Source organism: Macrotis lagotis, chromosome X (genome assembly GCF_037893015.1).
Source record: "Macrotis lagotis isolate mMagLag1 chromosome X, bilby.v1.9.chrom.fasta, whole genome shotgun sequence".
NCBI classification, from domain to species: Eukaryota; Metazoa; Chordata; class Mammalia; order Peramelemorphia; family Peramelidae; genus Macrotis; species Macrotis lagotis.
This window is the reverse complement of record NC_133666.1, coordinates 142,838,740-142,982,918: the sequence shown is the minus strand read 5'-3', so window position 1 is coordinate 142,982,918 and position 144,179 is coordinate 142,838,740. Positions and strand designations below refer to the sequence as shown.

The 144,179-nt window shown below is 39.5% G+C and overlaps 5 protein-coding genes across 10 annotated transcripts; 3 read left to right on the top strand and 2 right to left on the bottom strand.

Annotated features, from left to right (window-relative positions):
* Positions 1-84,035: 84,035 nt before the first annotated feature.
* On the top strand, positions 84,036-92,664 carry ATP5MF (ATP synthase membrane subunit f). The gene is made up of 4 exons (XM_074205711.1): positions 84,036-84,134; positions 91,200-91,319; positions 92,050-92,166; positions 92,496-92,664. The coding sequence occupies exons 1-4, from the start codon at positions 84,122-84,124 to the stop codon at positions 92,522-92,524; spliced, it is 279 nt and encodes a 92-aa protein (XP_074061812.1). The 5' UTR covers positions 84,036-84,121; the 3' UTR covers positions 92,525-92,664.
* On the bottom strand, positions 90,094-108,487 carry CPSF4 (cleavage and polyadenylation specific factor 4). Of its 3 annotated transcripts, none has more exons than XM_074205707.1 (8): positions 108,261-108,487; positions 103,990-104,040; positions 103,065-103,217; positions 101,509-101,604; positions 99,801-99,894; positions 98,137-98,209; positions 96,352-96,444; positions 90,094-95,040 (listed from the first exon to the last, which is right to left on the bottom strand). In XM_074205707.1, exons 1-8 carry the CDS (start codon positions 108,361-108,363, stop codon positions 94,972-94,974), a joined length of 732 nt encoding a protein of 243 aa, XP_074061808.1. In that variant the 5' UTR covers positions 108,364-108,487; the 3' UTR covers positions 90,094-94,971. The 3 variants fall into 3 exon arrangements, with proteins under 3 accessions (XP_074061808.1, XP_074061807.1, XP_074061806.1); XM_074205706.1 differs by having other exon boundaries at positions 90,095-95,040; positions 96,352-96,447; XM_074205705.1 differs by having other exon boundaries at positions 91,598-95,040; positions 96,352-96,522; positions 108,261-108,485.
* A 223-nt stretch (positions 108,488-108,710) lies between these two features.
* PTCD1 (pentatricopeptide repeat domain 1) lies at positions 108,711-128,728 on the top strand. 3 transcript variants are annotated; one of them, XM_074205702.1, is made up of 9 exons: positions 108,711-108,794; positions 110,115-110,634; positions 112,495-112,635; positions 114,267-114,485; positions 118,010-118,111; positions 118,763-119,515; positions 120,089-120,205; positions 121,783-121,965; positions 123,162-128,728. In XM_074205702.1, exons 2-9 carry the CDS (start codon positions 110,170-110,172, stop codon positions 123,357-123,359), a joined length of 2,178 nt encoding a protein of 725 aa, XP_074061803.1. In that variant the 5' UTR covers positions 108,711-108,794; positions 110,115-110,169; the 3' UTR covers positions 123,360-128,728. The 3 variants fall into 3 exon arrangements, with proteins under 3 accessions (XP_074061803.1, XP_074061805.1, XP_074061804.1); XM_074205704.1 differs by lacking the exon at positions 108,711-108,794 and adding an exon at positions 108,952-108,976; XM_074205703.1 differs by lacking the exon at positions 108,711-108,794 and adding an exon at positions 108,977-109,063.
* On the bottom strand, positions 124,516-131,866 carry BUD31 (BUD31 homolog). 2 transcript variants are annotated; one of them, XM_074205709.1, is made up of 5 exons: positions 131,160-131,866; positions 130,026-130,122; positions 126,254-126,376; positions 125,819-125,985; positions 124,516-124,774 (listed from the first exon to the last, which is right to left on the bottom strand). In XM_074205709.1, the coding sequence occupies exons 2-5, from the start codon at positions 130,117-130,119 to the stop codon at positions 124,724-124,726; spliced, it is 435 nt and encodes a 144-aa protein (XP_074061810.1). In that variant the 5' UTR covers positions 130,120-130,122; positions 131,160-131,866; the 3' UTR covers positions 124,516-124,723. The 2 variants fall into 2 exon arrangements, with proteins under 2 accessions (XP_074061810.1, XP_074061811.1); XM_074205710.1 differs by lacking the exon at positions 131,160-131,866 and adding an exon at positions 130,691-130,918.
* Positions 131,327-141,468, top strand: PDAP1 (PDGFA associated protein 1). The gene is made up of 6 exons (XM_074205708.1): positions 131,327-131,772; positions 135,774-135,865; positions 137,436-137,546; positions 138,746-138,867; positions 139,814-139,965; positions 140,684-141,468. Exons 1-6 carry the CDS (start codon positions 131,760-131,762, stop codon positions 140,740-140,742), a joined length of 549 nt encoding a protein of 182 aa, XP_074061809.1. The 5' UTR covers positions 131,327-131,759; the 3' UTR covers positions 140,743-141,468.
* Positions 141,469-144,179: the final 2,711 nt, after the last annotated feature.

The window sequence follows — 144,179 nt, the reverse complement described above, 5'->3', positions numbered from 1 at the left end:
ATAAAGGTTGACCAAGTTCCATTGGGGACAATTAGGTGGCATAATGAATAGACCTCCAGTTAAGTTAAGAAGACCTGAGTTCATAATTGGCCTCAGTTACTTAAAAGCTGTGTGACCCTGGGAAAGTCACTTAACCCTGTTTGCTTCATCTGTAAAAATGAGCTAGAGAAGGAAATGACAAACCACTCTAGTATCTGTGCCAAGAAAACCCCAAAAGGAGTCACAAAATGTCAGACATGACTGAAAATTAGATGTGCAATCCTGGGTAAGTCATTTTGCCCTGCTCCTCATCTGAAAAAATGAGCTTAAGAAGGAAATGGCAAACCACTCCAGTATTTTTTGCCAAGAAAACCCCAAATGGGGTCTTAAAAAAATCCAACATGACTGAAAATAATTGAACAACAATAACAAGAAGAAGTTCCCCTAATATCTTGATCTCTTATCTACCTCTTGGATTCATCTTAAAGAGAAGAAGAAAAAACCCAAAGGGCTACCATTCTCACACTGAGATACCTGGAAGGGTATCCATATTAAAAGAAGACAAGAGTTATGACAGAAAGCAGATCCAAGACCAGAAGGGTTACAGGTTGGCATATTTTGCTTTACCATCGGGATGAATTCACTCATGATGATAAAATATGGCATGGGGTGGGGGAGGTGACCAGGACACTGACCTGAGAGGCAGAAGGCATGCATTGCATACCGTCTCTCTCAGAGAAGAAGGAGGAAATAGAAGAATTAGAAGAACAACAACATCAAGAAGAAAAAGGAGAAAGAGAATGAGGAGACTAAGAAAAAAAAGAAAGAAGAAAGAAGAAGGAAAAGGAAGAAAAGGAAAAAGAGAAGAAAGAAAAAGGAGATGAAGAAGAAAAGATGAAGAAAGAAGAAGGAGGAGGAAGATGAAAAAGAGTAGAAGAAGAAAGAAGGAAGAGAAGAAAGGGGGGAAGGAAGAGGAAGAGAAGGGGGAGGAGAAAGAAGAGAAGAATAAATCTTAGTTATGTAGAGAATAGTAGCATTTCATGATGGATAGAAAATGACTCTGGTATTAGGAAGATCTAGGCTCTCATTCTGTTTCTGATATATAACTGACTGTCCAACCTAAATGACCCTTGACTTCAATATTCAAAGTCATTCTCTATGAGTGTAGGTCACAAAGTGAGTTCAGATCCACTATCATTGATGGAGTTTCCTCACTAGGCCTTCCTTATACCAATAAATTCACAATTCTAGGTCAAAAAAATAAATGCATATGTGATATTTGAAAGTCTGTGATATATTTTCCCCACAACAAATCCATAATGTGGTCAGTTCAAGAGTTATTATAAATGAGGAATCTGAGAATTAGAGAGAGTATGTAATTTGTCTGTGGTCACACAGTTTTCATATATTAGAACTGGGACACAAACTGCTTTTATCATTCAAGGTCACTTTGTGACTCAGAACACACCACATAACTCTTCTGATCCTCCCTTTTCTTATTTATAAAATGAAGGAGTCAACTAAAAGATCTCCCAGGTCTCTTCCAATCAAAAATGATGGGATTAAATGATTTTTGTGAACTAAATAAACCTGTCCTACAAAGTGATACAATAGATAGAATACCAAGCCTGGAGTCAGGAAGTTCAAATCCATCCTCAGTCACTTAATAGTTGTGTGACTTTGGAAAATCCACTTCACCATGTTTGCATCAATTTCTCCATCTATAAAGTGAGATGGAGAAGGAAATGGCAAACCGCTCTAGTATCTTTGTCAAGAAAACCCCCAAAAGGAATCATGAAGAGTAAGACATGACTGAATAACATCAAAAAGCTTCATTAAACGAATTCTCTGTCCTGAGGATGTGCAAGGACAAGATGTCTTCCTGTGGAGTAAAGTTTAGGACAGGGACCTAGAGGTAGAACAATTGTGTTGTAATCCCACTGGAAAGGGTCGTTTAGTCTAATTTCCTATTCCAAGCAGGAATCCCCTCTAGATCAGTCATTTAGTCACATCTGATTCTTTGTGACCCTATGGACCACAGCCACCAGGTCCTTCCATCCTCCACTATCTCTTGAAGTCTGTACCAGTCCGTGTTCATTATTTTCAAGGAACTTTTCTACCATCTGATCCATTGCCATCCCCTTTCTCTTTTACCTTCAGTCTTTCTCAACATCAGGATCTTTTCTAATAAGTCCTATCTTCTCATTATATGGTCAAAGTATTTAAGTTTCCACTCTAGTAATTGACCTTCCAGGGAATACCTTGAATTAATTACTTTAAATATTGGCTGATTTGACTTCCTTGCTGTCCAAGGTAATTCTCAAAAGTCTTCAGCATCACAATTCAAAAGTATTGATTCTACAACACTCAGCTTTCCTTATAGTTTAGCTCTTACAGTCATACATTGGAAAAACCATAACTTTGACTATATAGATTTTTGTCAGCAAGATGATGTCTCTACTGTTTAATATGCTGTCTAGATTTGCCATAGTTTTCCTTCCAAGGAGCAGCATCTTTTAATTTCATGGTTACAGTCACAGTCTGCAGTGATCTTTGAGTCTAAGAATATAAAATCTCATACTGCTTCCATTTCTTCTCTCTCTATTTGCCAGAAAGTGATGTGATTAGTTGCCTCAGTCTTAGTTGTTGCTGTTGTTTATGCCAAGCTTCGAGCTACTTTTACTCTCCTCTTTCACCCTCATCAAGAGCCTTCTTAATCTTCTTCTTTTTCTACCATTATAGTGGTATAATCTGCACATCTGAGATTATTGAAATTTCTCCTTATAACCTTAATTCCAGCCTTTGATTCATCTAGACTGGTATTTCACATGTACACTTCACATAGTTAAATTAATAGGGTGACAGTGTGCAGCCTTGTCACATTCCTTTTCCAATCTTAGACCAATCGATTGTTCCATATTCAGTTCTAACTGTTGCTTCTTGGTCCTGCACACAAGTTCTGTAGGAGACAAGTAAGATGATCTGGTATTCCCCATCTCTTTGAGAATTTGTCATGTGTTGGTGTGGTCCTCACAGTCAAAGGCTTTAGAGTAGACTGCTATGGCAGTTGAACAACCACAGTTATTCTTTTATTTGTGATCAGATCTGTGATATCATTGATAAAAGAAAACCTTTCCAATTGCAACCTGTTCTGCCATTTATAATCTTAGAATTGTCTGGGGCATGGAAAAAATTTGTTCACTGGTCAGTCACATAGCTGGTAGGTGTGAGAGGCAGCACTCGACTCAAGTCTTCTCAACCTTGATCTTGTCATCTACAAAACAGGAATAATTATAGCACTAACTTCATAGAATGAAGATCAAATAAGCCAATAATGGTAAAAATGTGCAAGCCTTAAATCATTAAATTATTATTATTATTATTATTATTTCTCACACTACCAGAATAGCTCCCAAATACTATTCCTATAAGTCTTGCCCTTAAATGCATTAATCTGTCACTCTGTCTCTGTCTTTCTCTCTCTCTGCCTCTGTCTGTCTGTCTGTCTGTCTTTCTCTCATATGCTAGGTTGACTAAAGAGAAGACACTTTTGTTGGAATGCTGATCTATTAGCTACCTCCTGTAATCATCTTTAAAAAAAAAGGAAAAGTCCCAGAGGATATGATTCTCAAATCCTCAAGTAAAAGAGGCAGAAGAATTATTACCTGAGGAAAAACTCCAAGAATAACTGAGTTCAAATCCTATTGGATACCTACTGCCTGTGTGTCCAAAGACGAGTCAGCTTTCTGATTCTTTCAACTATTAAATGAAATTAACCATACTCATAGGATTCTTCTCCCATTTGGATTATTGGGCTTAAATAGGATGAGATCGTGAACACAAAACATTTTGCAAATGATAGGGCCTGGATAATTTAAGAAGAACCCTTTGACCACCTTTAAGCAAGATGCCATCACACTTACCCTTAGATGGATCATTCTAAGAGAAGGCAAGTGCCCAGCTATCACTGCCGCCTCCAGCTGAGACTTTCAACGCTTTTTTCCATTCCTCTAATAGCAGTGTAGTAATGGGAAAAAAAACAAAACAAGAAATGGAATCAGAAGAGTTGGGTTCAAATTTGTGTTGTCATTTACTGTCATCATTAGCTTAAATTCCCTGGGCTTCAGTTTCCCCCTCTGAAATGATGAAGGTATAGCACTACAGATCTAGCAATGGACCTAGAGTCAGAGGACTCAGATTCAAATTTAACTTTTGCCACTCACTAGCTGTGTGACCATGGGTAAATCATTAAACCACCCCAGGACTCAGTTTCTTCATCTGTAAAATAAGGGAGTTGGACCAGTTGGCCTCTTAACTCCCTTCCAGCTCCAGAGAATGAATACTTTCTAAAGGCTAACTTTTAATATTGTGTTTGATCCTTTTTGCCTATGATGAAAGATGGAATTTGTCCCACTTGTGTTTGGAGTCTCCCTCTGAGCAGCGCCCGGCCAACCTGCCCCAAATAGCACTGGATCTGATGAATGATGCTCAGTAAATGGTGAGTGAATGAATGAATCCCTGGTTCTATTTCCAAGATGCAGCTTTTAATAGCCTAATAAACGAAAGCTATTTCTATGGCAATTCAGAGTGACGACTTTTCCAGGGAAAGAGGAAGAGGAAGAGTAGAAGAGAGAAATTGTCCTTTATCCAGGCTTAGGGTATAAATAGCTTTGATGGAGCCATGAGCATCAGAAAATTTCCTTAATCTGGGCAAAATCCAGTCTAACTCCAGATTCATAGAGCCCAGAACTTAGAATTTTAAAAAATTAAGATTAGAAAATTGGAAAAATCATCTAATCTTTGGAATCAAATATAAAACCTTCTCTTTGATATTCACAAACTGGCCTCCTCTTACCCTAACACCTTACTCCTCCCACTACATACTCTGGGATCCAGAGCCACTGACCTTGCTTTTCCTGGAATAAGGCTTTCCAGCTCTCTGATTTGGGTATTTTCACCGGTTTTCCCTCATATCTGGAAGTTTCTCCCTCTTCCTCTCTTCCTCTCTTCCTCTCTTCCTCATGACTTTCCTGGCTTCTTCAAGTCCCAGATAAAATCCAATATGCCCTCTCTAAACTCCCTCCCCCAATCCCAACCCCACTTAATTCTAGTACCTTCCCTCCTCTGATGATTTCCAATTTCTTCTGTATAGATTTTGTTTACAAATAAGTTGTTTTCATGCTCTCACTTCCATTGGACTGTGAACTCCTTGAAGGCAGGGTATTTAATAAATGCTTAATGGCTGATTGACTAACCATGGTTCAATATAGTAGTTCTATTTAATGAAAAAATAAAACATTAGTCTGACATAGGATCCACAGGATTTATCAGACTGTCACAGTCTATCTCACAAAAAATGTTCAGAATTCCTGGTCTAGTCCAACCTCCCAACCAGGAGAGAAATCCATTGAATCACTCCTGATAGAAGTTAGGATACTTTCAGATTAAGAGCCCCATTAACTTTCCTCTAATCCTCTGTTAAGCAAGATAAAGGCCACTTAAACCAAGAGTGATCAAAAGACGATGATAGAATTCCAGAACATCAATCTTGGAAAGAACCTTGGTATTCACCTATCCAATGATTTTCAACCTTTTGGAATATGAGGATCCTTTTTTTAACATCAAGAAATTTCACAAGCCCTCATATGAAATATGAGTTGCATTCACACTATATATTTTGCAGCAGCTAAATAAAGATCAAAATGAAGCTTGGTGTACATATGGTTTTGAAGCCTCCAAAGGCCCCCAGGGATTCAGGGCCCACTGTTCTAACCTACCCCTTCATTTTATAGAAGAGGAAACTATGGAGAGTGATTTGGCTCAGGTTCCATACAGAGCTTGGAAGTGGCTGAGCCGGGACTTGAACCCAGATATTCTAAGTACAGAGTTCTTCCTAATACTCTACCCTAGACTCTGCCATTTGTCAAGCAAACACTCACACAGAAATCTTAACAATCTGTTCTCAAGAACACATATGAATTAATTCCAGCACACCCAGCTAATCTTAGAGAGAGACACTGGATGGGGAAAGGTGGTAGAAAGACCCAAGAAAGGATTCCTGTAGCAAGTGGGATTTGAGTAAAATCTTTTTTTTTTTAGTGTCAGTTCCTAAATTTATTTTTAAATTTGTTTTAAATTTTTGTTTTATTTACACATTACTAAAATAGTCTTGTTGTAAGAGTGAACATCATACCCCCTTTCCCACCCCCCCAAAATAAAAAACTTCACAAGAAATAAAGTGAAAGAAAGAAGAAAAAAAATGTGCTTCAGTCTGTGTTCTGATACTATCAGCTCTGTCTCTGGGGTGGATCACATTCTTTATCATAAGTCCAACAGAGAATTTACTTCCATATTTTTCCACAATTGCAGTTGCTGCTTGTAATTCTCTCCATCTATTTCTCCCTACTACCATTTATTATATTTTTCTTGCTCCTTTCACTTTGTTCCTCTTCAAAAGTGTGCTGTGGGACAGCCGAATGGCACAGTGGACAGAGTACCAGTCCTAGGGCCAAAAGGCCCCAAGCCTACATCTCACCCCAGAAACTCAGCAACCATCCAGCCCTGTGGTCCTGGACAGGCCACCCAATCCCACCACCTTGCAAAAATTAAAAAAGAAAATGTGTTATATCTGACTATCCTCTCCCATGATCTACCCTCTCCTCTATCCCCTACATTCCCCCCTTCCTTCTCCCATTCCCTTTCTCTCCTTTTTCTTCTAGATTTCTATGCTCTATTAAGTGTATATATATATATATATATATATATATATATATATATATATATATGTTGTTTTTTTCTTTCTGAGCCATTTCCAATGAGAATGAAGGCTTTCCCACTTTCCCACTTCCATACTATTGCAAAAACTATTTCTTGACTCTTTTTCATGAAATAGTTTAAATTATTCTACCTCTCCTTTCCTTTCTCCCAGTACATTTCCTTTTCCTACAAGCTCTTAAAGTGGATACTGCTAAGTCCTGGGTGATCCTGACTGCAGCTCCACAATATTCAAATTGTTTTGTTCTGGATGCTTGAAGTATTTTGTCTTTGAATTGAGAGTTCTGGAACTTGGCTGTAATATTCCTGGGGGTTATATTTTTGGGCTCTCTTTCCAGAGGAGATTGGCAAATTCTCTCAATTTCTGTTTTGCCCTCTGCTTCTAGGATATCAGGGAAATTTTCCTGTAGAAATTCTTTAAAAATGATGTCAAAGTTCTTTTCCCGATCATGACTTTCAGGTAGCCCAATAATTTTTAAACTGTCTCTCTTGGATCTGTTTTCTATATCCATGTTTTTTTCAATAAGATATTTCATATTTTCTTCTATTTTTTCATTCTTTTGATATTTGTGTGTGTGTGTCTTGATTCCTTGCAAAATCATCAGCTTCCTTTAGCTCCATTCTACATTTGAAGGAGTTGTTTTCTTCAGAGAGCTTTCTTATCTCCTTTTCCATCTGGCCAATTCTGCTTTTTAAGGTATTTTTCTCATTCACTTTTTGAATTGTTTTTTCATTTGACCTATACTAGTTTTTTAGTATGTTATTTTCTTCAGCATTTTTTGGATCTCCTTGACTAAGCTATAGACTTAATTTTCATGTTTTTCCTGTATCACTCTCATTTCTCTTCCCAATTTTTCTTCTACCTCCCTTACTTGATTTTCAAAATCTTTTTTTGAGCTCTGATATAGCCTGAGCCCAACTTTTATATTTTTGGAGGATTTAGATGCAGAAGCTGGAACTTTCTCATCTTCTGATTGTGTGTTTTGGTCCTCCATGGAACCAAAGTAATTGTCTGTGATCAGGTTCCTTCTCTTCTGTTTACCCATTTCCCCAGCCTGTGCCTGGTTTTGGGGTGCTTCTTGAGCTTTTAAATATTATTGGGACACCCCACAAGGATCTCAGTTCCTTCAAGATCTTATGAGAGTCTCTGACTACTCTCTTGGCTGGTGCTTTGGTCTGTGGATGACCACAAGGGATCTGTGAGGAAGGTCCCTGCTCTTTTGAAAGGGGGGGGGTCTCTGACTGAGACCATGGTCTGCCCCAGGACCAGAGGAGAGACCTTAATAGTCTCCTCCCACCTCCTTACTTTCAGTGGGCTGAGCGCTCTGGAAGTAGTTGCAGGCCTGCTTCTGTTTCCTGGGATCTGGGCTGTGCTGAGGGTTGTAGCTATGCTGATAGCCGTGGCTGTACTGAGGGTCACGCTAGCTCCCACTCACTTTGGCAAATGGTTTCACCACTGATCTTTCAAGTTGTGCTTGGTGTTTCCTGGGTTGGCAGGTAGGGAAACTGCTTCTGCTGCCAGTAACCAGTGCTCCCCAGGACCCAGGCATCCAGGCATCCAACAGGTGTTCCTGGAAGATTGGAGCTCCTTCGCTCCAGCACAATATTCCTGGCTATGCTGTTGCCCCCTCCACTCCCATAGGACAGAGCTTTCCCACTATCTCCCAGGTTACCTGGGTTCTGTCTCTCAAAAATTTAGTTAGAGCCATAATTTTAAGGTTTTTGGAATATTTTGGAGAGAGCTTCTAGGAAAGGCTGTTCTCATGCCACCATCTTGACTCTACCCCTCAGGTCCTCTTGAGTAAAGTCTTGAGGGAAGCCAGGAGGTAGAGATGAGGAGGATTTGGGGGACAGTCAGAAAAGGTATTATTGGAATATGGAGTATAATAACTAAGGAAAAAACAAGGAAACTAGTGTTGCTAGATTAGAGGACAGTGAACTATAAGAAGACTTAGAAAGGCAGGAAGGAGTCAGGTTATAAAGGGCTTTAAAAGTTCAAAATTTTATATTTGATCCTGGAGGTATTAAGAGTCACTGGAGTTTATTGAGTAAGGGTTAGACCTATACTTTAGGAAAAATACTTTAGCAATTGAGTAGAATATCAATGAGTGAGGAACTCCATAGAATTGTATTTTGCTTTATTTAACTATTTGAACAGAAAGGGAACAAGCATACATGAGAAAAATATAAGTAGGATGTAAGCTGCTTAAGAACCAGAAGTTTCTTTTTTATTATTATTAAAATGGTGGGTGTTTTTTTAAATGAAGAACCACCTTCTCTCCCTCCTACTGAAAAAAAAAGCAAAAAAACCCCAAAATCTCATGCTACATGTATAGACAAACAAAAATAAATCCCCACATTGGCCATATCCAAAGAAAATATGTCTCAGTCTTCGCCCTGAGGCTATTAAGAAGTAGGAGTCTGATTTATTTTGATTCTTCTAGAGACATGGTCAACACTGTATCGATCAGAGCTCTTAAGATATTCAAAGTTTATTGTCCTTACAATATTGTTGTAATTATATAAAATATACTCCTGGTTCTGCTCACTTCATATTGCAACAATTCATGTAAATCTTTCCAGATTTCTCTGAAAAAGTCCCCTTTGCCAGTTTTTTGTATTTTAGTATTTTTTTTATTTTTAAAACATGTATTTATTTTTGAATTTTATAATTTTTCCCCTAATCTCATTTCCTTTCCCCCTCCTCCACCCCCACAGAAGGCAGTCTGTTAGTCTTTACATTGTTTCCACACTATATATTGATCTAAATTGAATGTGTTGAGAGAGAAATCATATCCTTAAGGAAAAAAATATGAGATAGCAAAATTATATAATAAGATAATGTGTTTTTTTTTAATTAAAGGTAGGGGCAACTAGGTGGTGCAGTGGATAGAGCACTGGCCCTGGAGTCAGGAGTACCTGAATTCAAATCTGGTCTCAGACACTTAATAATTACCTAGCTGCGTGGCCTTGGGCAAGCCACTTAATCCCATTGCCTTGCAAAAACTAAAAAAAAAAAATCAATCAATTAATTAATTAAAGGTAATAGTCTTTGGTCTTTGTTCAAACCTCACAATTCTTTCTCTAGATACAGACAATATTCTCTATCCAGATCCCTAAAATTGCCCCTGAGTGTGGCACTGATGGAATGAGCAAGTCCATTAAAATTGATTATCAACCCCAAGTTGTTGTTCTTCTGGTTCTTCTCATCTTGCTCAGCATCAGTTCATGCAGATCCTCCAGGCTTCTCTGAATTCCCATCCCTCCTGCTTTCTAATAGAACAATAGTGTCCCATCACATACATATATCACAATTTGTTCAGCCATTCCCCAATTGATGGACATTCACTCAATTCCCAATTCTTTGCCACCATAAACAGAGCTGCTATGAATATTTTTGTACAAGTGATGATTTTCATGATCTCTTCAGGGTATAGACCCAGTAGTAGTATTGCTGGATCAAAGGGTATATACATTTTTATTGCTCTTTGGGCATAATTCCAAATAGCTCTCCAGAAAGGTTGGGTGAGTTCACAGCTCCACCAACAATGCATTAGTGTCCCAGATTTCCCACAACCCTTCCAATACTGATCATTGTCCTTTCTGGTCGTATTGGCCAATCTGAGAGGTGTGAGGGGGTACCTTAAAGGTGATGGCATTTAATTTGCATTTCTCTAATAAGTAATGATTTAGAGCAATTTTTCATATGACTATGGATTGCTTTGATTTCCTCATCTATAAATCATCTCCGTATGTCCTTTGACCATTTGTCAATTGGGGAATGGCTTGCTTTTTTTTTTATAAACTTAACTCAGTTCTCTATATATTTTAAAAATGAATCCTTTATCAGAAATACTAGTTGTAAAAATTGTTTCACAATTTACTATATTTCTTTTGATCTTGGTTACAGTGGTTTTGTTTGTGCAGCAGCTTTTTAATTTAATGTAATAAAAATTATCTAGTTCCTTGGCCATAAACTGCTTCCCTTTCCATAGATCTGACATGGACACTATTCCTTGATGTCCTAGTTTGCTTTTAATATTGCCTTTTATGTCTAAATCCTGTATGAATTTTGATCTTATCTTGGTAATAGGGTGTGAGATGTTGGTCTAATCCAAGTTTCTGCCATACTAACTTCCAATTTTCCCAACAGTTTTTATCAAAGAGAAAGTTTTTATCCCAGAAGCTGGACTCTTTGGTTTATCAAACAACAGATTACTATAATCATTTCCTGCTATCTCTTTTGCACCTAGTCTATTCCACTGATCCACCACTGTATTTCTTAGCCAGTACCAGACAGTTTTGATGACTGAAGCTTTATAATATAATTTTAGATCTGATAGGGCTTCTTTTGCACTTTTTTTCATTAAATCCCTAGAAATTCTTGACTTTTTATTTCTCCATATGAATTTACTTACAATTTTTCCTATCTTATTAAAGTAATTTTGGGAGGATTTTGATTGGTAGGGTACTAAATAAGTAGTTTAATTTAGGTAGAATTGTCATTTTTATTAAATTAGCTTGGCCTATCCATGAGCAGTTGATATTTGCCCAGTTATTTAAATCTGATTTTATTTGTTTGAGAGGTGTTTTGTAGTTGTTTTCATAGTTTCTGAGTCTGCCTTGGCAGGTAGACTCCCAAGTATTTTATATTGTCTGAAGTTCCTTTGGGATTTCTCTTTCCAGCTCTTGCTGCTGTATCTTGCTAGTAATATACAGAAATGCTGAGAATTTATGAGCAACTTTGCTAAAGTTGCTAATTGTTTCTAGTAGTTTTTCAGTCAATTTTTTAGGATTCTCTAGGTATACCATCATGTTGTCTGCAAAGAGTGAGTTTTGTTTCTTCCTTCACAATGCTAATTCCATCAATATCTTTTTCTTCTCTTTTTGCTGAAGCTAACATTTCTAACACTAAAGCAGGTTCTGGCAGCACCATATTTAAGTACCAAGAGGGAAGCACCAACTTTGTCCCCTTCACAAATATATAAATAGCTTAAAAGTTTAAAGGGCATAATTTAACAATATTAATTCAATTCAGTATGCTACCCTGGGATTTTAGATCTAGAAGGAACTGTAGAAATAATTTAGCACAATCCACCCCTTTTTATAGAGCAGGAAACCAAGGTCCAATATCATCCAACTAGGAAACTGCAAATATAAAGGATTCTTTATATCATGCCAAGGTGAACATTGTAGAATTTTGTCTTTGGCAGCCAGGTGACACAGTAAATAGAGTGTTGTACTTGGAATCAGGAAGACCTTAGTTCAAATCCAGCCTCAGACTCTGCGCAAATCACTTAAACTTTGTCTCAGTTTCCTCATTTGTAAGATGAAGATAATAATAGCACCTCCCTCTTAAGGTTGTTGTGAAAATTGAATGAGAATATAATTTTAAAATGTTTAGCAAGTACAGGCACATAATAAGCACTATATAAATATTAGCTATCATTATTGTTATATTTATTTTAAAGAGAGATATCTTAGTTATCTGTAAGTGAATGTAAATAGATGATAAGCTCCATGCAGACCAGGGTGAATATTCAAGTGAAAGAATAAAAAGACATTCCATAAAAGTGTTAAATACATGGATATATTTGTATTTAGTTTATATTTGATTTGATTTTATAGTTTATATTTGATTGATTTCTGTCGGGGGAGGAGGGAATGAAGGAGGGAGGGAGGGAGGGAAATATGAAACCAAAAACCTTGCAAAAAAAAAGATTGTTGAAAAAGATGTTGTCCCATGTAGTTGGAAATATAAATGAATAAAATATTTAATTAAAAAAGTGCTAAATAAACAGATGTGCTAAATGCTAGAGATGCAAGTACAAGCAAGTAAGCCAGACTGGGCTGTCAGGTCAGCTATCAGGGAACTTATATTCTAATGGGGGAGGGAGGGAGGGGAGGTAACACATAGAATAGCTCTAGATTTGGAAAAGGGGAATGGGAAGGAGGAAGAAAAGAATGCCTAAGAAGCAGCAGAGAGGCCTGATGCTTGAAAGTTCATCTGTCAGAGTCTAGAGTCTGGCTAAGGCAGAGATCAAGTGTTTTGGGAGGAGGAATGTGACTAGAGGGACTGGAGGCAGTCTGGTTTGGAAATGTGGGAGAAGAAACCTGGTGGTCTCTGCCTCTGCACCGAGTGCTTCCAATCATTGCCTCTCTGGCATCTTCCATGGGCTAGATTTGAACAACTGGTGAATAGAAGGCTAAAAGAAAAGGCCTGAATCAACAGTTAATGAATATGATTCAGACAAAGCAGAGCAGATGGAGGGAAGCCAAGTATAGCTGTAGAACATCATAGAACTGAGAATATCATAACTAAAAGAGACCTCTGAGATTATCTAATATAATCCCAGTCTGAATAGGGAATTTTCCTGAAGAGTAATCTTCAAAAAGTAGTCACTCAACTTCAACTTGAATACCTTCAGTGATGTGGATTTCACTAATGAAAAAGCTACTGTGATAGGATCAGAGATTCTCCTTCCTCTAGGATGCAAAAAGATATTATTGTCCAGTTATGTCTGACTCTTCCTGACCTCATTTAAGTCATTTTAGCAGATACTGGAGTGATTTGCCATTTCTTTCTCATGTTACAGTTGAGGAAACTGAGGTCTAGGATCATACAGCCGATAAGCATCTAAGACCAGACTTGAACTCAGGAAGATGCAGCTTCCTGACTCCAGATCCAGCACTCCATCTACTGGTCCACCACTTAGTTTTCCCTAAAAGGTGATGAAGCTGTCACTCCTATTTCTTTTTGGCAACATTGTGAAGGAAATTTTAAAAATGCTTCCCATTTGAAGTTGGGTGAATATCTGACTTGATGGATATCTGAAAACCATTGGAGTCACCATCCCCTGCTCTCTGACCAGTCTTCCATTTGGAGATGGAAGAATGGAGGGTGGGGGACACAGTTCATCTTTAAAAGCCAGTGCCATTGTTTCATTGTTGCATATCCTTGCTATGTTAAGAGCAAAGTAAATTTGGATCACAAATCAAACCTAAATTAAGAGGATACTGTCATTAGACATACCCCCAACAGTCACCCATTCCACTTTGGATAGGTTTAATTCTTGGAAAATTTTTTTTCCATATAAACAGTAGGAATATACCTCTTTGTAATCTCTGCCCACTATTCTTACTTTCAGGATCTGGAATTACAGGGACCTTCAGAATGGGTTGATTCAATTCAGTTCCACTCAATAAACATTTATTAAGCACCTAGCATATACCAGATGTGGTGCTAGAAACTGGAGCTATAAAACAAAAATGAAATATAGAAGAAGGAGGAGGAGGAGGAGGAGGAGGGAGGGAGGAGGAGAAGAAAGGAAGAAAGAAAAGATGACAGAAAGAGAAAGAAAGAAGCTTACATTCTATCATGGAGGGCGAAACAGGAAAGCAATATTAGAGACAGAAATGAACCCACAGCAATCAACAGTGGCTTGTGAACAGATGTGACCCCATTTGGTCAACAAACCTTAAAAGGTTTATTGTTAGGGGAGGTTAGGGGAGGACCTAAGGTTCTTATGTTTGGGCCTTATGCTTGGATGTCTATTTAGCAACCTAATCAATAGTGAAATCCAATTCTAAATGCTATGAATCACCCTATGCATAAGGATAGGCCCAGTTTCCTCACAGGCCACGTGAGTCTGTGGTAGATAACAAATTTACCTGCAAATGCTTCCTCTCACAACATTTCTCTTTTGGTAACCAGCCCATTTGCCATATTTTGCTGTTTTAAAGAAAGTACTCTCTACAAATAGCCATAAAAACTCCCATATCCTGTCCCAGGGATGTTTCTATCCCTCAGCTTCTTAAGAGAAGTGTCCCATGAAAGACAGGTGCTCTGCTCACTGAAAGATCAAGCTTGTCTGGCTCAGGTTCCCAGTTGCCACCCACTTCCCCAGCATCTCTTTGATGACTAAGCCATTCCCCAGGAAGGAGTAGATCAATTCTCAAAGTCCTTTAATTATATTCTTTCAGTACATGATATCTACACACAGATACTATATAATGTGTAAAACCCTAATAAAAGTTAAAAAAAAGAATGACTCACAATATTTTGTATATCCTATTTTACAGTCAAGGGAAGTATTCTGTGTACAAAATAGGCCACTCTCTTCAGTAGTTTTAACTAAGTGTTTCTTGGAAGAAGAAAGAAGGAGGAGGAGGAGGAGGTGTAGAAGAAGAAGAAGGAGAAAGAAGGAGGAGGAGGAGGAAAAGAAGAAGAAGAAGAAAGAGGAGGAGGAAACAGGAGGAGAGAGGAGGAGGGGAGGAGGAGGAGAAGAAGAAGAGGAGAGGAAGAGAAGAAGAAGAAGAAAGGAGGAGGAGGGGGTAGAGAAAGAGAAGGAGGAAAAAAAAGAGGAAAAAGAGAAGGAAATACAGAAGTTTCTTGCCTGCTTGCTGGAGTTGTCCTAAAGATGCTTTCAGTGAACCTATAGAAGATAAGTTTACATATCAATTCTATTTCTATTTAATTATAAAGCAAAGTTATTTTATACACTTAACAAGAGACTACATAATATTAAACACAAAAGAATAATAAGAATCAGATAGCAACTTACCCCAACACCATTTTTATCTGAACTCTGTTGAAAAAGGTGAAAATGCAACAATTTGAAGCCAAGAAAATAAGATGACAATATATGAAAATTATATGATGTTTTGCCTACATCATCCTATGATATCCTTATAATAATACGATGAAGCAAATAATCATAGGGTGGGTTTTTTTTATCCATTTTCAGATAAAGCTCAAAACGTTGAAGTGGATCTCCACAATCACAGAGTTAACAAATGGTGGAGGCAAAATAACAACAGTACTGGCCAAAATAATTGCTTTTCACCAGTAAGGGTTAAATTCCAAATCAAAAACTGTAGTATCTCAGAGTTGTAAATGACCCCAGATCTGACTTAGCTCCAATACCCATTTAAAACATGAGTCTCTTCTACAACATCCCCATTACAAGCCTAATACTCCATGGATCTTTGATCTCATCAACTTGAGGGAACCTTCCAAAGATACAGACCACACCTATCTCTGCCTGTCCTTCCTATGTTACTCTTTTGGAATTTTTGGAATTCACCACCCAATAAGAAGAAGAGACCTTTCTTGAGTTCCCTTCACATCCCATGGGTACTACTATACACATAGTAGCATAAAGACTATCCCTTGGCTATCCTGCTTTCTCATCATTTTATCAGTCCATCTTTTTTCCTAGCTATATTTCCTTCTGACATGACCCATCCTACCTCTCATTCTGCTTAAGAACTTTACAAATTCAGTCCTTCCAATAAAATATTGTCTTATTGGTAAAGGAACATAGTCACATCTAGTTCACATAGTCACATCTTTCCACAAGATGTGGAAATACTTGATATAATCTGAAATCAAGTTTTGTTTTATTGGAATTTTACAGGTGGACTTAGAGTTGGGGGTGGGTAAGAGAGAAAAACAGAAGCACACTGAATGCCTAAAGAAGAAGGAAAAATGATAAGGGAAAATGGGAACGCCAAAATAAACTCTACAAGAAATTGTCCCTGTTGTTCTTCCTTGGACTTCAACTCCAAGGACCAAACAGAATCCACTATTACATCAAACAAGGGTTGGTTGACCATTAATCTTGAGACAATATCCTTAATATCTCATCATTAACCGTAAGAGTTCCAGAACAATCCAGAACTCTGAAATTGTTCTATCTGACCACAACTTCCTATCTTTCCATCATTCCTAAACCTCAACACTCCTAAATCTCTTTTTAGTCATCTTCATCACCTCCAGTCATTCCATCTCTCCCTGCTTTCCTAGTCTATCATCCCCATTTTGCCTCACTTTCCTGCCTTCAAAAATCTTGATCCTACAATTAACTAATTCAACTTTCTCTAATATGGAATCTTTTGCTGCCTGGCCCCTCCTCACCACCCCTCTTTCTATTCTATTGCCACACATCCCTTTCTCTTTTTTCCTTTTGCAAGTCAATGGGGTTAAGTGATTTGCCCAAGGTCACACAACTAGGTAATTATCATTAAGTGTCTGCAGCCCTATTTGAACTCAGGTCCTCCTGACTCCAGGGCTGGTGCTGTATCCACTGCACCACCTAGCTGCCCTACACATCCCTTTCTAAAAACCAACCTTGGAGGACCACCGCCATCTGCCTGGTGTGCTCCAATTGACCCATTGCACACTAACTCCAGCTTCAAATCTTGACTGTAGGAACTACCTGTAAGACCCTGGCAAGTTTCTGATCTTCCTAGGTCTTAGTTTCTTCATCTGTAAAACAAGGGAGTTAGGTTAGAGGGCATCTCAGGTCTTCAGTTCTGTATCTATGATCCCATGAAACATCACTCCCCTGTTTGTCTTTGGGTTTTTTATTTATGAGGCAAACAGGGTGAAGTGACTTGCCCAGGGTCACATAGCTAATAAGTGTCAAATTTGAATTCAGATTCTCTAGGGCCAGTGCTCTATCCATTTCCCCATCTAGCTGTCCTTCCCCCCAAGTCTTTGATATTCTCTCCTGCCTTTCCTCAGTCTTCTGCAATCCCTGTTTCACAAAAGTTACATTTTTAACAATTAGTTCCTTTCTTGATTCACCACTCACCTACCAAATTTCTTTGTATTTTCTTATAATGCAAATCACTTTGGATTTACTACATATATTTTAATATTTACTCATCTGGGTGTTTGTTGTTTGCCCCAGTAGAAATTAAGCTTCTTAATGGCAGGGATCATTTCAGATTTTTGTTTTTGTATCCCCATGCCTAGCATATTGTCAGTCACATAGTAGTCACTTCATAAATGCTTATTGAATAGTTATTATTAGTAGTAATGATAATAGCTAGCATTTTTGTTTTTGTTTACATCTCTTTGTGATTCTTTTAAGATTTTCTTGGCAAAAATACTAAAATGGTTTGCCATTTCCTTCTCTAGTGGATTAATAAAAACAAAGTGACTTGCCCTGGGTCACACAGCTAATAAATGTCTGAGACTGGATTTGAACTCAGATCCTCCTGACTCCAGGTCCCATCCTTCTATCCATTGCAGAGAGTAGAATCCTTATAAGCCTGAGAGTGTGAAGACTTAAGTTCAGGTTTATGTAAATTGCTTAATAATATGTGTTATATAGCATAATAATAGCTAATTTAGGGCCATAAAAGTTTTCAAAGTGCTCCTTCTAGCTTATTTGATCATTGGACCAACCCTGTGTGATAATATAAACATTATTATCCTTACTTTACAAATGGTGAAAATGAAGTCCAGACAAGAGAAACAATTTACCCAAGGTCATATGGCTAGTCATTAGTGGAGGATCTGAACCTAGGTTTTGTGAGACTACGTCTCTTTTTTTTCTATCCTGCCACTTAAATAGACCTCCAGTTCCCTATTTTGTAAAAAAGGGAAATCAGACTAAATCTCTAATCTCCATTTTGAAGTCCTGGGATTATATGATCCTGTGTCTTCTACGGGACCAGGCAAAGAGAGATAGCACCAAATAGAGTTGGAATCTGGAATTAGTCTGCCAGAGTTGACCTCAGCAGAACTGCTATTCAGAAACCAGATACCAGGCCCTGATAAGACACACTGGCAAAGAAGTGTACCAAAAGACTGGTTCCAAGTTCCTTCAGTCCTTGGGCTTTCTGTAACCTCTTCAGAAGAGCCACAGCAGATCAGCAAAGGCTGGAGGGCAAGATGGTCCTGGCTCAGGCTAGGAGGTCAGGGATGACAAGCTTTGTTCTCATACTTGGTATCAACAGGAAGTAAAGTCAGATATGCTCTGGCTCTGAGAAACCTTGTAAGTAACCAGAAACCTGGACTTCAACATCAGGCTTTAAATCCCATCTTGGGCTGAGTGGTCAAAGTCTTTCTTTTCCTTTCCCAGTTTCCATCTCTTTCATACCAAGGGTCATGGGGCATGTTTGCAAAGCCATCAAAATGCAATTATATAAAAGCATGGTGTTATCATTGGAAATATGGGGTCTAATTCTAGACAAAGGAGTCTCGGCTTTTCCCATCCAGAAGAAACAAAGCCTCAAAGTCTGCGGCACCAGGGATGAGACAGAAAGAAAATACCTCATTTCAGTAATCTAAGTAAATGGTCATGCACTCTGCACTTAAGCTGTGGCAGTGGAAATAGAGAGTGGGGGAAGGGAGTGAGAGACCTTGATAAGACTCAATTGAGGATATGAGGCGAAGAAAAGAGAAGAATAAAAATCAGCACTAAGGTTTCATATGTGAGTAGGTAAGTGCTGGGTGGTACCATGGAGAAAAGGGAATCAGAAGGAAAAAGTGGTTAGGGAAGGGGGAGTGAGGAATAATAAGTTTGGTATGGGACATTATAAAGGTATTAGTGGACCATTCAGGTGGAGGTATTCTGTAGGCAGTTAGAGATGCAAATCTGGATGTCAGAAGAGAAGCCCAGGACTTGGGCTTCACTCTCCTGTGATCAGAGAAGGAATGGTTAGAGAAGTAGGAGGGTAACAAGAATGATATCTCTGAAGCCAAGAGAGGGGAAAGTGAAAGAAAGAAAGAAAGAAAGAAAGAAAGAAAGAAAGAAAGAAAGAAAGAAAGAAAGAAAGAAAGAAAGAAAAGAAAGAAAGAGAAAGAAAAGAAAGAAAGAAAGAGAAAGAAAAGAAAGAAAGAAAGAGAAAGAAAAGAAAGAAAGAAAGAGAAAGAAAGAGCCACTGGGTTTGAAAATTAGATCAGTGGCAACTTTAGAGAGAACAGTTGAAAGGAGTTGGTGGGAAAAGAGAGGTAAAGAAAACTACGTGAGAAATTTGGAACTATCTATTATAGGAAAATAATGAAAAGGGATTGACCTTGGGGTCAAAAAGAATCCTTGAAATCCTGATGACAAGAATCAAATTAATGGACAGTTTCTGGAGAAAACCAAAAACTTTCAATCCATCCAAAGTTGAGCTAAAGTGGCACTTCCTGAACAAGGTCATTCCTGACCCTTTCCCCAGTACTCTTTCACAGATATATACTCAGTGGAATAGAAACACCTTATCAAACCAGGAAAATATTATATACAGTAACAGCAATATTGTAACCTAACTATTCTCAACAATACAATGATCTATTCCAGGACAATTCTGAGGGACTTATAATGAAAGAGACTGTCCATCTCCAGAGAAAGAACTTGTGGAGCCTGAATGCAGTTAGGAGATACTTTTTCTTTACTTTCTTTAATTTTCTTGGGAATTTTTTTGTCTGTGTTTTCTTTTAAAGCATGACTTACATGAAAACGTGTTTTGCATAACTACACATGTAAAACCTATGTCAAATCACTTGCCTTCTCAATAGGTGAGGAAGGGAAGAGAGAGAGGGAAGAATTTGGAACTCAAAATTTGAAAAAAAAAGGTTAAAATTGCTTTTACATGTAATTGGGAGAAATAAAATATTAATTTTTTAAAAAGAATGAAAACTCCTTGAGAGCAGGAACTATTTCATTTTGTCTTTGTATTTCCGGAATCTGGTTCAGTCATTTCACTGATATCTCTTCGGAATAGCTTGCCATTGCCTTCTCCAACTCATTTTTGCAGTTGAGAAACTGAGGCAAACAGGGTTAAGTGACTTGCCCAGGTCACCCAGCTAGCAAGTGTCTGAGACTTGATATGAACTCATAAAGATTAGTCTTGGTGATTCTAAGCCCCAGGCTTTATCTACTATACCAATCAGCTGCCCTTTAGTCAGTAATATTGATAGCATAATACCTATCACTTTATAAATGTTGAATTGAATTGCAATGCTCAAGGAAATCAATTCACAGTACATAACTCTTAACTGGTGTTTCTCAATGGTCTGTGTTGTTATCATATCCTGTGACTGGTCATTGGTCACTTATGGAGCTTTGTGTAACAGACATCCCCAGAATGAGAGAGTATTTGTCTCTTTCCATGTAATCTTTCTTCAGTTGGGTACCAGCGAGGTCTCAGAATAATAAGTTAGACTTCTCTAGAGACAGTTCTCAGCAGCTGACACCACTGTCTCCCATGTCCTAACCACTTCAGACCAGGGCCTATGACTCTCTCTAGCAAGCTTTTTAGCTCAGTGAAGTACTCCTGCTCTGCTATGAGCATTAAAGACCCAGCAAATCTCCTCTGAATTATTGCCTGAAGCAGTGACCAAGAAGGAAACCTGCATTAGTGTGTGTGTGTATATATATATGCATATATATATTATATATATATATATATTTGACTCTCCTTGAGAGTTATACCAAGCACATAGTAGACATTTAATAAATGCTGACTGGCCAATACATAACCAGAGAGACAAATTGCAAGTGAGTATAGATATTCCTGTCAGTGTATCTGCATGTATATGTGTGGTACTGTGGCTAACCAAGAGAAGGCCCTAAGGTGGTTCTTCTTCTCTTTTTCTCCAAATACAATTTCTACCCTGAAATAATTCCAAATCAGACCACAAGCTATTTTATATATCTTTGGACCTCACTACTTCCTGTATGTACAAGCGTGCCCATGTGTATGTATATTTTGCAGTAGAAAGAGCAGTGACGGGGCGGCTAGGTGGCACAGTGGATAGAGCACTGGCCCTGGAGTCAGGAGTACCTGGGTTCAAATCCTGTTTCAGACACTTAATAATTACCTAGCTGTGTGGCCTTGGCCAAGCCACTTAACCCCATTTGCCTTGCAAAAACCTTAAAAAAAAAAAAGAGCAGTGACCTTGGAGTCAGGAGAATGGGAGTTCGAATCCAGCCTCAGACACTTACCGCTTACTAGCTGTGTGACCTTAGGCAAATCACTTAACTCTGCCTCACATTCAGGGCCATCTCCAATCATCCTGATTCATATCTGGCCACTGGACCCAGATGGCTCTGGAGGAGAAAGTGCTGATACCTTATCACAGCACCTCCCCACTCAAAATCCAATTCATGTGCTTGTCATGGCATCACCTCCCTGATGTTGTGATCTTCAAAAATAAAAGACAAACATTATTATTATGAGAGAGAAATAGAGACATAGTGCTGGAGATGAGGGATCTTGATTATACTGGTTTATAGCATATATCTATCATTGGTTTATATGAGTCTTAGGAAACTATCCACTGTAAATGAATCAGTTGCAAAGATCCTGGTCTATTAAAACAGAAGATTTTTGAGAGGTAATATGGGATGACTGCAGTGGAGGAGTGCCAGGCCTAGAGTCAGAAGACTCATCTTTTTGAGTTCAAATCTAACCTCGGATACCAGCTGTCTGACCCTGTTAAGTGGTTAAGTGGGTACCAGCGAGGTCTCAGAATAATAAGTTAAACTTCTCTGGAGACAGTTCTCAGCAGCTGACACCACTGTCTCCCATGTCCTAACCCACCCTGACCACTTAAACCTGTTTGCCTCAGTTTCCTCATCTGTAAAAATGAGCTAGAGAAGGAGATGGCAAACCACCCCATTATCTCTGCCAAGAAAATCCTAAAAGGGTCATGAAGAGTCAGACATAACTGGAACAAATAATCAACAACAACATAATTCCAGAGTCAGAGGATCTGGGTTCCAATTCTACCTTCTCAAAGAAGACAGAATCCATGGTAGCTTCCTTAATTGTATCTTTCCTTTCACCTCTCCTTCATACAAAGTTATTGCCAATTCACTCTCAATACTTCCAAACTCCAGGCCTTGTTCCCTGGGTCTGAGGAAAGGAAAATAAAGAAAGGGGGGGGGGGGAAGCAAGAGAATTTCAGAAGAGGACCAAATGGACTTGGAGGCGCCTGGGGAGCTCAGGAGTTCCTGAGCCAAAGGCATTTGATCTGTGGTGTTGTTCTGAAGACCAGAGGAATCTGGCACCCGAAAAGCTGATCTGGAAGGAACTCTCTCCACTTGGGGAGCGCGGTTTAAGCAGCTGAGCAGATAGATGCCTATGTGGGTGGAGAGAATTCATTCTCCTCTCACCTTTCACCCACTTTTCTCCTCTTCCAAGGGTTTGCAGAGAAGGGGCTGAGCAATAGAGTAAGACAGCGGCCTAGGAGCCCACCAAACTAGCACAGAAAGGGCTAGCCCACCAGTCAACTTTCACGGCTGTGAGCCCCTGTGGGTTCCCACTGCAGGTTAAACCCAAGGTAGGATTACCAAACCAGTTTATTTTCAAAGCCCCCTTTTTGGTCTTCCATTCTCCGCATGTGTCATATGCCGCTTCACTGTAGCATGTAAGGAGCAGGAAGTTGAGGCAGTGTGAATGCTAAACTGGAATCAAGGGTTGGATTAAACGGCCCCTATATCCTCCCAGCCTTAAATCCATGATCTTGTGACCTGGAGAGACAACTCCCCAAGGAGACTTAGAATCAAGGTCAAAAGGCAGAAGCTGAAAAGCTTTAACCTATAGGCTCACAAAAAAGCTAAGTCATTCTGTCATATTGATCTTAATTGAAGAAAACTGAGTCTGACAGCTGATCCTTTGGTGTTTTTAGGAAAATCAACAATAACAGCTGACATTTATATGGGGTTTTAAAGTTTGCAAACCTATTTGCATGTATTATCTCATTTGAGCCTCAGAGCAAACCTGGGAGGTAGGTACTTGGTTGTTATTCGCTCATGTGTGATTTTCTGTGACCTTGTGAACCACAGAATTCCAATACTCTTTGTGGAATTTACTTGGCAAAATACAGGAGTGGCTTGCCTTCTCCAGCTCATTTCACTGATGAGGAAATAGAGGCAAACAAGATTAAGTAAATTGCCCAGGGTTAACACAACTAGTAAGTAAATTTAGGGTCAAATTTGAACTCAGGTCTTCCTGATTTGAGGTCAGTCATTCTATCCACTCAACTACTGCACCAGCTACCTGTTTTGTTTTGTGATTTTTTTGTGTGTGTGTGTTTTTATGGCTTTTCAAGACTGGAGATTTTTCATGATGTGTCTACAAGTGAGTATGCATTGTTGAGTTTGTATCTGCATATGCATCTGTTTCATTAGGTTTGAGAGTCCATATGAGCCTATATACATGTGGTGATCTCTGTGATTGTGTATATATAAATGTATAACCAGATATAAGTGGGTGTATTTCTATGACTGTGTGTAAGTGCCTAGCCCTTTCTCACATAGGCAAAGCTCAAACCTCCCAAGGGAGTTGGGATGTTTTTCTAATTGGCCTAAAGTCATTGCCCAGGATATGCAAAACAGCCACCTGCTGCCTGTCCAGATCCATCATGGAGATGCCTGTGATCTTGCTTGCCTGCTGGGAGGCCCAACAGAGTGAGTACCACTGGCCTTCTGAGCAACAGTGAGATGGCTGTTTTCCCTCTTTGTTTTTTTGTTTACAGCTGTGGAGGCCGAGCCTGAGCAGCAGCTTGGCTGGCAGCCACCCAGAGCCCCAGCTTTCTCCTGGAACCCTTGATGACAAGGGGCAGGACCCCACAGGGGCTCCAACAACCAAATACCCTTCTGCCCTTCCCTGGTTACTGGAGAGCTAAAGCTGGGGAAGGAAGGAGTAAGTGGATGTGAGGAGGAGGAGGCTGAGACCCTAGGGGACCAAGTCTGTACTTGGTTGGGACCCAAGACCACCCTCATGGCTGTACTCCCTGCCAGATGGACAGGAAGCCAGTTCTTTCCCAGGAAGGAGAGAAGGGAGTTTCTGCACCTGCACTCAGGCAAGGGGCTTTATGGGGGCAAGTGGCATTCCCTCCCTAGGCTTCTTGTAGCCCACACAAATGCATGAAGTCTCAAGAGCTCCAGTCTTGATTCCCCTGGCTTGTGCTTTCACTTGCAAGAACTGAAGACAACTCAAAAAATTCCATTATCTCAGTGTACCTGAGACCTTTTGGCACATAACAAGCAATATGCACTGAAACAGGAGACCAATAGCACCCCAATTCATGGTGACATGAAACACATCATTGCATTTCTTTGGACCTCTGTTTTCCCATCCATAAAGTGGGGAGAAAAATGCCTGCCTTTCCTCCTGGGTTACTGTATCAAATAAGATACTAGATATTAAAGCTTTGAAAAATTATGAACATTGCCATACTCACCAAACACTATGAAAAACCTCTCATATGTAAAGCCTTGTGCTGGATATGAGGATATTAAGCAATGAATAATCTCCCTCAGAGAGCCTATAGTCTAGTGGAGGTGATAAGCCCAGTACAGTATCTATGACTTAAGGAATGTAGTAAGTGCCACAAGAGAGGAACAAATGAATTTCACTCAGTAAATTCCATTGGATCTCTTACCTCTAGGATCAAAAGTATATTCCTCTTTTTGATATTAAAGCTCTTCACAACATGACTTCTTCCCTTTACAGGCTTATACCTTCCTCCTCTTCATGCACCCTTCAATCCAATGACACTGACTTTTTTGATTGTTCTTCATACATGATACCGTCTCCCTTTGCACTGGCTGTTCCTCAAGCCTGGGCTGCTTTTCCTCTTCACATCTACCTCTTGGATTCCTTTAACATTCAACTCAACCCCAACCTTCTGCCCAGAAGGCTTTTCCCAGTCTCCCTAGCTGCTAATGCCTTGCCCTCTAACATGACCTAGCATCAATTCTATAGCTATCTATACATCCCTAGAATGAGTTGCTGTTTGTTTGTCCTTCAATCTCAAAAAGGACCATGACATCAGAGAGATGATGCCATGACATGCAAATGACTTGGATTTGAGTGAGAGTGCTGTACAAAGGCACCAACCTAACTTTTTCTTCTTGAGTCATCTGAGACTAGCTGCCAGATATAGATCAGGACAACTGGAGATAACTCTGGATGCAGGACTTTTTAAGTCTCAGTTTGTCTGAGTAACACACATTCAGTGATCTAAGCTGTGCAAGAAATGAGAAAAATAATGGTCTGTTTTACCCAGTCAAAAAAAATCAGTCTGGGAGAGGAAGATTCTCAAGGTTTTGGCCAAAGCAATCCCTTTCCTCTAGGAGCTCTCATTTCTGAATGAATATGCTCTGCCCTACTACTCAAATGGTATTCAGTGATGAGAAAATAGGTTCAGCTAAATGGTGCAGAGGATAGAGTGCCAGACCTGAAATTCAAATTCAGCCTCAGACCCTTATTAGATTATGACCCTGGTGGCAAAGAATTGGAAATCAAGTAAATGTCCTTCAGTTGGGGAATGGCTTAGCAAACTGTGGTATATGTATGTCATGGAACACTATTGTTCTATTAGAAACCAGGAGGGATGGGAATTCAGGGAAACCTGGAGGGATTTGCCTGAACTGATGCTGAGTGAGATGAGCAGAACCAGAAAAACACTGTACACCCTAATAGCAACATGGGGGTGATGTTCAGCCTTGATGGACTTGCTCGTTTCTTCCATCAGTGCAACAACCAGGGACAATTTGGAGCTGTCTGCAATGGAGAATACCATCTGTATCCAGATAAAGAGCCAGGGAGTTTGAACAAAGTTCAAGGACTAGTCTCTTTAATTTAGGGAAAGAAACAGATATCTTATTGTCTGATCTTGTTATCTCTTATACTTTTTTGTTTCTTCCTTAAGGATGTGATTTCTCTCTCATCACACTCAGTTTGGATCAATGTACAACATGGAAACAAAATAAAGACTGACATTGCTTTCCATGGGGTGGGGGGAGAGAAGTAAGATTGGGAGAAAAATTGTAAAACTCAAATAAAATCTTTAATAAAAGGGAAAAAAAAGACTGTGACCCTGGTCAAGTAACTTCATCCTATTGCCTTAGTTTCCTGATCTGTAAAATGAGCTGGAAAAAGAAATGGTAAACCATTCCAGGGTCTATGCCAAGAAAACCCCAAATGGAGTCACAAAAGAGTCAAACAAGACTGAAAAACAACATTCATCTCACAAAATGCAGAGGTCTGAAGAAGATGAAAGTAGTAAAGTTTCCTCTCATGCCATTGCATTAGGTTCTCTTTACATGCACTTTTATGATTTTTACTTTTTTGTTTTGTTTTTAGCAAGGCAAATGGGGTTAAGTGGCTTGCCCAAGGCCACACAGCTAGGTAATTATTAAGTGTCTGAGGCCGCATTTGAACTCAGGTACTCCTGACTCCAGGGCCGGTGGTCTATTCACTGTGCCACCTAGCCACCCCAATTTTTATGATTTTTAGCACTCCTTCCTACTCCTAGTGCATTTCTAATTTCCTAAGAGGAGAAAACAGTGTATTACTCATTTATACTCAAATTAAAAGAGTCTGATGTGGTACCCTTCTCAAAGACTTTGTATTTCTTAAGTGGAATTTGGGAGAAAACAATATTGCACACTGGGTCCACTACAAATTTATGCTAGCTAATCTCAAGGTGGACCTCTCAGAAGCAAGACAATCCTCTTCCCTCTCTCTATCAAAAATATTCCCTTCCTTCTACAAACTTCTCATTCCATTTCTTCCCCCCTCTGAACACCTCAAATCATACTTCACTGAAAATTAAATATATTCCCCAAGAGTTCTCTCTTCTTGATCTTACATGATTTTGGCCTCCTCATTCACTCCAGTCCCTGATGATGATGTGGTCCTTCTAATTTCTAAGGTTAAACTCTCAATTTCCAGTTCCTCCCGTCTTCCCCAATAGACTACATCTTCTATCATTCTTTTTTTCTCCCTCTATTCTTCCATTTCTCCACCTCTATTAGTTTCTTCCCTGCTGCCTACAAATATATCCAAGTTGTCCCCATTCTTTAAAAAAATAAACAATCTCACATGGATATTACCATGTCTACCAACTATATCATCTTAACTTTCTCTAATTGAAAAAAGTCATCTACATTTATTATCTCCACTTTCTCTTTTTTTTCAATTTTCTAAACCTATAATCTGTCTTCTGGCCTTATTAATTAAAACGAAAGATCTCCCTCCCTCTTAATTGACAATTTCTCATCAACTTTTTTTTAACTCATCCTTCTTCATTCTGCAGCATTAGTGACCAATTTTTTTTGGTTACTCTCTCATCTCTAGGCTTTCATGATCCTACTCTATCTTTTCTCTCCTCCTAATTCTCTCTCTCCTTTTTATTCTTTTTTGATAGCTCTTCATTCATATTACACCAACTAACTGTGGATATCCCACCAGCCTCTGTCCCAGGTCCTTTTTTTCTTTCCATTCTCTTTAATTTATACATTTCATCATAGTTTAACTATTGCCTCTATACAAATGATTCCCAGATCCATTTATCCAGTTCAGTAATGCAACATCACAAGTCACTCATAAGATTTTTGGGCTAGATATTCTATAGGCAAATACAGTTTCATTTCATTATATAAATGTCATTTTCCATTAAACTGTGGGTTTCTCCATTAGGTCTAATTCCTTGAAAAAGAACCCATATGTACAAAAATATTTATAGCACCTCTTTTTCTAGTAGCAAAGAAGTGAAAATTGAGGAGATGCACAACAATTAGTGAATAGCTGAAGTCTGGACTACAGTTATGCATAAAAAATGATGAGCAGGATACTTTCAGAAAAATTCAGGAAGACATATGAAATGATATAAATTGAAGTGAGCAAAATCAGGAGAATATTATAACAGTTAACAGCATTGTACAATGATCAACTATGAATTCTTAACTATTCTAAATAATAAAATAATTCAAGACAATTCTGAAGGACTTATGATGAAAAATGCTATTCACCTCCAGAAAAAGAATTGATGGAGTATGAGTGCAGATCAAAACATTACTTCTTTTATTTTTCTTGGGCTTTTTTTGGGGGGAGTCTGTTTTCTTTTGCAACATGGCTAATATGGAATTATGTTTTGAATAATTGGACATATATAATCTATAGCATACTGCCTGCTTTCTTAAGGAGAATGGGGAGGGAGAAAGAATTTGGAATCCAAATTTTTAAAGAAAAAAAGTTAAAAATCATTTTTATATGTAATTGAGAAAAAATAAAATTCAGTTCATTGAGAGCAAAGGCTATTTGTAGAGGAGAATTTAGTGATTTTTTTTAACCTTTCATTGAATCCCCAGCTCTTAGCACAGTCTGGCAAAGTAGGTAATCATTGAATATTAGTTGACTTGTTGATTAATTAATTATATCCAAAAAAATGAGATCTTAATGGTACATTAGTCAGAGAGTATCTTCTGGATGGGGGATCATTCTGAGAGTCTAAGGAATAGGCTAATTTGGATAGAAAGAGAATAATATGTCATAAATCCAGAAAAGTAGCCTGTAGCTAGATCATGAAAGACTTTTTCCATACCAAACAGAGGCATTTGCATTTGATCCTAGAAGCAATCTAGAGCCAGTGGAATTTCTGAAGCCAGAGAGTGACATGATCAGACCTGTACATTAGCAATATCACTTTGGTAGCTATGTGGGAAAAGGATTCCAGTCTGAGAGTAACTAGAAGTCATGGAACCTCTTAGAAGTTTGCTATAATAGTTCAAGGGAAAGGATGTGGGGACCTAAACAAGGATGGTAGTCTTGTGAATAGAGAATAGAAGATAGATGTGGAAGTGAATTTAGAAAGAATCAGCAACTGATGAGATAAGCTGTATGCCTGGGTGACTGGAAGCATGGTGGTATCCTTAATGGAAAAAGGAAATTATAAAGATAAGTGGATTCAGAAAAAGAAATGTGAATTTGAGATGCCTATTGGATATTCGATTGAAATGTCCAACAGGCAGTCAATGATGTAGAAGAGTAGGTCTAGATTTGTTAACATGAAGGTCATCTACATATAAATGATTTCTGAAGTAGGAAGTAAAAATATTAAAGCTAACATTTATTCAACAAACATTTTAAAACAGGGAATAGAGTACTGAGCCTGAAATTAGAAAGATCTTACTTTAAATCTGGCCTTCCTAACTTTGGGACCCTAGGAAAGTTATTTAACCTCTGTCTGACTCAGTTTCCTCAACTGTATAATGGGGATAACAATAATAATAATAATAATAATAATATAATAATTACCTTGCCTCCTAGGGTTGTTTTGAATTTTGTTTGAATGAAGTAATATTTAAAAATCCTTGGCACATAAGAGGTATTTTTAAAATGTCTGTCATTTCCCTACCATTACCACCATTTATCAGATGGCAAAAGCCTTCAGATTAGTATAATGGAAAGGGGGTGGAAGGTGTCAAATCAGGGAATCCCTGAGCAGTTTGATGATCATGGTAGGATTATAGGGCATTGTTCTTTGTTTGGGAATATCTGAGAATGACTCCTCAAAGAGTGTAGGCATGTCCACTGGTAGAACATAGGGAGCTCATCATGATTGATTTGCTAAGATTTAGATGCTAGACTCAAATTGGAATTGCTGCCCTTTCCCAAGGTCTACCAAATTGATCTCTGAGATCATTTAGTGTTTTTTTTCCTCCAAAACTTTGAGAAGATAGATTTAAAAAATATATACAGAAAAACAGACCTGCCTTTCTGGGACAGGAAAAATTTTTAAATATACTCAACTTCCTTCTCCTAAGAGCAGTTGATGGCAAGAAGATGGAAGTATTTGAAAGAAATAGGTATGTGCTTGAGAGTGGACATCCTCAGCTAAACAGATGGTAGCAACCAAGATATGGATAGATCTGTGGAAGCACACAGCAGAGGACATCTTCCTGACCACTATGCCCACATGTGAGTCTGAGGGGATAATCCTTGGACAATATTTGTAAATCCCAAATATATGTCTGGAGGGGAGGATTTTGAATACCTTGGGCAGTGTGAACCAGGATCCAACCTTCTAGTCAAAGAAGAGAGAATTCCCAAATTGCATCAGCTTTGTAAATTGCTAAGTATAGAATCTCAAAGTTAAGAATTGAGGAATAAGCCCTTTTAGAGAGAGAATGGGATTTCCTGATGCAGCAAGCTCCTTGCAGAAGAAAAGAGATCATCTCTTTAGTTCCTAAAATTTCTTTGGAGAACCAAGCCAATGAAGTACAGAGCAAATATGGGGCTTGCTCAGCAGTTTCCAAGGTGTGTTTATATTACAAATGAAGTCTAAGTCAACAAGGTGATACTGTGAGCTAGGTGTTAATGATATTTTTTTACAGATTAGGAAGGCTCAGAGAAGAATGTGAGAGAGATATACACATAAATACATATAGATATATTTGTGTGTCTATATCTATACACAAATATATAACTGTCTACATTTATTTATATATGTGTGTGTGTGTGTGTGTGTGTGTGTGTGTCTATACGTGTCTATACATATATTCTATAATATGTGGGTCCAGCTAGTTCTCAACATTAAGATGACATTGACAAAAGCTATGATTCTAGCAAATAAGCATCAATCATTCAGCACTCTGAGAAAAACAAAAACTGTTAGTCATTAAAATCTTTTGTTCCAGATTGATTTCTGATAATTGGATCTTCAATGTTCAGTTTTCATCAGTTTGGTACTGTGACAATTAAAAAGGTTTGAAAGACATAGTCTCTGGGTAATTTAACCATTTTATTAATAAGGTCGGCATATTATTAATAAAAGAATGGCCATTTAGCCATCTCTTTTAGACCAAAGACTGGTCATGGGTTGGGGTCACCATTTATATGCCCTTTGAAGAGTAGATGTTCCAAGGGGTGGCACTCAACTCTGGTTAATACAAGGGGACTTGGATTATATTAAAATGAAGGTTTAGGGGTATCAGAATTAGGGAACTCAAATCTTGATCAAAGAGACATCAATTTCCATATCACCTGTCTTGACAAATGATAGGGAAAATCAACATTTTCCCAGACCTTTCTGAGCAAACACAATAAGCAAGAATATACCATTAGCTCAAAATTAGAATTTCTTTTACTTTCTTTCTGATTAGATCTTGCCCTGGGTACATCTTTAGGAGAGATTTCCCACACCGTGTTAAGGAAGTAGAAAAGGAAAAAAAACCTTGGTCATAATTCAATAATTAGTTATCAAAATATAAGAGAGAAATATTCATTTCTCACTGTATTCAGTTCTCTACTAAATCTTCTCTCAACTCCTATCTCAACCTAGTCTGCATTTGATGCTCCCGGTTTGACAGCTGATTCTATCTCTGTCTCTAGTTTTAACTCTTATCTTTCTGTTTAATAAAGTTTTGCTTTACTTTCTTAGAATTTTGACATTTAACCCCTCCACAGACCCATGACCCTATCCAACCATTCACCTTGCTGTACACACAGGCTCTCATCATGTTCACTAGGACAATAGCCCACTGCTTGGTTTGCCTACCATAAGTTTTTCTCCAACCCAATCCATTATCCCCACAACCTCAAAAATGATTTTCTTAAAGCATAGCTATGACCGTGATACCTCCCTAGTCAATCTTCAGTAGCTCCCTATTACTTTCAGCATCTAATCTAAAGACTTCTGTTTGGCATTTAAAGCTCTCTACAACATAGTCCTTTCAAACTTTCCTGTCTTATATTTTATTCCTCCTCACACCCTCTATGATCTTATCATATTGATCTGTTTACTGTCTCTCATTCCCAACCTTTGCATTGGTTTTGTCCTCTCCTACCTGGAATGCTTTGTTTCATCCTTATCCCCAACTCTTATAATCCCTGCTGTTATTCCAAAATCCAACTAACAACCCTCTTTCTGCAAAAAACCTTTTCCACTACCCTCAGTATGCTAGCTCTCTACTCTAGTTCAGGTCTACATCACATCTTGCTTAGACTACTGTGATAGCCTCCTAGTTCCAGTAGTCTCAGTACCTCACAGTATTTTTTGCAAGAAGTTTTTCATTGTACCCTCAGTCACTCCCTAAGGTTTCTTTCCATCTATTCTGTTTCTTGTATATATCTAGGTGTTCATACATTATAGAATAATACATAGGCAGCTGGCTGGTACAGTGGATAGGTGCTGGACCTAAAGATAGGAAGACTGGTCTTCCTGGGTTCAAATCTGACCTCAGACACTTCCTAGCTGTGAGACCTTAACTCTGCCTCAGTTTCTTCATTTTTAAAATGAAGTGGAGAAGAAAATAGCAAACAACTCCGTTATCTTTGCCAAGAAAATGCCGAAAGAAATCACAAAGAATTGGACACAACTGAATAACAAAAGATTATTGTATGTGGCCACCAATGAGTGGATTTAAAGGAAGATGGAAGGGGGACCCACACCTAGTTGCTGGATTTAACACCATGCAGCAAACTGAGTACTTTCTATATTAAATGTCTTACCTCCACTTACCTTGATCTGAAAGCCTCATAATCTGAACACAAACCAGGATACTTCTCTCTATCCCTAATATTCCATTCCTTATCTTGGTACTGGTGATATTTCTTTACCAGATATGTCCAGCTCATGCTCAAGCTAGATTCTATTGAGGTGTATGGGGTGTTCAGGGAGGACTAGCACCTCTGGTGCCCCTTTTCAGGGCTGCTCATTCACCTTTGGTGTCCATCTTTACCCAATTCTCACCTGTGACTCCAAGAAGTTGTAGCATGCCCAGCGGCCATACCCCAATAAAAATATCTCACCAGATGGGCTAAACCAGGTTGAGACTTCAAACCTATTGTAAGTTAAGTAATCATCTACCATAGGTATGTGAAGACTTCCCCCAGTGGTATGGGTGGATGAAAACAGTTTGTTGCAACAGACATGAAGGCAGTTGAAGCAGGCTCTGTGGAGTGCTTAGAGCTTGATCAGACATCAAAGATTCCAAGGTCATCTTGGACCTTTGCAAATCATCTTGACTTTTGTCCTGCCACTGGACTTATATGACTCAGGAAAAGAGAGTGAGATTGACAACTTTGTGTAATTCCTGAAATCCAATTCACTCACAAGTCAAGACATCCCCCTGTGATATCATTAGTCTTCTTTGAAAAATGAGGGTTTACAACAAAAACAGCAACAAATGCTGACTTAGTCAATTCTTCAATCTTCTATGAGTCAACAGACAGGGTACAGCCTTTTCTTAGTTTCCCCCTGAAGAAACTTTAAGCCTCTACCACATGACCTGATCAAGCCCTGGATGACTCCCCATGCTAAAGTCTCCTCTCCCTCAGAAGATAAGAACAAAATCTTTCCTAACTTGTATTCCTAAGGACTATAAATCTTTACATTCATTTAACAATTCAAAATTAGTTACAGCAATATTGTACAATGATCAAGTGTGAATGTCTTAGCTCTTCTCAGAAATACAATGATCTAAGACAATTCCAAAGGATTCCTGATGAAAAATGCTATCCACTTTCAGAGAAAGAATTGATAAGAGTTCAAATGCATATCAAAGCATATGCTTTTTACCTTCTTTATTTTTCTTATTTTGGGAAGGGTTCTTTTTGTTTTGCAAACATACTTGATATGGAAATATGTTTTGCATGACTGCACAAGTATAAACTACAGCAAGTTACTTGTTTTTTTAAATACTTCAAAGTTTTCCAGACCTATATTTACACACTAAATCACTAGATTCTAATAAGCATTTATAAAGCACCTAATATTTATTTAAAAAAAAAAGACAACTAAATAGTACAGTAGATAGGATTTGGGGCCTGAAGTCAGAAAGACTCACCTTCTTGAATTCTAATCTGGACTCAGACACTTACTAACTATGAAACTCTGGGTAGATCATTTACTTTTTATGTCTCACTTTCCTCATCTATAAAATGAACTGGAGAAGGAAATGGTCAACCTCTCCAGGATCCTTGCCAAGACATCCACAAATGGGGTCAGGAAGAGTTGGATACAATTAAAAAAAAAATCTGGACAACAAAATAAACAAGAAAAGACCAAAAAATGGAAGAGTACAAACTCTTAGAAAGCTGATATTTGACTGGGGAGAGTATTGAGCTAGATCATTGGTGTCAAACTCAAATAGAAACAGGGCCAGTAGATAAGGATCCTAATGGTCACATATTGACTTAGAAGAACACTTATTAAATTATCTAGGTTCTATTGTATTTTAAAATGTTTTGCTAAATGTTTTCCAATTACATTTTAATCTGGTTCAGGCCTCACTTCAAAGTGTTGTGGATCATGTATAGGTGTATTTGATAACTATGTTCTAGACAAATTTCTAAAAGTATGTTACAGAAAGGTGCTAACCTAAAATTGGTAGGAGAGGTTTCTTTATCTGACAGCTCCCCATATAAATAAAATTATAGGTCCATTTCTGATCTTTATTATATGGTAGTTTTGAGAATGAGAAAGTTCCAATAACTGGAATGATTAGGAAAGTACTCATGGATGGGAAGACACTTGAACTGTGCTTTGAAGGATACAAGAGATTAGGAAACAGGAGATTATAAGAGGTTAAGTGAGGAGATTCCAGACTAAGGGAATAATTTATGGAAAGGCATGAAAGTAGAAGATTTAATGTCACATATGAACAAAAGTTTACAGACCAGTTTGAATGGAACAGAGACTACAAGACAGGAAGTGATATAAAGAAACACTGAAAAGATAAGTGGAAGACAGTGATGCCCAGATTTTTAAGTGACCTGCCGAGGATTTTTGAATCATATCCTAGAGGCAATGGGGAGTGACCAAAGATTCCTTGATAGGGAAAGGACATAGTAAGATCTTTGTTTTAAGAATATCAATTTGGTGGCTATATGGAAGATGGATTAGAGAGGGAAGAGACTTGGAGACACATTGACCAATTAGGAGTCTATTGTAAAACAAGACCTGAAGAAACCCTTAACTTACACAGAGGCATTATAGCTAGCATTAATAAAACTCTTTGCAACATATTTTACTAGTTTTCTTTGATTCGATACTCCCAACAATCTGGGAGAAATGATCCATTATCATCTCCATTTTATAAATGAGGAAATTGAGGAAGACAGAGGTTAAACAACTTGCCCAGGTTCACTTAGATACTAAGTCTCTTTGGTAAGATTTGAACTCAGGTCTTCCTAACTCCAGATTTAATGCTCTACCCACTGCACCACCTAGCTAATTGTATATAAGAGTAGACCAGAAATAGATCTCAGAAATATTGTAGAGCAAAGATTGACAAGATTCTGCAATTCATTGAGCATGGGACTTGAAGGAAAGGGAAGAAGGGTAGTTTACTGATGAGAAAATCAAAAGTAGAAACAGTTAAATAATAACTTGCCCAAGTTCATACAGCCAGTAAGTGACAGAATTGGGATTTCTGACCTCTCATTTACTCATTCATTCACTCAACAAATTTATTAACTAAGTGCCTAATAGGCACCTCACATTTTTTTATTTTGCCTAATTAATCAATCAATATTTATTAAGCACTTGTGCTAAGGGGGGGAGGGGGAGTACAAGGCAAGGCAAAGGAGAGTCTCTACCCTCAAGGAACTTATCTAATGGGGAAGACAGCATGCAAACAAATAAATACAAAATGAAATGTATAGAAAATGTTTAACAGAGGGGAAAGTTCAAGAATTAAGAAGGATTGGGGAAGCTTTGATGTAGAAAATGGGATTTTAATTGGGACTTAAAGGATACCAGAGAAATCAGTAGGCAAAACAGTAGAGATAGAAACTTTCAGAATGGGCAACAGTCACAGAGGATGCCTGGAGCAGAAAGATGGAGTGTCTTGTTCTTGGAAAGTCAAAAAAAGGTATCTATAGGGGAGTAAGATGTAAGAAGACTGAAAAGATAGGAGAGGACTAGATTATAAAGGGCTTTGAATGCTTAACAGAAGCATTTTGTATTTGCTCCTAGAGATAATAGGGAGCCATTGGAGTTTATTGAGGGAGGAAGGGTTGATATGATTGGATTTGTGTTTTAAGAAAATCACTTTAATGGTTGAATAAAGGGTGGATTGGAATGGGGAGAAACTTGAGGTGAATAGACTCACCCAGTTCACATTTTTTAAATTCAAAATCTGCCAGCTCATCATCAAGCAAATTCTATAAGTAATAATTTACATTTCTATGAGGCTTTAAAGTTTAGAAAAACCTTTAATAAAGTTTAGAAAAATTCTTTAATATATTATTGTCTTGTAAAGCTTACAAAATGAGCGCAAAATTTGTGATATGTCGTCCCCATTGGAAGTTTATAAATCACCCTAAGATCTCCAGGACATAATCAATGGCTTTGGGTCCCTCACAGGACTTCTGGACTCACATGCCTAATTACCCCCTATTACATACAATGAAATAATTAGACAAATGATATTCATTGTATGCAGCATGAGGGAAGAGTTTGTACTCTTTCATTTTTTGGTCTTTTCTTGTTTATTTTGTTGTTCAGATTTTTACTTGTACTTACAGGGGTATGCTGGAGCCAGCTCAGGTTTAAAGTAATTGTTCAATTTTCAGTGTGAGCCTTTGAAATTAGCAAATGCTACCAATCTAGACTTGGTTTATTGTTTGATTGATTGTCTAGACTTGAGAAAATGATAAAAAACTATTTAAAATGCAGATTAAGCATATGAATGTTGCTACATACATTCCCCACCCCCCACCCCCACTATAGAACCAGCCACTGCTGAGCAGGTGGCTATTTTCTGGACCAAGCTAGATACCCTATCTTTTTTTAACCAGTCTGAATTGGATGATCTTAAGAGCATTGATTTAGAACTGGATCTTAGAGGTTTGGCGGCCCAACCCTCTTATTTCAGAGATGAGACTTGAAGGAGGAAAAAATTCTCAAGTGATTTCCTGAGAGCAATTTTGATAGGAGGGAGATGGGGGATAGAGTGCCTGAAGAGGAGAGAGGTGATGGCTATTGTGTAAGGAGGGATGAGGACAGAGAGGGACTGAGTAAGAAAGCCTCAGCTGATTCTGTAGTAATGCCTTGGGCCAGTCAGTGTTGCCCCAAACAATTTTATTCAAGTTCAAGGGCAAGTTCAGTTTTCATCTCTAGAAAGAAGAAAACTTCCAGTCCTGGAATCATGACCCAAAGGATCTTCTTACTCGAATCCAAGGCTACCGCCCTGTCACACATCACTTTATCTGAACCTGTTATCGTGCATAATGATCCATTAGATTGTGAGCCTCTCAAGGGCCAGAACTGTCTTTTCTCTTTCTTTATATTCCTAGCACAGAGTAGGCATTTAAGAAATGTTTAATGACTGACAGACTGACTCCTATAACCTATTTTAAACCATCTAAAGAAGCAGCAGCCATCATTCACCCATCCTATTCTCTAGGTCTAAAAAAAATGTCAAATGATTTCAAGTGATCTGTGTCAAAAACAAAACAGCTAGACACCAGATGCCAAATTAATAAGAATAAAAGCATGTAGATGAAAATTAAAAAGGCATCAACATTCAAAGGGGATTGTGTTGATTGAATTAAACTTTGGGGAAATGAGTTCAAATGCAGTGTGGGATGGGCACAGGCAGCCCTCAGGTGGGGATCACAGACATGTAAAATATGCATGCTGAAAATAGCCAAAATGAAGTGTTGTGAATTTTTAGATGGAAGGCAGTTTCTAGCCTCCACCCAATGGATAGCTGAACAGAGGCAGTATTTGGGTTTCGGTTTCTGAGGTGACACAAGTGTCTGGGATAGCATGGAAGACAGGCTGGGTCTTAAATAACAGAATGGCAGAGCTGGAAGGAATCTTAGAGATCAGCCATTTTACTGAGGTGGAAACTGAGGTGTAGAAAAGGGAAGAGATTTACTTCAGATACAGTAACAAGTATTTTTATGGAACCACTATATAGTAGGCACTATGCTAGTGATAAAAAAGCAGAACAATAAACTAGACCAAACTCCCCAAAAGTTCACATTCTAGTAGGGGAGATATGTTCCCATATGAGCATAAAAGGGTACTGATACATAGAGTGAAGCAGAAATTTATATAAATTCCCTTTGGGAAAGGCTCAAGAATTAGTTTCAAAAAGGCATACAACAGAGAGACTTAGACATGCATAGAAATCCTGTAACTGGTTACATTTTGCTTACCACTTGGATAGGTTTATTTATGGCTTAGTCAGAACTAGAGATGTCCTTGAAAAGGCACCAGCAAGGAGAGACTTGGTTGTCTTCTCTTTTGGCTACTATCTTGGTGGATCTGTTCGAATACTGACTACAACTGAGGAGAGGCAAAGCTGTAAGAAAAGTCTTGGACCTTTCTTATCAAGTGAATATTGGCCCCTACTTGCGATTTTTTTTTGCCTGTCTGGGTGCTCAAGTGGAGATTGGAGACTATTATGACCTTACAACTTTTGGGGGGGGGGGTTGGAAGGCAGTGGGGTTAAGTGACTTGCCTTACAGTCATGCAACTAGGTAATTTTTAAGTGTCTGAAGCCGCATTTGAACTCAGGTCCTCCTGACTTCAGGACTGGTGCTCTATTCACTGCACCACCTAGCTACCCCGACCTTACAACTTTTAAAAGATAATAGAGTGATGGAAAATGCTATGAAAGAACTATGATATCTGAATGCAGAGCAAAGCACACTATTTTCATTTTCTTTTATATGTGTGTGTGTATATGTGGTTTTTCCCCTTTTGTTCTGTTTCTTTCATAACATGACTAATATGGAAATATGTTTAACATGATTGCACATGTAATAACCTATATCAAATTGCTTGCCTCTTGGGAGGGGAAAGGAGGGAGGGAGAGAAAAAAGCTTATAAAAATGAATATTGATACTTTTTTACTTCATTTTTTTGAGGTTTCTTTTGGGGGTCTTTTTTCTTTGACATGATTATTTTGGAAATGTTTTATATGACTACAAATTTATAATCTATATCAAATTGCTTGATTTATTAATGAACAGGGTAGGGAGGGAGAAAGGGAGAAAATTTGAAACTCAAAGTTTGAAAAATGAATGTTAGAAATTGTTTTTACATGTTTCTGGGAAAAAAATAAAATACTAAAATAATTTTTAAAAAATGAATCTTTAAAACTATCTTCATATGTAATTGGAAAAAATACTATTAAAAGACACAGATAAGGAGAACATCCAAGTATCTCCACATTCCAAAGTTAAATTATAGTTAATAATAAGTAATAAGATTATATAATATATGTTAATATTATATATAATAATTAATAAGTTTCTAGTTAATTCAGCATTAATTGAAAAACAAGGAGTGACCTTAACCTAACAGAAGTTGAAATAAGGTCTCATCCAAGAGAAATGCTGCCTTTGAACATGAACATTGGGGGAATGATACTATGTAGAACCTGTGCTAAGTCTGATCCCACTCTAGCCAGAGACTAAAGTGAGTAGGGCAGAATGTACCTTTGATAGTGCACTTTAATTATTGCTGTTTCTATAAAGTAAATATCGCTTGGCAAAAACTAATTGATGTTAAACTGCTAAATTAAATTAGATTACTAGTTACTGGTACCTAATAATAAAGGAAACACAGCCAGTAGGAGCTCAAGCCAATGACAATGGAAAAAAGAAGCCCTCCCTCAAAAAAAAGATCTCTCAAATCCCCAGGACCTTAAATGCAGATGTAGTCTGCCCAGCTCTAGGAGAGTGGGCCAGAGTAGACACATTACATCAAGAAATGCCAAAATGTGGGGCGGCTAGGTGACGCAGTGGATAGAGCACTGGTCCTGGAGTCAGGAGGACCTGAGTTCAAATGTGACCTCAAACACTTAAAAATTACCTAGCTGTGTGGCCTTGGGCAAGCCACTTAACTCCATTTGCCTTGCAAAAAGAAAATGCCAAAATGTTAAAAAGTAGTGTTGTTGTTCAGTCATTTTGGATATATTATAACCCCATTTGAGATTTTTCTTGGTAGAGATACAGGAGTGGTTTGCCATTTCTATCTCCGGCTTATTTTACAGACAAGGAAACTAAGACAAACAAGGTAAAGTGATTTGTCCAGAATCCTACAGCTACCAAGTGTTGGAGAAAGTATTATGAACTCAAATCATCCTGACTCCAGGTCCAATACTCTATCCACTGTGTCACCTAGCTACCCATATACAGTAAATATAAGGTAATTTTAGGATGGAGGCACTGGCAGCTGAGAGGTGGGGGATCAAAAAAGGTCTCATTTAGGAGGTAGCTCTAGACCTAAGCTGTGGAACAAACTAAAAATTCTAAGAAGTGAAGGTGAGGAAGGAGAAGAATTTCAGGCTTGAGGTGAAGGCATGGGGGAAAGTCTGCACAGAGATAAGAGATGGAAGTTCATGGATAGGGAACAGTTAAATAGGCTAGTTTGACTGGAGTAGAAAGTGCATGAAGTTGAGTAATGTGTAATAAGCTTGAAAATGTCAGCTGGAGCCAGATTGTGAAGGACTTTAAATGCCAAACAGAGGAGATTGTATTTTATCCTAGAGGCTTAGGAGCTTTTGGAGCAGGGCAGTGACACAGTTGGATCTGTGCTTTAGGGATAGAATTGTGGCAGCCAAATGGAAGATGGATTGGAGAGGGGATAGACTTGAGCCACAAGGATCAATTAGGAAATTGTCTCAATAGTCCAGGCAATAGGTAATGAGAGACTGAAACAGTCATGATTACATGAATGTAGAAACGGGGTCAGATGTAAGAGATGTTGTAGAGGCTGCATTAACAAGACTTAGCAACTCTTTGGATTCAAGAGTTAAAGGAGAATAAATTATTAGGGATGATCCCAAGGTTGCAAAGTTAGATAATTTGAAGGATGCTGGTGCTATCAATATAAATTTGTTGTTCAGTCATTTCAGTCATGTCTGACTTCTCATGATCTCATTTCTTGGCAAAGATACTGGAATGGATTGTCATTTCCTTCTCTAGCTTATTTTACAGATGAGGAAACTGAGGTAAAAAGGGTTAAATGACTTAACTAAGGTCATATAACTGTTAAGTATCTGAGACCAGATTTGAGATGAATCCAGTGAGTCTTCATGACTCCAAGCTCATGCTCTATCTATGAAATCACCTAGCTGATCCTCAATATAGATAAAGAAGTTTATGTTTTAAAATTTTTATTTTGTATTTTTTCCATTAACAAGCATTTATTTTCTCTCCCTTCTACCTCCCCTGTTCCCACTGGAAAAAAAAAGAAAAGCACCCTAGTCAGCCAGTCTCTCACCCATCACCTCATGGATGATGGTAGGAGCTCCCTAGAGAGCAGGTTAGGCCCTCCAGGTCAATAACCTGTGAGTCAGAACCCTCACTCCACCCTTTTCATTTTGAATGAGACTAAATGAAGAGGCATAGATGGGCTGCAATAATCTACATGGCAAATATTATCACATAATCTTTTGCCACAAACCTTCTCTTCTTTAAGTTTCCTGTTTCTATTAAGGACACCAGCATCCTTCCTGTCCCTCACTTTTCCCAACCTTGATGTCACCTTTGACTCTTCCCTCTCTTTCATCCCATATGTCCAAGTAGCTCCTGACTCTTGTCACTTCTGTCTCCACAATATAGCTTACACCAGTGCACTTCTCTCTGTGCCCACAGCCACCATCCTAGAATAGGCCTTTAGTACCTCTGGCCAGATCTTCTGAAACAGCCTCCTAATTGGTCTCTCTCTCATGAGGGAGATAACAACCATGCCAGTTCCCTACTCTATAACTTCTGATGGTTCCCTATTACTTCTAGAATCAAATCTACAGACTCTATTTGACATTCAAAGTTCTTCATATCCTGGCCCCAACCTAAAGTCTCCTACATTACTTTCTTTCCTGCAAACTATAATAAAGCCATACTCTGCTCCTCACACCAATCTTTCTAACACAACTACAATATCCAAACATGAAGTCCAAGGTAGGATATCATCCATTAAACAGAACTATATAAAGGAAAAAAGAAGAGATTTATATTGAAAACTCTGGGGCCTTGAAATGAACAACAATTCATTTTTTGAAGCTTAGCATAATCCTCAACTCTTTTCTTCTTTCTCATCTCATAAATCAGCTGTCAAATCTTGCCATTTTTCTACCTCCACAAAATCTCTTGTGGCTGACTTCTCTACTCACATAGTTACCATCTTAGCTCAGACTCAGTCACCTCTCATTTGAATTATTGCAACAATTTCCTATGTGCTCTGCTTTCCTAAAGTCCCTCTCCACTTCATTTCTGGCAGTGACTTTTCTCTCCTCAGTTAATTTCAGTGATTTCTCTATTTCCTCCTGGATAAAGAATAAAACATTCAAGTTTAGCTTTTAAATCTCTTTACCTGCCTCCAAGCTCACTATTATTCCCATTAGATTATGAGCTTCAGTGCCTTTCTTTGAATGTCTTAGCCATTCATACAGTGAGTGGCACATAGTAGGTACTCAATAAATGCTAGTTAATTGACTGACTGATTTCCTCCTTCCACAATTTAGTGAAACTGGTCTTCTCTTTGTTCTTCACATATGACACTGCCATCTCCTCCTTCCTCATCTTTGCACCTAGAATATATTACTTTTGTGCCTCTCTCTGCTTCATAGAAATCCTCTCTTCCATTCATATTAAGTTCTATATACAGGCTTTCTTTTCTGATCTCCCAACTGCTAGTGCCCTTCCTCCAAAACTAGTTTGTATTTAATTACTTTATATTTATTTGTATTAATTCTCTTTTATAGTTATTCTGAATAGATACACACACACACACACATATATGTATATACTTGCTGTCTTCTGTTATAGATTATAATCCTTGAGAGCAGAAATTGCTTCATTCATTGCATTTGTAATGTTTGTACTCCATTTTCAAAGAAGACCATATCATCAGGGAGGTGATGCCATGACAAGCACTTCATGAATTGAGTCTTGAGTGAAGGGAATGCTGTGCTAAATCACCAGCCTGATTTTTTCCTCTAGAATCATCTGGGTCCAATGACCAGATATGAATCAGGATGAGTGGAGATGGCCCTCGATGTGATGCAGTCAGGGTTAAGTGACTTACCCAAGTTCACACAGCTAGTTAGTGTCAGTTGTCTGAGGCTGGTTTTGAACCTAGGTGCTCTTGATTCCAAGACTAATGCTCTATCCACAGCAACACCTAACCGCCTTAGGAAGGGCCCCAGTAGGTGAGTAAATTCGGATAGGTTTCATGTGAAAGATGGTACCCGATCTGAGGCTTAAAAGGAGCTCAAGATATTAAGAGGCATAAGTGGGACCAGAGGGAAGGGGAGCCCCATCTTTCCATTACTAGATGTAGACTCCTTTCTAGGAATGACAATCCTTTCTCACTTGGATAACTATGTGATCAAATTAAATCGCTAATAAACAATCTTTTTTTTCATAATTATGTAACCCCTAAGTATATAAACAGAGAATTTTTTAAAAATAGTGATGACTATTCGATAATCACATTCTCCAAAGTATATTTTAAGGTAACATTGATAAATAAAATGTAGGAATACTTTAATGTCTTATTTCATCCCTGTCTTTTAAAAATTTCTCTTTTCTGTATGTTTTGTGATACACACAGTATATATTAGCACAATAATAATATTTAAGGAAATAGATATGCCTGTGTTGGGGAAATATGTTCACATTCTTTTTTTCCTGCTAGGATGAATGATAAACAATATTTAGAGAGCAGTGGTCTAAAGATACTGTATGTTAGAGTAGAAGTGAGACTAAAAATTTGTAAATGCTTTTTTAATAAGCTGTCAGAAGACCAATGTTTGAGCCCCAATTCTTCCCCTTTCTGACCTCTATTCCAGAGAGTTACCTTTATGCAAACTACACCATAGGGTTGTGTGGAAATATGCTTAGTAAATATGATATATATATATATATATATAATATAGTAGAGTACAGTACAGTATATATAGTAAATATAGTAATGTTGACTATTCCCATTTCTGGGAAATCATTACTAAAAAGAAAAGACCCATATAAATAAAAAGGATTAATAAGTAGCACTTCTTTTTGTAGTAATAAAAAAACATGGGGCGGCTAGGTGGCACAGTGGATAGAGTGGATAGAGATGGATGATGTGCAGAATGAGACAAATTTTTTGGAGTCAGGAGTACCTGAGTTCAAATCCAGTCTCAGACACTTAATAATTACCTAGCTGTGTGGCCTTGGGCAAGCCACTTAACTCCATTTGCCTTGCAAAAACCTAAAAATAATTATAATTGGAAGAAATGCTAAATTTTAGTTAGAAGTTAGAAAAAAATAATTTAAAAAAAACAGGAAACAAGTCCGCCCATAACTAAGAAAACTATAATAAGTGAATATAAAAACTTACTGTGCTGTGAGAAACAACTGTTAGAATTATAGAGAAGCATGGGAAGACTTAAATGAATGAAGGCAAGGTGCAGTAAACAGAACCAGGAAAACTATTTTATAACAATAATATAAACAGGGAAGAAAAACATAAAAAAACCCAACTGAATGCTGTGAAATTATAATGCCCAAGCTTAACCCCAAAGAAGAAAAAAGTGCATCTCTCTTCTTTCTTTATAGAGGTGGGGAGGTTTGAGTATGTAATATATCACATATAATATATAAAATATTAAATAAGTAAAATATTCTATAATAATATACAATAAAAGATGTTGGCTAATTTTGCTGAATTTTTTATTTTTTATTCTTATAAGGGATGTCTATGAGATAGGGTTAAAGGAAGGATATGTTTGGTAAATGAATATTATAAAAAAACAAATGATAACAATACAATTTTGAAAATAAAAATAAGAAATGAAAAATATTATCAAAAGATTGGTTCCCTCCTTCCCAGCCATCTCAATTCCTCTTGTCAAACAGCAAACCCACCTTTACTGAGTTATTCCTCAGCAGGGATAATTTCCTTTGAAAATTGTCTATCATAAATCAAAGCTATCTATAATCATATGAAAATTGCTCTAAATCACTACTTATTAGAGAAATGCAAATTAAAGCATCTCTGAGGTACCACCTCCCACCTCTCAGACTGGCCAATATGACCAGAAAGGACAATGATCAATGCTGGAAAGGATGTGGGAATTCTGAGACACTAATACATTGTTGGTGGAGCTGTGAACTCATCCAACCCTTCTGGAGAGCAATTTGGAATTATGCCCAAAGGGCAATAAAAATGTGCATACTCTTTGATCCAGCAATACCACTACTAGGTCTATACACTGAAGAGATGATGAAAGTCCTCCAAAGAGGAGATTTAAGCCAAATAAATGAATTTTGAATTGTGTAACTTTAGAAATCAGTGAGGAAGTTATTTGTAGGCAGAGGGAAGCCCCCAAGTCACTCTTACTCCTCCTGTTATGCCTAACATTGGCCCTATGTTTATCAGAGCCAAAACCAAAGTTTAGGGATCAATTGTGACCCTGATGTCACTCCAAAGGAAATCTTCCAAATTAGGCATTCAGAGAGGTTGCCTTTTTTTTCCCCAAGAGAAAAGAACTGCTGTCCTAGGCTAGCATTTTGTGTGAAAGTCGGGCTGATAAAAAAGACAACCTTTATGTCCTAACATCAGTTAAATTGTGGGCTATTTTTGTACATGAAATTAAATTAAATGGACCCAGAGCAGACAGTGTTCAAGGTCAAAAAAAAGTCACAGAAAGACAGAAAGCACATAGAAGAGGAGAAAAGAAAGTTTACCTGGATCCTCCCTTGTTGCATTTATGATCTGATTATTTATATGTCAATTTCAAGTCCCCCCCCCCCCCAACCCTGGTAAAACTAGCTCCAATCTCCCTCTCTCCTAGTTCCTTCCCCAGGTCACTACTCAGATGGGCTCCCTCTTCCACAAATTTCAGAGCCTAAGAATTCATCCTATTTTACCAATTCATAACATCTCAGTTGTGAAGGAGATTGGAGACTATTTAATCCAACTCATGTCTTTCCAGGAATTCCTTCTGTGAAGATCTCAGTTTCCTCATTTTTAAAATAAGAACCAATCATGGTACGTGAAAGATAATGGAATGTCAACTAAAGGAACAATATTTTAGAGAGACCTGGGAAGATTTGTATTAACTAATACGGAATGAATGAGTAGAACCAAGAGAGCAATTTATAAATGATGTTACAAAAAATGGATGACTTTGAAAGATTTAAGAACTCTGCTCAATGCAGTGAACAACTGTAATTCTAAAGAACCAGTGATGAAAGATGCAACCCACTTGTAGACAAATTTTTTGTACATGGTCAATGTGAGGATTTGATAACAAGCATTGTGAAAATGGATGCCTTTAAAAAACTTGAGATCTCTGAACAAATATGATCCTAGAAGACCAGTGGTAAAAGTTTCTATCCACCTCCAAAAAGAGAAGAGATGGATGATGTGCAGAATGAGACAAATTTTTTGGACACAACCAATGAGGGAATTTGGATTTACCATCATGTACATATTTCTTACAAGAGTTTTATTTTTCTTTTTTCCCTTTTTCCTCAGTGAAGATTGGGAGGAGGTAGGATAGCAAGAAATAAGTGCTTATGCATTGAAAAAATAACAATAATATAAGAAGGTCGATCTAGATGGCCTCCGGTTCTAGATTCATCTAAATTTCACTTAAAAAACCCTCTTCAAAGCCCATTCTAACTTTGTTCAAGCAAAGCTTATAGTTTCTGGAGAGTATGGATGTCTCAGTTCTGAGAAAAGAGACCACTAGTTCAAATCAGGCAGAAAGTTGAAAACTGGGAGGAATTTGACTCTGATTTTGCATCTATATCCCAGGATCATAATAAAAGGAAACCCACCAATGACAGAACAAAGAGGAGAATTTTACTCTGTAACATTGCTACCCTCTCTCTTTCCTACTTTATATCCTTAATCAATTCCCAAGTCTCATAAACTTATCTTCACTAAGTCAAATTTCAGCTTCTGCCCAACCCCAAATATCTCTCTCTGATACAACTGTCCCTTAACATGCTCTCCTCCAGTTCAGTTGTCACATCACGGTTAGGTCCTATCTCAAGTTCTTAATTCAGTAGCTCTTTTGCAAATAATCCCTTCCCTTCTTATAAATTACCAATCTTAGCCTTCAAAGCAACTGTGATTTTTACTGATATCGTGGATACAGGTTGCATTTCATCCACACCTTCTCAGTCCATGTGACTTGTACCTGTGTCCTGTCACACATCTTTGCAGGAGATGTACTCAACATACTGGAGGTCTTTTAGAGAGGCAGTGCAATTTGGTGGAGAGCGCCAGACTTGAAGTGGGGAAGATGAGGGTTCAGCTCTTCCATCTGATCCTTATGAGCTGTGTGACACTGGGAAAGCTTTACAGCTGGATCCAGGCCTCTCCAACACTTCCAAGACATCTCCAGCTATGCCACCAACTTTGTGTTATTTTCCCCCATTAAAGTGTAAGCTTCTTGAGGGTATAATTTGTCTTGTTTGATTTTATTTGAATCCCTTGTGTCTAATAAATATTTTGTCTATGAATCTAGCCTTTCTGTGCCTCAGTTTCCTATCTGTAAAATGAGAGTCAGACTAGATGATCACTAAGGTCATCTTTTCTGCTCTAAACCCATTTAATTTGTTGTGAATTTGGATACCACTACCATATTCAGGTTATTTACCTGTTTTTCCATATTCTCAATATTTTATCTGTCCATCTCCTTTTTCCATCATACATGTCCTTGATAAGTCTTCTTGCATATCAGTCATTTTTGGGTAATATGCCACAAACAACAGAGCTGCTGTGTATTGTTCCATTAATAATTAGGCCCCTGAAGTCATTCAATAGGCATATACTGAAGTCTGAATATATCCTTAGCCCTTTGCTAGACTCTCTGGGAAACTGAGGGATCATCATACCACAGGCAGATTTGGAGATACAAAGAAAAGCAAAAGGAAGCCCCTGTCCTCAAGGAATTCATAATCTCTTGGGGAAGACAACATTCAATAGCTATGTATAAGACAGAGACAGAATGAATTGGGGACAATCTCAAAAGGAAGACAATCAATATGGTTAAGATATACTAGGAAAGCTTACAGAAGATGGAATTTTAGCTGAGACTAGAAGGAAACCAGGGAAGTAAGAGGCAACAAAGAGGAGGGAGAGAGAAAGAGTAACCTGTCTTGTAACAACTCAATCGGGAAGTCATATATAAGTAGGAACTGTATATTCCCAGAACCATAAGCAGGCTGAACAGTGCCTTGGTTGACTTTTCTGCAATGAGAGGATTGCAATAAATGATCTCTAAGGTACTTTCCAACCTTAACAGTCTCTGACACAGGTTCAGACAGTCACAATCATTACAAGGGCAGAACAAGTGCTCTCCCTCTGGGCTTGCAAGTTGGAGAGTTTTATGGCAAGTCACAAGTTGGCTACAGCCAACAGGCCTGGGCCCGAGTTGGAGGGGGAAATGTTTCAAAGAAACAGCACTATTTTCTCAGAAACAGGATTGCTAAAAATAGCAGTTCCTCATAAATGGGACTGACTGAAATAGAAGTTTCTCAGGAGCAAGCCTGACTGCTAGCAAAAGAAATTTGCTATTCAAGTCTCCTTGTCCCTTCGGTCTGCTCCTGAGAAAATGCCTTCCCAAATATAAATACACATTACAAATCTGCCCAGTGAGGCAGGCCAGCCAAGGTATCTCTGCTTACTCCCCCTGCTTCTTGGCCTCCATGTGCCTTCACCACCACCATGCTGCCAACTTGGACAAGTCCAAGGTAACTGGGAATTCCTAGACCTTGCTATGAAATTCTTAAAATTAATGCCCAGATCTGGAAATTACCAATGACCTTGGGAGGCTCTGGACCAAGATTTTGGGGGGAAACAATTGGCATCCTGGCATCAGCCAATCAAATTGTGGAGCGGGACTCCCTGAGAGGGCAGCTGGGAATTTGCCTGGCAATCCCAGGGCAAAGCTGACTAACCCTTAGCAAAATTGGAAAGAAGACAAAATTTGTCTTTGGGCCCAGCCTCTTCCCTCTACCAATCCCTTTTCAGTAATTTCTCCCTATTGGGCCAGAAACATGCCATCTACCCAGCCTATCTGTTTGATACTCCAGACTTCTCCTACATCTCTTCCACCTCACAGCATTAAAATTGATCTGGCTTTGTCCTATTCCCCCAGTGTCCTGGGTGACAGCTAATCTGATAAACTTCTCTATTCTATCTGGTAAAAACTTATTAAAAACCTGATTTGCAGCCCAGTCCCAATTCCACCTTGATAATAGAGCTTTGTGATCTCTCTCTCTCTCTCTCTCTCTCTCTCTCTCTCTCTCTCTCTCTCTCTCTCTCTCTCTCTCTCTGTCTATCTCTCTGGATGCTTTATTTTTTTTAACATACTTTATTTTTCTATAATTATCTATGCTGATACAGAAGCAGTTTCTCAAATTTTTTGGCCTGAGAACCCCTTTATACTCTTAAAATTTAAAGACCCCAAAAAAGTTTTTGTTTGTGTGGCTTATATAGCACATTGGATAGAGTGCCAGCCCTGGAATCATGACGGAAGACTAATCTAGGCAAGTCACTTCACTCTGTCTCAGTTTCCTCATCTGTAAAATAAACTGGAAAAAGGAAATACAGTATCCTTGCCAAGAAAACACCAAATGGGATCACAAAAATATCAGACACCACTGAAAAAGACTGAACAACATCTATGACTATTTACCTTACTAGAAATTAAAACATCTTAACATTATTGTGAAAATAATTTTGTTTACAGAAAAGATCTCTGTGACCTATCCACCCTCAGGGGTCCCCAGACCAAAATTTAAGAACTACTATACTGGAGAGATCAATTGATTCCTTATCAGATTATATTCTCCGCAAAATCAGGAATTAAGTCATATTTATCTTTGTAACAGGCCTAGAACCAAGCCCTTGACCATGCAAGCAAGAGGTAGGATTGTTGTAAATTTGTTTTTATACCCCTTACACCTACCACAGTGCCCAAGGGTAGTAGGTATATATTTAAGTAATGATAAATGCTTATGGATTGACTGGTAAACAGAGGCAGGTAGTAGAAGTTCCATAAATATTCGACAAGTGAACTAAGCTTTATGTATTACATATGTATTATTATCTGTGTTTAACTGGAGTTTTCTGGAGTCTGTGCCTTAATGCAGAATGCTGGTTGTGTTTCTTTTCTTAATATTATCAGAATCACCTCCTTTCTAAGTCACGTGAAAGTCTGATACCTTAGAACAAGGTCCCTGAGTGATGATGCAGTTCTGAGTGTCTAGGTTTGGCTCTCCTGTGGCTCTCTACTTGTCAGTGATTACAAAGTGGCTTTCAAAAGGCTTTAGAAAATGAAAAAAATCATCTAACTGGCCAGCAAGAAGAGTAGTCGGGGCAATCCAATAATTGTTGTATATTTACATGTGTCTAATTACACCAGAAATATGGTCATCAAAGCAAGGGCTTTTCTAGAAAGGAGGAAAAAAACATCAGCATTTCCTTTTCCCTGACCCCAACATCCTCAGGACATATTCTAATATATGTATATTTAGGTCTATTTTCTAATCAGTGAATGTACAGTGCCAGACTTGAGAGTTAACTCTTTGAGGACTAGCACCTCTGGTGTAAGGGTTTGCTGAGATATTTTCAGGGCTACTCATCCACCTTTGGTTTCCACCTGTCACCCAGCTCTCACCTGTGACTCCAAGAAGCTACAGTATGTTCAGCTGCCACACTCCAATAAAATGGTCTCACCAGATGGGCTACACTAGATTGAAGGGAACCAATAGGCCTCAAACCTGTCAGTGGGTTAGGGGAATGTCTACACCATGCTTGTGAAGACTTTCCCCTGTGGAATAATAGGCAAATGAAAACAATTTCTTCCAACAGTCAGAAATGTGTCTAAAGCAGGTGCTGTGGAGTAGAGCTTGATCAACCATCAAAAATGTCAAGATCATTCACAAAACCCTGGGTTCATTGCCAGGCAATGTGACTTTTGTCCTGCCACTGGACTTTAATGACTCTGGAAGATAAAGGAAACTGACAAGTTTATGCATTTCTGCTTCATTTAAATCCAGTTCACCCACAAGTTAAAAAGTCACCCTATTATGTCACTGGCCCTCTTTGAAAATAAAGGTTGGAAACATCTAGATGGCACAGTGGATAGAGCACTGACCCTGGAGTCAGGAGGAGCTAAGTTCAAATGTAGCCTCAGACACCTAAATATTTACAATCGGTATGACCTTGGACAGGTCAGTTAACCCTATTGCCCCATTAAAAAAAGTCAGGACAAAGGACTCATTTCTAAAATATACAGAAAACTGAGTCCTATTTTTAAAACAAAAATCCATTCCCCAATTGACAAATGGTCAAAGGATATGTATGCAAAGGCAATTTACAGAGGAGGAGATCAAAGCAATCCATAGCCATATGAAAAAATGCTCTAAATCATTAATTATTAGAGAAATACAAATTAAAGCTTCTCTGAGGTATCACCTCACACCTCTCAGATTGGCCAATATGACCAGGAAGGATAATGATCATTGTTGGAAGGGTTTCGGGAAATCTGGGACACTATTTCACTGTTGGTGGAGCTGTGAACTCATCCAACCTTTCTGGAGAGCTATTTGGAACTATGCCCAAAGCAACAAAATGTGCATACCCTTTGACCCAGCAATACCACTACTGGGTCTATATCCTGAAGAGATGATGAAAAAGGGTAAAAACATTACTTGTACAAAAATATTTATAGCAGCCCTGTTTGTGGTGGCAAAGAATTGGAAATCAAGTAAATGTCCTTCAATTGGGGAATGGCTTAGCAAACTGTGGTATATGTATGTCATGGAACACTATTGTTCTATTAGAAACCAGGAGGGACAGGATTTCAGGGAAGCCTGGAGGGATTTGCATGAACTGATGCTGAGTGAGATGAGCAGAACCAGAAAAACACTGTACACCCTAACAGCAACATGGGAGTGATGTTCAACCTTGAAGGACTCACTCATTCCATCAGTGCAACAATCGGGAACAATTTTGGGCTGTCTACAAAGGAGAGTGCCATCTCTATCCAGATAAGGAGCTGTGGAGTTTGAACAAAGTGCAAGGACTATTCCCTTTAATTTAGGAAAAACAGATATCTTATTGTCTGATCTTGTTACCTTGTAGACTTCTCTTCTTTAAGGATATGATTTCTCTCTCATCACACCCAATTTGGATCAAGGTACAACATGGAAACAAAGTAAAGACTGACAGAGTGCTTTCCGTGGGGGGGGGGAGGGAAGCAAGATTGGGGGGGCAAATTGTAAAACTCAAATAATATCTTTAATAAAAATAAATTTAAAAAAATAAAATAAAAAAAGTCAGGAAAATGAATGATGAGCAACATCTCTTCACCCAGTCTTTATTGCAGAAATCATATTTTATCATCTCTTTACCCTCAGTGTTTATGAACTTTTCATATTTCATTTTTATTGTTCCCATCCAAGTTTCATAGAATCCTATAACCATAAACTATTGGAGCAAGAAGAGACCAGAAAAGTTACCTTAGTCCAACTTCTTCATTTTACAGATAGGGAATCTGAGACCCAGAGAATGGAAGTGATTTGCCCAAGGAGAGGATGGATGGGATCCCACATCTTCAGACTCCAATCTAGCCCTCTTTTTGTCTCACCCTGGACAAATCACATAGTTTCTCTCAATCTCAAGTTTCCTAATCTACAAAATGGAGATAATAATGACACCTAACTTCATTGTACTGCTGAGAGGATCAAATGAGATAATATATGTAAAGTGCTTTACAAACCTTAAAGTATCATTAGTAAGGATAACAACAATAGGAGTTTAGATAAGAAGGAACTCAGCCTGGGCTGAAATAGTTGGTAGCAGTCTCATGGAGGAGATGGGAATTGTGTTGAACCTTGGAAGATGGATAGGATTTGGAGGAGGCTCTAGCCCTGCAAGGGGAAATAGACTATTTTTTTCTTTCTTCTTAAAAGGGAAGGGAAAGGGAACAGTTAAGTTTTTATATAGTATCTACTATTTGCTCGACACTATGCTAAACATTTTTTCAATATTATTTCATTTGATCCTCATGAGAAGCCTGGGAGATGATGCTATTATTATTCCCATTTTACTATTGGGGAAATTGATATTAATTGAGACTGACTCTTCACAGTGCTACCAGTTGCTTCATTAAAAAAAGTTGATATTTTTTACTATTACATTATCTGTCTTTCACAATATATGTCTCATCCTAGATTTATCCCTTATGATAAATGAAAAAGAGGGGGAAATTATTTCAGCAAAACTAATCAACAGATCAATTTTATGCAAGTCTTCAAATCCATACACCTCTGCAAAGAAGGGAAAGAGGTTTCACATCTCTTCCTTGGAACCAAGTTTAATCATTGTAATTTCACAACATCTAGTTTTTAATCATCTTTCTACTTTTGTTTGGTATTTGCTATTAATTGTTTTCCTGATTCTCCTTATTTTAATTTTATATCAATTCATATGTCTTAGATAGTAAGCTCCCTAAGGACAGAGTCTATCTCATTCTTTGCCTGCCTAGCTCTTTGTATGTGCTTTGTACATAATATTGTTGAGTCATTTTAATGGTGTCCAACTTTTGGTGATCCCATTTGGGATTTTCTCAGCAGAGATACTTCTAGTGGTTTGCCATTTCCTTCTCCAGTTCATTTTACAGATGAGGAAATTGAGGCAAATAGTTAAGTGACTTGCTCAAGTTGAGTGTGCGGTTGGATTTGAACTCATGAAGACAAGTCTTCTTGATTCCAAACCCACTGTACCACCTGTCCTTTGCTTTTTAACCATTTTACTTTGTACCAATACCTCTCTTAGGATGTAAGTTCCCTGAGTACAGATTGAAGCATACTTTTTTTTATTTCATTTTTCTAGAGATTTCTTTTTTATTTTTGGGGGGGGATTTATGTTTTCTTTCACTTCATGATTATTATGAAAATGTTTTGTATAACTACATATTTTTAACATATACCAAATTACTTGCTTTTTTCGATGAGAGTGGGGAAAAGGGAGAGAATTTGGAACTGTTGTAAAAAATGAGTGTCAAAACTTGTTTTTATATGTTAATAAAAATTAATTAAAATGACATAAGGAAAAAGAATATAGGCAGAGCCTATCTCATTTTATTTATATATATGTATATTCCTATATCCCTAGCATCTTATACGTGTTTCGTACATAATAGACACTTTTAATAAATACTTTGTGGCTGAATAATTCTCATGTTTCTCTGTATATGAATACATTGTCATGGTTTCTTGCCATCCAATAATATGTAATTGTAACTGTAGCGACCAATCCTTTGTTCATGGTGAAATGAAAACAACAGCCTCTTGATTCCGCTCCCAAGCCCTGGTCTCCATGGGCATCCCTCTCCTTGGATCTTGGGTTAATCCATAGAAGCTCAGAATGCCCAAGCTATCACTGCCCAGAAGTGTCAGTTTTCATTTTACAGTCCTATGTCTCATTTGGTTCTTTTCTGCAAATATCCCTAACCTCTGCCAATCCATTAGCATGGTTGAGCCATTTCTCTCTGCTGTTTGCTGCACCTCCCAATTTAGAAGCAATCATGGGCAAATTACACATTTAGAGTGACTCCATCCAGCTCATTCACAAAAGGTACTAAACAAGCCTTTACCCAAGAGCCACTTTTAGAGTATTTCTCCAAAATCTGATTCTCTGTTAATACAAGGATATATTTAAAGTCAGCTTGCAAATAGTCACTCAGAAAAGGCATAAAATAGTTTTCCAATGCAATAAAACATTTATTAAGTTTCATTGTGTATGTGGAGAGCTGTGCTAGGTGCTTAGGAGATAAATATAATAGTTTAGCTAAAATATGGTCTCAATCTTAATAATTGGACTTACAGCATATTAGAGGATATGATATATACATAAGTAAAATACGTAATAATAAGCATAATCAACATCAAATCGGTTGCCTTCCCAAGGAGTTGGGAATGGTGGAAAGGATGGGGAAAATTTAAAACCTGAAATTTTGAAAAATGATTGCTAAAATTGTGTAATTGTAAATAAATAGTTGAAAAAATAAATAATAACTAAATATTATTTATTATAAAATAATTGAGATAAATGAAAGAAAATTTAAAATATAATATATGATAATCTCATTATAAAAGTACAAAGACAGTATTTTGTAATGTCCAAGGGGAAGAAGGTCATGACCTTCTGGGAAAGTTTCACAGAGGAGGTAGCATTCTCACCTTCAGGAGGACTTGTACCTGAATTCTTAAGTTGAGCTTTAAAGAATGGGAAGTAAATGAGGGAGGACATCATTTCCAGCATAGGAAATAGCCTGAACAAAGATACAGAGGAGAGAAAGTATAGGACATGTCTGAGAGACAGAGAGTATTTCAATCTATTCTGGCTGACTAGGAAAGACTTTCATGGTATATGGAAGGAAAATTTTAAAGAAGGAAAGCATAATATTTTGAGCTTAAAAACTCATTTTGTATCTCTACTCAGCCTATATCCAGGAAACCTTTAAGGCAAAAGAGATCTAGAGATAAAACTGAAGGAAGCATAAATGGTGAATAACACCATGAGATGAATAGATAGCTATAAATGGTCAATGAATTTGGACCTAAGTTTCCTGACAACTAAAGAAGAAAAGGGAAGTACAGAAGCTACATGTTTTTGTTTTCTAACAAGAAAAGGCAATCCAATTTATTTTCAGAAACAACTGAAACTGCTTTTTGAAACTAAGCTAAATCAGAAACTTGAACTTAAACACAAGTCTGACTAATGCCCTCTCACAAAACAGTCCAAAACAGAAATGTTGAAAAAGGGAAGCATATTTTCTACCTCCATGGGCCCACATTATCATATTGACTAAGATATCAGAATATTGTACTGAAAATGGCCCAGTCTTACTCCAGAATCTGCTTTACACTTCCATTTACCCATTATACCCTACTATTAAGGAGGTAGTTTACTTACATACAACTTTATAGAGCAGAGAAGAAGACAGCTGTTGACCTCCTTATACTGACAAAGATTTAGATCAAAAGATTTACAATTGAAAAAGGACTTTGTAAACTATTTAGAACAGTTGAAAACCAGAAAGGTGAAATTACTTGTCCAACATCACTCAGTTGGTAAGGGGAAGAGCTTGGATTTGAATGCAGCTCTCTGACTCCAAATCAGTTCTCTTTCCATCAGTCATCAGATAATATTTACTCACCATCTTCATTGGCATGGTACAATTATAGTCACCCTAAGAATTTTTTTAAAAGTGGTATCCCAGACCTCTGTGAGCCTATAGGAAATCTAATTGAATCTCTAAAAGATGTCAAATAATTTTGAGTTTTGGGGGAAATCTACCAAGGTCCTTCTTTTTATTTTTTAGGTTTGTTTTTTTTTTGCAAGGCAAATGGGGTTGCCCAAGGCCACACAGCTAGGTAATTATTAAGTGTCTGAGACTGGATTTGAACCCAGGTACTCCTGACTCCAAGGCCGGTGCTTTATCCACTATGTCACCTAGCTTCCCCCTACCAAGGTCCTTCATAAATAAAGGTGTCCCCACATAAGAGGGAAAAGCTTTGCAAACTCCTTGAGGGCAGAGAGTATCTTCTTTTTTGTTAATTATATACCCAGAGTTTATCACAGTGCCTAGGCACATGTAGATACTTAATAATTTTTTTTTGCATAGGAAATGTTTACTGGATTGGATCATTTGAAATACCCTGAATACTTATACTGGAGATGAGATAGGAGAAATGGAGGCAGAGAAGGAAGGAGGTATGCATACTATCTTCAAATACTTGAAGGACTTTCCTGTTCAAAATTTTGCTTAGATGGAAGGGGGGGGGTGGAAACTAGGACCAATGGGTAAAAGCTATAAAACGGTTGGTTTCAATTCAATTTCACCCAGCTTTCCAAAAGTGAAATGGGCTTCCTCTGGAGGCATTTGCTAACCTTATATTAGCAGTATTCAAGAAGAGGTTGGATAATCATTTATCAGAGATAGTATTCTTGTTTAGGACTAAGTGATCATTGAGGTTCCTTCCACTTCTACCTTTCTAGTATACCTGACTTTTTGCTAGTAGTGATAGTTTATTGAAGAATAACCTCATTCTTGCACTAAGTGTCAGTAGGTTCAGAAACCCACAAAGAGAGATATCTGGATAAGATACAAACTCCAACCACTGAATTTCTAAAGTTAGGCAGTTGTGTTTATCTACAGTTTATCAATATAGTGGTCCTTGATGAAAGCTGGGGTTTTTAAGAAGGGAATGTTCACATTCATTCACTGAAGCATCATAGCAAAGAATATAGAGAATCAACCTTAGAATCAGAAAGACATGAGTTAATAACAGAATTTTTAAAGCACTTTTCAAATTTTAACTCATTATATCCTCACATCAGCTCTGAGGGACAAGTACTATTATTATCCTCCCAATTTTACAAAAGAAAAAAACTGAAACAAATAGAGGTTAAGTTATTAGACTTGGGTCATACAACAATAAGTGTCTGAGGTTGTAGTTGAACTAATGACTCCCAACTACAGGTTCAGTGCTTTTTTTAGTGTATCACCTAGTTACCTAACCCTGTCTCTGACACATAATAGCTGTGTCACCATAAATAGCTGTGTCACCATAAACAAGGCATTTGACCTTTCAATGCTCTAGACAATTCTAAGACTATGGTTTACAAATGAGTTGATGATGTGCATCAGGAGAGAGATTTTTCCACATCAGAAAATTTCCCAAACCAATGAAAACACTGGCTCAGACCACCCCTATCCATATTCATTCCTTCATTCATTTCAATATCCTCCAAATTCATCTGGGTCCAATGTCAAGATATAGATCAAGACTGAAAATGGCCCTGTATTCAGTGAGAGATCCTGACCTTTTTAAGCTAAGGTATTTCACAAGTTTCAGTTTGACTGAGGCAATGCCCATTTAGTGATTAAGACTAGGTAAGAAATGAAGGAAAGAATGGCCTCTTTTGAAAGTGAGGCTGGTGACTTCACAACCCTCCCTCACTTAAATCCAATTCTCTTGCATATCATGCTGTCACCTCTCTGATGACATGGGCCTCTTCCAGAACAAAATACAACCAACAACATTTCAATTTTATTTATTTAAGGAAATGGAATTAAGTGACTTCCCCAAGGTTACACAGCTAGGCAATTATTAAGAGTCTGAGATCGGATTTGAATTCAGGTCCTCCTGAATTCAGGGTAGATGCTCTATCCACTTTGCCACCTAACTGCCCAAAGAACAGCATTTCAAAAATTGACAAAGTATAGTACAAGTTATAGTAGGGTTGTTTTTGCCCCTTTGTGACCCCATTTGAGATTCTCTTGGTAAAGCTATTGAAGCAGTTTGTCATTTCCTTCTCCAGATCATCTTATAGAAGAAGAAACTGAGGCAAACAGTTAAGTGACTTTCTCAAGATCACATAGATTAGGAAGTATCAGGCTAGATTTGAACTCAGGAAGATAGGTCTTCCTGACTCAGGGTTCGTGCTCCACTATACCCACTGCACTTCCTGGCTGCCCTATATTATATAATAGAACATGATAAATGCATAGGGGAAATAGAAATCAAACATTTTTTATGGGTAGGTTCTAGGCCATCCCTCATTTCTGTCCCAGCCTTGTTCTTGGCTCCAAGATTTCCTGGGGAAGGTCCAGGGTATCCTCACTCTGAGACATTCAGGGAACATCTCAAGAAATCACCCCTGGGGTCTTTTCACCGTGGAACATCCCTCCTTAAGACCTGGCCCCTTCTCCCATTGGTGAGTTTCTCCTAGCGCTTCCATTTTGTGCAGAAGCCCAGGCTCACCTGGGCCAGGGCACCTTTTCTATCTCCACTCTCAACTTTTTTTTGGCTCTTTCCTTATTATCTTCCTTAGACTGTAAACTTCTTGAGGGTCAAAAATTGTCTTTTCCTTGTATTTGTATCTCTGGTAGTAAGCATAATATCTGGAACATAGTAAGTACTCAATAAATGACTGGTTCATTCTTTTCTGTCATTTAGGTTTTAAAGAAAAGAGACTATCACTAGGTGGATCAGGCAAGGCTTTATGAAGAGGTAGCATTTACTAAGTCTAGCCATAGAGTATGAGTCAGATTTTTGAACATGAAGAGAAGGAGAAGGTAATGTAGGTACATGAGCAACATGAGCAAAGATGGAGCAGGGATTCAAGTATAGAAAAATGGGAATTCTGGGTAAATCAGTTTAGGTCAACTCTCCACTATTGAAAATGCTCAGAAGGTTATTAAATACATTCCTGCATTGAGCAAGAGGCTGAACTAGATCAGATCTAAAGTCCTTCCTAATTCTAAAATAATTCTGTGATTTTCTACTAATTGTAAGTTATTGTTTGTAACTTATGTGACTTATTATTGATACATATTTTGTTTTTCAATAAAAGTGAAAAGAATACAGAATTTGAAACCAGAAGATATGGTTATGATTTCTACAACCATGAACAAGACACTTGATTTTTCTGGCCTTGGTCCCATCATCAGTAAAACAAGTGTTGAACTAGAAGACCTTCAAGTTCCTTTCCAGTTCTAAATAATGTGCTCTGATAAAACACATCAATCATTTCATTAACATCTCACAACAATTTTGCAAGATAAGTATTATTCTCCTCATTTGACAAAATGTATTTACTAAACACTTTACAAATATTATCTCATTTGATCCTCATAACAATCCTGGGAGGCAGATGCTGTTATTAAACCCATTTTGTAGATGAAGAAACTGAGGCAGCTAGAGGTTAAATAATTTGCTCAGGGGCACACAGTTAGTAAGTGTCTGAAGCTAGATTTGAAATCAGGTCTTCCTGATTCCAGGCTTCAAACTCTTTCCACTGGGCCATCTAGCACCCTTGAACACTACATTTTGGTGAGAACTCCACAATGAGTCAATATTCAGAGATACTCTCCAAAGTTAGTCTCTGTCCTGGTTTTCAGGCACATCCTCTCCCTCACTCTGACTTTCTCCTCGTTAGTTGAATTCTCCACATACCTTGGCCCCAGGCCAGGCTTAATCAGACACATCTATTATGTGCTTTCATTACTTTAGTGAGATGACACCACCTGATCTGGGCAAAACACTGGCACCCCTGGGTGCAGGAGTTGTGAGGAATAGGGAATGATTTTTTTAAATGTGAGAAATTACATGATTTTAGAATAAAAAAGACTATTTCAAGCACCCACAGTGGACAAAAATTGAGCAGAACAAGTAACCAGAGCAAAGGGAGAAGATGAAAGTTACAAGAAGGTAAATTTTGGCTTCAGCATTAAAAAAAACTCCCACTTCAGGAGTGAGTTGTTTCTTGTCTGTTAAAATATAATCGATCTCACTTAATTTTTGTGAGATGATATGTGGTGCTTTGCTCTGCCCTAAGTCTCCCAATTTCCTTTCTCAAGGAAAATATTCATGCTATATGGGCATCAGTCAATCATTCTAAAGGCATTTATTATGCTCCTACTATGTGTCAGGATATGAGGACAAAGAATGAAACAGTCTCTAATCCATACGTTTCTATTCCAGTTGGGAGAAAAAACAAGGGCATATGTAGGTAATGGAAGAGGAAATACGAAAAGAACAAATACAATGTGATTAAATGCAAGGGAGTTTGAAGGAAGGGCACCGATGGTACTTGTCCTTCATTCTTGAAGAAGATCACAACAGGGAGGTGATGCCATGACAAGCACGTGAATTGAGTTTTGAGTGAAGGGGAGCTGTGTTGTCACCAGCTTCACTTCTTCCTTCAGAATCATCCAGGTCCAGTGGCTAGATATGAATGAGGATGACTGGAGATGGTCCTGGATGAGGGGCAATCAAGGTTAATGACTTACCCAAGGTCACACAACTAATACTTGTCAAGTGCCTAAGACTGGATTTGAACCCAGGTCCTCCTGATTCCAAAACTAATGCTCTATCCACTGCATCACTTTGCTGCCTTAGGAACAGCACCAACAGTTGAGTAAATCAGGAAAGGTTTCATGTGAGAGATAGCACCTGATCTGAGGCTTAAAAGGAGCTTAAAATTCTAAGAGACAGAGGTGGGTGCCAAAGGGAAGGTGGAGTCCCAACTTTCCATTGCTAGCTATACACTCCCTTTTGGTAATGGCATGCAATCCTTACTCTCACCTTTGCAAATATACACAGAAGGTTGTGCCAAGGAAGGGTCAAGAAGAAAGTATTGGGGTACGCTCATCCCTATAATGAGTCATAGATAATCCAACAAAGGAGAAGGTAAAGCATCCTTTGGAATGTAGCTAGATGAACTGATCCTAGAACTAGTTTTTTATAACATATATCTGAGACAAATAATGCAAGTAGATAATGATCTGTTTCCCATATTAACTAGTTGGAGGAAAGAAGGTTAGATTGCCTTTGAGAGAGACTGCAGCTATTTTAATGACTGAATTGAATTTTTAATGACCCAGTTTAATAAATGTTCCAATTGAAACAAGTCCTAGCTTTTTAACACCAATGATCTTCTTCTGAAGTGACATTACTGTGAATCTTGGAATTGTACAGTTCCCAATTAATTCAAATTAAGGATCACCCAAAGACCAATAGAGAGGTGAGTGTTAGATTTGAATTGGCTATATTGAACACATTACAAATGAAAAAGAATGTAAAAGTAGTGTAAAAAATAGAAATACAAGACCAAGGAAAAAATAAAGATGGGCCAGTCATATTTTGAGAGCAAGGGACTTCTGTAGGGAAAGTCCCAATATTTCGTAACTATCCCTACAATGTAAGTGAACACAAGGAAAACATACTCTGTCTTTTGATTCAGGATTATTGGGTTATTAGGGCTTGGGATTCGAATGAAATGAGACACTCATAAACTATATAATCTTTAACAGGAAATTTACTCAACAAATAAAGATATTCAACAAAGATACTACATTCTTTCAATTGGGCCCAACTCTCTTCTGCTCAGCATTCACCATGATGACAAATAGAGACTCGCATAGCAGAGGAAAGGAGAGCAGGAAGGTACATCACTGGTTCAAGTCTTAACCTCCCATAATAATTAAGTCCTGAGGACAGTTTCTATTTTTTCTTTCTTTTTTTTTTAAAGGGGAAAATGGCTTATGTAACAGGGTCCTTCATATCCATTTAAGTCATGAGTTGTGAATTTCTAGTAGGGTTATAGGATGTACTTCTATGAACTTCAGCCAAATTAGTAGTAGATGCTGCTTCTGCCATATTTGTGATGAATTTATGGGATGCCATGGACAAAAGTTACATGAGGTGGGCAAGCATGGATAAATTGGAAGTATATACACACATAAATGAAATCACAGCTCCTTTGAAAAGTATAAAGAACTTCCTCATCTGAAAACGGAATGAGTAACCTCCCTAGGTAATGAGTTCCCCATCTCTGGGAATATTCATAAAAAGATTGAATGGCCACCCATCACGAATACCATAGAGTATAATCCTGGGTAAGAAATGGGACCCTTCAGCCTCTAAGGTTCTGAGGCAGAAACTGGACTCTCATCTCATGCCACTTTTTATCTGCTACTCTGATAGCCTGGTTTCAACTTCATTAAACAAGATACCCTCATGCAGTGGTACCTCCAAGGATCTCCCCACCCCACTCTCTTTTCAACTTCCTTTTCTGTGTTGATTTCTCCCACTAAATTGTAAACTCCTTGAGGGAAAGGACTGTCTTTTTATCCTTTGTATTTCCAGCACTTAGCAAAGTGTCTGATAAATAGAAGGCACTTAATAAATGTTTATTGAATTGAATTGGCAGCATAAATGGCATTCTACTGAGGCTAGATCACCCTCATCCATTTATCAAATAAGCATCTAGTTATTGGGATTTCAGGGATACCAAAAGACTTTTCTACTTTAAGATTCTAACTTGTTTACTTTTTCAGGTTGTCCAAAATATCCTCCTGAAGTTTCTTCTTTAGACTCAATTATTAAGAATCTCTTTTAAACTTCAAATGCTACTTAAGAATGATCAAATATCAAGTCATAATAATAAATCATTAATTAATCAATCAATCCACATGTATTGAGTGCCCCTCTGTGCTGGGGATAGAAAAAGAGGCAAAAGACAGTCCCTGCCCTCCAGGATCTAATGAGGGAAACAACATGGAAACAAATAGATATGAAGCAAATGATATATAGCATAAATATGAGATAATTAACAGAGGGAAAGCACTGGAATTAAGAGGAACTGGGGAAGGCTTCTCATAAAGGGTAGGATTTTAGTTGGTACTTAAAGGAAGCCAGAGAGGTCATTAGGAGGAAGAGAGGATCCAAAGAGAGATCCTAGGATAGAAGACAGCTTAAGAGAATCCCTGAGACAAGAGAGGCAATGTCTTCTTACTGGAGTAGCCAAGAAGGCAAAATCTCATTAGGTTAGATTTCTGATTCATTTGGAGACTGGAGGAAAAGCAGTAAACAAAGCCAAGGGACTTGGATTCTGGACCTAGTTCTATCTCTAACTTACTTAACCCTGAATAAATGACTTCCCTTCCCTATGTCTTTTTCTATTTGTAAAATATGAAGCACAATGAATGGTTCAATGGAAAGGGAACTAGATTTGGAGAACCTTGATTTGAAGCTTGGCTTTGCCAATTTACTTCCTATGAAAATTTGGGCAAGTTATTTTATCCTCCTGAGCCTCACCTATAAAATGAATAGCTGAATTAGAAGATCCCAGAGGTCTCTTCCAGTTCTAGATCTTAATAACTCTTATATTAGCAGAGGTCTGTAGTTGGAAGGAAACTCGGAGACATCAATTCCAAACCTCTTCTAGTTATAGGTGAGGAAATAGATGCCTACAAGCGTAGTCACTAAGGCAATGTTACATGAGCAGAAGGCACCAGAATTAAGCTAATTATTAAATAATCAATAGAGAAAAGTCTTTTCAACTCTGTGATTCTATGACATCTAAGAACTAAATACCCAGAGCTCACATTCATTCTAGGATTCCAGGGTTCTAGATTGGATCATAGGGACAGATAAGGTTTCAATGAGAGTGTAGATGAAACCAGGGAAGGTCTAGAACACCTTTCAGGGCAAATGGGATAAAAGATGAGAATTCAAAACATCAACAGAAGTCAGTAAAACTGAAAGGGAGGAACAGACACACCAATAGTGGAGAATGATTTTTTGACTAATTACTTAGCAGTGAAGAGTGAATCAATTCAGCTGAAGCCTCAGGGTAACACTTGGTCTATGCCTCTATCTTTGGGTTTAGCTGGAAGATTCCTCTACTCCAGTACTTCTAAAATGCATTTCATTCTTGGGCTGCACAGTCACCTTGCACTTTTGTGGTCTTTGAAGGAAGGAGTTACATTATATAATTCAGAGGTTTTATTAGGACAGAATCAGTACAGTCTAGACATGGATCCCCAGCTATCTGAGAAAAAGGAACTCCTTTTATTTTTTCCGAAGTCTTGAACTCACAAAATCACAGCTCTCAAAGCCTACCAATTCAACCCCTTCATTTTATAGATGAGAAAAACTAAAGGCTAAATGATTTTCACACAGGCAGGATGCATCAGAGGCAGTGTTCTTTCCATTGTATCACTCTGTCTTTAAAACCCTGGCAGTAACTGGGGTTGAGGGAAAAGAAATGTCTTAGTGAACAGTGAAGTTCTTAAGTAGAGCAGAGAGGGGAATGTGGCATAGAGGGCATCATCAGAATCCCAATAAAATAAGGTGAGGGTAAAATAGAGATAGAGATGATATAAAGAGAATATAGACAGGACAGTTTTGAACTCTATCAGGAAATATGCAAGTACTGATAGGGGTGGTGGTGGTGATGCAGGTGATGGAGATGGTGGTGGTGGTGGTGGTGGTGGAGGAGGTGGTAGAGGTGTGGAGGAGGTGATGGAGGTGGTGGTGGTGGCCCATCATTTTCAAAGAGCACCATCAAATCAGGGAATTGTCATGACTTGCAAGTGAATTGAATTGAAGTCAGGGAGGGCTATACAAAGTCATCAGCCTTATTCTCTCCTCTGATGAATGTTGCCTCAGTCAAACAGAGATCTGTTAATCACCTTAGCTTAGAAAGACCAAGGTCTCCCACTGCATCCAGGGCTATCTCCTGTCCAGGGACCAGATGTGGATCAGGATGACAGGAGATAGCCCTGGATGCAGTGGGAGACCTTGGTCTTTCTAAGCTAAGGTGATTAACAGATCTCTGTTTGACTGAGGCAACATTCATTCGGTGATTAAAGCTAGGTAAGAAAGAAATGAGGTTGGGGCTGCTAGGTAGCGCTGGATAGAACACCAGCCCTGGAATCAGGAGTATCTGAGTTCAAATGCGACCTCAAAACCTTAATAATTACCTAGCTATGTGACCCTGGGCAAGTCACTTGACCGCATTGCCTTGTAGAAACCACGAAAGAAAGAAAGAAAGAAAGAAAGAAAGAAAGAAAGAAAGAAAGAAAGAAAGGAAGGAAGGAAGGAAGGAAGGAAGGAAGAAAGAAAGAAGGAAAAAAGGAAAGGAAGAAAGGAAGAAAGAAAGGAAGGAGGTATACAGTGGCCTCTTTCACATAGTCAAAAAAAATCTATCTGTGAGGGGAAGACTCTCAGGGTTTCTTGACAAAACAGAAGCAACTGCTATTTACTTTCAGTCACAGATAATCAAGACCCAAACAGGGACCAAGTGGTGCTTGGGATGGGATCTATTATTGACTAATCAATGAGATCCAAAAAAGCCCAATAAAAGGGGTCATCTGTATGATCCTGGACAAGTCCTTTTTAAGAAGGCAATGGTAGGGGGAAAGAAACATGACTCTGGAGTCATAGGACTGGGTTGATGCCTCTGATGTGAATCCTTGGACTGTCACCCCCCCTCATATGCCTTCATATTACTCAACTGTAAAATAAAGTGGCTATACTAGCATCTAAGATCCCTTCCACCTCTAGGCCTTTTATTCCATAATTAATCTGACGCTCCAAGATGCTGTAGCATACACAATGGTCATGCCTGGGCAAAACCATCTCTGTCAATGGGCTAAATCAGATTGAGGGTAATCAACAGGCCTCGGACCTATTGGTATATACAGGAGATATCTACACTTAACCATGTGAAGACTTTCCCTGATAGAACAGGCAGATAAGAACAGTTTGTTCCAACACATCATGAATTCAATGGAAACAGGTGCTGGGGGTGCTTAGAGCTTGGCAAGACATCAAAGAAAACAAGTTCATCCATTATATCCTGGGCTATTGTTAGTCAGTCTTTTGTCCTGCCACTATATTTCAATGACACTGAAAAGACAGTAAGGCTGGAGACTTTGTGCAGCTCTGCAACACTTAAATCTAATTCACTTACAAGTCAAGACATCACCTTGTGATGTTATTGGTCCTTTTCGAAAATGAAGGATGAACAACAATAATCTGACTTGTAGCTGAATTCTCTTAGATATGTGGTCTTATCCAATTATAATGCAAGCTCCTTGGGAGCTTACTATTTGCCACTATTTGTATCCCTAGGGCTTAGCAAATAAGGGGATACATGTTGTCAGGAAATATCAGAACATGACACATCCTTTGGGTGATTTGCATCCAAAGTGCTCTCTTTCACATGGTAAGTGCTTAAAAATTCTTTTGTGGGTGGTTGGTGGTGCAGGGGACTTGGAATCAAGAAGACTCTTCATGAGTTCAAATCTGACCTCAGATACTCATTAGCTGTGTGACCCTGGACAAGTTAATCAGCCCTTTTGCCTTAGTTCCTCACCTATAAAATGAACTGGAGAAGGAAATCGCAAACCACTCTGGTATCTTTGCCAAGAAAAACCCAAATTGGGGTCAGGAAGAGTTGGACACAATTTAAATATGATTCAACAACAGCAAAAAAATAAATGCTTTATCATTCACTTATTCATCTGCTATGTTTATTTCAATACAACAAGTATACAGTCAATGTTTTGAGCCCCATTCCTGTGCTAGACACTATGAAGAAAACATAAAAATTTAAAGCAAGGAATTTGGAACCTGTTTGAAAAGACAAGATACTCGAAGCCACAGTGAACAACACAAGATAGCATGTAATCAAATGAAAAGTCTTTAGTCATTCTTTGTTGTTTGGAAGAGAGAAATCAGCAAGGACTGGAACAACACAGAAGAGCTTCAGAAAGAATATGGGACTAATTAATAATATGTAGTGATTTGAGAAGAAAGGAAGTTATTACCAGAACAAAAATGGGAAAATCATTTTTGGGGGGAACAATAAGTAATCTCATTAAGGCAGCAGGTGACCATTGGGAAGTAGTGAAAAATAAAGTTTAAAAAATTTCATTGAGTCCAACTGACCTTGAAGGCCAAAGAGAAAATGTCAGACAAGCATTGTGTAGAAGGGAAAGCAGCAAATCTGAAGTCAAAAGACCTGGGTTCAAATCATCTAACTAATTTTGGGGCCTCTGTTTCCTTATTTTTAAAATGGGAAAAAATAAGTAGAGATGATTTCTCTAAGGTCCCTTCCAGATCTAAAATTTATCATCCTAGGATGAAATGGAAAATAGAGACTTTTAAATTCCTCAAATATCAAATAGAGATAACAACATCTGCTTCTATTTATCTAAAAGGGTTGTCATGTGGACCAAATGAAAGACTTGCTGTAAGCACATCGAGGAAAGTCAAAAGCATTATATAATTGTAAGACCTTATTAAGAAAAATCAAGAAAGCCATTCAGAAAGGCCTGGGTTCAAGTCTCACACAAACTGTAACTTTGGTCATTTTTTAATCTCAGTGGTCTAAGTAATCCTAAAATCAAAAACTTGTTGAGAAGTTGCCAATCTGCATTGATCCTCTTCTGGGACTTCCTTTTACCAATAATATCATAAGTCCAATCCATATCCTAAGGCATTCTAATAAAATAGAATAATAAAAATAGAATATAGGATTTAATCAAGTTCACTATCATCACCTACTCTTGAGATGTAAAAATTTTTCCTTCTGAATCTTTGTAACTTTTTTCTTCTAAGCACCGAAGTCACCAACATAACTAGGCGTCAAACTGCAACAGAATCATAGGCTATTAGAGTTGGAAGAAACTTTAGATAACATCTAATTCAACTTCTTAATTTTACAGTTGAGGAAACTGAGATCAAGAGAGGATAGTGAGCCATATGGCAGAACCAAGACTTAAACCAGGGTCTTCTGACTCTTGGTTCAATATTCCTTCTACTGCACTTGAAAGTACATCAATTTGCAACATGTGGTCAACATAAAACCAGGAGAAGAAAAAATCTTCATGGTAATCACTAACCCAGTAAGGTCTCCCATTGGCAAGATGGGGACACATGGCACCCATTTTTCACTACAGTCTGAGTAACTACCATTATCATCACATCCTCTCATCCCCACCTCACCACTCCCAGGCTTGGCTGATCCATGACCTGTTGAGCAGCCTCTTCCCAGAGAGATATAGTAGTTTTTATAGGACTCCTCTCAACCATTCTCTTATGCATTTCCTCCCCCTGCACAGATTGTCTGGTCGCAGACTGTTGCTCTATGGGAAGTCTGATGTTAAGAAGATGATAGAAAAAACTAACAGCTGCATCCCTGTGCCTAGCTTCTTTGCTAATCCTCACCCTCAAGAATGATCCAGCCACAGCTAAATCAGATGAACAAGTCAAGTCAAGAGAGCAAATCAAAAGAAAGAGAGGTTATGTAGACCCAAGATCTGGAAGTATCCTTGTCACCATATTGGTTATTTTAGCTGGCACTCTCCCAACAACCACATTGTCATACAGCTGCCATACAGTATTATCCAATTAAGAGAGAATGATTAGAAGTCCTGTGGCCAAAACAATTCTACTGACAAAGTCTAAAGGGGTACAGCTTTCAGTTGTGGAGCTTTGATTGAATGTTGCTAAGTCAAAACCCCTAGGTCCCGCATTACTGTAATGCCATGGTGCTTTGATGATATGGGAAAGACCTACATCTAAGAAGACAAGGTCTCCCAATGTATGCAGACCAACACCAGTTCTCTTTCCTATACTATCAGATCATTGACTAAGATTGCTCTGGAAGAGGTAGTGAGAAGGATGTCTTTGCCCACTCCTCTTACTTTAATAATGTGCATGTATTATCATCATTAATTTGTTGTCATGGTCTTCTTTGATTATGAAGTTCAACAATCAATTGAGAGTAATTGTGAATAATACATCTTATGTGAGTTAACCCACCTAAATGTATATCTTTCATTTATATGGCATTTTCCTAGATCCATGTTCCTTTTCTTACTGAATATGACCCTGAGAAGGAAGGGAAAAGGGCTTTGGAGACAACATATATGGTGGATCAAGTACAGGCTTTATTGTTATGGGACCTGGATTCAATTCTTACCTCTCACACTTAGACCTTGTGTGATCTTAGCCTCTTGACATTTCTGGGTCTCAATTTTCTCCTCCTTGAAAAAGAAGTTCAAACAACAAAATGAAGAGATTGGATCAGGTGGTCTCTCATCTATTTCTTGTATAATCCATGATTCCATCCTTGCTATTTTGTGATGAAGGGGGGGAAAAAAACCTAAGGAAGGCTTCCCTAAAGTGGAACAAAGTCAGGTAGGCAGTGCAGTCCATAGAGTGGTCTTGACCTTAAGTCAAGAAGATGATTCTTCCTGAATTCAAATTTGATCTTAGTTGCTTCCTGGTTTTGTGAGCCTGGACAAGTCACTTAACCCTATTTATCTCAGTTTCCTTATCTCTAAAACGAGCTGGAGAAGGAAATGGCAAAAGTTTCAAGTTTTAGAAACAAGAATCTGTAACCCAGAAAGAATTTATTTCATATAAAAGTCAAGAATTCTTTCCTATTTTTTATTTTAGTTTTTTTTTTTTAGTTTTAGTTTTTTTTAGTTTTTGCAAGGCAATGGGGTTAAGTGGCTTGCCCAAGGCCACACGGCTAGGTAACTATTAAGTGTCTGAGGCTGGATTTGAACTCAAGTATTCCTGACTCCAAGGCCAGTGCTCTATCCACTGCGCCACCTAGCTGCCCCTCTATTATTTTATTAATAACATGGAAGGCAGCTCCAGTGCCCTCTCTATCTGGGGACAGCCTTAGGGGTAGCAGACTATCTCCTATACACTAATTCCAGAAATACTAAAGGAACTACCTTCCTCCAAATATCTCTCCAACAGTCTACCATGGTCCAGACTTCCTACAATTAAAATTATACAATGAGGGAATAGTAACACAAGAAAGTCAAAGATAAATATCCTTCTCTAGAAGGCCCCATAATCACAGAGTTGTAGGAATTTCAGATGAAGAGTATTTAGAATGGAATTCCCTCTGTAATATCCCCAACAAAAGGTCAGTTAGCCTCTCTTAAAGATTTTAGTAGAGGAAATTCATTGTCTTATTGGATAACTATTTCTGGGCAGCTAGATAGCATAGTGGGTAGAGTGTTGGGTCAGGAGTGAGGAGGACCTGAGTTCAAATCCAGCTTCAGACATTTGTTATTGTGTAACCTTTTAACCTCCAATTGCCTGATGACCATCTCCAGTCATCCTGATTCATATCTGGCCACTGGATCCAGATGACTCAGAGGGAAAAGTGAGACTGGTGACTTAACACAGCACCACCTCACTCGAGTCCAATTCACGTGCATGTCATGGCATCACCTCCCTGATGTCTTCTTCAAGAATGAAGGACAAACATCATCATACTATTTCTACCTTTTAACAACTCTAAATGTTAGGAAGTTTTTCCTTTTATCAATCTAACTCTGCCTAAATGCAACTTCTCCCCGTTTTCTTTGTTATACCCTCTGGATAAAATGCTTATATAGCTAGGGGAAGGTAGAAGGGAATAATCATTTATAGAGTGCCTATTATTTTCAGGGTTTAACAAATATCATTTCATTTGATCCTCACAATAACCCTGTGAGATAATTACTATTCTTTTTTTTATTTTTTTATAGTTTGTTTTTTGCAAGGCAATGGGGTTAAGTGATGCAGCTAAGTAATCATTAAGTGTCTGATATGGATTTGAACTCAGGTCTTCCTGACTCCAGGGTTGGTGCTCTATCCACTACACCACCTAGCTGCCCCCCTAAATGCTATTCTTAATCCCCATTTTTTACACACATTAGAAAACTAAGGCAAACAGAAGTTGAGTGACTTTCCCATACTCACACAGCTAGTGAGACTCTGAGGTCAGATGTAATCTCAGATCTTATTCACTCTAGCCTCAGCCTTCCATCCCCTGAACCACCCATTCTCCTCTAACCCAGAATCCCACTTTCTTCTTAGGACATCTAGAGAAGTTAGTGGAGAGTATGCAATTTGAGATTTAGCTGACTTTGATTCTGTGTACTTTTCTTTGGTTGGACCCTGGAGTTTGCCTAGTCAAGTTTGATGCTATGGGCAAATAAAGACTAGAGGGCATTGTGTAATAGACTAAAAGACAGGTCAAGTTTGCTTTAGTCTTAGCATCTACTATATGCTAAGTACTGAGGATGCAAAGAAAGGCAAAAACAGTCCCTACCCTCAAGGAGTTCACAGTCTAAGAGGGGGAAACAATTATATACGAATCATTTGTGTGTGTATATATATATGTGTGTGTGTGTGTGTGTGTGTGTGTATACAAATAAATTATGAATAAATGCATATGTGTAACATATATACATATACATTATGTTTATATATGTAACCACTAGCCAGAGAAGACAAGAGGTAATTATGAGGAAGAAGAAAATTGAAAATATGAGAGTCAGTGAAAATGCTTGGAGTTGAGAAATGAAATCTCTTGTTCAAGGAACAGCAGGGAGACCAGTGTTACTGAATTATAGAGTAAGTTAAGAGAAGTAAAGTATACAAAATTCAAAAGGTAGAAAGGGATCAGGTTGTGAAAGTGCAGTGGATAAAGTCAGAAAGTCCTGAGTTCAAACTTGACTTCAGTAAATTAAGAGCTACAAGACCCTGGGCAAGTCACTTAACTTTGCCAGTTTCCTCTCCTGTAAAATGGGAATAATAAAATTGTTGTGAAGATCAAATGAGCTAATATTTGTAAAGTGCCTGGTATATTGTAGGAGATTAGTAAATGTTTCCTTCCCTTATTAACAGCTTTAGGGGCAAGCTAGGTGGTGCAGTGGATAAAAAGCACTGACCCTGGAGTCAGGAGGACCTGAGTTCAAATCCTGACTTAGACACTCAATAATTACCTGTGTCCTTGGGCAAGTCAGTTAACAACTTTAGATAACAGAGAAATTTATATTTGATCCTGGAGGCAATAATCAGAATTTATCAAATAATAAGATAACCTGTGCTTTCATATAGGGCAGTACAGATCTCTGTTGGAGTTGGAGGGAAAGAGGAAGATGTTATTTGATAAATCTTACAATTTAGCTTTAAAACAACCCTATATGTGCTTGATATCTAAGTAGCTAAGTAACCCAATCAATAGAGTACTAAACCTAGTATCAGGAAGAACTGAGTCAAATCCAATCTCGTTTCCTATTTGTATGACCCTGGGCAAGTCGCTTACCTTTTAGCTGCCTTAGTTTCCTCATCTGTAAAAGGGATATAATAATAGCATCTACCTCTCAGGGTTGTTGGGAGGAGAAAACATTTATAAAATTCTATATGGGGCAGCTAGGTGGCACAGTGAATAGAGCACCAGCCCTGGAGTCAGGAGTACCTGAGTTCAAATCCGGCCTCAGACATTTAATAATTACCTAGCTGTGTGGCCTTGGGCAAGCCACTTAACCCCACTGCCTTGCAAAAAAAAAAACTAAAAAAAATTCTATATAAATACTTGCTATTATTGTTATTACACTTGCTTAGCCTCTGCCAATTAATTAAGCTGTGGTTTTCCACAGGTCTCTAGACTTTAGTCTCATCCTCTGTTAAATCAGGGGTTTATTCCAAATTCTCACAGACTAGGATGTCTAAGAATTGGAATTTCTTCTTAAGAGTGTATACTTATGGGGCAGCTAGGTGGTGCAGTGGCTAGAGCACTGGCCCTGGAGTCAGGAGTACCTGAGTTCAAATATGACCTCAGACACTTAATAATTACCTAGCTGTGTGGCCTTGGACAAACCACTCAACCCCATTGCCTTGCAAAAAAATAGTGAGTGTATACTTACTCTAGTCCTTTTTTAAGATTTCCAGAGAAATGGGGTCAAGGGAAAAAAAGAAGGAGGGGAAGGAGAAGAAGACACTTTCTTCTTCCCCTGTCCCCTCACCATGGTGGACCCATGGTATTCCCCTGGGGGTTAGCTCTTCAGATAGAAGGCTCTTTAGCAAAATATGGCCAATCTTAAGTTCTTCAGTAAAATCAGTCAGCTGCACTGATAACACTAAGATGGGGGTAAGGAAGAGTGGGGACAAGGGGAGTTGTAAACTGGGACACTTATACAACCATAACATCCTGCTGCAGGCAATGTCCAGAGAGATCATTAGAAAGGCTGGTGCTTGAACAATGTCAAGTTCAGAAACTGACTTGCTAACTAGTACCTTTACCTCCCCTGCTTTCAACTGGACACAGCACATTGGCAAAAAAAATAACCTTCAAGAGAACCAAGAGATTCAGGGAAACTAGTGAGGAGATTTCCAAATTCATCTAAGATTTCCTGTGAGGAGAAGGAGTGAAAGGTTCCTATGCCCAAAAGGCAATAAAATTAGGCATACCCTTTGATTCAACAATACCACTAAGTCTGTATCCCAAAGAAATCACAAAAAAGGGGGGAAAGACCTACATGTACAAAAATATTTGTAGCAGCTCTTTTCATTGTAGCCAACAACTGAAAATTGAGGGGGATTCCTATCAATTGGGGAATGGTTGAACAAACTGGGGTATATGAATGTAATGGAACACTATTGTTCTACAAGAAATCACAAGGGACAGAACTTCATAATATCCTGGAAAGACTTGCATGAACTGATGCTAAGTAAAGTGAGCAGAACCAAAAGAACAAGGTGTGTACATTAACAGCAACACTGGATGATGATCAACCATGATGGACTTGTTTATTTCAGCAGTACAATAATAAAAACAATTTTAGGAGACTTGCAATGGAAAATACCATTCATATCCAAAAAAGGAACGATAGGTTTAAATGTAGACTACAGCTTATTATCTTCACTTTTTTAAAAGTTGTCTTTTGCATTTTTTCCATTTCAATTTGATTCTTCTTTCACAACATGACTAATATGGATTTATGTTTAACATATATATATATATGTATAAACTATATTAGATTGCCTTCTGTCAAGGGGAGGCGGGAAAGAGGGAGAAAATATGAAACCAAAAACCTTGCAAAAAATGAAAACTATCTTTGTGTGTAATTGGAAAAATAAATAAATGAAATATTTTTTTTAAAAAAAGAATGAGAGATTCCAAGGGACTGGAGTCCTTGGAGTCCTTTCTACATTTGACATTGAAAAATATTTACAGAGAGGGGCCAGACAGTGACTCTGCTCTGTTCAACATGTAATTCTTGGGCCCAAGTCTTGTGCTTATCATGGTGGTAAATGTTGGAAGCTCTACACTGTAGAAGATTAAAAAAAGAAATATAAGTCAGTGTCTACCTCAAGGAACATGGGATTCTATTTGAAGAGACAAGGCAAACACACATAAAAATGTTCAATAGTAATGCAAAGCTATGATTAAGTGGGAAAACATATGAATTGCCAAACATTTTATAGGCAATCAGAGAAAGTAGAGGTCATGGTAGAATGGATGAATATTGAAGGCAACTAGGTGGCCTAATGGATAGAGTGGAGTTAGGGAGACTCATCTTCACAAGCTCAAATCTAGTCTCAGACTTCCTATGTGTGACCCTGGGTAAGTAAGTCAGTTTACTTAAATTTCCTCATCTGTAAAATGAACTGGAGAAAAAAATGGCACTCTGCTTCAGTGTCTTTGCCAAGAAAACCCCAATGGTATTATTTAGAGTCAGAACAACAACAAGAAGAATCTTGAATCTGTCCTTGCTGAAAGCAAGGGTGGTCTAGAACTGGAATCACAGGGTCTTAGAACCAAAGATCATAGATCCAGAACTGGAAAAAACTTCAGAAGCCATCTAGGCCAGTCCCTTACTTTTACCAGTAAGGAAACTTGCCCAAGGCCACTAACATAGCAAGTGTCAGAGGTGGGGTTTGAATCCAGGTCCTCTGATTCCAGTTGCTATGACAACAGGAATTAAGGAGAGGGAGTAAATACTTCTTCCTGGAATAAGTATTTGGAAAGTGAAAGCATTTCCAAATGATTACATTTAAAAGGAAAGACTGGAAAGAGATAAATTGAAGTTGCTAAAGGAGGAGGGAATGAGTATGGTCCCTTAGGATATAGAGAAAAATGGGTACTGGAGCACAAGCTGGCATTCAGGATCAAGGGGGACCCTTCCTTAGAGGTTGAAGAGGATAAGGGGATAGCTGCAAAGTTAGTAAAACCTGACATGAATGAAGGAATATATAACAAATGACCATGATTATTAGCAAAGTGAGAGCAGGGAATAGAAGCAATATACTGTTGTTCAGTCCTGTACAACTCTTCATGATCCTTTGGACCATAGCATGCCCATACTATCCATTGTGTTTTGTTGGCAAAGATCCTGAAATTGTTTACCATTTCCTTCTATGGTGGATTAAGGAAAACAGAGGTCACAGGGTCACACAGTCATTCAGTTTTTGAAACTGGATTTGAATTAAAGTCTTTCAGACTTAGGTCCAGCACTCCATCTACCTAGGCAAACAGAGATTAACTGACTTGTCCACGGTCATAGCGTTAATAAATATTCAAGACCAAATTTGAACTTAGTCCTACTGACTCCAGACCTAGTCCTCCATCCCCTGCTTACAAGTAACATAAACTAGGCTTATGAGCTTAGATTCAAATCTTGGCTCTCATCTTTAAAGAATTGGTTCAGATGACCTCTGACATGATGTTGGTGAGTCATGTTTGACTCTTCATGATCCTATTCAAGGTTTTCTTGGCAAAGATACTGGGGTGGTTTGTGCCAGTTTCTTTTCCAGCTCATTTTACAGATGAGGAAACTGAGGCAGACAGGGTTAAGAGACTTGTTCAGGGTCACCCAGTTAGTAAGTGTCTGAGGTCACATTTGAACTCAGGTCTTCCTGATTCCAGGTTTAGTGCTACCTAGCTGCCAAGTGAGGGAAGTTTAGATGGAATTGGGGAACATGAGGAAAGAAGTTCTATATCTTTATTATGTAGAAAAACTGTTTTGAGAACTGTGTTAGGGAGGTCAACCAGAAATGAAGAAAAGGATTGTAAAGAAGTATAGTGATAATGTTGACACTTAAATAATTGGGGCAGCAAGGAGCACCCAGCACTGGAGTTAGGATTTCAAATCAAAGCCTCAGACAATTGATATTTGTTAACTATATGACCATGGGCAAGTCATTTAACCCCAATTGCCTTGCCAAAATAAATGAATAAATAAAACTAAACTTAACCAATCAAGTACTTATTTAGAGTTATATGACTGGGCAAGTCACTTCGACTCTGTTTGCCTCAATTTCCTCAACTTTAAAAGGAAGGTAATAAGAGTACTTACCTCACTGGGTTATTGTGAATCTCAAATGAGATATTTTTTATTTAAAATAAGTTCTTATCACACTATGGATACCATATATATATATTTTAGTTTGGTTTTCTTTCTTTTTTTTTTTCATAAGACAATCGGGTTAAGTGCCTTGCCCAATGTCACACAGTTAGGTAATTATTAAGTGTTTGAATTAGGATTTGAACTCAGGTTCTCCTGACTCCAAGACCAGTGCTCTATCCACTGCGCCACCTATCTGTACCCCCCATCTAATTATTTTCGCCTACCTTTTTGCCTCTCCCTATCCATAGATTATAAAGAAAAGGCAAACATAGTATGATCTTGTGGTGGGTCAGTCCTGAATGGTTTTGCATCTTAATCTAGTGGCATTCTGCCAACCAGATGAGCAGGAGAAGACCAAGTGGATGGATGACAGGGATGGAAAGGGGAAGGACAATAATTTAGAGTTGGGAAGCTGGCATATTGGAGTCGGAGAAATGAGGAAGGCATTGATGACTTAGTGTGTATACCCAATATAAATCATCCCCTGGATGTTGAAATAAATGCTTACTTTTGTGAAATTCAAAACTGATCCATATCCCTAATAAGAGAAAATGTATGCTATCCTTTAACCCTTCATGGAAGAGGCTATTCAAAGACACAGATACCAGAATGGTTTCAGGCTATCCTTCTATCCTTTGGAATCTTTTGCCAGTCCAAATCACAGAAATTCACCCCAGAAGCCAAAATATTTCAGCAAGTATTACAGGAACAATGCCTCCTACATTAGCAGCGTACCCTCTGTGACAGCTCCTTGAACTTGTCAGTGCTTGAGATGAACATTCTGGCAACACAAGAAAAATATGCCATCTGAAGCCTACCATGAGAACTTTTTCCATTCCTTTTTCTTTTAAAAAGAAACCAAATGAACTAAAGCATTACAACAAAATAAATGTCAAGAAAATTAATTTTTGTTCATTCTCATCAAGAATTTGGGTTGCAATCATTTTCATTAATGAATTCTTAATGTGAAGTAAATTAAATAATTAGCTATAAATGTGATCCCCGGTGATGCATTTTACATGGGTACCAAAAGACACTTTTCAGCCTGCTGGGCTGATGGAGGCCTTGTGGTTCTCCCTTATTTTTCCCAATTCCCTCTTCACTGTTTTCCTTTCTGAGAATGAAAAAATTCTAGGAAATCTTCCTTCAGTGAAGTCTTTGGGGGTTAATGCATTATGTTCAACTTGACCTTTTGCTTTGACATTTGGTATCCAAATAACAATAAAACCTTCTGTTTTTACAAAACTGGACCTTTAAAAAAAAATACTGGAGGAAAGGATAAACTGCAGATTGCTTCCAGATGAATAGTTCTGCTAACCAAGGCTGACACCTACTGGTTTCTACTTATAATTAAATGTTCATACTCATGACACTGGGGAAAGAGTGAAGAGTGGGGAAGAGGACTTGTAGATGGGAATTCTTCCCAACCCCATCAAGAGCACCTCACCTGCCAGCTAAATAAAGCCCTCAAATTCTTTTGCAAGCCTGGGAGGGTCAGACTCAGTTTGTGCAGATATTTTACTTTCTTTTGCTATTTCTAACTCTATGCTACCTGCTGAAGACCTACATTTTAGAAAACTAAGGCTTCAGACCCAAACCTGCTGGAGCAACTCACAGGTAAATTTCTGAATCCTCAACAATGATTATGAAGAGATCTACTAAGGTTCTTAAGCAATTCATCCACAGAAACTCAGGGGCAGAAGAGAAAATAGAAGATAAAATCAGAGATACTGTCTCACAGTCTTTCAAAAAAAAAATTTAAGTCATTCTGCCTGTGGATTTTAAAGAATCCTGAAAGTTTTGATATGTCTTCTCTATTATTCAAGATCCCCTTGGATATACATCCCACACCTGGTCAGATACATATCTCAGTTTGGTCCAAATATTACAGTGTGAGGGATGTATATTGATGTATATTGGAAAACCTGGTTTTCAAACCCCTGCTTCTGACATTTACTAGCTAGATAACTGAGCAAGTCATTAAAAATCTTCAAGTCTCAGGTTCCTCACTTAATTAAAAAAAATAATAATGTCTGAAATCCCTTCCTGACAGGGATTTTATAAAATTTTAATTTTTTTATTTAAAAAATAATCATTTAAATATAAAAGTACTATACATGTATTACACATATATGTATCACAAATACATATTATCTCAGTCTCATATTTTTCAAGGAGTTTAGAGAAAAATATACTGGAACTATTCACTAGTATTTCTTTTCTATTTAATGTTCTGCAGACAATTGCATAGTTGACTAAATTGACTATATTTTAGCAATTAAATAAAAGTATTAGCTTATAAATCCATCTTTTGTATATTCACAACATTTTCACAATATTCACAAAAATTATCTTCTGGACATCTCCAATAGCAGACAGGATAATGGGAATAATATTTAATATGATAATCCTGGGGGCAGCTAGGTGGCACAGTGGATAGAACACTAGCCCTGGAGTCAGGAATACCTGAGTTCAAATCTGACCTCAGACACTTAGTAAATACCTAGCTGTATGGACTTGAGCAAGCCACTTAACCCCATTTGCCTTGGAGAAACCTTAAAAAAAATGATAATCCTGTTAAAACATACTTTTGATTTCTTCCACTGCTGTTCAGTTGTTTTTTCAGTCAGATTGTTCTTGACCCCATTTGATATTTTCTCGTCAAAGATACTGGATAATTTGTCATTTCCTTCTCCAGCTCATTTTACAGATGAGGAAACTGAGGTAAACAGGGTGAAGTGATTTTGCCCAGACAGCTAAAAGTGTCTGAGGCCAGATTTAAACTAAGGAAGATGAATCTTCCTGACTCCTGGTCTGATACACTATCCATTGTGCCATCTGACTGATCCTTTTGCCCATTAGATCTCTGTGCCTTGAAAGCTTTTCATCCCATGTAGCTTTTGGCAAGTATTTTGACATCTATTAAAATATTGTTTTTAAATTTTTATGAATCAAAATCTATCAAGCAACTTAAGGAAGCATTTTTGTCTGCAGTACTATTTTGATTCTAACAGTTTATTTGTTGAGATCTCAAAAGGATATATTGAGATCTATATTGTAATACTGGGATTTGTCATCTATTAGTTTAGAAAAGAATGAATTTCTGCTGTATTTTTCTCCTCTTCTTGCTAAGTATTTGGTGCATGTAAATTTTTGCCTCCTTTAGTCTTGCATTGTACCATCTGTCCCATTTTCTTGCATAAACTTTAATGATTAATGAGTTTAGGTTTCCTAAAGATATTACTTTTTAATTTCAGATTATAAAGACCTGACTCAAAATTCCTATCGCAGACCTTTCCATTTCTACAAAATAACTCTGTGTGACTTAGTCATTTGTTCAACATCTATTGAAAGATTGTTGATTGAGTTCATGTGGATGTCTTCCATTCAAGAACCTTTGTTGTTATTTGGAGAACTGAACCTTTTAATAGACTACATCCAAATTTACCTATTATCAGACTTTACTATTGCTCAATGAAATGATGTGTGTCTATTCCAAAAATCCTTTTGTTTCCTCATCTGTTTATCATGTGTTCTGGAAAAACCTAACAATACTTTTTCTCTTTGATGAATAAAAATCAACCTTAATATAACTGCTTTAAGATGATGGATCCTGTTTCATGGATGGATTTTTAGTAGGTCACTTTACATATCTCTCACTGTCCTTTTTACAATTCCAAAAATCTCCTTTAAGAGTGATGTTATATATTTTATTAAATATATTCTTCCCATTGAGCTGTCAACTAATCAATAAACATTTATTTATTAAGTACCATATGTTCCAGACACAGATAAATGCTGAGGATACAAAAGGAGGCAAAAGACAGTCTCTGCCCTCAAGTAGTTTACAATCTAATGCTGTATCTTGACATATTCCCACAGTTTAGTCCATTATATCTAGCAAAATGATCAATGCGTATTGTTTGGAGAAAGCAAAACATTTGTATCACCTTAGTCCATTGGTTTGTTTTAACCTTCAAATTCAAGATCAGCATCTTCATTCTGTTTTTTCCTTGGAAAACATTACAAAATTTATTCTCATTGAATCCAAATGATATTTTGATGTCATTTGAGAAAGATTCCACAAGATGAAGGAACATTTAAATGTGGTTTTTAAGTAGAGCCATATAGCTTAATGGCATCCAAGTACATCAAGTGATTAATAAAATGCTTAAATATCACTCTTTCTTTGACTTGCAAGCCAAATGCAGTTCTATTTAAAAGAGCAGATAATGAGCTTAAGGCTAGGCAGAATTGTAACAGGCTTAAACTGTCTCCTTGAAAGATGACACATTTTATATCCATTGTTCTCAACATTATTGTGTTGGTGGCATATTTTAAGTAGAGATTACTTTTCCACATGGACATCAAGTGCTTTAGTATGCTCACTATACTTGAATCTTTCTTATTATTTGTAATATATGAAAAAGCCGTGGATATAGAATTAAGCCAAAAACTTATCATTTTTTCCCTGATGGGGTCCAGTTAGAAAAAGTCTGAGAATGTCATTATCTTGTTATCATTCTTTTATATTCAATGCTTTTGTACAATTAATATTATTATTACTACTACTGATTAAGCTAAGGCACGCAAATATCCCAATCTAGGCAATACTTTTTTTCAGGAACAAGGAATAAAAACAATAATAGCAAATATTTATATATTGCTTTCAAGATTGTAAAGTGCTTCACATGTACCATCTCTTTGACCCTCAAACTCCTTTGAAGTAATTGCTATTTTTATCCCCATTTTACAGTGGAAGAAAAAGGAGACTGAGAGGTTGTTGATTAGATGACAAACATTTTTTAAGTTTGCATTAAATGCCAACTTAAGTTAAATTGACTAAATTCTAACAATGAAAAGAAAGGCAATAGACAGTCATTGTATCCAAGGAGCTCCCAATTTGATGAGAGAAACAATATGCAAATATCTACTGTACATACAAACAAAATATATTCATGATAAAATGGAGATTAACAGAGAGAAGGCATTAGAATTAAGGTGAGGGGGGGGATCAAGAAAGGCTTTCTATAAAAGTAGGATTTTATCTGGAACTTGAAGGAATCCAGGAACACAGGGAGATGTTGATAAAAAGGGAGACATTCCAGGAAAAGGGGGACAGTCAATGAAAATTCCTGAGGAGGGGAAATCATGGGGAGGAACAGCAAGAAGGTCAATGTCAGCACATCTCAGAGGAAGGTGTAAGAAGGTGAAAGTTAGGAGTTAGTTTGGACTTAAAGGTAATAATTTAAGTTTATTGAATAGGTGACTGGCATGGTCAGACCTGTGCTTTAGGAAGATCAGTTAGACAACTGAATGAAGGATGGACTGAACTGGGGAGAGATTTGAGGCAGGCAGACCCCTTCTCTCCCTCCCCACACCCCACAGGAGGTCATTGCAATAGTCCCAGTGAGGTGCTCAGGGCTCGCATACACCAAGGCAGTGGCAATCAACTTGCTCAAGTTCACAAAGTAAGCAATAAGGCATGGACAGGGAATGGGATCTCACAGGTCCATCTGTCTGGGCCCAAATTTGGATAAATAAGACCACCATTAGGCTTTCTCTTTCTCCATCAGTGGAATAACCAATGAACTTGATTCTGCCTGCCACGGAGTGGGGGGGGGGAATTGTCTATCAAAGGTTCTTAATCTGGAATTGAACTTGTTTTAATATTCATATAACTACATTTTGGTAAATAAATAAAGGGCATCCTCTGTAATTCGACATCTTTTATTTTTGTGCATATAAAAAAATTCTTGGGACAAAGGGACCACAAGCTTCACCAGACTACCAAAGGGATTCACCTCACACAAAAGGCCAAAGATCCCAGGTCTATGGGAATGAAAAAGTGCTAGCCACTTACAGAGAGGGAACTGATGGAACTCTTAATGCAATGAGGTTTGTTTTTTCTACTTTTCTTTTTTGCTTTTTTCTTTTGTTACATAGCTGAAATTGAAATATGTTTTACATGACTTCATTTGTATAACTAATGGTATTATTTATAATGGTTGCTTTCAATAGGTAGGGGAGGGGAGAAAGGAGAGAATTTAGAAGTCAAAAATTTAAATGTTACAAAAAATAATAAACAAGTTTTTTTTAATTCTCTTAACTAGATGATTTCTGGGATTCCTTCTAGCTCTGGACTTATGATTATAGTTTACAGTACTATAACACCCCCTCCCCCCAGGGCTGGGCCTGAAATCAATAAATTGTTGTTTAGCATTTTCAACTCTACTTGACCCCATTTAGGGCTTTCTTGGCAAACACATTAGATTATATTTTGCCATTTCCTTTTCCAGTTCATTTTACAGATGAGGAAACTGATACAAACAGGTTAACTGACTTTCCCAGAGTCACACTTACTATCTTCTGAGGTTAGAATTGAATTTCCTGACTCCAGACCAGGTACTCTGCCCACTGGGTCACCTATCTGTTCTGGAAGACCTGAGTTCAAATCCAGTCTCAACCACATCTTAGTTGTGTGACTTTGGTCGAGTCATATTTTAGTTTCCTCAGTTGTAAAATGTGAGTAATAATTGCAGCTTCCTCTCAGAAGCTGCTAAGAAAATCAAGGCACTTAATAAAGATTTGCTTTTGCACTGATGCTGGGTGAGATGAACAGAACCAGAAAAACACTGCACATCCTAACAGCAACATGAGGGTGATGATTAACCTTGGTGGACTCCCTCATTCCATCAGTGCAACCATCAGGGACCATTTGGGGCTGTCTGCGATGGAGCATAACATCTGTATCCAGAGAAAGAATTGTGAAGTTTAAACAAAGTTCAGGGACTATTCCTTTTAATTTAGAAAAAAAAAAACTGATATCTTGTCTAATCTTGCTATCTCTTATACTTTGTTTCTTCCTTAAGGAGATGATTCTCTCTCATCACATTCAATTTGGAGCAATGTACAACATGGAAACAATGTAAAGACTGGCAAATTGCCTTCTGTGGGGTGGGGGGAGGGAAGTAAGATTAGGGGAAAAATTCTAAAACTCAAATAAAATCTTTAATAAAAAAATAAAGACTTGCTTTTTCCAATTCAAAAGAATTTCAACTGAAGGCAATGGAATTAATGTTTCACATTCTTCTCATTTAAATTCTTGAATTTTCTTGATCCCGCCCCACGGGTACGGGATGTTCTTATTGCCCGCTTTCCCTCCCCATCATGGCGCGCGCGCCGCCCCTTGCCCCGCCTCCCGTGAGCCTCTGCTTCCTTCCCAGCTGCCCCGGCTCTCTTTCCCAGCAGCCCCCGCGCGGTGTCCTAGACTTGTCGGACTTTTAGCTGGCAAGATGTCCTCCCAGCGTGAGTGATCGGCCCCGGGGAGGCCGGGAGAAGGCGCCCGGCTGCCCCGGCCCGAGGCCGGGGGTGGGGGTGGGGGAGGTGTCGGGGAGCTGCGGAAGGTGGTGGGGGGCTCGGGAAGGAGGGAGGGCGCGCCGGCCGCCACTGCCCTCTGATGGGGCCTTGGCGCGGGGCCGGGGCCGGGGCCGGGGCCGGGGCCGGGGCGGGAGAGCGGGCCGGCGGCAAGGGGCCGCGTGGGCAGAGCCCGGGTCTGCTGGAGGCGGCCCCAGAGGAGAGGGCCCCGGAGGAGAGGGCCCCGGAGGAGAGGGCCCCGGAGGAGAGGGCCCCGGAGGAGGGCGGGAGGCCCGGGGCCCCGCAGCGCGTGCCACTGCCCGCCGCTGGGGGCCTCCCTCTAGGCCCCGGCGCCCCCTTTTACCATCACCCCGGGTCCCCTGGTCCTGCTGAAGGCCCACCTTGTGCCGAAGCCTTCCCTGACCCCCCCCCACCCCGTTGCCTTGGTGCCACCACTCTGCTGACCTTCACCTTGAGATGCCCAATATGTAAAGGTTTCGCCTTGTGCCCCCTTTAGCCCGAGAGTTCCTGAGAAGAGGGGTTCCTTTGTATGCACAGCCCGTAGCACGGATCTTATAATTTAATAAATAGTTGATGACCGGCTGATTAAGTGATTGTAAGGCAGCGCCAGAGGACTTGGGTCTTTGACACTCAACCTGTGTGACCTTGAGTCATCAAGCATTTGTTAAGAGTCTGCTATATGGGGGGGCACCGGCCCTGGAGTCAGGAGGACCTGAGTTCAGATCCGGCCTCAGACACTTAGTAATTACCTAGCTGTGGGGCCTTGGGCAAGCCACTTAACCCCACTGCCTAAAAAAAGAAAAAAGTCTGTTACATGTTTCAGGCACTGTGCTAAGTAATGGGGAATACATGGGAGGGTTTCAAAAAACCTGTCCTAATCTAACCACATTCAATGACTATGAACCCACAGCATCATCTTAATAAATAGTACATGGCTGAGGCTGGAGTTGAACTCAGATCTTCCAGAATAGATAGGTGACCCAGTGAACAGGGTACCCGTTTTGGAGTCAGGAAATTCAAATCTAACCTCAGTAGATAGTAAGTGGGCAAGAAGACCATGATTCAGGGAGGTGATGCCAGGACAAGCACATGAATTGATTTAGGAAGCTGTGCTAAGTCACCAGTCACTCTCAGCCATCTAGGTCCCATGGCCAAATTTGAATTAGAATGACTGGAAACAACCTTGGGCAGTCAGGGTTGATTGACTTGCCCAAAGTCACACAGCTAATAAGTGTCAGGGGTTGTATTTGAACTCAGGTTCTCCTGATTCCAGGGCAGGCACTCTACCCAGGGCACCACCTAGGTGACACTGGGCAAGTCACTTAATCTCATGTAAAATATATACAAGTATAAGGATAGTGGTGGTGTACAGGCATACTTAAAGAGTTCTTGACCCCATTTGAGTTTTCTTGGCAAAGATAACCAAGGCAAAGTGGAAATGACTTGCCCAGGGACACACAATCAGATTTGAACATAGAAAGCTGTTTTTCTGATTCTAGGCCAGATATTCTATTCCCTGCACCACCTAGCTGTTCTAGAAGAAAGGAAGGATTAGAAAAGGCTTTTTTCAGGTTTTTGCTAGGCAATGGGGTTAAATGGCTTGCCCAAGGCCACACAGCTAGGTAATTATTAAGTGTCTGAGGCCAGATTTGAACCAAGGTCCTCGTGACTCCAGGGCCAGTGGTCTATCCACCGCGCCACCTAGCTGCTGGGAAAAGGCTTTTCAGGGAAGTTGGGATTGAAAACAGGGAAACCAAAAAAAAAGCTGGGAAAAGAATTCTTGGCATAGGGGACAGAGGCTGGAGATGGAATGTGAGAATGAGCAAGGAGGCTAATGTCATTGAATTTTAGATGGGAGTAAAATATAAGAAGACTGGAAAGGAAGGAAGGGGCCAGATTACAACGAGTTATATTTAATCCAGTAAACTAATGGGAGAGTTAGTAAAGTTCATTAAATAGGGGATCCAGGACCTTAAATTCTCAAAGCCCCAGTTTTCTCACATGTAAAATAAGGGAGGTTTGAACCAAATAATCTCTAAAGTCCCTTCCAGCTTTAAGTCTACCATCCTATAGTGCTGTGAGCTGCTGGAGTTTAAGGAAGTTTGTTAGGAAAAGCTGTCCTTTGGGAAGGAATACATTGGTTCTTTTTGGCCTCATAAGACAGAACTAGTTTGAAAAAGTTGAAGTTGCAAATGGACAAATTTGAAATAGAAAAACTAGGGCAGCTAGGTGGCACAGTGGATAGAGCATCAGCCTGAATTCAAATTCAGCCTCAGACACTTAATAATTGCCTAGCTGTGTGACTTTGGGCAAGTTACTTAACCCTATTACCTTAAATAAATGAAAAAGGAAAAACAGCTAGCTATTTAGCAGTGGTTCCATTCCTCTCCATGGAAAAGGCTAGATTATTACTTGTCTAATTGGGCTAGGTTTGTTGGCAACTGAGGTTCCTTCAATACTTGAGAATCTGTGGTTCTGCACTTTGAAATTCATTAGAAAATTTTTTCCAACACTTTTACTTGAGACCCTATGTGTTTTGACACACAAGAGCATTCAAACTCTTAACTATTTGACTTTGACCAACTAAGTCTCTTCTCTGGGCCTCAGATTCCTCACCTGCAAAATGAATTAGACTGTCCATCTCACAAACCTTATGTCTTTGAAATCATTTGGTCTGGAGCTGCCCCAGCAACTGCAGGCAGAACTCAAAAATTCATTAAATCTAGGAACTTTTTAAAGGTGAATCAATTGTTTGATCAAATACAGCAGGCAAATGATGTTAATAAATATCCAAATGACCCTTGGCAGAAAAAAGGTTCCCCACTCCTGAACTAGTTGATCTCATCTCCAGCATTCTGTGAGACAAAAGAATTAAGGATCATAGATCTTCGGGGAGAAGGGACCTGGTTAGATTTACCAGTTATATTAGTAAAATGTAAAATGTAATTTCCTTGGAGGTGTTATTTTTTTGTGTTTGTAATCCTTGGCACAATGACTGGCATTTAGTACTAGCTTGTTGTTGAAACTGGCAAGTTTAATCAAATTGAGTATAGAGAACAGAAATGCCCTAATTATTAGGACATATATACTTTATACAATTGAGAAACAACTTTTTTAACAGTTTTTTTTTTTGTTTTTAGTAGGCAATGGGGTGAAGTAACTTGCCCAAGGTCACACAGCTAGGCAATTATTAAGTATCTGAGGTCATATTTGAACTCACCTACTCCTGACTCCAGGGTCGGTGCTCCATCCACTGCACCACCTAGCTGCCCCATTTTTCTAAACTTTATAAGGTGTAATAGGAAAAAGGAAAAAGGAGCTGATAGTTGTAGGTATCCATGCTGAGGGACTATTTCCCTGTCCATTCTCAACTGCTCAGAATAGTAGGTAGACTCTAATTACTGGAATCATTCTATTAACAAGTATTGTTATTGCATAACTGATAGGTCCAGCATTGAGCACTGGGGATAAAACTACATTCTAATGGGAGAATACTAACTCCCTATATGGGTATGTGCCAGGTAATGTAGAAGGGAAGCTCTAGAGTCTGGAGGCCCGTTAAGGGCCTGCTGCAGAAGGTATTGCCCGAACTGAGCCCCAGTTCTAGAGATAGTCTGTATGAGGGGTCAGAGAAAGGAAAGAGAACAGCAACCATGTGAGTGAACTATAAAGTATGAGGAGAGAAATTGTTAAGAGACTTTATTTTTGATATTAGGAGTAATAGGAGTATATTGAAGTTTATTGGAGGGTGGGGAGTGACATAGACCTGCCCTTGCATTAGATTCAGGAAAATTAGACCTTATTGTCCTTGTGTATGAAAAGTAAGGTTTCAGGGGTGGCTAGGTGGCGCAGTAGATAGAGCACCAGCCCTGGAGTCTTAAGTACCTGAGTTCAAATCCGACCTCAGGCACTTAATAATTATCTGGCTGTGTGGCCTTGGGCAAGCCACTTAACACCATTTGGCCTTGCAAAAACCTTTTTTTTTTAAAGGTTTCCTTCCTTAAATGTTAATTTGCTGTCTACTTTGTTCTCATACTATTATCTTTCCTTTTAGTCATTATTATTAGAATTTTCTCTTTCCATTAAAATGTAAGCTTCTTAGGGATAGTTTACTATACCTAACCGAGTGCCTCCTAGTAGGTTTTTAATAAATATATTGAATTAAATTTTAAAATTTATTTTCTTGGCAATATTCCTTTTATCTCACAAATATAGAAAAAAGTATAAAATATCTTAATAAAAATTAATCGCATTCTTCAAGGTCTATTTAAATGGATAAATTGTCAGGAATAAAATGGACTTAAAATTATTTGGATTTTAGATTGCCAGTCTAGAATAAAGCTTGGCTATTGGTAGCCTTCCTGCTCATCCTACCTAAATTCTGTTTTTAACATAAATCTTGTTTTAAGTCTAAATTTTGCACATGCCACTTGCAGATGAGGTTCAGCAAAAGTTTTTTTTCTTAACTATAAAGAGGTTTTCAAGTATATACATATATTGAACTTTTTGCAAACATGGAAATAGGTCAGGTATGTTTTTAGGGGATAATACTGTTAAGAAATGTTAAGTAATGGTTTAAAATTTGGAACTTTAGACTTATTCTTATCAAACTTTTAGATTAGACTCACAGAAACTATAGCAATATATGGCAGGGAAAGTCGTGCATAGTTGACAGACTTATGCCTTTATTAGAAAGACAGCCTGGTGCATTAGAGTACTGGACTTGTAGTTAGGAAGAATTCAGTTTAAATCCTGCCTCTAATACTTATTAATTATATGGTCCTAAGCAAATCACTTAACCTCTAAAATTATTGATTTCTTGTTATCCTTATAAAGATCAAAATAGCTACATGAACTGATTGTGCCATTGAAAAATTAGAAGAGAATTAGATAAGTACCTTTGATAGCTACACCCAGGGAGGAATTCTTAACCAACTAAGTAGAGGAACAATCAAAAAAGATTAAGTAGATAAATTTAATAATGTGAATTAGAAAATTTTTTACACAAAATCAATACAATCAAGATAAGAAGGGGAGGCATTGAATCAGATATCTCAGATAAGGACTGATATCCAGGATATATGGGGAACTAGCAAAATTATTCAAGACCAAGAACCACTCCTCAGTGATAAATGGATCAGAGGATAGGAAAAATGGTCCTTTTCCAAAGAAGTATTGTAAATTATTAACAGCCATATGAAAGATTGCTTCAGATCTCTTATAAGAAATGCATATCACACTACCAACCCAGCAAATTGGCAAAAGTGATAAAAATGTGACAAAAATAGAAAAGTCAATGTCAGGTATCCTAATACACTCTTGGTAGAACTGTGAGTAAACATTTTTGAAAAGCAATTTGGAATTATGCTCTAAGAAAGAAAATGAAAATTTCAGTAGGTATTTGACCCAGAGATCCCATTATTAGGCATATACCTACTAAGGCATACTGAGAAAGAAGAGTCCTATATTCCTCAAAATATTTAGAGCAATACTATTCTTAATAACAAAGAACTGGAAATTATGTAGTTGCCATATAGATTTAGGGAAATGATACATACTGTTTGGCTAGTTTATTAAAAATAAAATTGCCTCCTTAAGATAGTTCTTTGTTATAAAAGAAGCCTAGTTAGGCTATTAAAGAGTAATATATTTAGAAATGAAAATGGTGATTACACGAGATAATAAAATTTAAGTAAGTTATTAGCAAAACACCAGCAAAATTAATTTACCAATTTAGTCTTATACCAGTCAGTCTATCAAAGGGATACTTTATATATAGAGAAAGCTCGATAAAATAATAGCAAAATTATTTGGAGAAACAAAAGAACTAGTATATCAAGTAAAACAGTGAAAAAAGTAAGAATGAAGGGATATGAGGAAAATAGCATTTTTAGACCTCAGTATTAGTAATTATAAAAAAATTATTTGGTACTAATTTTTAAAAAAAATAGATCAGATTACACAGTGGGATAAACTATACATGGAAAAATTTTTAAAAATTGAACTCGGTGATAAATGTTCAATAAATATAAATTAGCTGTGTAAGAACTTTTTATGTGACAAGGATTAATGGGAAAGTTGGACACTGGTCTGGCAGAAATAAGATTTGCAGTTGGCTCCAATTTAAAGACAGGCAAACTGAGACTGAATAAGAAAATATTTTTCCAAGCAGTAATTATGTTGCTTAAAGAGCTGAAAACTTTAGCAATGTGGAAAACTACATCACCTATGGGAGATCCCTATAGCTAAGATCTTTAGGTAAGAGCAAACTGTTTTACTGAAATTTCTATCTTTCCTGTCATCTTTCATTCTTTTTTTTTTTAGTTTTTAGTTTTTAGTTTTTTTTGCAAGGCAAATGGGGTTAAGTGGCTTACCCAAGGCCACACAGCTAGGTAATTATGAAGTGTCTGAGACCAGATTTGAACCCAGGTACTCCTGACTTCAGGGCTGGTGCTTTATCCACTATGCCACCTAGCAGCCCCATCTTTCATTTTCTTTCAACCAAGTTGTTGACTTTATAAATGGTACTTCAACTAATTAATCCTCTTTGAATAAATAAAAAGGAAAGTTTCGTAAATCAAGGGAAGCTCAGAACCACTTAGTAAAAGTACCCCTGGTAACTTGTCTTCCAATTAAAGAAAAATATTGAAAACGAGGCAAATAATTCTAAATTTCTATTATCCCAAATCCGATTTCAAATCTACATCTGTTGATTTTTCAAATCAGGGGTCACTGGGTTAGCTGATTGCCCAAAGTTTGGATTTAGTTTGTCATTGCACTACTTGAGTTAATTTATAATTTTGGTATTGTATAGACACAATTCCTTAATGGAACTTTACATTTAATTGTTTAAAAGTGTAATTTTTCTATTAGTGGTTGACTTACGTGACCGAATGCTTAGAGGACCTTGTAATGCTAATAATGTTTTATTGGACAAGATTACATTTTTGAAAGAATGTCTGTTGGGGGTTTTTTTGTTTTGTTTTTTTTTGTCAGCTCCACTTTCAGCATCACTTAGAGAACAAAGATTCCTAGATGTCAAACTGCAGCAGCTACCAGCCTGGATAATGAAACGTGATTTTTCTCCTAGTGGAATTATCAAAGCTTTTCGTAGAGGTTTGTAAATTTTAACATATTTGTATATACCTGACAATTTATATCATTAGTGAGGGAACTATAATTTGTATATGTATATAGATCTAAGTAATTAAGAATTTATTTGCACAAATAGACAAATTAATTATTTGAAAGGTTGGTTCATTTCCATTTTTGACTCTACTGAAGCCTCCAGATAGTCACTGACTTGACCAGGGTCACACACAAATGGTAAATTGGAGAGACTCAAATCCAGATTCTTCAACTCCAAATGCAGTGCTCTCTACTCTCATTGCTATGTGGCCTTGGACAAGTGACTGCCTGGCTCTGGGCCTCTTTTCTCATCAGTAAAAAGAGAGTTGATTCTAAGTAGAAGGATTCTCAAATCCAAGCCTTTTGCCTTCAAGTCAGGCACTGGGTCAATAATAGACCAATAGTTTTACAAAGCTTCAGTTTTAAAAGGAAATAGTTTACCATTCATTGTAGGTGTAAAAAAATTATTTAAGGAACAGAAGATAATTATGTGACGTAAAGCTTCGTAAAAATGCCAGCTATTGTTGGTGTTCACTATTTTATAATATAGCTATTTCCTCATCTATACTAGCATATACTATACTTTCAAGAGTGACTAACCTGAAGCTTATCCCTGATCTTTGCAGTTCTCCGTAGTATTTGATATGGAGTGAATGAGACTTTAATTGTAGGAAGGAGTTACGTATGATAAACACACTTTGCCCGTCTTTGTCCTCAGGTTATGATTCATATTTTAATAAGTACATTGATGTGAAGAAAGGTGGGATTGGTGGTGTTTCTATGGTACTTGCTGCTTACATCCTGCTCAATTACTGTGCAGCTTACAAGGAACTTAGTGAGTATACTTTCTGTGGGTCTTTTAATATTGAGAAGTGATCTTTGCTAGATGCCACATTTGTCTTAAACTGAATTTACCATCTGAACAGCTTACCATTTTCATCCAATTCTAACTGTTCTTTTAAAAGCTGAAATAGCTAGGGCTGCAAACTGTGTAGATTGGACATTACTTTATTTTTCTAGTTCATATCTGATTTGTTTGAAAATATCTGTCAACCTAAAGCCCTTGATTGTTTAAACCCCTAAAAAGGCTCCCCCCGAAAAGAAAGTATTGTTTTAAATTAACATGAATAGAAAAGGTAATTTCTTTTTTTAATATAATTTCAGAACATGAACGTAGACGAAAATACCACTGAAAATTCAAGACATTTCAGATGATGAATTTTATGCCTAAGCTTAAGAGAATTTTGCAATTGTAACTCTTCTTGGTGAACATCACTTGATGTACTGATAACTAGGGCCAAATAACCAACATTAAAGGATGTATTTAAACCTGCATAGTGTTTGACTTTGACTATATGGCAATATATGTTCATTGGTGCTTTCACTACAAAAATGGTGCAACTTTGTAATCAGAGAGACTCCTTGAAAAAATTGGGAGTTGCTGCCTGTTCCATCTGTTTGTTTTGATGCATATAAAAATCCATTATGAAGTTGAAACAAAAAGATGGGAATCAAGAGGGGTACCATATCACCATGTTCACAAAATTCATGATTTAACTTAGAAATTTATGGTAGATAATTTGATACAGTTATAGGGGAAGAAATACTTTGAGTCGTGACAGCTGCCAAGTGATTTTTCTAAAGTACACTTTGATCATGTTGTTGCCCTCCTGTATAAACTCCAATAGTTCCCTATAGCTTCTAGGAACTAAATAGAAACAAACTTTTCTAGTTTAACTTCAAAAGCCTTTCATGGCTTTTCAACCTTATTGTATATTTCCCCCTTTCTATACCAGACACTCGTTAACCCAGTCAAATTGACTTTGTTTCTCTCTTTTTTTTTTTTTTTTTAAGATTTTTGCAAGGCAATGGGGTTAAGTGGCTTGCCCAAGGCCACACAGCTACGTAATTATTGTCTGAGGCCAGATTTTAACTCAGGGACTCCTGACTCCAGGTCCAGTGCTCTGTCCACTGCCCCACCTAGCTGACCCTAGTTTTATTTTTTTTAATTTTAATTTTATTTATGTAAGGCAATGGGGTTAAATGACTTGCCCAAGGTCACACAGGCAATTATTAAGTGTCTGAGACCATTTTTGAACTCTGGTCCTCCTGACTCCACAGTAAGTGCTCCATGGCCTTGTTTCTTATCACACATTCAGAGCACCCTATCACTTGTCTCCTCCACCTTTGCACTGGCTGCCCCAGCTGCCCCCCCATTCCATTTATTCACCCTTTACCTCTTAGAATCCCTTGTTTCTTTTAAAACTCTGCCTAAGGGAAACCTTGTAGACTTTTCAAATTCTGCCACAGCTACTTGTATTTCTTTTCACATTTGCTTATTTACACCTCTTCCCTGATTGAGAGTGTTTGATTTTGGCCTCTGTATTCCCAGCTATTAGCAGGGCCTAATGCACATTGACTGGTGGATTAAATGATAAAATTTTACAAACTGGTAAATACAAATCTGAAAGAGTAAGTTTTGAGCAAAGCAACATACTTCAATAAATATGAAGGGAAATGCAGAAAGGAGAAAAAGAAGGAAGAAATATAGGCTTGACCTTTCTAAAGATAGCTAACTAAATACATCAAAATACTTTAACTTATAACATGTAAATATGTACTATGATACAAGAAAAATCTGTAAGAATAAATTTGTCTACCCCATTTACATTAGCTGCTGTAAAATACCATCTTACAAAGCAATAATTTTTTAAAAAGGCTTTAATCAAAATCATAAAAATTGTTGCAGTTAAACTTTCATAGGCCCATTTTTCCCTGAAAAAATGTATTTGATAGTTTCACAGAGTTTCAACAGCACATTCAATCAACTGCAAGGTGGATTCCTTCACATTTCAATAGTACCTAAGCAAGGAGGTATAATACAACATTAAGCATAACATACATACAGGTAAGAAAACATTTTTTTTTTGTCAACCAAGTCATCAATTAAAACAGATAACCTGTGGCTCTGACTGGTCTCCTTTAAGTTTATACTCAATGTTGTCAAATTAAACTGACATCTCAATAGAAATATACTCTAATCCAAATGAGCACCTCTGACTCAGACTTTGTAATCCTTCCTTTGAATGGCTGTTTACTTCTTGCTGTTTGGACCAGCATGAGGCAAAAACCAAGTTTCCTATAAGGGCTGACTACTGTATCAAAGGCATTCCTTCCGAATTCAGCAGAAAGCCAGGTTTGAGTGACTTAAGGGACCCTATCTTCTTACCCAGGTCACTCAGGTCACTGACTCAGGTCAGAGACCAAAGAAGGCCACTTGTCTTTCAAATACATCACTTAACAACCAAGCCTTTAACAAATGGGCTTGTTAGGGTCAATGACAGGCATGTGATACCAGCTGAGGGCATCACCCTCAGAGGCACCAAATAGCATATTTCTTTTTAAAAATAAAACAAAATGATAGGGAAACTAGCAACCCCTAACCCTCAAAAAATTTTTAGGGAAAAAAAAAACCCTTCAGCCAGCCTCTAACCCTAGTTTTGTCAACATTGGCATTAAACAATTAAGTCACATATCCAAAGGATGGTGGTGAGATGAGCTCTCCCCAGCACAATAGTAATGGGGGATGAAAATGGCTCCTCAGACGACTGTTCTTTGAACTGTCTTTGGCTCGCACACATCATTGTCCACTGAGAAAAGCCAAGTGTCCTTTGGTGCATCTGTTGGCATAATGTCCTTTTTCGCCACACTGGAAACAGTGAGAAGAAAGAATATTTTCAAATTCTTACGTTTCAAATTCAAACAGGATGATTTAAATATTTTTAGACTTTTTCCAATAGGAAAGGAAGTTTAGAAGGGATAGAATGGTAGAGGGAAAGTCCCAAACATCATGGGAAATATTTGAGGAGATGAAGTTTCATAGTAGACAAAACCAAGAACCTGTGGGATCTGTTCCTACCTCTATTACCTTCTGTAGGATGGGCCGACTTACCTGAGGCCCAGGAGACCAAATCAAAAAGTTCTTGGCTGGATAAGATGGGGAAGAGACTATAAAATGTGAGGAGCCACCAGGGACTGAAAAAAAAAAAGACTCAATAGATGTTGACCTGATGGTGGCCCAAGAACAGGTCCTCTCCACAAATTGGTAAAGTTAGCTCTTTAGCTGAAGGAAAGCCATGGCTGTGGTCATGGTCTGTCTGGGATGTGAGGCAGAGGGGGAATCTCCCTCCCCAAACTATTTTATCTTAAATAAGAAGCTTAGTTCTTGCTGAACCTTAACTACTAAATACCACTAAATAACTACCATATTATACTGTTTACAATCCCTGATCTGGGTCCCTGCAGTCAATGACTTTCCACTGTAAAAAGGATGGAAATAAGAATTAGGAGATGCTTGCATGAATGAGCCTGTAAGAGTCACAATTCATGGGTTCACTAATTTGTGGATTATTGAGGGGCTCATGTTCACTCTTGTCCCCCTTTTATCACTACCACCAGACCTTTTTTTTTTTAATGAATCAGATCTGGTCAAGTCATTGCTCTTTTTAACTCTTCTACCAAGTAAAGTGCAACACCGGAAGCTGGCGCAACAGATTTGCCAATCTGGTACCGCATTGACTAACTCATACTGCTTCCCCACTGCCCCCAAAGAGACTACACTTTCCTGGTTCTATACCTTGTGTTTACTCACTGTACCTCTTCTTCCTCCATTTACTAAATTCTTGCCAATCTTTAGTTTGTCATTACTTTGCTGACAGAACCTTAAATAATTTACTTCCTTCCCCTATAGGAATCTCAAGTTTCCTAATCTGTACAAGGTAGGGGTTGAAGGTGAGCTCTTTAAGGCCTCTCTAATTTCTACCATGGTTCTATGAATCAAAACAAATCCATTTGGGCCAAGTAGTAAGGGGACCATCAATAATCCTCACATTTGAATGTTTTAAGCAGAGTCATGTTAATGCTATCCCCATAATTCCTGATAAACTAAAGCACCTACATTTCCCAAGTATGCTCAAGTCACTTATTCTCTTCCCCCAACCAAACATCCAGTCTTCCTTACCTTGTAACAAGTGACCTGCTCCAACGGCCGGGGTCCCCTGTTCCCCACGTTGTTGTTTTGAGACTGCATGACCCCAATGACCTGCGGGGTTCTCTGCTGATTGGGAGAAGAGTTCTGACTCGTTAACTGGATCAAGGAGGACGACCTTTGTAATGGTGGATTGTTATTTTGCTGGAAAGAGTTACACAACACGGTTTTACTGAGGAAAACGCGTGCACATGTACTTTTCAAAGGGGGGGAGGGAAGGGTTAAAAAGGATGGGACTTCTCCAAGGCTGAAGCCAGCAGGGAGAAGGATTTCCTCTGCTATCAGACTTAGTGGAGCAGGCAAAAGAAAAAAAAAGGGGAAAAACCCAATGAAATGAGTTTCTCAACCACACACACACAAAAAAATAAATAAATAAAATCACCACACCCAAAAAGCCAGACAAAAGAGATCTCCAGGACAAATTAGGATATCTTAAATTATTTCCAGAGTTCTAGTTTTAAATGGATATTATATTGAAATTTATATGATATAAGAGGAAAGAAGATAGGGATGGGGAGGTTACCACTAAATTACTGTGCAACCTCAGGTTATTCATAACCATCTCTGGGGGCTTCTGGGTTTCTTTTTTAACCTATAAAATGAAAGGGTTTTTTAGTAAAAGATCCCTCAAGTTCTAACGTTTTATAGTTCTATACTAACAGTGTTTTTGACCAGGGCTCTATATGAAAATTCCTTATCTCTGTTAAGTCACCTGAAGGGTATGATGGGGCCCTGGGGGAAGAATGCTTAAAAAAGCATGGATCTCTGACAGTAAATTCTTGGATCGGTTCTGAGCATGTTATGCATAAGGAATTCCAGCATTAGAAAAGTCATCCAGGCCATTCACCCACTGGAATAAGTATCCCTAAGCCAAGGATCACAATTTTTTCCCCAATGAGGAAAAAATGATTTCTAAATCTAATGCTACAAGAAAGGGAATACTGAGAGTGCAGATTATGAATAAAGGTGGATGCAGTCAGCCAACTTCTCAGATATCCTAAAAGCTGTAAATAGAGGGTATGTCGGCAGCAAGACTCAAACTGGAGAACAACCAGATTAAGATTTCAAGATCAAAGGTGCTTATCAACCTGTGGAGACCTATGCCTTAAGCCATCCTGGCCAAATCTCCATGCAAATATGAAAAGATCTCCACAGAAGGTTATTTCACAACTTTCCTTGGTTCCAATAGCAAAACCACTGTCCTATTACCCTCATACACACACTATTAGAAAGTTGAACAAGTCTTGTTATTTTCTATCACATTCTCAGACTAGATGAGGGGAAAATGTGAGTCGAAAATCAGTTCTTTATGTTTCTTAATCTTATCCTGTCTCCTCTATGTTCTTTCACTGGTGCCACTGAGTTCTCTAACAAACTCTGGCATCTCAGTTCTTTCTCTTTTCAGTTGGGATTACACGTTTTCCAGGCCTAGACATAAAAGCCAAGGCAAAGATTAAAATTTAGCCCTTATTGAGATTGCTCCCATTAAAACAATCCCAACCCACAACATTTCAGTTCTGGAAGATAATCCAGAAGGTTTAAACTCTAGAAACTGGTTGATGAAAACCTGAAAACTTTATTTATCTAACTTTCACCCTCTTCCTCTCAATTTAAAATGCCTAAACCCTACAAATACTAAGATTGAGGAATAAGATGTTTCCTTCATTTTCTCATGAAGTAGTTTCTAAAATCTCATCTGAAGCTGATTTTGAGGAGACAATGCTGCTATCCTGGAGTAGGAAGTGAAGAGTACGGTACCTTTGCCTGAGGCTGTGTCTGTTGAGGCAGGGGTGGCTGTTCTGTGGTCCCCATGGGCAATTCAAATCGAGGGCTGGTTAGCAGGCACAAATATAGAGACAGAAAAATAAACAATTCAGTCCTAAAGCTTGGATCTTTGACCAGTCCCATCAATGGGGGTCACCATAATCTACTCTTTTTCCCTGTCTGCCAAGATGTTCAAGTACATTAGGAGAAGCCATATGACAACATCTATGCCCCTCCTACAATTCCTTCAAGTTCTACCTCCATGGATGACTTTCCACAGATCTCCCTATCCTTAAACCTCCCACTAATTATCTAATTTATCTCACTCACTAAGCATTTACTGCTTTTATATATATAAAATCTCCCTTCACTGCCTATATTGTAATAAGGTTCTTGAATTCAAGAACTGCCCTCTTTTTTGTATCTTCCCCAAAACCTAACACAAAACCTTACATGTAATTTGGTTCCATGGTATAGTGTAAAAAGCATTTAAAACCAGCAGAATCTTGGGCTGAAATCCCACAAGACAAGAAACTATCTATGTGAGTAGGGGCAAGGGTTTGATGAGTTTAAATTTCTTCATCTGAAAACTAGAAAGGCAAAAAAAAAAAGTTATCGTAAGGATCAAATAATGTGTGAAGAGTGTGTGAGTGCAAAACACTATACAAATATCAGCTATTGTTTTGTTCAGTCCTTTACAAATCCTTTTGGTTGACACCCACTTAGCAGAGAGATTATAGATCCACTTCAACAAATCACAGGGTGTCAGTATTACTACCTTATTAGGGAAATGGAGAAACTGGCGGGGAGGGAGGACAGTGAATAGGGAAGATGCCTCCAGTCACTGTCACGCTGAAAGAATACCTGGGAATCAATTCTGTGGTTCTAAAGACCAATATCTTACCTAAGCACCCAGGAACAATAAGGTTCTGAAAAATTTTACTGACTCACTCTATCCCCAAAAGAACTTTATTAAAAATGTGAAGGTAAAATTTTGTTTTCAGTACCATGACCCTCCTCTCTCAAAAGTCCAGCCCCAGTAGTGCTCCATGTTCTATAATCTACTAGCAAGAACTCAAAAACAGTCTTAATATGTACCTCCCTCCTCCCCTCTCTTGTAGAAGCAGGAAACTATGAGGGTGTAAAAGATATAGACAAATACTAATATACTGATTGGTATTGCTGAGCTGTATTTTTCCTCTTGGGAGTAAAGTGAAGAGAAGAGATACTACCATGACAGGCATGAAAATCCTTCAAGTTTCCCCAAGAAAGACCACTGTTAATGGCTAAAGTATCTGAACCAAAGATGTCTGATCTAAACTAGCTTTCTCTCTAATATTTAGGCATAGTTCGTTTCACATACTTTCCTGGGAGATCTAAAAAGTTACACAACTTCTTAGACTGTAGCAGTGAGCTCCCAGACAATTAGGACTTTGGGTAATCTGTTCAATGACCACTTGTCAGGAATTTTGTAAGGGGGGATGCTCAGCAAAGTTGAATGGAATCAACTCTGAGTTCCAGTGATTTAGCCAAGATTCTGGAATTCTCTCTCCATGATCAGTTTTAATTCAGACAAGTAAAATTTCAGTCTAAACTGGGCTTTGACTATTGAATCAAGACATGTAAGGGAGAGGGGATGAAGATGAGAAAATACTCACTGCATGAATTTACAGGAAGGCCCTTCTGGACAAAATCCGACAAGATAATTCACACAAATGACTCTCCTGGTGTGCCTGTGCCTGCAGAGGGGACCTGAAAAAATTAAGTAGGATAGAGTCCTACATTCCTCAAAGTAAAAACTGAGGTGCTCCCAAGACCAGGGCCAGCCTGAGAAAGACCCTAAATAAGTCTCACTGAACATCAGTTTTCAACACAGATGAGTTTTGGTTAAAAACACATCAAGGCTAGGCTTGAAAAAAGAAGGGAATGAAACATCCAAAGGGCATGCCACATATGGAAGAGGAAAGCAACCAACGTGGACTATCTTAAGCTACTTGTGCTCATTTTATGGGCCTAAGCAATTTGAGCCCTTCGTAAGTTTTTTCAACTGCCCGAGCAATACCTGGTCATCTGCCTAATTCATTTCAATTCAATTAGCATTTACTAAGTTCTATTCTAGATCATGAATAATACAGACATCAAATGAAAATCAAGTCCTTTCCCTCAAGGAGCTTCCATTCTGCTAGGGCAGAGGTTCTTAACTTCTCTGCATTTCAAATGATTGGTTTTCTTTGTAATCTTATGTATTTTATTTTATATATCTAAAATTTATTTCTAAAAGGATACATGACACAAAAAATTAAGAATCACTGAACCAAGTGGATACAATATTTAAACAAATAAATATAATTTGAGGAGGGAGAGAGCACAGAAAATCAGAAGGTTCAGGAAAGACTTCCTGTAGGAAGTGACTCCAGAGTTGAGCTTTTAAGGAAGCCAATGAATGAGAGATAGTAGTAAGGAGAGATGTGCCCTAGGGAGAAGGATTGGTACTAAAGCATGGAAAGCAAAAGGGGAAAGCCAAGCAAGGTCAGGAACAGCAAATAGGGTCAGTTGGGCTGAAGGGTAAAATTCATGAAGCAAAGTAATAGAAAAAGAAATATGGAAAAATAACTACAGTTAACCAGTAAAGGGCTTTAAATACCTAGCGAGGAAATTTGTATTTTATTCTGGAGACAACAGAGAGTTAACAAAGATTCTTAAGCAAGAAAGTGACATGGACAGACTTCTGTTTCAGAAAGACAATTTGGACAGTTATGTGGAGGACAGATCAGAGAGGGAAGAAGTTGAAAGCAGGGAAACCAATAGGGCCTATTACAATAATTAGACAGGCCTGAACCAGGCTGGTAGCCATGAATGTAGAAAAAAATTAGAATTAACAAGACTTAACAATTGCCTGAAAATAGGAGAATGAGAGAGATTTCAGAGTCCAGGATGACACTGAGGTTGTAAACTTGAGTGACAGGTAGAATACCTCTGACAAGGATGAATTCCAAAAGGGTGAAATAGAACCAAACTCAAAAGCTATATATCCCCAAACTGATCATTGGGAGTTAGGGAAGGATGCTAAAGATGATCACTGTCACTTGCTGTTCAGCTGTATTGATGTCGGGTGTAAATGAATGAGTCTGGTTCTAAGGTCTGAATTGGAAGCCCAAGGTTTTAGCCATCACCTTTGTGCACCGCCACTGCCCACCCCACCCCCACCTCCCCAGCATGTGATGCCAAGTGCTACTGTTAACTCTAAAATCTCCTTGCTTTCCCTTAGACCAGGTTAATTCACCAAACAGCAGAGGACAGATTAGGGCAAAGGATGCTACCTTTTTTTCCTTTTCCAAAAAAAGGCTTATATCTTCATAAACTTACCATGTTTACAGAAGCCTCGGTCATACCAAGGGCAATCTTTGATCTTGGATTCCGGGTCAATGTGGAGAAAGGGACATTCTTTGTTACTGCACTCCCCTAAACAGAAGCCCAAACACAAACAAGTCAGATGACTCAAAATCAGAGAGGAAAGGAGAAAGAACTACAAATGGAAAAGGACTGATGAGTACTTCAGAACAATCAAAGTTGGTTTGCAAAAGAGCATAAACCAAGGTCTGTCTCTCTTAACAGACCTACTCTTTGTTTCCATAAACATGAACCCTCATACTTCACCTCAGATCTATGTTCCCATACTCATTATATGAGGTAGAAAGAAAGGTTTCCAAACATCTGCTGCAGCTTCACTGCCTTTAAGCTGGAACCCCTGGTTCCCTTAATAGAAGGGACTCAGGACATGTGGTCAATGCTCAAATAGAAGGCAAGAACTTAGAACTCCTAGATCCAATTTCCATCTGTTACCACTTTGTACTTTTTCACCATTGTGAAAGAAGACAGAGTATTATAGTGCCTTTGAAAAAATTATCATCATCAATAACCTATAATTTTTTGGAGTCTATGTCTCTTCAGGCACTGTAATACATAAATAATTCACATTTAATGGGTACTTCCTCCTTTGATGATAAGTTTTAAAACCTCATAAGGACTCCATATGACTGAGCTGACATTTAGATGGCTATACCACAGCTTTCCAAACCCAAAGCTGGGCCATCAGTGGGAGAAGAAAAGGAAAAGAAAGCTTTTATGAAGATTTCTTCATTTTAATAGGATTCCATTAGCCCTGATCTTTCAGCTCATACCCTGCCAACAATAGAAACTATACTTGGAAAAGCCACCTCTGGAAGCAGTTTCATATACCTGTAAAATATTCCTCTACCAAATCCCCAGTGGCAGCCCAGAATACTGTATATTCTCAATAGCACCTGGCAACTATCTTTATGGGCTATGGCAATTATGGTGAACTATGATCTACCTTTGAATACTTGGTACTAGTTGTCATTTCAGCATTTTTTCAAGTACTAGGAGGACTCACTCTTCTATTCAATGGCAACAAGACTTCATGTTCTTGGCTACAAGTCAAGTATTCTGAGTATACATATAATCTTTAAGGTCTTCCAAAGTCTTTTCAGGTATTTAGACACCTGAAACTGACCCTCAAGTGGAAGGGGGAAAAAAAAAAAAGCAAAGAACTGCCTAGGTCCAATTAATTGCTGATTCAGAAAAATGAGGTTTAATGGTAGTGGAAGACACTAGTATTAACAAAGAACGATAACCCACAGAATGGTTACCCGGGTTGGCAAGGCACTAGTTAAGTTTCAACTACAAAGCTGGAGATACAAGGAAGTGAGAATTAAGGATAGACCTAGACCTGGTACACTGAGGCATTAACCTTTCTGATTCAGTTCTCCCACCAACAGCTACTCCAAAAGGCTACTGAAGTCCATGCTGTTTTGAGAGGGGGGAAGGTTCAAAGACACACAGAATCAATGGGAGGCTGAGTGGCCTTGGGCTCCTGTGCCTAGCCTGGCCACACCCTTTACCGAATTTGGAGTAGAAGTAACACTCAGGCATCTTGGTCATATCATACTCATGCAGGAATTCGCACTGGTCTCCTTTCTTGCACAATCCTCGAAGCCAGTGTTTGCACACAACAGTCTTCTCGCCACTAATGTGACGGAATGGACACATCCCTCCTGCCAAATGAGATCAAGACATTAATGGGGTGCACTCATACAATGTACCCTCCTCCACTTCTAGCCAACACAGTGACCCAAGGACAATGCTAGAAGATTCTAAAGGAGGTCTAAGTTTGTTAGAATCAAAGTACTATAGGGTTTACATACCCATCTCCTTTCAATTATTCCTCAAATGATCTTGGTATGCAGGAGGGAGGGGCCAGTGGATCAGGACAAGTCAGAGAGTCTGGTCCTGTTATTAAGTCACTTGAGCAAGTCCCTTAACTTTTGGGTCTTATTTTTGTCATTAAACAAGTGAAAGCACTTGGAAGAAAACAAGATGCTATCTAAGTGGGTGGGTATCAGGATTTTGCCAATGAGTAATACTGTATTAAATAAGATAGAACTCTTTCCATATAACAAGAAAGGTTACCCATCAGCATTCAGTACCTAAAGACCAAGTCAAATTCTCCATCTACTTCAAGTCAGAAAACTTGTTCAGTTCAGTCAGGGTGTCCTCAGTTATACCCCATATTTTAGGATTAGTGGCCTGCCTCTTAGAGAAGGGTAAAAGGTCTTGACAAATCAGAACCAGATCCAATCCCTTATATACTCAATCATTCAGGAAACCAGAATGCAGATGGCAAAAAAAAAATATGTACAAGAGATTGCATCACCTGCTTATTTTTGTCATCTTGCCACATGTGTACCTCAATCCTTGCCATGCCTACCTCAGAGACAGACCAAACCTGGGGACAGGGAAATGGCCCAGGACCTTCAGAATCCTTACCTTTTCCACAGGCAGCTTTCAAAAAAAATTCACAGACAGCAGCCCCCGACTCTGTGAAGAGAGATGCAATATACTGTTTATCTAACAATATGTCAAAGGTCATTTGACATGTTGTCTCTTTACATCTAAAAACCCTATGAAATCACTTCTCATTCACTCCTCATTCCCCTTGGAATAAAGATTCCAGTTATCTAATGGAGAGGTAATCTTTCTCCATGCCACTTCAAAGTCTCTCCATTCATCCTTGACTCTAATCTCTTCCCATTTCCTCTAGCATACTTCCCCAGCATCATTCCCCCTCTCTTTAATCTCTCTCTCTCCATACTTGCTGCCTACACCCCTACTCAAGTCTCCCCATTATTAAAAAACTCTAAATTGATCTTAACATTCCCTCTAATTATCATCCTATGACCCCTATCTTAAACAGCCAGATTCCTAGACAAAGCTATCTAGTATGTTGTCTCCATTTCCTTTCCTCTCAGTTCTCTATGGTTTTGCAAACTGGTTCCTGGTCTCATCACTCAAATGAAAATGCTCTCTCTAAAACTACCATTGATCTCTTCATTACAAAAACCAACGTTTTTTTTTCTCAATCTTGCAGTCTCATGATCTCTCTTTACAGCATCAGTCACATGACCATAGGTAATGTCTTTCTGGGTAGTAAAGACATTGCTTTCTTTTGGTTTTTCTCCTATCTGACTACAATCTGTGTCCTTTGTTGAAACATTTATATTCCACCTTCAACTGTAATTCAACTATAGGGTCCTTAAGAGATCTCTTAAGGAATTTTCATGTATTTAATTATCACCTCTTTGTAAATGAATCCTAGATCAATATAACTAGCCCCATTCCCTTTTCTGAGCTCCAGTCCTGCATCAACAACTCTCTCTCCTAAACATTTCAAAATAGACATCCAGAAAATATCTCCATCATTTACAAACAGAACTCATAATCTTTCCCTCCCAATCTCACTTCTTTCTAAACTTCCATACTCCTGTTGAGAACACCACCACCCTTCTGGTCACCCAGGTTCTCAGGACCGGTAACACTACCTCACACCTCTCAGCCAAATATTGCCAATTCATCCAGCACATCTGCCCTTTCTCTTAACTCAGAAGACTACCAGCTTTAATTCAGGATCTCCCCAGGTCTGTTCAGACCACTTCAATAGCCTCCCAAATGGTCGCTGTGCCTCAAGTCTCTCCCTTCTCCAAATTATCTTCCACAAAGTTACCAAAATCACATTCCTAACATCCAAGTCCAACCTCTAGCACTCTCATAATTCCAGAGCTTCAGGTTATATAACCTCTAGAATGAAACACAAACACCTCCATCAGGCACCCTTTCACAATCTGACTCCAAACTACCTTTCCAGACTTATTATATATAACTCCTCTTCATGTATTCTATACTCCAGCCAAAATGGCTTTCTCACTATCTTGAACTACAGTGCACTTTTTTATACCTTTGCAGACTGCCCCCCCCACCCAGAATGCACTCTGCTCTCCCCTTTGCCTTAGAATCCCTTGTTCCCTTCAAAACTCAGCTTATGTTGCCTTCTGTGTCTTTCTTGATCCCCTCAGAAGCCTAGTACTTTTTCACAAAATTATTTTTGATTTACTTTGTATGTACTTTGTCTAAATGTGCTTGCTGGGAGATAGAAGTGGCAACTTTCATTTCTGTCTTTATATCCCCAGATAATGTTGACATTTCATTTTCTTCCCTTTCACACACACACTCTCTATTCTAGTCCACAATTGGCCTTCTACAGCTGGTCCCTGTATAAGACACTCCATTTCCTATTTCTATGACCTTAAACAGAAGGTGACCCATGCCTTCTCACTTCTCTGCCTAGCTGAATCCCTCATTCCCTTCCAAGAGAGTCCAGGTGTCCCCACTTGAAACTGAAAGCGGTCTCTTTCATTAGTGAAGTGCTCTGAATATCAGGAAGTTTTTCTATATATTGAGCTCATATCTATCTCTCTGTAACCGGAGTTCATTGTCCTCCTAACAACCTAGACTGCTTTTCTTTCCAAACTTCAAAGTCTTTTTGAAACAGACTTCAATTCCAAAGGCATTCTGAAGCTTTTTTAAAAGAAACGCTTAGATGTTCAGACATTTTGCTTTGAGGACTTTTTTTTTAAGTATCAACAAAAAAGTGATCCAGAAATTTAAAATTCAAAAGTTAAAGATTAAAGCTGCCACCTTCCATCAAGACTGAAGGTTATATTTGAGATTAAGACTAGCATTCTAAACCTCACAAAGTTTCTCATCCACTTCCTCTGATTGAGGGCCAACCTTTAGAGTCTGAAGCATTCACAGGTTTCACACAAAGGGTACCACGGTCTGAATTTGGGAATTAAGATATAATTTAGACAGTGTGATAAATCTTAGTCAAGTATTAGCAATGGTCTTTAACAAGCAATACATATTTGGGAAGTTTACTATTTTCAAGAAGGTCCTTTGCTAAACACAGAAGGGGTGGGGGGAAGTGTAAGACCTGATCCCTGTTCTAGAGAAATTCATAATCTAGATAGGGAGAAGAGATTTGTTCCAGATAAATATAAAAATAACAACATCAGATAGCTGATAAATAACATAAATAACAAGTCCTGTAGGACCTCAGAGCAAGAATCAGTCCATCCAAGTTAAGAATGGCTCTACAAGTTCTTAAACTAAATTTGGGCATGTGTAGAGAAAAAATAAAGGTTTCTTTTGTTCATTTGTTTGGTTTAGAAATGAAGGAGGAATAGAAAATACAGATCTTCTATATAACTAGCCCTATATGAAAAAGAGATGTATTTGGTACTTCCTGCTGCTCCTCAATTCTCTGCTTTGCTGTCCACAGTAAGAAGAAAAGCTGCCCTGCCCAGAACCTGGTTACTGAAATATCTCACTCAAAAACTTCAGTGCAATTCCAAGTGTGTACATCATGGACTTAAGAGGATTTCAGAATTGGAAGAGGATTCAAAGGTCATCTAGTCCAACCTGTACTTTACCAGGAATCTCCCTCCATCACATCCCCCAAAAGTCACCATCTTTGAAGCCTCTGTTTGAAAACATCCAGTCCATTGGGAACTTGCTACTTTCTGGCCCAACCTGTTCAATCATTACAGAGTTTTTCTTTATAAAGGCTGAATCTACCAGTGCAGCTTCTGCAAACTCATTGTTCCTAGTTCTGGATCTTTCTTCCAAATGAAAAACCCTCAAATATTTGGAAGTCTGCTATCTGTGTTCAAAGTCTTTTCTAGTCCAATTCCTTCCACCAGAGTTCCTTCGCCAATTCTCACTGGTCATCCTCTTCTGGTTAAATTCTAATCGTCTCCTTCCTAAAATGTGATGCACATAATTGAACAAAATAACTCTGATCTGATCCATCATCGGCAGAATGCTTTTAACTTAATCACTGAACATTTAAGAAGAGCCCCCTTACTAAGCGTTCCACGGTGCTAATGGGTGGAAGGCATCATGCAAACTATATACAAGACAAATGGGAAGTAATTCACAGAGGGAAGACGCTGGAATTAAGAGGGGCCGGGAAGGGATTTTAGTGAGACTGAAGTGCAGGACTCTGCTGGATTCTCAACAGCTCTAATTTAATCCTGGAAACGCCTCTTGACGTTGCGGAGAACTCTCGGCCGCTACAGAAGGCAGAGCCGTTCGGGCTGTAGCGCCCTGCTGCTGCCACTTCTCGGCTAGCCGTGACCCGGGCAGGCGCACCACCCATGGGATGCCCATGAACAGGAGCCGATGCCACTCAGGCGAGTCCCGGCGGGGCTGCCGCGCGTGAAGGGCCGCTCCCGCTGCCCCGGGGGCCAATCAGAGCCGCCGCAGTCCCTCTCCCCGCAGCGCCAACCTTTCAAACACTAGCACTGGCCTCCGGGCGGCACCTCCTCGGGTCTTTTCTTCTCTGGCGTTAAGTCCCCGCTTCCGAGGGGTTTGGGAGGCTCCGGGCTCCCGGGGCTGGCCGGCGCGCCGGGCCCACGGGGCTCGGGCGGCTGGAGTGGGAGGAGGAAGGGGACCCGGCGGGGAGGGGAGGGTGGGAAGCGGGGCGCCGGCGCTGGCGGAGGGCCACCTCGGGGCCAGCTGGGCTCCGTCACGCGGGAGGGGCCGCTGCGCTACGCACGGATCCCCGGGAGGCCCGGGTCCAGGCCCCGGCTCGGGGCCCTCCCCGGCCGCGCTGTCAGGCGGGGGCCCGAGGCCCGGCCACAAGCGGGGCCCGCCGCGGGGGGGAGGAGGGAGGGTCGGGTCGGCCCCGGGGCCCCACTCACTGTCCATGCCCGGGAAGGGCAGCGGCTGCGCCCCCAGCTGCTGCTCCACCGCGATCTCCAGATCGAACTTGATGTGGTCCACGCTCGCGATGAGCTCCTGCATCGTGGCGGCCGGCCTGGACCCGCCCGGCCCGGATCCTCCTCCGCCTCCTCGTCCCCTAGGCAGCCCGGGGCCTGCGCCCGGCGCGGCCCGGCCCGGCCCGCGCTCTCTGTCGGCCGCCGCCGCCGCCGCCTCCTCCTCCTCGGCCCGGGGCCGGCGCGCCACCCCGCCCCCTCCCCGCCGCTCTTCTCACCCCAACCCGCCCCGCCCCCCGCGGGATGCCGGGAGCGCGACCTCCGACCCCGGGCCACCGGCGGCCAATCGCGCGCCGGAGGCGAGGGGGGCGTGGCGAGGGGGCCGGATGCGGGCCTATCAGGCGCCGGCGGCGGGGGCGGGCCGCCCCGCGGGCTCTGACGCGCGCTGTCACGCCGCTCCGCTCTCTCCTCCTCCCCGGGCTTCCTTCCGATCGCCGGCGGCCGAGGGACCGCGTGCCGGTGAGCCTGCCGCGGGGGGGCGTCTGCGCCTGCGCCCGCGCACGGAGGGGCCGCGACGGGGGTCTGGGAGGTGGGGGGGGGGAAGGGCCTTCCGAGCCCCCAGGCGTTCGGGGCCCCTGCCGCGTACTGAGTGTTCTAGAGCCGCCCCGAGCCCCCGAACCCGGGCCCTCCCGTCGGCTGGAGTGAGTGTGGGGCAGGGGCGGGGCGGCCCCCGAGTCACACTTAGTAATGACCCAGCCGCGTGAAAACAAACAAAAAATAAGTGTGGGGTAAGTGGGACGCGCTCACCCACCCCCTGCCGGGAACGCCGGACAGCAGCGGACAGACCGGCCGGCCCGCTGCGAAGGGCACTGCCCTCGGAGCAGTCCGGATAACAGTGTCCTGGGCTGGGCCAACTCCCCTTGGGCTGCTCAGACCCCAGAGCCCCGCAAATGAGACACTTATGGTGCAGGGCCCCACCCCCACCCCAAATGGATGGCTTGAGCATTCGCTTCGGAGGGCTGGACACCCAAGATCACATCGTCGGGTTTTACCACTTCCTGCCCTTGGACAGGTCGTGCTTCCCCGGTCTCAGTCCTCTCATCTGCAAAAGGAAAGGCTTCTAGCCCCAAATCTGACTGATTAAGTAGCTGCTCATCTCCCCTCTTACACCGCACTCGGGCACACACAGCCACACACCCACATCGTGCCACCGGCTGTACCAACTGCCGCCTGTAGATACCTATGCCCATCTGAGAATGTGAGCAACACACAGACACACACACACACACACTTCTGAATCCTGTACAAACTGCCACTTGTAGATAAATACATCCCACACAAACACACACATACATATTTTCAACTCTTGGGACAACCCGCTTGTAGATATGCAGAACCATTCCCACAGCTAAAATAGGGCTCACCAGCAACTTATTTTTTAAGTTTTTGCAAGGCAATGGGGTTCAGTGGCTTGCCCAAGGCCACACAGCTAGGTCATTATTAAGTGTCTGAGGCTGGATTTGAACTCAGGTATTCCTGACTCCAGGGCCAGTGCTCTATCCACTGCACCACCTAGAGGCCCCCTATATAATACTTTTTAAGAGTTTTATCCTCATTTTATAGATGAGAAAATCAAATCTCATAGAAACGAATCAATTTGTCTGATGTCATACCATTTTAGGAAGTGGCAAGGTCACGCTAGGATTCTAACTCAAGTCTAGTACCTAAGGTCAATATTCCTTACATTATAGGCTATCTGAAATAATTCATCTAAAAACTTTATTTGAGTAAGTTTGGTGCTTCCTTACTTTTTTTTTCTTAAATTTGAATTGACTCTAGGACCCAGACTCAGGATCAGTGAAAAATCCATGGTAAAACAGCAGGAAGAGGAGACATGAAAATCATACAGTTGGCAGGATCATTTGCCCTAAGACACCTTAATCCATGGGTAGTCCCCAGTGGAACTCGATGGGTAGATAAAGGAAAGAGCCTGGCATTTCAGAGGGGCAAATGTGGTATGCTGAGACTATTCAGTTCCACCTTACCCAAACTCTGCTCAAATGATGGGACTCAGAAAACAATAAATAGCAGCTCTCCAGAGCTCAGTGAATCAGATTCTCTGTCCCAACTGAACACAAATGAAAATGAAGAAGAAGAAGAAGAAGAGACCTTTGGGACCCTGTCCAACAAATATTCATCCAGAAAAATGTTTCATAAAACCACAACAGATTTTCACAACTTAAGATTTCAAGAACATAAGAATGAAGAAGATGAGATACTGCAGAAGCCATGGAAAGGTCGGCATAACACCCCTTATTGGTATTTCTTTCAGTGCAAAAGACTGATAAAGGAGGACAAGGTGAGTCCCCAGCTCTTGGTTAGACTGGGAAAATCATGTCTCAAATGTCAGAAACTGATACATCACATTCAGAACTCTGGCTCTCACTACTCTATGTGAATCTTCTCTTCCAGTCAGACTGGTTTGCCCACTGACTTCTAAAGAAGACTCCATCCTCAAGTAGCATCCTCCTTTGCCTTTTTCAGTTTAATTCATCGAGCACTTTGAGAATCAGCCAAGTATCAGGCACCCCTGGCTCTACAAAAGCAAAATAGACCTCTGCCTTCCTAGAGCCTGTAATGAGTCTTCTAGTCATCCTTCAAGTCTTTCATTCATTCAGCATCCTTATAGAAATGGCTATTTTGGGCAAGACTCCATAACTAGACTTTGAGAAGGATGCAAGGAGAAACAAGACTCAGTTTCTGCCCCAGGAAAGCTTATTATTTTTTTGAGGGATGGGATTTGTACACAAATCCAATGTAATCCTACAAGCATTTAAGTCCCTACTATGCTAAGCATTTTACAGGTTGTGTCTCATTTGATACAACAAAGCCACTGTGAGGTTAGGGTCTGTTATTATTCTCATTTTACAGTTGAGAAAACTGAGGTGGACAAAGGTGAAGTGACTTACTCAAATGATAGTCACACAGCTAGTAAGTAGCTGAAGACTGGATTTAAACTCAGATCTTTCTGATTCCAGACTCAGTTTTCTCCACTTCTTTAACTAACTGCCTCAGCTGTGCTCAAGTATCAGCACTCTGGCACTTCAAGGGAAGGAAGCATTTCTGTTCATAAAAAGGTCTGTAAACTTGGTTGTTGTTGAGTTTATTTAGTTAATAATTTCATTTATTTTTCCAGTTATGCAATGATAGTTTACAACAATCAATTTTTGTAAGGTTTTGTTTTCACATTTTCCTCCCTTTTCTCTCTCTCTCTCTCTCTCTCTCTCTCTCCTCCCCCTCACAAAGAGCAATCTAATTTAGGTTATATATGTATGACTATGCTAAACATAATATTGGGTTTTTATAATATTTTGATATGTGTTTTGGTTTTTTCCATAATCTTATATATTTTATACATTATAATTTCTTCTGTGAAGGAAATCCTGAGTTTCCCTGTGAGCCAACAGCCCCCTCACCCAGCAGAGGTTAAGATCTGCTGTTCTGTGAGAAAGGAAGTTTTCAAGGAGCTGGCATTAGAGCAGGACTCCTGAGAAATCCTTCCCTGAGTCCTTCAACCCACACTTCTCTCTTTATAACTGGCATAGCATTTACCATATGTCCTCATTTGCACTAGACAAATTATTAGTTCTTTTTTACATTTTTCTTTACATGTTCTCTTCCCAGCTAGAGTGAGGTCTGAAGGTAGGGTCTGAGTCTTATATGCTAGGACAAAACACTGTTCCTGTAGTTGGCACTCAATCATTATTCATTGACCAAAAATCCATTTGAAAGAGGGTTCTAGAACGTGGCTCCCAGAAGCCCAGGGTTTTTTAATTTGTCTAACCTGAAGCAAGAACCTCCATGTTGACTATATAGGAGCAGCTGCTAGGTTTCCCCGTGGGCTAAATTTAACCGTGGGAGATGAAAAGGATCCAGTTAGTAGACAGGGAAGAACGAGTGGTAAGGTATAAAGAAAAAGACTTGGCTTTTAAAGATTCTAGGAGAGGGAACCAATGAAAAGAAAGTGATTGTGTCATATAAGGTGACTGGGGGAAGAAGGGATAAAGAAGAAAATATAGAGGCAAAAGATTCTTCAGATGACAAGATGCTCATCAATCAAGAAGAAATGAGGTTTAGAATATGTGTGTGTATGTGTGTCTGACCATTATACCAGACTTAAGCATTCTTTCCCGTGTTTCTTTCCTTGTGGTGCCGTCAGTTGGCTGAGGCTCTGGACCTATTTGAGAGGCAGATGCTGAAGGAGGAACGTCTCCAACCGCTTGAGTGTAACTATACAGTGCTGATTGGAGGCTGTGGTCGAGTAGGCTACCTGAAGAAAGCCTTTAAGCTGTACAATGACGTGAGTGCCCAGGGAGGGTGGAGAAGGGGTTCACTTGACATATATACACACCCACTCAGCTTTAATATCTGAGAGCTTTAATATCTTTAATATTAATATCTGAGAGACAGTCTGGAAGCAAGAGACTGAGAAGAGCAATCTTTATATAGTATTTTAGGGTTTGAGAAGCACTGTCCCTACCACAGCCCTGTGAGGTGGGCAGTGCATATAGATGAGGAAATTCATACATAATTCAGTAATATACATGTATGTATGTATGTGTGGTCATGGTCACCTAGGACTCATGGTCTTAGGTTGGCCACACATGAGGGAGAAAATGGCCTTGGGGACTCCAGAAAAAAAGTCAAGAAGCTATCTCTCCTCCTCCTCCTCCCCTACACACCCCCTTCCTTTCCAGAACTGGGAGGGCCTCATGTGTGGAATATCATGTAGATTTTCAGATTTTTTCCTTTTTTTTTTTTTTTTTGCAAGGCAAAGAAGTGAAGTAATTATTATGTGTCTGAGACTGGATTTGAACTCAGGTCCCCCTGACTCCAGTGCTCTATCCAATGTGCCACTTAGCTGCCCTTTTATTTCCCCAAAGTTTTACAGATTTTTTTCCAACATATTGATTGTTTTGTTGGGGTTTTTCCCCCTCCTCTTTTTTTTCTTTCCTCTTTTTTTTTGTTTTTGCAAGGCAAATGGGGTTAAGTGGCTTGCCCAAGGCCACACAGCTAAGTAATTATTAAGTGTCTGAGGCCAGATTTGAACCCAGGTACTCCTGACTCTAGAACCAGTATTCTATCCACTGTGCCACCTAGCTGCCCCCCTTTCCTCTTTCTATTAAAATCAGTCCATCAATAAACACATTAAGTGTCTTTTATGTGGCAGCATGGTGCTGCAGATAGCAAAAGAAGCAAAAGATAATCCCTAGTCTCAAGGAGCTTATAATTTAATGGGAGAAGTAGCATGCAAACAGTTCTGTACTAAACAAGCTATATATGCTGGATAAATAAGAAATAATGACCAGAGGGAAAGCACTAGAATTAAGTGGTGTTGGAAAAGGCTTCCCCATAGCTTAAAAAAATTCTTTGTTCTAAGGAATGGATCCCAGGAGAAATCTGGGGGGGGGGGGATTTAGGTAATGTAAAAAACAAAAAATATCAATAAAAATTATAAAATATCTTACTAATTTTTAAAATTAACTTCGGCTGGTTGCTGCTTGGGACATCATAAAACCATGGTTCACAAACTCTTTCCTCATGGCACAGTATTCTTTGCCATTGTCCACTCAGGAAAATTTCAAGAGTTGCTTATGCAATTGGAGGTGTAAATTCCTTGCAACTTGCACACAATCAAAAAAATCCAGGGTTTCCTTGGAAAGTCACTGCCATAGAGTTTCTCAGTGCCAGTGAGCCAGATCCAGAGCAGGCTCTCTCCCTAGCCCTACCCAGGACAAGATCAGTTCCTTAGGCTGATCATGCCTTGAACCCCAGTGCTTATCTCCACTTACTGATCCTAATAAGATTTCTTGTCATCTCATTTCACTCTTCTTACATGGAGTCAAGGTCAAGCAAGTAAATGGTTTCTGATGGGAAGCATTCTGGTCCTGTTCAGGGGAGATATTCAGCTCTGCCTTTTGTATATGATAGATGAAGAAACGGGATCTGAAGCCCAGCGATGCCACTTATACAGCACTATTTAACTCCTGTGCTGAATCGCCATGGAAGGACTCTGCCCTACAGAGTGTCCTAAAGCTTCAGCAACAGCTCCGGGCTCAAAACATCCAATTGAACTTAAAGACCTATCATGCACTACTGAAAGCTGTTGCCCTCTGTGCCGGAGCCAGGACGTGTTTTGAGGTATTCAAGGTAGGGATCATTTTTTTAAATTATTATTAAACTCCTCCCATCCTATGGTTACCTAACATGGTGCTGCCTGGACAAGTGGGTGTTCAGTAAATCTTGTTGGCCTCCCTGTCTCTCCTCTTTTTTTTTTTCCTCCCTACTTGCATAAAAAACAAGATTCTCAGCTTGAGGAGGCAGTTACATGGCATTTCAGAACCAGAGTTGATTCTGTATCTTTCTGAAACAAAATTCTTGTCATTAGGTTTAAGATCAAAAAGGACACAGGTTTATATTTTTCCCTTTGGGAATTGAGAATGATTCTGAAGGATTTCAAAAGTATTCAGAAGTCACCAGTGCTTCTAGCACTGGCTAGAGTTCATTCTAGAGTCTCAGAATTCCCTTACCTCTGATATTGGTCAAGAAATAGTCATCAGTAAACATTTATTAAATGCCTACTATGTGCCAAACTTTGCTAAGGTCACAAATATCACTGCTCTCCAGGAGCTTACAATTGAATGGGGAAGGCAATACACAAAAGAAAGTTTAAAAGCCTGGGTTAGTCATAGAAGTCCCAGAACAGTGCAGCCAGATGAGAAAGGACATGGGAATTTGTTTTGCTTTACCATGCACAGGGCAGAAGGAAAGAACTAAAGATAGGATTGGTCTCTGACTCCATTTTCTTTTAAACAAAGGTGGGAGTAGTTCAGGTGTTGTCCTAGATTTTGAAAAATGATGAAAACTACTCAATCACATCTCCCTTACTGGATATATTATTGTTTGTAATCATTTTTAGTGAGATTAAAAAGGGTTTTGGACTGTACTAAGTAACATTTAAAATTTCTTTTTAAAAAGAGAAAGATGTACCTGACATTAATACTTATCATATACCCTGCCTACCCAAGTTGTCAAGTGTGTGATTTAAGGCAGTCACCAACAATGAGGAGGTAGCAGTCTTCCTCCTGGATAGAGGGACAGGATCCAAATCAGGTTCCAAGTAAATGTGAACCAGAAGACCAGTCAGTGTGATTTCTTCAGAAGATCAGAAATTTTAAAAGTGAGACAGAAATAAGAAAGTGGTCATAAGCATAAGATTTAGGTGGGGAAATCAGGTAGCATAATGCAGGGTAGAGGCTTTGAGGTGGGTCATTTGTGTTACTAACCTTGTCTAGCCCTTTTAAAATTTCCTACTTTTGCCCCACACTGCCCTAAACTGTTCCTGACCTCCACTCTGCCAACAAGATTTGGAACTCCAGAACCCATCACTAGGTTTAGAATGTTTTGCTTAGCCCTTGGATTGGGTTGACATTAGTGAGAGACTTTTTTTCTGTCAATTCCAGGTTATGCCCTTGTTCTCTGGCTCTTATTGTCTTCAGATGCTCATTCCTCTACCAGGCAGCCAGGCACTACATAGAGAAGACCCTGTCTCTTCCTTGACTTTAGATACTAAACAGTCTATTTCTTCTCATCTGCTAGTCGGCAGGGACTTAACAGGATATAGTCAGGGTCAAGGTGACAAACCTCAATAGATTATAACAGTGCCTTTCACATACTAAGTATTTTAATCTTTGTTGAATTGTTTAATCTTTGTTAACTCCGAGTGGTAGGCCATAGGCTTCTCCCCACCCTATTTGCTAGATTCTAGGAATGGCTTCTGTTGGGGACCTCAGAGAAGACTCTACCTCTATAGTTCCCTACCCCCACAGACTTACCTCCATATTGGCTTCCCCCTCCCCCTTTTTGTAGACCACTTTGACTGCTCCTGGCTAGCATGACTGACCTCCAGTTCCAGTTGAGTCATTGATTATGGGAGACTGGTGGAGTGGTGAGCTAGGTGAATGGAGGGAATAAAAGGTAGAAACTATGATCCTTAAAAAAAGGGTCATGAGCTATCTTGTGATAAGGGAATTCCTCAGTAGGCAGCAGGGCAGCCTAGTCATCATAATAATGTATTGGCACAGAAACTTTTGAGGTTTCAGTTTGAATACTGTCTACCCATCAGACTGTGGGTACCCTCACAATACCATAAAAGCCATCTTTATTCCAGACTATTAAGAATCCCAAAGGTTTGCGGGGGAGGGAGAAGGAAAGGTCCTTAAACAACTTAGAATAGACTAAGAACCCTAGGAAGTCCTTTGCCTATTCAGCAAAAGGATACAGGGAAAATCTAGCTAAGACCACAGACTTTCACTGCCACCTGGGGTAGCATTTCCTTCCCAAAAGTACAAAGGCACCTCAAAGAGCAACCACATTCTGAAATTTCTGATCCAATTGTGCTGCAGCCCCCCTATTCAGGTCCCTGTAGTATGGCAGACAGATCATAGGATCATAGATTTAGACCCAGACAGATGGGGAATCTGAAACTGAGAGTAGATAAATGACCTGTTCAGTCATGCAGCTTATGATTGTCTCAAGTCTCTGTCTCCAAGTCCAGAGCTCTCTCCACTGCCATTGTCAGCTACAAGTGAGGGATCAGATAGCATTGTCCTTTCTTCTGAGAGGGCTCATTGTGCTAGGTGATTAGGGCCATTAACAGGGCTGGAGTGTTATAGAAGAAAAGGCCAGGATTTGGAATCAGCCTTTATCACAAGGATAGACCCAAGTAGGATAGGATTTCTTCAGATTGTTCAAATTCCTAATGAGTTAGACCAGAGGACAGGCCAAGAATCTGTACCAGATCAAGAGGCAAACCAGAAGGTGGGAACATTTGTTTTTTTCATTACATCAGCTGGGTATTACCTCTAATTGCCTACTCTTGCTCTGTAGGGAGTTATCAGTGGGCTCATAGATGGCTTCCACCTTCACTCCCTTTGTACTCAGCTGTGCCAGGGGGCTTTGGGTTCAGACACTTATTGTAGTTAAAAAGTCTCTTAGGAATTACTTGAAGAAACACTCTGGAGATTAAAGTGCTGTTGTTCATTCAGGAGATTTGGTTTCTTCACTTTGGAAAGATGACCTGCAATGAGAATATGTTGAGAGAGACAGTAAGGAGGATAACCCCAGCTTGTATCACCTGATATGCTAGGTGAATGGCTTCAATGGCTTCTGAACCACTAGGACTGCCAAGCAATCCAAGAATGCTAGAAGAGGTGGGTTAGGGGGAATAAAAGGAAAAGAAGTACAACTTTGTATACCAGATCTGTTTTTGTCCTTCATGTAGAACTTCCTAGGAGCATGGATTTAGAGTGGAAGCAACTTTAGCAGCCCCAGCTCTATCCCAACATTTTACAAAAGATGCTTAAGACAAGAGTAGTATGGATGTTTGTCCATACATCTGGGGGGGGGGGGGTGAAATGTAGCCACTTAACAAATGGAAATGTGAGATTAACCTTCTCAAGGATAAATATATTTAAGGATCAGAGTTAATTTTCTTCTCCTTTGATTAGTGAGTGTTAAATTACCTACAAGTCACCATAGCATCATACCAGACATCATATAAATAAAATTAAGATACAGATGCTAAGTTTTAAGGGTTTATGATCTTATCATTCAAACAATACCTTGGGACCACCTCAGATTCAAAACAGTCACTGATTTTTCCCCTGCTGTAGGAAATTGTACTCAAAGGTCATGCTGTCACTGAAGAGACTTTCAATTTCTTGCTCATGGGCTGCATACGAGACAAGACTACAGGCTTCAGATATGCTTTGCAGGTCTGTACCTCTCCCCCTGAGTATCATGAGTACAAGGTCTGGAGACAGGCACACCCTTTCAAGGTGCTGGGAGAAAGATATTTGAACTACATGGCAAGTGGTGAAGAATGGAGTAGTGCTGACTGCAACATGAGAAGGCAGAGCAGCAGAGAGAGAGATGTCTCTAATCCTTAGGGAAATGGGGGATAAGGGGTGCCCCTGGTGTGTGGAAGGCCCTTTGTTTTTATGCCCATAAAAATGCCCATCTGAAAGGGCTTCTGGGCATATCTTTCCCCAAATTCACCTCCTCATGAACATTGTTCAGATGTGAGCCAGTGACCATGACATTCTCATAATCTGTCTGTTCCCATAAATTGATATCTGTCAGCTATACTGGCATGCCTCCTCTTCTGCCTCAGTCCCCTGGGTATCATCCTAGATGAGATTTGGATCAGAGATTGCCTTCCCAATATTCCTTGCCTTAGTAACCTCAACACCTAGAGACCCAAAGTTAATGTAACCCCATTATCTCATCCCAACTTTCCAGAAAACATTCTCATTTGAATTTCTGTCCCCAGCTAACCCAGCCATTGGAGCTGAGGGTCCTTCTGATAGTCTTGTAGGTTATTCAGACAAAACAAAAAAAATATGTCACTTTTTCTTCTGGAGCAGGTTTGGAGACAGATGTTGAAAATGGGGATTGAGCCTAATGCTCACAGTTACAATCTGATGCTGTGTGCAGCTCGGGACTGTGGTCTTGGAGATCCCACAGTGGCTTCAGATTTGCTTCTGAGGCATGAAGAGGAGCCAGTCCTACTCCAGTTGAAGGCAGGCAAGCGTCACCAAAGAAAGAAAATAGAGGAACAGAAGGCCACTTCAGCCAAGCTGGATGTGGACTCACTGGAGAGGCAGCTATTTCAGGGAATTCTTGAGGAGGCCCAGGATCCTCCTAGCCTCCAGAAAGCCAGAGAGGCCAATGAGGTTCATCATGACTTAGAGAATGACAAAGAAGGACTTCATTCCAAACCTGCTGATGCTCTGGTAGTACTGAACCAAAATTTGAGTAGGCTGGAGCCCCAGAAAGCTGATCTTGCCGAATTTTCAGAATCTGTCTGTGCCTTGCCAAACTTGCTGGATCTCAAGATATCTCACTTGAATATAGTTTCTTTAGGGACTGTTACTACTCCAGCCCAAAGGTTGGCTCTAATGGGGGAGATGGATGGCTTCCTGAGGAAGATGAAGGAGGATCACGTAGAACCCAATATCAAAACTCTGACACTGTTGGCAGAGATTGTCCAACCAAATAGCTCATCAGAATCCTCATTGTTATCTGTTCTTGATGAGCACAAAGTGGAAGCTGATGTTACGTTTTTCAACACATTGGTGAGGAAGAAGAGCAAATTAGGGGACCTGCAAGGGGCAAAGGTAAGCACTGATACCTCTTTTCTTTTTAGGAGACACTGAAATGCAATAAGAGGTGAGGAACACAGTTCCAGGATCCTGCTTAAAACTCCCTTCTTTTTTCATTATATTTCCCCCAAGATTTGATCACTGCCTGATATATCTGGGTCCTTTCAGAAAAGTTCCCTTTCATTGCTGAATAACAAGACTCTTCCTGTCTCCCTTTAGTTGCTTCTCACCTCTCTTCTCAGATCTGTCCCTATACTATAAGGGTTAGGAACCAGTGGGCTGTCATAGCCGCCTTGAGACTTTTGTTTACTCTTTAGGCCTTTCTTACTTTAGAAGGGTCCTTGAGCATCAGAAAGAATAAAATTCATCCCCCTGAAGCTGATCTCCTTTCAGTAAACTAGTAGGCATGAGTTTCATTGCAGGTTTGGCAATTGGAAGTGAAACAATTCCAGAGAGTAACTTAGCTTATAAAGTCCTCTAGGTCAAGGAAATGCCTTCTCCTTTCTCTCTCTCAGCCCCTAGCATAGTGTCCTGTTTTCTGTGGTATTGGGAAATGTTTGTTAATGGCATCAATGTCTATTCTTTCAGAAACTGCTTCCCATCTTGGCAAGTAGAGGAATCATCCCTAACATGCAGACATTTTGTAACTTGGCTATAGGCTGCCTCAAGAGAACACAAGGAATGCAGCTACTCATAGATATGAAGGTAAACATGCCTCCAAGCTGACTTTTTTTATAGTATTAAAGTATCCAGTCTAGAAATAGGAATTAACAACCCTTATTTAAATATTCATATAGTAATGTGTCAGCACTGTAAAAAAAAGTTGCTCAGTTCTTTCCTCTAGATAGTTGTATTCTCTGATAACTTAGTTAAGTGCACAGAAGATTGTAGGAAAATGCCTTTGCAAATCTTTGCTATATTTGTGAAATGATAGCAGTATTAATGCAACAGTGAAATTGGGAACATATGGGGGTCTCAGAACCACAAGGGCATGGTCACAAGTCTCACCTCTGATATGAACTCAAGCAAAGTCATTTAGCCTCTGTCTGCTCTAGGTAATTCTCTATGCCAGGGGTTTTAAATTTTTTTATTTCATGGGTCTCTTTGGCAGTTTGATGAAGCCTATGAATACTTCATAATATGCTTTTAAATGTGTCAGTCATTTCTTTTCCCAATTTTTCTTCTACCTCTTGTTTGGTTTTTAAAATGTTTGGAACTCTTTAAGGAGTTCTTTTGGAACTGAGACCAATTCACGTTTTTCTTTGAGACTTTGAACATAAGATAGTTTGACACTGTCCTCTTCTCAAATTTTATTTTTATCTTCCCTGTCACCATAGTGACTTGCTTTGGTCAAGTTATTTTTTTTGTTTTTGCCCATTTTTCCAGTCATGATTTTCATGATAACAGTTGAGTTCTGCTCCGAGGCAGCGGGGGCGGGTTGTAGATGAAGCTTCTTTTTTTAGGGCCTTACTTCCCAGCTGCATCGGGGCCAAAGGACTACAAGGTCTCACTGCTGGGTTGCCCTGGAGCTCAAGGTTTGGCTGATCACTTGCCCAGATACTGCCTGCACTGGGCTTTGCTCTCCAGTGAGACAAACCTTTTCATGCCAATCTTTCTTAGTTATCTTGGGCTACAAAATTGTTTTACCTCCATCCTTTTGTTGGTTCTGCCCCTCTAGAATTTATTTTGAGAAATTATAGTTATTTTGGGGTGAATATGGGAAGAGTTCAGGCAAGGTCCTTTCTTAATCCACTATAAGCCATAATCAGGAATATTCATGGAGTCCTCATTTCCCAAAAGACACAAATCCCTTTAGTATCCATTTCATTCAAACACACAAACATACACAGAACACTGTGACACTCATACACCCATGCACTCTTGGCTGCTTGGTATACAGTCACAAATCGCTTTAAGGCCTAGTCTATTTGGTGCTTCCAGAAAATAGCCATGGGCCTTTTCTAGTAATTATCACCTTATCGTGATGAATTCCCTTCAAAGTGTTCTTTAATCCTATTATACCATACCCTCATTCTCTGTGGTTGCCCTGTGTCCCCACATACTAATAGGAAAGACTTAGCTTGCCTCACCTTCCTGGATGGCCTCATTTATTTTAAGGAACAATAGCACTATTTTATGTCTTTATATAAGCTTCTGACACATTGGTTCTCTCTGACTTGAGATCTCAACATAATTGACATTAACTTAACCCTACTTCCTGTACTACAATTCTCAATCAACCCTGCTGAAAATTGCTTGTTTAATATCTGTGGCTATTTCAGAAATGTGGAATGATCCCCAACACCCACATCTATAGTACCCTCATCAGTACAGCTGTGAAGAAGCTGGATTATACTTATCTCATAGACATCCTTCGGAACATGAAGAACAATAAGGTCCCAGTGAATGAAGTCATAATTCGACAGTTGGAGTTTGCAGCTACATACCCACCTACATTTGACAGGGTATGTGTCCTAGGTCTTAAAGAAAGCAGTTATGTCCTGGGGATGAAGTGGCAAATTCTTTTAATGCCAGATGGATATAAAAAATAAACAAAAGGGTGGAGGGCGGTAAAAGCCACATTCAGTTCAATTTTCTCTTTCTACATTTATCCCATGCCAATAGTAATTCATAGTCTGATTGTATCCTCTTCTATCAGATCCTTTCGGTTTCTAATTCCTAAGCTAGTATTAGCCAACTTATTAAATAATTTTAAAATATCTCCTCTTGACTATGATGCAGATCCTCCAAGCAGAGAACTGATGGGTAGCCAAGGAAGTTCTTTTCAAATAGAAGTTAAATTAGCATGCACCTAAGTTCTACATGGCTTTCTCTTTAAAAAAAAAAAAAAACCAAAGAGAAAGCTACCTACACCTTTGATGCCTGAGCAGTTTCTGATCCTTAAGTGTTCTCTCAGAATTCTGAATGGGAATGACCATATTTTCTAGAAATCATAGTATTGTGTGGTATAGTTTTAGGGGCTAATTTATTCAGCTACTGGAATTTTATAAAGTGGGGAAACTCAGTTTTGGAGAATCATACATGAACCAAGTTCACAATGGCAGAGTTTATATAGAATTACATAGAGTTTATATAGAACCCAAGGCTGCAACCCTTGCAGCCAACAGGAATATTTTACTGATGTTCCTTAGGGCTTTTGACAGGAAAGGGAGTTTGGGAGGCAAACAGATGAGAAGGTCTTTTGTCAGTGCTACAGAGAAGGACCACAAGAGAACAATTAATGAAATCTCTCCCCCATGGTGCACTTGAGGAAAGGGCAGCTTCCCCGCTCTGAACTGGGGGGTCATACCTGTCCAACCCACTTAAGAGTAAAAACCAGTTCAGAAAAATGTGTGTATCAATTTGTAACCTCAAAGCACTATAAAAATATAAACTATCATTATCTAAAAACATTTACATAGTATACATGCTGTAGAATATATTTATATAGTATATATATTCTGTTGTAAACATTGAGTCATGATCTTAATGCTCTCCATTCCAAACCAGAAACTCTTCACACAGTCCACCTTTTAACTAAAATTATATGTAACAACATGTAATGAGTAACTATGAACTGGGAACCCTTTCTTAACTATCCTAAATATTTCTAGCTTAACCCTAATCTTAAATCTCCTGTAACTGGATTTTTCAATTACAGTACAAAGAGAAGAATACCTACTTGGAAAAGATCGATGGGTTTCGAGCTTACTACAAGGGATGGCTGAAAGTGATGTCTGCAGAAGAAACTCCCCATCCTTGGCAGAAATATAGAACAAAACTTAAGAGTGACGAAGTTAGTGAAGAGAAGACTAAAGAAACCCAAGGCATGGGAGGCCAACAAGAACAGACTCTATGATAATCTCCTTCAGTTGACTGACAGTATAAACCAACTTTGGGACATACTGCAAAAACCCAAAAGTCCCAAATTGTTAGATGGTTAATTGTCCACAAAGAAGTGGAAGCAGAATGGGGTTTGAATGTCTGATAGTCATGACACTATGTCTAGTATTCATTACTGGCCAGTCTATAACTAGGGTCTTATTGCATTTTAGAATGCTTTCAAAAGACTTTATTATATATGACCTGGTTGTACCAACTTTTGTTTCCTAAATTATCAGCCTTATAAAACTGTTTTTACCAGTATTACAAACAGCATACCAAGAAAATCATGTCCAAAGGCAGCCAGGATGATTATCAGCCACATGTTCAGATGGTAGTTAGAATATTTAACTTGATTTAAAAAAAAAATATTTAACTTGGGGAAGACCTGGGCAGAAGAAATCACCAGGGTAATCTTCAAGTATTTGAAGGGATGACATATGGAAAAATGGATTAGACTTGATATTCTCATGCTCCAAGGGGCAGAATAACAAATTGAAAAGACAAATTTAAATTTTAAGGAAAAATTTCAAATAATCTATGCTATTTAGAAGAGGTTTGGAGGTCCTCAGGATTTCTCCTTTATTGGAAATCTTCATGCAGAAAATGGTATGTTAGAGGGAGTGGTTACTCTGAGGTCCCTTCCAACTCTGCAAATACTGGGATGATACCTTCATTATCCTCAAACTATAAAATATCTATTCTGATATGGCCTATAATAATGTTAAGAGTTCTTAAGAGTCAAAGGATATGGCCTTGAGTGTTGCCATTCAGTTACTAGTTCTATGGCAAAGCACTCAACCCTTCTGAATTCTTCCTATTTATATTAGAAGCCTTATAGTAGGAAACTGGCCTCAGAGCTAGACATAGGTTGAAATCCCACTTCAGATGGCAGCTGTGGAAATTGGGTACTGGATTAGAAAAGTTGCTAAAGTCCCTTCCAACTCTTAGTCCTGAAATTCTATGAACCTGTTTCCTGTAAAATGGAGATTTTTTTCACTAACTAATCCTATAGGGTCATGAGGAAAGATTAAGTGTATTTAACTTCTTACATATATAAAAAGGGCTAATTCACCTATGAGTTCTAAGTGGCTTGAGAGATATCTATATCATTGCATTAACAACAGAATGAGTTACCAATGGTTAAAGATTTTATTTTTAAATCACAGATAATTACAATTGATTAGAACAGTCTTTCATTTGCCATCATGCTCCAATCCCAGGTTGTAGCTGAAGAGCAAGAGTTATCCAGGAAAATGTTCATTTTAACAGCCATTCATGGAGATGAACATTAAAAACAAGTCAGAAATGGAACCTATGGGTTCAATGCTTCAAAGCCTGTCAACCAGAACATCCTCGGCAGCCACAGTGGGTACACTCAATGATCCGCCCCTGTAAAACAAGGCAAGTCATGACATATCCTAGATGACAGTGAGGCAGGAGATAAACATTTTAAAACCTGATTCTATTACCTATTAACCGAATGGATTTGTGACATGGAACATGAATGAGAAATTTCCCTAAATGTTCACTTCCTTCTATGGTATCAAAAACCCAAAGGATAAAAATTCAGTGGAATTCATACTTTTAAATCTTGAAATGCTGTGGAATGATATGGGCAAGGACAGGTTTTTCCCCCCAGTTTTGTAAAAGAGCTAATTAATACAAATTAATGGGGGGGGGGGACAGGTCTGCATAAAAACTTCAACCATGGCATAAGTCCCCCTTTACTTCCCAATCCCTATTAGTAATAACCTTGTATGATATAAATGAATTAGGTATGCCAAATGCTATCCTGTAATTAGCATCTTTAAGAAGTCAAACTGGGGCAGCTAGGTGGCACAGTGGATAAGAGCATGGGTCCTGGAGTCAGGAGGACTGAGTTCAAATACAGACTCAGAAACTTAATATTTGCTTGGCTGTGTGACTTTGGGCAAGTCACTTAATTCCACTGCCCTGCAAAAAAAGTCAGACACATCATTTTTCTGTCCTAAGTAAAAAAAGATAGGCAAAATTTAATCCTAAAAAAAAGCCTAATTCAAGTGACAACTAGATCAATTCAGCAGATCTAGTTTTCTTAATGGATTGAATTGAACCATAAGGATGTAAAGCATTTGGACATCTTTTTGCCATTATGTACACCCCCAAATCTTGCCCATCTCGTGCATCAAAATAGAAAAATAGGATACATAAGACAACTATTATAGAAATGGTCATGTTGAAGGAAGGAGCCAGAAAAACCAAAAAAGAGAACTAAAACCCACAGTACTACCACTACAATCAAAATCTACATTAAAAAAATGAGGCCCCCCCCAAGTGATTAAATTATTAGGTTACTAAGCAACATTATTAAATTATAGAAAGTAAAATTCAGAACAATCCTAGAAATTTAACTCTGGTTGTACAGACATTAAATACCAATAGGAAAAAGCTTACCACTTCTAACTTGCTTTTTGGAACCCTACATATACAGTTAGTTCCAAAATTGGTATCCCGAGTCTGGATGCAACGGAGACAACACAGATTTTCATAACCTTGTTTTTTCCACTTGGCAATCAAGTTCTTGTCTGCATAACCTTCTTTAATGCAGTATTCATACAATTCTGTCAGAGAGAGGGGAAAAAATTAGATACCTGTCCAGTATAACCCCCCTTCACCAATCTTCAGTAAGATGTGTGAGAAGAAAGGGAAAAAATTAAGTACATTTTACCAATGTATTTTTGTTTAGTGATCAGGAAAAAACTGGCTACGGTTTCAGGAATGGCATCCAAGATTTAATTAGTCTCAGAGCTTAAACTTGAAGTTGGGATTTCTTCCACTAAGAAAAAAAACAAGATACCAAAAAAGTCTAAGATCTCATTCCATGATTACCTCTACTTATGGCTTTCCTCTTATAAAAGAGGTCAAATATGTATCTTGTTTTCTGGTGATGAATCCTGAAGATTGGCCAAAGAGATTCTACTTTCCTCTTTCCTTCATGAGGTTCAGTTTCAGCTAGGAAGAGAAAGGCACAGAAATTAGGTATAGAGATTCTGACACAATTTTCTAAGAGTAAAAAAAAAGTCTATAAAGTTATATCTCCAAAAACAATGACGACATGGGGAAAAAGAACTATCGAATGATATAAGCATAAGTTTTTTAATGGTTCACTGAATATGAATCTCCATCTCACTCTTCAATTTGCCATTCTTTTCAATGATTTGTTGAGAAAATCCATAGAACAAGATTGGAAAGTTATCGAGAACACGTTGTCTCTTGGTTCTACAAATCCAACCCCCTCATAATTAGTCTTGAGTAAAGAATTTTAGATTTTTAGAGATTATCTAGTATGATGCCTCCTCATCTTCCAGAGAATAAAATATCACACTTCTACTAATAAGTTTTTCCCAGGACTTTCCACTTGGTAGAAGGGACCCAGACTAAGTCACCATTCTTCCTTGTCACTACCCTACCCTCTTCCCCTGCCCTTTTCTGTGTTGAATTCCTCCTTTAGATGTAAATTCCTTTTGGACCAACATTTCCAAAGACATGCCCAATGCTTAAAATAGCACATAGTAAGTGCCCACTGATTTGTTATCACAGATATTAAATAGTAGAGTTAGGATTAAAATTGAGGCCTCCAGCTCTAAATTCAGTAATCCTTCCATACATGGATGGTATCAAAAACATTAAAGCAAGAAAAACTAAATGAAAGATACAGCATAGACTTATGTCATCTTTATAAATGAAGCACCAAGGAAGAGAAACTGCCCAGCTCTGTCCTCTGCCCCTGGAACAGGACTCTGGGGCTCTGAACACATTCAGATCCTGATCACAGTCTAGGCCCCCCCACCTCAGCCCCATGGCAGAGGGGGGCGCTTATGGTCATTCACAGACCAGGAGGGAGGACAGAGCCTCACACACTGAGATCCTTGTGGGAGTGTCCCAAAAGCTCAGGAAGCACCCCAAAAACAGGCTCAGGCTTGGGAAAATGAGCGAACAGAGAAAAAAGAGTAACACCATTGAGAAATATTTTGCCTATGAGCTCAAGAAGGATCAAAACACTCAGTGTGAAGATGAGGAAGTACAAGCTTCTGCATCTAAAGACTCCCAGAAAAACAGAAATTGGGATCAGGCTATGACAGAGCTCAAAAAACACTTTGAAAATCAAATGAGGGAGATAGAAGAAAAACTGGGAAAAGAAATGAGAGGGATGCAGGGAAAACATGAAAATGAAGTCAGCAAGCTTAGCCAAGGAGATCCAAAAAAATAGCATGCTAAAACCAGCTTAGGTCAAATGGATAAAACAATTCAAAAAGTTATTGAGGAGAAGAATGCTTTAAAAAGCAGAATTGGCCAGATAGAAAAAGAGATAAGAAAGCTCTCTGAGGAAAACAAATCTTTCAGACAAAGAATAGAACTCGGGGAGATAGCTGAATTTACGAGAAATCAGGACTCAATACTTCAAAACCAAAAGAATGAAAAATTAGAAGAAAATATGAAACATCTCATTGAAAAAACAACTGATATGGAAAACAGATTTAGGAAAGATAATTTGAAATTATTGGAATACCTGAAAGTCATGATCAGGAAAAAAGCCTTGACATCATTTTCAAAGAATTACTACAGGAAAATTGCCCTGATATCCTAGAAGCAGAGGGTAAAATAGAAATGGAGAGAATCCACCAATCCCCCCGAGAAACAGATCCCAAAAAACCAACCCCCAGGAATATTATAGCCAAGTTCCAGAACTCCTAAGTCAAAGAGAAAATATTACAAGCAGCCAGAAGGACACAGTTCAAATATCATGGAGCTGCAATCAGGATCTCACAGGACTTATCAGCAACTACATTAAAAGCTCGTAGGGCTTGGAATATAATATACCGGAAGGCAAAAGAGCTTAGAATGCAACTGAGAATCAACTACCCAGCAAACATGAATGTCCTCTTCCAGGGGAAAAAGATGGACTTTCAATGAACCAGGGGAATTTCAAATGTTCCTGTTGGAATGGGCCAGAGCTGAACAGAAGGTTTGATCTTCAGATACAGGACTCAGGTGAAGCAGAGATTGGAGGAGAGGGGGAAAATATGAGGGACTTAATGAAGATTAACTGCATGTATTCCTGCATAGAAAAATGACACTGATAATACTCATATGAACCTTCTCAATTAACAGAGCAGGTAGATTTTATAGATGAAGCACAGGAGAAAGCTGAATTTGAAGATAAAATATGGTGTAAAAATGGAGTTAAGAGAAAAAAGGGAAATGTAGTGAGAGAAAGAAAAAGGAGAGCGGAGAATAGGCCAAGATATTCCATATAAGATTTTTCTTTATTACAATGAGCTACTGCAATGATATGGAAGGGGGGAAGGCAAGGGGGAAGGAGGGAATTTTCGCTCTCATCAGAGGTGGCTAAGAGAGGAAACAGCATGTATATACTCAATGGGGTATAGACATCTGGAGTAATATGGGGGGAGGAAGGGGTGGGGTGAATGATGGAGGAGAGGATGGAGCATGGGGGGAAGAATGGTCAGATATAACACATTTTCTTTTTTACTTCTTACAAGGGGCTGGGATTGGATGGCCTGTCTGGGTCCATAGGGCCAGGTGGATGCTGGGCCTAAGGGGTGGTATGGGGGCTTGGGGCCCCTTGGCCCCAGAGCCAGGGATCTGTCTGCTGCGCCACTCAGCGACCCTACAGCAGAGTCAGAGTGAAAGGAGAGAGAAGAAATACGAAAGAAGGGAGTTGCAATCAGCAATGGCAACGTTGGAATAATATGGAAGTAACTTTTGTGATGGACTTATAAAGAATGTGATCCACCCGCGATAGAGTTGTTGATGTTGGAACACAGACTGAAGCACATTTTTAATTATTGGGGGGGGGGGGGTGCGGGGCAGAGGGGGCTGGGTGGCCTGCCTGGGGCTGCATATAGCAGGGTGATGATTGGATGTCTGAGGCTGGATTTGGACCCGGGTGCTCCTGGTTCAAGGGCCAATGCTCCATCTGCCACCCAGCTGCCCCTACTATTATTACTATTTTCTTTTCTTTTTTTCTTTTCTTGGTTTTTGCAGGGCAGTGGGGTTGGGGTGGCTTGCATGTCACACAGCTGGGTGATTGTTGGGTGTATGGGGCCGGATATGAGCTCAGGTGCTCCTGGCTCCAGGGCTGGTGCTCCATCCACTGTGCCACCTGGCCATACCTACAATTATTGCTATTATTTTTTTTTAATTTCAATTTTTTTCTCCCCTTATCGCTCAAGTGAGTCTATAATTTTTTTTGGGGGAGGGGGCATTTTGTTTACTCTTCAACAAGAATATTTTACTAATGTATAAAAAACATTATTTGTACAAAATGAGAATAAATATTAAAGTATAAAAATTTTATTTTTTACTTTTTTAACATTTTTGCAAGGCAAACGGGGTTAAGTGGCTTGCCCAAGGTTACACAGCTAGGTAATTACTAAGTGTCTGAGACTGGATTTGAACCCAGGTACTCCTGATTCCAGGGCTGATGCTTTATCCACTACACCACCTAGCCGCCCCAAAAGTATAAAAATTTAAAAAAAAAATAAATGAAGCAACAAAATTTAGATGGAATATTCAAGAGCTGTATCCAAAGCAAATGAGATTAGTCTACTAAGGAAAATGAAAACACTTTCCTAACCTTCTCTCATCTTCTGATCCAATTCATCCAGTGTTGGTTCAATTAGCTCCCAACCATCTGGAGGAGCTTTCCTGCTTCTTTTTACCTTAGGCATCTTCTGCAAAACAACACAAAATATCAAAAATAAGTTAAATTAGTTCCTGATACTCAATTCCATAAAGGATAGGTCTGTGAAATCAAAAACACCCAGGCTCCAAACATGTAAGAGAACACAAGCCAGATGTAAATTCTATCACTTGGAAAGTGCTGAACGTTTGTAAACTAAAGGAGAAATATAGGTAGCCTGGTACCAGGGGAGAAAAAAATACTAGCTCTGGATTCAAAAGATCTGGCTTCAAATTCTTCTCTTAGCATGTTACCTTAAACAAGTTAATTAAACTTCCCTGGCCCTCAACTGTAAAATGAAGAGTTTGCACTTCATTATCTCTGAGGTCCCAACCAGCAACTGGGGAAGCCTCTAGTCTTCCGAAATTATCGATAGAGTTCGCCTCATCCTGAGCCAATGGGAGGAGCTTTCTCTTGGGACCTCACAGGATGTTTCTTTTACGTCTGGGCAACACTTTCTCTCCTGTTGGCATCTTCTCCGGCTACTCTGCAGATTCCCCAGGGCCAATGTTGGCTGGACTCGCTCCCACCACCGCCCCAACTCCGCGACCCCCCATCACCTCGGCGCCGGGCCACCCTTCTGCACAGGTCCAAAATACGTGTTTAAGGCTCTGACTTTGATTCTAGAAACGACGCTTAGAGTATAGCGAAGGCAGGTTGGAGCCGGGGGCTTGCCGAGGCGGCACAGCTAGAACGGCGTCCCGGCCCCTCCTCCGCGCTCGGACGCTTCCCGCCGCCGGCTCCCCAGCCAGGGGGAGCTCCTCCCTCGACCACCACAACAAAGCTCCACGCCGGGGGCGCCACCGGCCGAGGCCGCTCTCCGACGCGCAGCGGAGCCAGTGTTGGGGCCGGGCGGGGGAAGGGGAGGGGTCTCCTTATTAAGCCCCTAGAGGAGGGGCGGCAGGGGCAGAAGCCTCCTTAGTCCTCCCGGGCTAACGCAAGGGGCCAGCACAAGGCGCCTCTGGGGCTCGCGAGGAGGCAAGGACGCCAAGGGGCCGGCGCCGAGCCAAGCGCGGCCACAAAACTCACCGAGGGCTCCGCCGACCACCGGCCCGGCTTCCGCTTCCGGCCCGCCGCTCCGCCCCGACACGCGTCGCCCGCTTAATACGTCACGGACGGGGCCCTCTCGGCCGCCGGAATATCTCGTCGCCCTCCCGCCACAGGCCAAGGCTCGCCAAGGTATTGCGTCAGTCCGGGCGTCCGCCGCTTTGCCTGCAGGGAATTCTAACTCCCCGCGCCGGGGGCCGGGCGCAGCTCCTTCATGGGGGAGTCCGACCTCCTCTAGGTGTGGCGCGGCGGCCCGCCTGGGCTGCGGGGCCGGGCAGTGCCCGTGAGAGAGGCACCGGCGCCCCCGGAGCTCCGGCGAGCGCCCGGGACAGCCGCCCCTCGAGCCCCGGCGCCTGGAAGCGGGGGTTCCGGGGCCTCGTGGCGGCGGCGGCGGCGGCGGCGGCGGCACGCGACCGCAGCTTGAGCCCGCGGAGGGTTTCTGCCCTGGGCCCCAGGGCAGGCTAGAGACAGAGAGAGACCGGGGAGCCGGGGCGGGAGGGGGGAGGGGGGAGGAAGGAGGGACCGAGCCGAGTTCCGGTTCCGGCGTCAGTTCCAGTTCCCGCAGCAGCTGCCGGAGCCGCGATGCCCAAAGGAGGTGAGGGGCGCGCGCGAGGCCCGGGGGGGAGGCGGGCGCGGCGTCCCCGGGGCCCGGGGCCCGGCCCTGGCCCGATCTGCCGGCCGGCGCCCGCATCGGGGCAGCCCCCAGCCGGGGCCGGAGGCGCGGCGCTGCGGGGTGGGGGCCCAGCCCGGCCGGCGCGCCCGCCCCCTCCCGTGGCCCGGCCCGAGGGTGCCCACCTGCGGGGCCCAACCGAAGAGGCCGGAGTGCGAGGGGCGGCGGGACAGCCGCCGGGGGGGCGCCCAGCCCGCGGAGGAGGAGGCAGAGCCGGGCTGCCGGCCGCCGGTGCCCGGGGGGGGGGCAGCCGGCCCGGCCCGGGGATCCAGCTCCGTGACCCTTAGGGACGGATGAGTCACAAGCATCCTCTGGGCTGTGATGGGAGCCGCTCCGTGTGTTGTGAAGCCACAATTAGCCCCGTGCCCCGGCGGCAGCCCGGCTGGGTGGTTGTGGGCCTGGGAGGAGGCGCCGCCTCCTCGGGAGCTGGTAGGAAGAGCGGGTCCGGGTCCTCCTTTCGTACGGAGTTTAAAACTGAGACCCGCAGAAGGCGCGCGTGCCCTGCCCGGGGGCACGTGGGCAGCAGCAACTAACTCCGGCTCAAGTTTCCCATCTTTCGCCCCGGTTCACACCCGTGTCATTCTTTTTGTCCTGTTTAGGCGAACTGAAATGAAACGTGTAAACGCTGTTTTAGCTAGAATCACTTCTACCCAGTTTTCTCAGAGTTCGTGACTTCGTGAACTAACCGATTACATTCTAGTCCCCTGCTTTGGAGAGTTGCAGAAGCTAGGTCTTTTTATATTTTTCTAATCATTTGTCCAACTCTGTTCCATGGTTAAGTTTTGGTTGAGGTTGGAAGTTTAAATAGGAAAACTTAAAACCAACCTCCTGATAACTTCGGTTTAAAATGATCACAAGCAGATTTGTAAGCTCACAGATTGTTTACGAGCCTGAAGCACATGAGAATTAGGCATCAGAGTAATAGTGTGTTAAGTTGATATTTTTTAAGAAACTAAAACAGAATTAGTTACTATGTTTAAATGCTGTAAGATTAGACTCTAAAGAAATCACTTTTGTGAATTGTTGCTATCGCTTGGAAAACCTAAGAGGGTAAGACAAGGTGCTTCATTTAAAGGAAGAATTAGAATCCTCACCATACTGCACTTGAAATTCAAGTAGTCATTAAAAATGAGTGCTGGTTCCATAAGTGGCACAATTATATCACAGCACCTGCTATCTAGGAAATCCAGGGGAAAGGAAGCAGCTTTGGGACTTTCACTTGAGTTCCCACCTGGGCTCAGAAAATGGATCGTGGAAACAATACTGTGCTTAATTAAAGAGACTATATTTTGTGGTAAATACTCATTGGAAATTAGGTGGGTCCAGGGCAGCTAGGCGGCACAGTGAATAGAGCACCGGAGTCAGGAGTACCTGGGTTCAAATTCGACCTCAGACACTTAATAAATTACCTAGCCATGTGGCCTTGGGCAAGCCACTTAACCCCATTGCCTTGAAAAAAATCTTTAAAAAAAAAAAAGAAGAAATTAGGTGGGTCCCAGCTCAAGTGGGTAAGAACACATCCAAGGATCCAGGCAAACATTCCTAAGAGTAGTAAAATATAATGCTTGTCACCTGCTTTACTTTCATAGCAATGACAAATTGGTATGTTAGCTTAAGCAATGTTAGATAATAAAACTAATGATATATGAGCATGCTTGAATTGGCAACCAATTTTTAATTCTTAGATTTTATCAAGTTGTTTTAAATCTAAATCTCTAGTTTGCCAAAAGCATTTCATTTTTACAGATTTTGAAAAGGCATTTTCATATTTTCTTCCTTATACTTTATTCCATTTCAACCCGAAAGTATTTTTTAAGTATTGTTTAATGAGTATAGGAAATCCAGTGACAGTGTTTACTTTTTCCACTGCCATGTTATTGGGGAGGCTACTCTTTTGACGTTAAAGAAACAATTTAACATTTTTTTTACATGAAATCAGAACTTACCTAGGCTTAGATTCATCAAAACTAATGAATAAATATATCAACTTATTCACCATCATACATGATATTTCAGTTTCCTTCTGTTTGGTTCACTTTACTTTGGTGGGGTTTTTTTGCTTATTTCACACAACCTGGTTTTAGTGAATTGACAACTGATCTCCAAATGAGAAAGAAGACCTGGGGGTCAAGCCCTACATCTGGCACACAACATAGTCTGTGACCCTGGGCACCTTCTTTCTCACAGACTCTGTAAGACTTGAAGCTACTAAAAAGGGACTAGTTTGCCTGGATGGAGAGCAGGGTTCTCACAGAGAGCCTCCCTATACCCAGGAAATCACAGTTCTCATTTCCCATTTTTCCTATTCATATGAGAATTCTGTTATATTCACCTACCTAATCAGTGGGCATCTACTTGGTTTCCATTTTTTGCTGCTATGACTATTTTGGTGTATGTGGAAGCCTGTTTAATTTTGACCTCCTTTTACCATGTGTCTTAACAGCGGAATCTCTGGTATGGATTTTCTTGGCATAATACCAGTAAGTCTATAACATAGATATCTTTCCATAACTCCTCCAACAAGAACTATTCCTGTTTTGTCAATTTTGTCAGTTTGCTAGGTATAAATCTGAATTGTTTTGATTCACTTTTTTCTTAATGATCAGAGCCATCTGACATGATTATTAATAATTTGAAATTTTTAAGACAATTTTTTATTGTTATCTGTTGGGGGATGACTCTTGGTCTTATATATTTGCATTATTTCCCAAACATCAAGCCCATATCAGAGATATTTGATGCAGATTTTTTTTCTCCTCTCCAGTTTTTCTACTTCTTCTGGTGGCTTCCATTTTATTCAGGCAAAAACTTAGAATTTCATGTATTATAATCAGAATGATTTTTTTTCATCATTATCCCTATCTTTTATTTGATTCTCCTCCCCCTAGTTACACATAGCTGTGAAAAATACCTGATCTCATTTCTCATATACAGCCTTTAATGCTTAGTTCACATAGCCATTTTCTAGTCATTTTTAGAAAAGAATAAATAGAAATCATCATTAGTACTCAGATGAATATAAGAGGTAGAGTGGATAGGCCATTGAACTTAGATGAATAACCTTAGATCCCACCTCAGATCTTTAATATATGTGTCACTGTCAGCAAGTCATTTAACCTCTCTGTAATGTTTCTCTCTTCTATGAAATGAAGGGGGCCAAAATAAATGACCTCTGGGCTCCCTTCCAGAATCCAAATTCTAAATCTTTGAACTTATGAATTTACCGGAGTTTTGTTCTGTGCCTCCCAAGATGAACATTATCCTGCCTCATTCATATTAGTGCTTATCATTTCAAAGAGGTCAGTAGTCATTCCAAGAATCTCACTCCACTGGCAACATCCCCCTTTGAATAAATAGCTGAGTTTGGTTCTCAAGTATTTGAAGGAATCGTTAGCATTATAGATTTTTTCTTTGTCAGCCAGCTCAATTTTCCAGAATTTTTAGCTTCTGTACTTTTAAAAGAAATGAGACAACTCGGGGCGGCTAGGTGGCACAGTGGATAAACCACCGGCCCTGGAGTCAGTAGTACCTAGGTTCAAATCTTAATAATTACCTAGCCGTGTGGCCTTGGGCAAACCATTTAACCCCATTGCCTTGCAAAAACCTTTAAAAAAAAAAAGAAATGAGACAAACTCTACTTCCACTTTTGCAGAGATGTGAGATTGAACATATGTTCATCACATATATCAAGACTTTTTTTTGATAAACTGATTTCTTTAGTTGAGTTTTTCTCTTCCCTTTTTTATTATTTACTATTAATAATATTTCTTTGGGAAGAGGTGATAGAGCACACTGAGAAATATAAACAAGTTTTAAAAAGAAAGAAACTTAAGCTTTATGTAGTAACATATCTAAAAAAGAATAGGGCAGGTGTTTTGAGCAATTACAACTGTCTTCCTTCCTAAAATACAAATTCTCTTGTGCAGGGAGAAAAGGAGGCCACAAAGGCCGAGCAAGGCAATACACAAGCCCTGAAGAGATTGATGCCCAGCTTCAAGCTGAAAAACAGAAGGCTAGGGTGAGTGTTTTCATTTCTAAAATGTTTAGTACTGTCATTAATTGGTTTGAAAAAACTGACAGCCATTTATATATAGCATCATAAAATGGCATTCTATACTCAGTTCTGTTTATGGACTCCTTTTGTCGTTCATGAAACATATTAGATAAAAGGGGGGAGGGTATCCTGTCCTGAAAATTTTGTTGTAAAGCCTTAAAACTCATAGACAAAGCATCACACAAAATCCAGGAGTATCAGTAGTCTAGAGAAGAGGACGGATGGACACACACACACACACACACACAAAACACCATCATACACTTTCAATTTACCTTCTCAAAGCTTGCCCTAACCAAGTGGAAATTAAATCTTGCTGATTTGTTCCTTTATTCAAGGAACATTTTTTAGTGTTTATTGTGTGCAAAGCTTTCTTCTAGATTCTTGGAAAAGATTGTATTGCAAAGATATATGGGACAGTTTATACCCTTCGGGAAGTTATGATCTAGTTGAAAAGATATAAAAGTTAAAAAGCACAGTGTGATATGTGCCTTATGAGTTGGACCTTTAAAAATGAAAAGAATCTCATTCGATTGGTGGGACATTGTATTCAGGGTCAAGATTCCTAATCAAAGACTTGGAGGCAGAAAAGTACAAGGCTTATTTGAGGGATTGTGAATTGTTATCATTTGAGGGAGTTGTAGGCAAGACTTAACTGATAGTTTAGAATCATTATGAAAGGCAAGGAAATTCGATTTGGTTCTTTAAGCGTGGGGAGTTAAGGAAGGGTTTTGACTAGTAGAATAAAAAGATATAAGGAGACTTGGAATGATTAATTTGGTCTTGCACAAGAAAGATTTGGAGGAGAGGGTACCACTTTAGCTGAGAATAAGATAACAGCATAAAATGGAACGGTGAAAATTGAAAGGAGGGCGAATGCAAGAAACATTATGAAGGAAGAATCAACTTATTTGCTGCAAGAGGAATTTTGAGTGGCATTTAATTATCAAATTTTAGTACTAGAGTGTATGTTCAATTTGAATTTTAAAATGTGTTCTGGAATTACCCACTGTGACAGTATCATGGGAACTCTAGAGGCTAAATAGGGTGGGGTTACCTGCCATGCTAATAGATTTCCTTTATTCATAAATTGCCTTTTTTTAGACTTTGTGTATTTAACTTCAAAAGGTCAGTCCATCGGTATTTAGTGGACATAGACATAAAGGATTTACAAAAAGCTCTTCATGTTCATTATCTCACTTGATCTTTTCAACAATCCTGTAAGGCTAGTATTAAACCCTTTTTACAGATGAGGTATTGAAACTCAAGGGAGCCTTAATGGTTGGCGCCCAAGGTCACACTGGTAAGTGATAGAGCTAAGACTCAAACACAGGCCTCCTGACTTGTGTCCCAATCCTCTTTCCATGGCAACATGGGAAGTGATATGCTCAACCCCCATGTAAACTGCCTTAGAGAACAGACGTAATATAAGAAAGACTTTAAATGGCTTGTAATCTCACACAGAGGTAATTAAAAGTGGGTGTGGGGTTTTGTTACTGCTTTCAACCCTTTAATTTGTAAATTCCTGAAAAAGGAAGAAGAAGAACAAAGTGAAGAACTTGGTGATGGGGCAGCTGGTGACCCCAAAAAGGAAAAGAAATCCTTAGATTCTGATGAAAGTGATGAAGATGATGATGACTACCAGGTATTGTCTCTTATCAGAACATTGATCACAGATTGGGATTTACATGTCCATTTTCTGATCACCAACATACAAAGGGAAGGCTGACAGACAGAAACTGGAGGTTAACTTGCCACATTTCCTTCGTTTCATTGTTGCATAGCCTGAAGCACAGAAGTAAAATGGTCCCCTTATTCACACAGGGATGTTCATATCAGACCTGGAACCACTCTCAGGTCTAGGCAGCCTAGAGTTCTTTTCTCCACCTCAGGGAGGGAGTGTTGTATAGTATTTAAAGTCCTATTTGGAGAGTAGTGATTTAGGTTCAAATTCCAGCTTTGATAATTCCCCATATGAATAAGCATTCATATTATTTTTAGGACTCCTTTTCCGCATTTATAAGATGGGGGTGATGATATTTGTAGCTTCTGGGGGAATAAGTAAATTGTAAACCTTGAAGTGTTTTATAAAGATGTGGATTGTTATTTTTTTTATAATAGCCTTTTCCCAGTAGCTGTAGGGCTTAGCACTTTCACCATATGACATATATGTTCTTCACTTTATATCCATAAAAGAAAGCTCTCGATTTAGGGCCCATCTGCCTTCTTGAACAAGCTTAGAAATCTGATCTCGAAGCTAATCCTGTACTATGAAAAGCATAAAGCTTCATTTTTTTTCCTGTGGGCCAAGAAAAATATGAATTGTATTTATTTGGCAGGACATGTACTTATTGGCCCTATGTGGGAACCTACATGTTATTATCCAAAAAAAAAGAAAGAAACGGCTTTCTAGAGATGCTTTTTTTTAGGTTTTTGCAAGGCAAATGGGGTTAAGTGGCTTGCCCAAGGCCACACAGCTAGGTAATTATTAAGTGTCTGAGACCAGATTTGAACCCAGGGCCAGTGCTTTATCCACTGTGCCACCTAGCCACCCCTAGAGATGCTTTTTTAAAAAGTTAAGCTTTCCATCACCTTTACCTTTCAGGAATTGGTGCTCTGCTCAGAACACAGATTTTACAAGTGATTTGACTATGTCCCACATGTAACTTTCCCTGTTAGCTGCAGGCAGGAGTCATAAGCAGCTGATCTGTCTTGTAGAAATCATTCTTCTGTCCCCCCTCCCCAAATAAACCAGCAGAGCTTCTGAATGGATGTAACTTGTCTCTCTAGGATGACAAATAAAAAGATTCACTAACCTGGAACTACCTTTTTTCTGAATCCTAGCAAAAGCGCAAAGGAGTGGAAGGGTTAATAGACATAGAAAATCCCAACCGAATAGGCCAGACAACCAAAAAAGTCACTCAGCTGGATCTGGATGGGCCAAAGGAGCTGTCTAGGAGAGAACGGTAACTTCTATTTTGGAAACTTTCTGTCATCCTGTGTGCGTGTTTGAATGGCAGCCTTTTCTGACTGTGTCTCTCTCACAGAAAAATCCTGGGCAGAAACCATCCCTAGGAGGAAAGAGGGAATGGTCTTTTTTTCTGCAAAGTAGTACTACTGTTAACTTACCACAGAACATTCAGAGGCAGATCGTGTCGTTCATCTGATTGGAAGCAAAAAGAATGAATAACTTAGAAGGGTATTTTTTCAGGTAGTTGATAGGGACTTTTCTAGAATATAGGAGTTTTTCCTCTAAATGGGATAGTAATTAGCCCTCTCCCCCCCAACCCCGAGTTGTATGCAATGCATAGACTTGGATGCTCCTGGTTCAGGCTTTGGTCAGCACCTTAATGACTATAAATAGCAATTTTTTGGAGACTACTTATTTTAACATTCATTCTTTTGGTTGCCATTCGAAGTTATAAATGGATTCCATTTACTTGTATAGGGTTTTGTTAGGCTCAATGTTCAGCTCACAAAGAAAACTTCTTATCTCTTTATTAGGTTCTCCCCCTTCCTTCCCATCTTTCTCCTTCCCCACACTAATGACTGACTTTCTCATTTTTGTTCCTCAGCACCATTGTCCACTTCCCCTGTCAACTACAACTCTGCCACTCATTGTAATGCTACTACATTCAGAATGCTCCAGAGGAGAGCCTTGTTACTCCATTTAGTCTTTAAATTGTATCCCCTTCATATTTCAGCATCATTTGTGTAATGTTAAACCTGCATTTTTTGATCTATTGATTTTCCACATCCCCTTTCCTCCTCATGCCAAGAATGCCCCCAAATTGACAACAGTCACATCTTTTTTGTGTTAAGGCCTCATTCCTTCAAGATTTATCTTTCTCATTCTCAAGTGCACAGTATCAAGCATTTAGGCTTTAAATCTTTTTTTTCCCCCTCCAATAGAGAAGAAATAGAAAAACAGAAAGCAAAAGAACGATACATGAAAATGCATTTAGCTGGTAAAACAGAACAAGCCAAAGCAGATCTGGCCCGGCTAGCCATCATCAGGAAACAGAGGGAAGAAGCAGCCAGAAAGAAGGAAGAAGAAAGGAAAGGTAGGAGGCTGTTTGAGGAGCTCTGAAATCAGAGAGCTCTGAGGCCACATTTTTTTTTCCATCTGCAGTAGTGCTTTTTGTAGGAAATGACTAGGAGAAATCATTGCCTGTCTGGCGTCTGTTCCTAGAATAGCACACACATCACCAGTGAATGAGACTCCTGGGTTTGATGTTGCTTTGTTTCTAGATGTCTTACATCTGTGCCCTCCAAATGAGGAGATGCAATTAAAACATCCAGCTTTTTGAAATCTGATGGATGGCTCTGGAAACACCCTTATCAAATTTCCCTTATCCTTGAGGAACTATACAGATTTAGATCAAAGGACTTAAGGAGTCTGCTGTAGACAAGTCCCTGGTGACTTTGGAGCTTCCTTAATCTGGACTTACTCTCTTGTGGCTCATCTAAAACCAGGGTGGGTATTAGCCTCACTGTCTTCAACTCAAGCAGATTTCCATAGAAGACACAAACAAGATGTATAGGCAGCCCTGATTTAGCAGCTCCTTTTTTTCCCCCCAGAAAATGATGGTCTTAATCAATTACAATTACAAATTTAGAACCTTTAGAATCTTTCACATGCCTTCAGGATTGGCAAGAAGCTTATCAGTCAATCACCACACTCAGAAAATAAGTCAGTAGGTCATTATCTAAGTGACTTTTTGTTTGCATATATCTTCTCTGTTTTTTTCTGTTATTTACATACTGTTTCATTTCTTTCAGCAAAAGATGATGCAACTGTGTCAGGAAAACGAATGCAGTCACTCTCCCTGAATAAATAAACACAGTGCATGTGGGAGGAGGAAATGCCAGGGAACTGTGCCCAGGGCCTGCCAGGACCTCTGCCGTATTGCATCCCACACTGGTGCCACCTGGAGTGTACTGTGGCATCCCCCTCCACCTCGTGGAGCCACAGACGGCGTGGATCCTCTTCATCTCGGCACAGAATTCCATTTCGGGGCAGGGGGGATGGGCAGGGGAGGGGGGCAGCTGCTATCTTTGGGGCAGACATAATGCAGAAAAGCATTTCTGTTTGTAACAGTTTGAAAAGTCTGGATGTTTTCGCTGTTTTTAGGATTCAGAATACATAGGAGGGGGGAGGGGACATGGGATGGGGAGGGTAGGAAAAGCTTCGACTAGTAGATTACATGGGGTATGGCAGTTTGGTTAGGGTGGGGGTGACCCATAGAAAGATCTTAATGAAAATCTCGGGTCTGTATTGACAGGTCACACTCATCTACACATTTTCTCATGAAAACTGCAGTCTGAGTGTAGTAATAAAAGTCTGGGAGCCCATTCTCATGTGTGTTCTTGGAGGGGTGACCCTTGTTCATTCCATCCCTCTCTTTTTTTTCCTTTTTTCCCTCCCCTCCAACTAGGTCTAGTTTCCATTTTTAACCATATCTTCTGTTTAAAGAAAAATCTTCATTTATTGGTAAAGGCCCAGGCAAAACATGCTCAAGAAATTAAACTTGTATATTTGGCTGATTAAAATATAAATTATCTTATATTTTGTCTTTCCTTGATTATTTCTCCTTTATATCATGTCCAGACCAAGAAGTGGCATGGTAGCTCAAAAAAGATGCCTGGTTAGGGTGCTTTTCTGTCACAACAACCAGGCTAAACTTAAATTTCATGACATTGGCCACTTAACATTTCCAAAAGGTCTGAATCCTGGGTATCAAATCACTGCCAAACTATATTTTGATGAATATTTTTAACTATCTTTGGATAGCAGGTTCCTTTCTGTAGGATCCTTCTATTTTCATTGCTTTCAGAAACAGTTTTGACTCGTTGGAGGGGTTGTGGAGCTTAAAAGAAGCACTTAGAATTTCTAGCCCTCAGTCTTCCACATACTGCCTGTATGGGCAGATTCCTTTTTCCTTTAGATCTTAGTTCTTTCATGTGAAAAACAGGTTGTCCGAGAATAAGGATACTTTATTCTCCACCCCAGGTGGAGAATTTGGATTATTGGGGTCAGTTATAGATATATTTTAGGAAAAACATGGAAATTTTTGTAAATTGGTGGAAAACATCCAGCAATGGGCCACCTGCAGCAGTGTTGGGCTTCAAGATCATGCCACACACATGGGCTGAAGAAAATGGGAACATTCAATTTGGAGAAGATAAACCTTTCAGGTGATCAGGATAACTAATGGTACCCTTGAAGCCTGCTAGCATGAGAAAGTTGGGACCTGTTCTCCTTAGGGCAGTGTCAGGAACTCGAGTGGGAGTGGCAAAATCAGATTGGTGTTGGAAACTGGGAGCTCACTAGGAATCCTCAAGGTACTTTGTCAAAGGGATTCTTCATTGTGTGTTGGTCCCTTTAAACTGAAATTCTATGACTAATCACTTTATAAAAATTCTTAGGAGTGAGAACCCATAACAGTGGAGAAGATGAAGTTTCATAGAGATACTTTGTGATATAAGGAATTACTTGCAAAAAATGGAAGAGGCCCACACACACTCCATTACAAGTTCATTTTTTCCCAGGAATGTGATTCATTTGAGGTTTTCTTAGCAAAGAATGCAGTAGTTTATCATTACCTTCTCTAACTCATTTTACAGATGAGGAAACTGAAGCAAATAGATTTAAATGACTTGCCCCCAGGGTCACACAGCTAGAAAGTGTCTGAAGCTGGATGTGAATTCAGGAAGACATCTTCCTTGCTTTACATCTAGTATTTTGGGGTATTGGGGTGTTTTTGCAAGGCAAATGGGGTTAAGTGGCTTGCCCAAGGCCACACAGCTGGATTTGAACTCAGGTACTCCTGACTCCAGGGCTGGTGCTTTATCCACTGCACCACCTAGCCGCCCCAACATCTAGTATTTACTATGCCAGGGCTGTCCAAACTCACTTTTAAAAGTTTTTATTGAAACAGACAACATACTTTGATTTGCCATTTTAGTGAGAGCTCTGGTGGCTTGGCTTGAACACATGTTCTTAGACAAGTCACTTTCCCCATTGTCAGTTCCAATTTGTTGAAAACCAAATGTACTCAAGCAAACAATATTTCCCTTCAATGTGCTTCCCCTTCAGGGCAAGGCTTGGGTTACATGATTGTTTCCAAAAAATGTAAAGATTCATGAAATCATGTGTAGAGGCTTCAGTCTTGTCTCTAGCAGGGTTTCCAAATTTTTTTCTCTCCAGAAAACTGTTACCTCCATTGTCTTCCCTTAAGGCTGCATAGCAGAAAGGAACAGGAAGACTAAATCACTTTAAAATTGACAGATTAAGATACATTTATTAACTAATTTTTAAATCGGTAAATTTTACATAGCTAAGATCCAGAGCTACTGGAGTAACATTTCCAGTGATAGTGGCTGACTTTTAATGGACCACTGATTTCATCACTGTGGATAGAACTCTGAACCTGGAATCAGGAAGACCTGAGCTCCGAGCCAGCTTCAGACCCTTAACTATGTGACCTTAAGCAAATCACTTAGTTGCTTGTCTGTAAAATGAAATTATTAATAACATCTCCCAAGGTTGTTATGGGGACCAAATGAGATTTTAAAAGCACAATGACTGGCCACAAGTAGGTACAGTATTATTATTTTTCAATGTTGTGAGCTTCTTTACCAATATAATTAACTTCTCTACAACTTCTGCTTAGTTTTCTAGAATACTGATAAATGACTTATCTAGGGTCATACAGTATATAGCATAAAGTAGACTTGAACCCAGGTCTCCCAGACTCCAAGGGACAATGCTCTTTTTGCTATGTGATACTGCCACTCAAGTCTTGGAAATCAAAGAAGGAAAATCACAATCACTCCCTCAAGAAGCTTACAGTCTTAACAGGCTAGATGCAGCAGTATACAAAGAAAGGAAGAATGAAATGGGGTCTAAGGAGCAAAGCAAACTAGAGCACTAGGGCTGCCTGTGGTTGGAGAGGCACATTATGGCCTGGAGCTGCCCCTCTGAAGGATTTCCACGGGAGTAGAGCAAGTGTGTTCCAAATCTCAGATATGCTGGCATCAATGCAAGGGAATGCCCAGGGAAGTCAAGGGAGAGCTAGCAGGAGAGCTGGTTCGTTGGAATGTAGGGTTCATGAGGGGAGTATTGTGCAATGAGACTTGAAAGGGGGTGCCAGGGCCAGATTGTAGAGTGGGAGAGAGGTCATTCTCAAATAGAAACCAAGTCACCATGCCTGGGCCACATATTGACTTAGAAAACTATAGATTAACATTATGTTCTATTGTATTTTTATTTCTT

Bases quoted from the DNA above. Each gene is read 5' to 3' on its own strand.
- BUD31 (XM_074205709.1), bottom strand. From the start codon at position 130,119: ATGCCTAAGGTAAAAAGAAGCAGGAAAGCTCCTCCAGATGGTTGGGAG. The intron at 126,377-130,025 runs GTTAGGAAAGTG...TTCTCTTCCTAG, and splicing joins GGATCAGAAGATGAGAGAAG to CTGAAACTGAACCTCATGAA. The intron at 124,775-125,818 runs GTAAGCTTTTTC...CTTGTTTTACAG, and splicing joins CAAAAAGCAAGTTAGAAGTG to GGGCGGATCATTGAGTGTAC.
- PTCD1 (XM_074205702.1), top strand. From the start codon at position 110,170: ATGAAAATCATACAGTTGGCAGGATCATTTGCCCTAAGACACCTTAAT. The intron at 114,486-118,009 runs GTAGGGATCATT...CCCCTGCTGTAG, and splicing joins CGTGTTTTGAGGTATTCAAG to GAAATTGTACTCAAAGGTCA. The intron at 119,516-120,088 runs GTAAGCACTGAT...CTATTCTTTCAG, and splicing joins GGGACCTGCAAGGGGCAAAG to AAACTGCTTCCCATCTTGGC.
- PDAP1 (XM_074205708.1), top strand. The intron at 137,547-138,745 runs GTATTGTCTCTT...TCTGAATCCTAG, and splicing joins AAGATGATGATGACTACCAG to CAAAAGCGCAAAGGAGTGGA. The intron at 138,868-139,813 runs GTAACTTCTATT...CCCCTCCAATAG, and splicing joins GAGCTGTCTAGGAGAGAACG to AGAAGAAATAGAAAAACAGA.
- CPSF4 (XM_074205705.1), bottom strand. From the start codon at position 108,363: ATGCAGGAGCTCATCGCGAGCGTGGACCACATCAAGTTCGATCTGGAG. The intron at 101,605-103,064 runs GTAAAGGGTGTG...GCTTCTGTTTAG, and splicing joins TTACTTCTACTCCAAATTCG to GGGAGTGCAGTAACAAAGAA. The intron at 98,210-99,800 runs GTGAGTATTTTC...CCTGCTAACCAG, and splicing joins CCTTCCTGTAAATTCATGCA to CCCTCGATTTGAATTGCCCA.
- ATP5MF (XM_074205711.1), top strand. The intron at 91,320-92,049 runs GTTTGTAAATTT...CTTTGTCCTCAG, and splicing joins TATCAAAGCTTTTCGTAGAG to GTTATGATTCATATTTTAAT. The intron at 92,167-92,495 runs GTGAGTATACTT...ATATAATTTCAG, and splicing joins TGCAGCTTACAAGGAACTTA to AACATGAACGTAGACGAAAA.